The following is a 144,179-nucleotide window of genomic DNA, read 5'->3' as shown; positions in this document are numbered from 1 at the left end:
GACCTGTCATTTACGCGTCGTCGTTTGACAGCTGTCAAACGACGACGCGTAAAAATACAGCCTCGTCAAAAGAAGTGCAGGACACTTCTTTCAGACGTAATTTGAGCCGTACTTCATTGAACTCAATGAAGCACAGCTTAAAATTTACGGCTGTCAGAGAAGCCTCGCAAAATGCGAGGAGGAGGAATTACGGCTGAAACGAGGCAGCTGTTTTCTCCTGAAAACAGTCTGTCATTTCATCCGTAAAAGCCTCTCATCGTGTGAACATACCCTTAGGGTTTGTGTATGAGGCTGCACATAGTGATATAACTATATCGCTAGTGCAGTTTAAATGAATGGAGAGGGAATGCTCATCCCCGTTGCATGGGTTAACATCCAATGTGCTGCTACTACTACTACCACCACCCTTGCTGTCTGTTGGCTATCTCTACTACCACCAATACACCTCCACTGCCGTCTGCTACAAGCAGGCCTGCCCCAACACAGGGCTTTGTCTGTGACTGTCCAGTCTGTTTTAATGTGCTGCTACTACTACTACTACTACCACCACCAGTGCTGTCCGTTGGCTACCTCTACTACCACCAATACACCTCCACTGCCGTCTGCTACAAGCAGGCCTGGAGGGCATGTGAAAAGCCATTGCTTGTTGCTTTTACATCCATGTATGGATGAACCCCAGCAGGCATCTGCCAATAAAAAGGGTAAATTTTTGGAGGGCTTGTCAAAAGCCATTGCTTGTTGCTTTTACATCCATGTATGGATGAACCCCGGCAGGCATCTTGCAATAAAAAGGGTAAATTTTTGGAGGGCTTGTGAAAAGCCATTGCTTGTTGCTTTTACATCCATGTATGGATGAACCCCGGCAGGAAGCTGCCAATAAAAAGGGTACATTTTTGGAGGGCATGTGAAAAGCCATTGCTTGTTGCTTTTACATCCATGTATGGATGATCCCTGGCAGGCATCTGCCAATAAAAAGGGTAAATTTTTGGAGGGCTTGTGAAAAGCCATTGCTTGTTGCTTTTACATCCATGTATGGATGAACCCCGGCAGGCATCTGCCAATAAAAAGGGTCAATTTTTGGAGGGCTTGTCAAAAGCCATTGCTTCTTCTTTTACCACCTTATATGAACCCTGGCAGGCATCTGCCGCCAAAAAGGGTTAATTTTTGTACCTTTTTTAACAATGCATTAAGCATACAACATGCACAAGTGCAGTGGTTTCTGTTAGTTATCACCGTGTCCCATCCGTTTTCCTATAGTCATGCATGTTGGCGTAACTTTGACACTAACTTTGCCTTAAAGACAGCTCAAAAGTACTTGGATACACTCATGGGTGACCTAAGAGTGTTATACAGGGCTTCTAGGGCTTTTTAAACAGTGTTATACACGATTTTTAGGGGCTTTCTTGAATTACAGGTTCGGTCAGAACTAGTTCGGTCCGAATCAAACTTTTTCATGAAATTCGGCGAACTAGCCGAACCGAACTTTTCATAAGTTCGCTCATCTCTAATTTTGGGCAATGCTAACACCGGTGTCATGGGGTTCGTTAGGTTAATACACGATCAATAGAGCCAGTGACGACAGGGCAACTCCAACAGGGTTTATTGCATCCAATGCTGACAAAGCAATTCGTGTTCAATGCAGGAACAACACACAGTCCACAAAATCAGGTAATCACGGGAACATTTTCAGAGCGCTGGCCTCAGCTTCGGCTCTCCTGAAGGTCTAAATCCAGAAGATGTCCATCCTCCCCAGGACAAGCCCTTTTTTACCCCTCAGGAGGAGTAACATCTTGGCAGTTTCTAGTCACCAGCATTATAATTACTTTAGTTTGTGTCTCTACTGTCCGTAAGTGAGTTGTGGTCCTTTTGTACTATTATGTGTATTGCCACAGGCGGGATGAGGACACACAGAGGGGGGGGGGATAATTGGATCTGCTTGGTTTGCTGGTCTGCACCTGAGCTGAATATAACTGTGGTGCCTCCTGATGACCCAATGTGGAGACTGGACAATGAGAACACTTTATGTCTTGTGGACTCTGCCTCTGACTCATCTGATTGTCCATAGGCTGGATGACACGACTCCCAATAAACCACACATAATGCACCATCAGAACCTCTCCCCTCATATAAACACAGGCCACTGGCCACCTCACTCGTAGTCCCCACTGATCCACTTTTGACAGTTCATTGTACGACCGCAGAACAAGTCACAAAAGTTGCTGGGTTCCTCGATCGGCTCAGTGGGGATGGGCAGTCTATGGCTCTTCTTGTCGGGACAGTCCATCAGCGTTCTGGTGTTGGCTTCCCCGTTTGTATTGGATGGAGAAGCTGTAAGGTTGTAAGGACAGGCTCCACCGCAGTAATTGTCCATTGTCCCCTGACACTCGGTCCAGCCATGTGTGGGGGTTGTGATCCGTTACAATTGTAAAGTCTCTGCCATACAGGTATGGCTGTAATTTTTTGAGAGCCCATACGATGGCAAGGCACTCTTTTTAAATAGTAGCATAGGCAACTTCCCGATCCAGTAGTTTACCACTGATGAAAGCAACTGGATGCTCATGCCCAGCCGCGTTTATCTGGCTAAGAGCTGCTCCAATCCCATAGGTGGACGCATCTGTCTGCACAAGGAACCTGCACTTGTTCTCTGGTGTGGCCAAGATAGGGGCAGTGGTGAGAGCCGTCTTTAAGGCTGTAAAGGCTTCCTCACAGGCAGGTGCCCACTTCACCATCCTAGGCATGTTTTTGCAGGTCAGGTCATTTAGGGACTTTTCCAGGGCACTGAAATGAGAGACAAATTTTCGGTAGTAACTAGCGGTCCCTAAAAAGGCCAGTACTTGTTTCTTAGTTTGAGGGGTAGGCCAGTTGCTAATGGCTTCCACCATGGCAGGCTCAGGTCTTAGGGTCCCACCTCCTACTCTGTGCCCCAGATACTGCACCCCAGCCATACCCAACTGGCATTTATCAGGGAGAATTGTCAGTCCAGCTGCAAGAATATGGTCTAGCACTATGCCAAAGTGTTTAAGATGTTTCTCCCATGATGTGCTGAAAATGGCAATATCATCCAAGTATGCACAGGCAAAGTCCTGACATTGTTCTAGCAGCCAGTCTACCAATCTTTGGAAGGTTGCTGGGGCATTTTTCATCCCAAAGGGCATTCCCAGGAACTCAAAGAGTCCAAAGGCGGTAATAAACGCAGATCGCTCCCGGGCATCCTCTGTTATCGGTATCTGCCAGTACCCCTTGCTCAAGTCTAATGTAGTTACAAATTGAGCACTGGCCAGCCGATCAAGTAGATCGTCAATCCGGGGCATAGGGTGCGCGTCACTTTTGGTGGCATCGTTTAGGCGCCGGTATTCTATGCAGAATTGCGTTGTGCCATCCTTTTTGGGTACAAGTACCACAGGGGATGCCCAGGGGCTCTGGGATGGCCTAATAATCCCAAGTTGTTTCATGTCCGCCAGTTCACTCTTGATCATGTCCCAAACGGCCTCTGTAACTCGGTAGGGGGCCTGCTGGAGGGGGCGTGGTGCTGGAGTTTCCACATGGTGACTGGTGAGAGTTGTCCTTCCAGGGGCTGAGGAGAAAGCAGAAGCTCTCGGTCCCAGCAAGGCAAGAATATCATCCTTTTGGATATCCGACAGATGGAGTCCTAGGGGCACTTGGTTCAGAGTACCCCCAGCTCGAGCCAGATGCAGAAGGTCCGGGAGGGAGTCGTCTCCTTCCTTATCACTAGGGGGACAGCAGATTGCCAAAACAGGCAGGGACCGGTCGTAGTACTCTTTCAGCATATTGATGTGGATGCAGGTTTTGGAAAATAGTTAGGATCTATGATGGCGCTGCTGCGTGATGAAGACGAGATACAGATACGGGAGCCGGTTCTCATAGAAGGGTATTTATTGCTTATTGCAACGCGTTTCAACGCCGAACTGGCATCTTCGTCAGGCATAAAGAACACAGGAAAGGAAGCATGTATATATACACAAAGATGGGCCCATCTTGTTTCGGCCAGTTCAGACTGAGCAATTGGGCAAAAAAAAACGCCAAAAATCGGGCAGGTCAAAGTTCAGATGATACATTTTGTTACACTGACATTTAATATAAGTTTTAATACAATTGAATAACAATAAAAATAAAAGTGCATAGACAGTAAAGGGTGAGATGTCACGATAAAAACTCCTTCTGTGGATAAAATATAAAATAGTAGATAAAAGCAGTGTGACCTGCATGGGGGACAGCAAAACTTTGTTATCCGATCGTTTTCCTATGCTGTCAGAAAAGGACGGGTGATGGACAAGCGATAACTAAATTTTATATATTCAGACAGAAGCTGTTTGTGGTGTCTGTTTGGAGTGTGGGTGATTAGTTACGATGGTTAAATGAAAGAAATTCTTGTGTTATGACTTGTCAGTCGTTGTCAAGGAGACAGTCTATACTACGGTGGCCGATGAGGTCCAAATGGAGGTGGAACGCATGGTGACCCGCAGAACGCCAGGGGTCGCCCGGCTGTGCAACGGGAGTAATGAAGGGGAACACGCCCACTGACAGCAGGACAGTGAGTATGAAAGAAGTATACATAATCGATTTTGAAATAGTACCTTGATTTAATATAGTACATTGGTATATGTAGTAGTTTGTTGTGATGTTTGTTTAAGGAAAAGGTGATGGTTTCGTTTAGGGGTCTGATAAAATAAAGGGTTAGCAGTTGAGGATGGCATCAATTGATCTTATTGAGACAACCTGGATAATAACTGTGGTCTGATGTAGGTGATTAGTTGGAATGTGGTAGTGAATGGGTGCATAAATTTTTTACGTAATTAGTTTCCTTGAGGACTCTCTGTTAGGAACCATGGGTGCCGTAGGGTTTGTATGGGAATCCTAAAATAAATACAGAAGGGGGTTTGTTGCCTAGTTGTTTTAGTATTTACTGGGAATGGGGGGTGGTGGTTGTCTAGTTGGTTTAGTATTTGTTGGAACTGCGGCGGTCGTTGGTGTGTTAGATCGGAGGGCAGTAAGCTGCAGAGGTCTGTAAATGGTCTTTTTAGATGAAATGGTCTATTCAAAGTTAATCCAAAGAGGACTCTGTGATGTCATTTAGACCCAATGGGTGTAGTGTGTTCATTTTATAAATCCAATAGTTTTCTCTTTGTTTTAGCTTGCTAAATCTGTTCGGGACGTCAAGATGGATGTGTTCATCTTGACGTCCCGAACAGATTTAGCAAGCTAAAACAAAGAGAAAACTATTGGATTTATAAAATGAACACACTACACCCATTGGGTCTAAATGACATCACAGAGTCCTCTTTGGATTAACTTTGATTAGACCATTTCATCTAAAAAGACCATATACAGACCTCTGCAGCTTACAGCCCTCCGATCTAACACACCAACGACCGCCGCAGTTCTAACAAATACTAAACCAACTAGACAACCACCACCCCCGCATTCCCAGTAAATACTAAAACAACTAGGCAACAAACTGCCTTCTGTATTTATTTTAGGATTCCCATACAAACCCTACGGCACCCATGGTTCCTAACAGAGAGTCCTCAAGGAAACTAATTACGTAAAAAATTTATGCACCCATTCACTACCACATTCCAACTAATCACCTACATCAGACCACAGTTATTATCCAGGTTGCCTCAATAAGATCAATTGATGCCATCCTCAACTGCTAACCCTTTATTTTATCAGACTCCTAAATGAAACCATCACCTTTTCCTTAAACAAACATCACAACAAACTACTACATATACTAATGTACTATATTAATCAAGGTACTATTTCAAAATCGATTATGTATACTTCTTTCATACTCACAGTCCTGCTGTCAGTGGGCGTGTTCCCCTTCATTACTCCCGTTGCACAGCCGGGCGACCCCTGGCGTTCTGCGGGTCACCATGCGTTCCACCTCCATTTGGACCTCATCGGCCACCGTAGTATAGACTGTCTCCTTGACAGCGACTGACAAGTCATAACACAAGAATTTCTTTCATTTAACTATCGTAACTAATCACCCACACTCCAAACAGACACCACAAACAGCTTCTGTCTGAATATATAAAATTTAGTTATCGCTTGTCCATCACCCGTCCTTTTCTGACAGCATAGGAAAACGATCGGATAACAAAGTTTTGCCGTCCCCCATGCAGGTCACACTGCTTTTATCTACTATTTTATATTTTCTCCACAAAAGGAGTTTTTATCGTGACATCTCACCCTTTACTGTCTATGCACTTTTATTTTTATTGTTATTCAATTGTATTAAAACTTATATTAAATGTCAGTGTAACAAAATGTATCATCTGAACTTTGACCTGCCCGATTTTTGGCGTTTTTTTTGCCCAATTGCTCAGTCTGAACTGGCCCAAACAAGATGGGCCCATCTTTGTGTATATATACATGCTTCCTTTCCTGTGTTCTTTATGCCTGACGAAGACGCCAGTTCGGCGTTGAAACGCGTTGCAATAAGCAATAAATACCCTTCTATGAGAACCGGCTCCCGTATCTGTATCTCGTCTTCATCACGCAGCAGCGCCATCATAGATCCTAACTATTTTCCAAAACATGCATTCACTATACCTAAAGCGGTTACTCCGTTAACCGGCTCGGATCTGGCAGCAGCTATTCGTGGACCCCACTGCTTAACTCTTCTAACCTCACGGTGAGCATATATTTATTTATTCCTCACCTCCATCTTCATTGATCCACACCAAGTGGCGCCGTGGTTTTTGCTCTCTTCCCAGCATATTGATGTGGATAGTCTTTTGTCGCCGGCCACTAGGGTCCATGGCAATGACGTAATTAGTGTCATTAAGTTTTCGGATAACTCGGTAAGGACCATCCCACGTCGCTTGCAGCTTATTGGCAGGGACAGCGACAATGATGAGCACTTGTTGTCCTTCAATAAACTCACGGGTCCTGGCTTTTCGATCATACCAGGTCTTCTGGCGGTACTGGGTGTTCTTTAGCCTAGGTAGTTAGTTGTGTAAGGCGATCTCGAAATTCCAGAACATACGGAATGATAGGCACTCCAGTGTCGGTGTTATCTCTCTCCCAGTATTCCTTTAGAAGGGTCAGGGGCCCACGGACCTTCCGACCATAGAGCAGTTTGAAAGCGGAAAATCCGGTTGACTCTTGGGGTTCCTCCCGGTAGGCAAACAGGAGATGTGGCAGGTATTGCACCCAGTCCCTTTCAGTGTCTGCAAAGATGTGTAGCATATTTTTTAGGCTTCCATTGGAACGTTCACACAGTCCATTGGTTTGGGGGTGATATGGGGTGGTGCGAATGGCTCGGATGCCACAGTTGTGCCAGAGAGACTGGACAAGGTCTGACATGAACTGAGTTCCTTGATCTGATAGTATTTCACTGGGGAACCCTATTCGGGTAAAGATCGTAACAAGAGCCTCTGCTACCTTCATGACTGTAATGCTGGACAGAGACACGGCCTCAGGATACCGGGTGGCATAGTCCACCACCGCCAGGATAAACCGTTTCCCTGTTCTGCTGGGGTGCGCCAAAGGTCCTATTATTTCCACAGCTACACGATGAAATGGCTCCTCAATGATTGGCAGGGCTTGCATGGGTACCTTGTGACGGGCACCTGGATGTTGCATCCGCTGGCACACATCACAGGTACGGCAGTATTGAACTACTGATTGTGAAATGCCAGGCCAGTAAAAGTTATGGGTGAGTCTTTTCTCTGTCCGTTTCCTACGTTAATTACCCGATAAGGGGATGTCATGAGCCAGTTGGAGTAGCTGCAGCCTATATTTTTGGGGTACAATGAGTTGCCTGATAGTCGCTTCAGGGATGACCCCACCCCGGGCCTCTACTAACCGATAATGCAATCCCTTATCTCTGGTGATCCTATCCCAATTCTCTCCCTCCTGCCCCGTTTCTGCCCTTAGTTTAATAGCTGCCAAGGGTGGATCACCTTCTATTACTTGCCTAAACTCTTCCCGGTCCCAAAAGTCTCCCAATGTAGACGCAGTAGATGCAGCTCTTACCAGTTTGGTTGGGGGTCCTGGAGGCTGCTCCACAGTAAATTCTGCAACTCTCTGTGCTTGGGCAGCTAGGTTACGGGTGACAGCTCCCACAAAATTGCACTGTAATTCCACAATGTCATTCCCAAGTAGAACATCTGCGGGAAGTCCCCCCATAACTCCAATCAAACACAGTCTTTCCCCGTAACCATAATCCAAATGTACAGCAGCCTTCTGGATATATTTGCGAGTACCCCCTGCCAGTGTGATGGGTATTCCTGGGCCTTGATGTATTGCCTCTGGCTGAACCACACGGGGGTCAGCAATGGTCAGGAATACCCCAGTGTCTCTAAAGCCAGTCACCTTGTATTCATCAATCAAAACATCCTGCAGATGGCGCTGCCTTTGCTCTGCGTAACTTTGCGCAAGGGGCTGAATGCCATATATGCCAGAGGGAGTCTCCGTGATGCAGGGTTCGGTAGTCAACTCTGGTGGGGGTGGTGGTAACTCTTCCTCAGGCAGGATAGAGTGCACAAGATGCCCAGGGGGAGGAGGGAAAGGTCGGAGCTCCCCTCGATTTCTTGAGGGGCACCTGGACTGTAAGTGGCCAGGCTGACCGCACCGATAACACTTCCTTTCTGAGATCCCTCCATATCGCGGTCGGAATTGTGGGGCCCCTGGATTGGTTGGCATGGTTGTCATTGGCCTGCAGATGGGTTGAGGGCCGTATATGACAGGAGGTGGCCAGGGGGGCTGGGTTAGGTTGACTTTTATTGTCCAGCAGCCTCCTCCACTTAGGTTTGATGGTAAGTGCAAAAAAGAAAAGATGTGATATCCAATAACCCAAGAAAATTGTGGACCGAATGCCACACGGTGCTATCCTAGTAATTAAAGCAGAAAAGAAAAAACAAAAAAACCCTGTAGGATATATCCGCACACTCATGGGTATGGCTGATATATCCTGAGAGAAAAAAAGCCTTGATACTATATAAAACAAATAAATGAGATATCATAACAAGAAGGGTATTAACTTGTGATCCCTATCTGAGAGAACGGCCTTGCTTGCATGTGGTAACTACAACCTTACCCAGCTGTCTCCTGAGCTCTGGAGCTCATCCACTTTGTTACAAAGTTGAAGCGAGGAGGGAGACTTAGGGTATGTTCACACGGCCAAATTTCAGACGTATACGAGGCGTATTTTGCCTCGTTTTACGTCTGGAAATACGTCTCAAATACGTCGGCAAACATCTGCCCATTCATTTGAATGGGTTTGCCGACGTACTGTGCAGACGACTTGTTATTTACGCGTCGTCGTTTGACAGCTGTCAAACGACGACGCGTAAAAATACAGCCTCGTCAAAAGAAGTGCAGGACACTTCTTTGGACGTTTTTGGAGCTGTTTTCTCATAGACTCCAATGAAAACAGCTCCAAAAACGGACGTAAAAAACGCCGCGAAAACGGCGTGAAAACGCCGCGAAAAATGCGAGTTGGTAAAAAACGTCTGAAAAGCAGGGTCTGTTTTCCCTTGAAAACAGCTCTGGATTTTCAGACGTTTTTGTTGACTACGTGTGAACATACCCTTACTCCCAAACAACTGGGAGCCCTGCTATGGGTCAGGAAACCCTATTGAAGATACTTGTCTTCACGTAGTCAAAGCAAGTCTTTGTGAGTGATAAACAGATGAACTCTGGACTGACGATCTCGTAACCAGATGAGTATATTATACGCTTATCTTCAACTCCTGCTGGCTGGCTATAACCTGGCTCCTCTACTTCATTAACCCTCCATATGTCAGACAGGCTTAGTGTGCTTACGTCCTCCTTGTTCTAAAAGGGTGATATTTATTCTTCAATTGTGCACTGCATATATGTTTCCATTGGATATGTTTATATAAATTATGTGACCTTGTTTCCATGTATTTTTGTGTGATTACATTTACTGGTCACATTTGCATGAATTGTTATTATTTGTAATATCAATGTTCTCTTGTGCTTTATAGAATATTTTTCCTGGCCAGGTAGCTTTTTTATTGTGTCTCCTTAATCTAACTTTTTGATATTTCCTCATGGGAATTGGTCTGTGATATGACTTTTTCCCCTTTTTAACTCCTATCCTCACCAGGACATAACTGTCTGTCGTCGCGGGAGGTTACTTCCCGCACGAGGACGTACAGTTACTGAGTTTTTCCCGGTGCACACTGTCGGCGACAGTGTGCACCGGGAACCCCGAGGTCAGCTGTCACCGACAGCTGACACTCCACTCTTGCCGACCAGCGGTCCTTTGCCGCTGGTTTCGGCGAATTAACCCCTTAAATTCGGCGATCAGGTGCAATCGCCGAATTTTGGGGGTTTCTAACATATCGGCAGACCCCGGTCCGAAATCGCGGGGTTTGCCGATAGTTACTATGGCAAATGGAAGCCAAAGAATGGCTTCTGGGTCTGCCATGGACGGAAGCCCATCAGGACCAACCTTCGGCTGGTCCTGATAGGCTTCCTGTCAGAGTGACAGGAAGTCACTGTGTCGTTCCCGATGCCACACTGTCGGCGACTACCAAGGTAGTGTAATGTATTCTAGCAGCGATCAGAGCTGCAGGTCCAAAAAATAAAGTGTAAAAAGAAAAAAAAAAGTTTATAAAAATGTTTTATAAAAGTGTAAAAATAAAAGGTTTTGTTTTCCTATAATAAGTCATTTATTACAGGGAAAAAATGAAAACGTTAAAAAAAAAGTACACATACCATGTTCGTAACGACCCAAACTATGAAACTATAATGTTAATTTTTCCGCACGGTGAACGCCGCAAACAAAATAAACGGAAAACTGTCAGCATCGCTATTTTTTTGGTCACCACCCCTCCCAAGATATAGAATAAAAAGTGATCAAAAAGTCGCATTTACCCCAAAATGGTACCAATAAAAACTACAACCCGTCCCACAAAAAACAAGACCTCCCACAGCTTTTTTGACGAAAAAATAAAAAAGTTACGGCTCAGAATAGCGTTCTCAGAAAATTAATTATTTTATAGAAACTTAATTTTATTGTGCAAACGCTGCAAAACGTAAAAAAAACTATACACATATGGTATCGCCGTAATCGTACCGACCGGCAGATTAAATTAAAACGTAATTTATTGTGCATGGTGAACGCTGTAATAAATAAAGAATTTAAAGCGCCAAAATCTCTGTTTTTTGGTCACCTTAGCTCTAAAAAAGATCCTGAGGGGCCAAAATGCTCACTATACCCCTAGAAAAATTCCTTGAGGGGTGTAGATTGCAAAATAGGGTCACTTTTGGGGGGGGTTTCCACAGTTTTGGTCCCTCCGGGGCGTTGCAAACCCGACATGGCACTGAAAAACAACCCAGCAAAATCTGCGCTCCAAAATCCAAAAGGCGCTCCTTCCCTCCTGAGCCTTGCTGTGGGTCCAAACATCAGTTTACGACCACATATGGGGTATTGCCGTAATCGGGAGAAATTGCTTTACAAATGTTGGGCGGCTTTTTCTCCTTTATTCCTTGTAAAAATGAAAAAATTCTATGTATACACAGTAAAATAGGTGATTTTCATCTTCACAGACTAATTCCACTAAATTCTGCAAAAAAACTGTTTGGTCAAAATGCTAACTATACCCCTAGAAAAATGCCTTGAGGGGTGTAGTTTCCAAAATGGGGTCACTTTTTGGGGGTTTCGACTGTTTAGGTACCACAAGACCTCCTCAAACCTGACATGGTGCCTAAAATATATTCCTAAAAAAAGGAGGCCCCAGAATCCACTAGGTGCTCCTTTGCTTCTGCGGCCTGTGTTTCAGTCCATTAGGACACTAGGGCCACATGTTGGATATTTCTAAAATCTGCAGAATCTGGGCAATAAATATTGAGTTGTGTTTCTCTGGTAAAACCTTCTGTGTTACAGATTTCTTTTTTATTACAAATGAATTTCGGCAAAAAAAATGAAATTTGTACATTTCACCTCTACTTTGCCTTAATTCCTGTGAAACGCCTAAAGGGTTAAAATACTTTCTGAATGTGGTTTTAAATACCTTGAGGGGTGCAGTTTTCAAAATGGGGTGATTTATGGGGACTTTCTAATATATAAGGCCCTCAAAGCCACTTCAGAACTGAACTGGTCCGTGAAAAAATGGCCTATTGAAATTTTATTGAAAATGTGAGAAATTGCTGCTAAAGTTCTAAGCCTCGTAACGTCCTAGAAAAATAAAAGTACGTAAAAAAAATTATGCAAACATAAAGTAGACATATGGGGGATGTTAACTAGTAACTATTTTGTGTGGTATTACTATCTGTTTTACAAGCAAATACATTTAAATTTCGAAAAATGCAAATTTTTTCACTAACATAAAATACAATATGTCACGAGAAAACAATCTCAGAATCGCTTGGATAGGTAAAAGCATTCCGGAGTTATTACCACATAAAGTGACACATGTCAGATTTGAAAAAATCCTCTGTGTCCACAAGGCCAAAACAGGCTGTGTCCTAAAGGGGTTAAGCTACTTAATTAATACAATTATTTATTTTTACCACATACCCATGTGAGTGCTGATATATCCTAGAGGGTTTTTTTGTTTTTTCTTTTCTGCTTGATGGTAAGTGCCTCATCAGCCAGGGCTGCAGCTCTATTCAATGTTGGTGTCTTACGTTCGCGGAACCATTCCTGTATTTCCTGGGGGCACTTGGTATAAAACTGTTCTTTCAGGAACGCTTGCAGAATATCGTCCACAGTGAAGGCGCTCTCCGCTTCCAGCCATGGTTTAGTTTCATTTTTTCAGTACACTGCTTTTTTTCTGGACCATTTATGTCCCTTATTAAGCATTAACACATGCAATGAGTTCTATTTACCATACTTCATACCAGTTATATTCCTACTGCTAACCTATATAACAAGGGTTTACTATTTATGACTCTGGCTCTCCTGATGTATCTCTATGTCATTTTATATTGAGTTTCTCCTGTTATACATATCTTTTTAAATGTTTGTTATCTTGCATATTTAAATAAAGCTCTGTTTTGATATTTTCTGATAATATATTGGCTACAGACTCTGTTTTTCTTATATTCATAGGTATATGTACATATAGAGATTCATGCTCAACCAGCATCTCTCACTACTCCTCCATAAACACGTGAAAGGTACACATGTAAATGGGGTGACTACAGGCTGTAAATATATGTCCACCTACACGTACAGACTCACTCGCTGTGGGACGGGCACGTCCTCACTGAGTATGCCTATGTTGCGGACACATATCAACACCTAGAATGTCTATATGTACAACTTGAAAGTTTTTGTACGGCACATTGATACATATCACATTACACAAATATATATATACATAAACTTGACGATTATGGGTCGCAGGACAGTATTGCTGTTATGTCCTTAGTCCAAGTTCATGCTTTTACGCCTGACCTAGTTTACTTGGTCGGCAAGTCCTTTCACCCATCAGTACTATCACAGAGTGAATGAGCAGGTTGCAGAAGAAAATTGCTTTGGGGTTGTACCCAAACAGGCTCTCCCATCAGGACACCTCTGAGTCTCTATTCAGGGAATGGGATGGAGGCTCGATTCTCAGACTCTTTAAGCTTCTCCACGATATCCTCTTCCTCACTGAACTCAGGATCATCTGGAGTCTTATAGGAGCATCTGAGCGGATATCGAGCCTCTACTCAGGGGTGACTGGAGTTCTTCTGTTCTGCTACATCGATACCTGTGATAATACAAAAAGGTACAATGCTCCTTGGAGGAGTATTCGCACAGATGGTGTGGTAAACATATTGCACTCGGTACCAACTCCAATACCCTTGACCCATGTATCTTAAGCTTGAAGAGGTTATTGGGTTGACCTTCATCTCACATGTCCCCTCGGTATCTCAACACTGGTGTCTAAGCACCCGGTCCTAACTATCTTGGCAGAGGATCCCATCCTCCTTCTTCCAACATCCATCTGTACAGACAGATATTGATGGCTGATCTAATAGGTTAGGATATCTGAGGGGAGCTATAGATGAAGTACCATTTTGTGGATCTTCACAATTCTCATGTTTGTGGAACTATATCCCCATCTTACCAAACCCATTATCTTAAAATCAAGATATGGGTGTAATGCCAGGGTAACCTCCCCCTGTCAACCTTTCCTAAAGGACCACTGCAGTTAAACACAAAAGAATCAGCCATGCTGTAATTCGCTGTATTTTATTGCACTCACATTAGGCCTCAGATGAAGTTGTGTTACCTGTCTGAACCCCCCAGGTCAAGGTGCACAGAATAACATAAAACACTACACCGTGAACTTATGTTATCTGTTCGCACTGCTCAAGCGGAGTTCACAGTATAATAACAACTTCAACGTTATCCTAATAGAGAGCAATTAAAACATTCGGTGCAAATACATCACTATTCATTGGCTGATTCTCCAGTTGTTTTCCTGGAGTGTTTTTTTAATTATGCATTATAAATACATAACTACTGATAACCAGGAATATACCACAATAGAATCTGTGAAGGAGCCACAAAAGACAACACAATGACAACAAAAGAACTGAGAACGAGCAACAGACCATAAACACACAGACATCAAATAGATAACACCTTTCTGTGAACATGTAAATTATGGCCTACTTAAAATTCACAGCTGAATTCCAAACCAGTTGTGGTTCGTTATTCAGATCTTTGAACACATGGTTTAGCAAATGTGTGGAGGAGATACTCATGTAGCCATTTTGTCCTTTCCTATAGTCACAATTTGATGTAATTTGGCCATTTTCTATTGCTTCATTACTAGGCTTTCCACGGTTGCTTATGCCATGGCAGTTTCTAGCAATATGTCCCATCTGACCACATTTAAAACATTTAACAGGACCACATTGCTTAGTACCCAAAGACTTGCAGTACTTCGCAATATGGCCTGAGCCGGCACATGCAAAACATTTAACAGTACATGCTCTGCTGGACTTAGTGCAGTCACCAGTGCATGATCTCTTATGGTATGTGCACACGGTGAGAGGCTTTTACGGCTGAAATGACAGACTGTTTTCAGGAGAAAACAGCTGCCTCGTTTCAGCCATAAAAGCTCCTCCTCGTATTATGCGAAGCATCTGTGACGCTCGTAAATCTTGAGCTGCTCTTCATTGAGTTCAATGAAGAACAGCTCAAATTACGTTGCAAAGAAGTGTCCTGCACTTCTTTGCCGAGGCAGTCAATTTACGAGTCGTCGTTTGATAGCTGTCAAACGACGACGCATAAATTACAGGTCGTCTGCACAGTACGTCGGCAAACCCATTCAAATGAATGGGCAGATGTTTGCCGACGTATTGTAGCCCTATTTTCAGGCGTAAATCGAGGCATAATACGCCTCGTTTACGCCTGAAAATAGGTCGTGTGAACCCAGTCTTAAAGTTCTGCATGGCTAGGGACGCACTTCTGATTATCGTACGCTTACATTTGCGTAACACTTTCGTAAAAATGTTACCTTCAGGTTTCTGGATGGGATCACGATTTGGGGCATCTGATCCATCACTCTTTCTACTCCCCCCTTTTTGCCCTGTACTTACAGCAGAATCAGGCCTTGAAAAATACAAGGCCGGTAACCTTTTTGAGAAATCTTTTATGATGTTTTGCATACTGGCAACCAATTGTGACCTAGCAGCAAGCTCATCATTCAACTTGGCAATGATGGCATCCGTATATGCCACCTTATCCTTAAACGCATTGATCACAACATAAGACCCAGTCAGCTGTGCATCAATATTATCACCACGATTTTTCAAAACTATCACCTGCGATTCCAGCATGCAAATTTGCTTATCTCTATCAATTTTACTTTGAGCATTCTCTGCCAGTTGTGTCTGCAAAGCACAAATCTGCTTCACATTGTTGACACAACACTGGCAGGGAAGATTTGGGGAATCACTCTTCATTTCTGAGTGATCAGGCTTCCACGTCTCTTCATAAACACAAATCAGTTTAGCGAGCATGTGTAGCCTTTTGGAGGTTTTGTTAAAAACACTCCTCTTGCTTATGCACATCTTATCATGCGTACAAGCCTCATCCAGCAGAGTGGACCACAGCATTCCTGCTGACTTGTATGTAGAGGGGGGTACCGGGTTGAATGAACTATGTTTAGAAAGTTTTTTAAGTGTGGAGAAATCCATACTCACTCTATCAGAAATCATCTCGGTCTGCAATGTCCTTGTCCCTTGCTGCATAAAAAAGGTCCTTTTCTCCGGAACGCCTTTTCCCGACCAGCTGGACTTCACCTGACGGACACCGACGTCGATACCTCTAAAACTCTGGTGTTGCTCGATCGCCCGACGATTTGTCGCCGTAGAACAGCACACCGTAAAGAAAAATAAAAGACGTTAATACCTCAGAAAAGAAAACAAAAGAACAATAGGTTAGCTGATATCAATTGTCCTTAACCCTTTCACGACCAAGGACGAAAATGAACGTCATGGTCGGCTGCTAGTTCCCGCACCATAACGTTCATTTTCGTCCGCATTTCAAACTGTGTAAACACAGAGTGACAGACGCGCGCTGACAGCTGTCCTAGACAGCTGAGACATCAGTCTCGCCGGACAGCGGACCATCGCCGCTGCTTTCGGCAGGTAACCCCTTAAGTGCGGCGACGGATTGCCGTCGCCGCATTTAAGTGGTTTGAAGTACATCGGCAGCCCCCACGAAGTGATCGTGGGGGCTACCGATGCTTGTCAAGGCAATCGGAGGTCAGATAATGACCTCCGGGTTGCCACGTACGGAAGCCTCGGAGGAGCAGCCTCCGGCCGTTCCTCCTCTGCTTCCTGTCAGTGTGACAGTCACGTCACAATGACAGCCAGAGTACATTACACTACGTGTGTAGTGTAATGTAATCTAGCAACGATCAAAGCTGCAAGACTAAGTGTCCACTAGTGGGACAAGTGGGAAAAGTAAAAAAAAAGTTATAAAAATGTTTTCAAAAAAGTGTAAAAATAAAAGTTATAGGTTCTATAAACACTAAATGCTTTTTTTTCCTATAATAAGACTTTCATTATAGAAAAAAAATGAACACGTTAAAAAAGCACACATATTTGGTATCACCGCGTTCGTAACGACCCCAACTATAAAACTATAATGTTATTTTTCCCGCACGATGAACACCCAAAAAAAAATCAATAAAAAAACTACGACAGAATCACAATTTTTTTGGTCACCACCGCTCTCTAAATAAAGAATAAAAAGTGATCAAAAAGTCGCATGTACCCGAAAATAGTACCAATAAAAACTTCTATCCGTCCCGCAAAAAACAAGCCCTTACACAGCTGTTTTGACTAAAAAATAAAAAAATTATGGCTCTCTGAATATGGTGACACAGAATTTTTTTTTTTTATAAATAAGTCATTTTATTGTGCAAACGCTAAAAAAAAGGACCAAACCTATATACATGTGGTATCGCCGTAACCGTACCAACTCGCAGAATAAAGTAAAAATGTCATTTATAGCGTACGGTGAGCGTCGCAAAAAGAAGACCTAAAAAACGGTGTCAGAATTCTTGTTTTTGCTCAGGATTGCAAAAAAATTGAATAAAATTGATCAAAAAAAATCGCATGTACCCCAAAATGGTACCAATGAAAACGACAGATTGTCCCGCAACCAATAAGCCCTCACAGGGCTCCGGTGGTGAAAAAATAAAAAAGTTCTGTCTCTCAGAATATGGCGATGCAAAATGTGCAGAGTGTCCAAAAGTGGATAAGATTGGGCGCCATTTATCATTGCGACACCGGCCACACATCTATGAAATATTATTTATTTACCCCATTATCATACCCTCTTATTATGCCCTGATGTTCTCCGCACAGATTACACATGCCCCCCACATTATAAACTGAAATACCAGCGAAACCCAAAACAGAAACCTACCAAGCAAAATATGCGCTCCAAAAGCAAAATGGCGCTCCCTCCCTTCTGAGGTCTGCAGCGTGCCCAAGCAGCAGTTTGCGCCCACATATATGGCGTCGCCATACCCGAGAGAACCCGCTTAACGTTTTATGAGGTATTTGTCTTCTGTGGCACAAACTGGGCACAACATATTATGCAATAAAATGGCGTATCAGTGGAAAATTGCAATTTTCACTTTGAACCATCCGCTGCGCATTAACCCCTTTGCGCACTATGACTTAATTGCCCGTCATGGTGCGGCGGTTGATGTATGGAGCCGGCTCACGTGCTGAGCCCGCTCCATACGCTGCGGGTGTCAGCTGTGTATTACAGCAGGCCCCCTCGGTACTAACGGACAGGTACAGCGATCGCTCTGTTACAGAAGCCTGTAAGAATAACAATATACTGCAATACATTAGTATTGCAGTATATTGTACCAGTGATCCAATGATCGCTGGATCAAGTCCCCTAAGGGGATTGATTAATAAATTGTGTAGAAGAATTATAGTTATTAGTAGGGAGAATTATTTTTTTTAAAGTTAAAAAAACAAAACACCTTTTCGCATTTTTCTTCTAAAGTAATGTAAAAAAATGAACAAAATTGGTATTGCTACGTCCGTAAAAGTCCGAACTATGACAATATACCATTATTTAATTTGCACAGTGCACACCTTAAAAAAAAATAATAATTGAAACCGCCAAAATCGCTGTTTTTTTTTTGTCATACAACTTTTGAATCACTTTTTATGTACCAAAAAATAGTACCAATAAAAACTGCAGCTCCTCCCGCAAGAAATAAGCCCTCCCACCGCTCTATTGATGGAAAAATAAAAAAGTTATGGCTCTTGGAAAGCGGGGAGTGAAAATCTAAAATATGAAAGCAAAAAATGGATCAGTCCTGAAAGAGTTAATTAATTTCTAATGAAAAAACTTTTGACCACATGTGGGGTATTTCCGTACTCGGGAGAAATTGCTCTATAAAAAATGGTTGTTTTTTTCCTCCTTTATCCCTTGATAAATGAGAAAATGCAACATTTTAGTGGAAACAATTTTGATATTAATTTTCGCGCCCTAATTCCAATAAACTCTGTAAAAGACCCGTGGGGTGTAAATGCTCACTATACCCCTAGAAAAATTCCTTGAAGGTTTTTCCAAAATGGGGTCACTTTTGGTGGGTTTCCACTGTTTTGGTCCCTCCAGTGCATTGCAAATGCGACATGGCACCGAGAACCATTCCAGCAAAATCATAAATCCAAATGGCGCTCCTTCCCTTCTGAGCCCTGCTGTGGGTCCAAACAGCAGTTTATTACCACATATGGGGTATTTTTGTAATTGGGAGACATTGCTTTACAAATGTTGCGGTGCATTTTCTTCGTTATTCCTTGTAAATAATAAAAAATTTCTATGTTGTTTCAGAAAAAAAGTACATTTTAATTTTTACAGACTAATTCCAATATATTTAGCGAAAAACCTGTGTGGTCAAAATGCTAACTATACCCCTAGATAAATACCTTAAGGGGTCTAGTTTTCGAAATGGGGTCGTTTATGGGGAGTTTCTATCGTTCTGGCAGCTCAAAGCTTCTCCAAATGTACAGTGGGGCCTAAAACATTTTCAAGCAAAATATGAGTCCTGAAAGCCTCCGGGTGCTCCCTTCCTTTGGGGCCCTGCTGTGTGTCCAAACAACGCATTAGGGCCACAATGTGGGTATTTTTGAAAACAGGAGAAAGAGGGTGATAGATTTTGGGGTGTGTTTCTTCATTTTCATGTTCGCTTTACAAAGAAATCAGTCTTCAAACAAATACTTTTATGAAAAAAGTGAAATTATTATTTTATTTCACCTGATATGCATTAAATTTAGCAAAGAACTGTGGGGTCAAAATAATTACTATACACCTAAATAAATACCTTATGGGGTCTATTTTTCTAAATGGGGTCATTTATGGGGAGTTTCTATCCTTCTGGCAGCTCAAAGCTTCTCCAAATGTACAGTGGGGCCTAAAACATTTTCAAGCAAAATATGAGTCCTGAAAGCCTCCGGGTGCTCCCTTCCTTTTGGGTCCTGCCGTGTGTCCAGGCAGCGCATTAGGGCCACAATGTGGGTATTTTTGAAAACAGGAGAAACAGGGTGATAGATTTTGTGGTATGTTTCTGCATTCTCATGGTCGCTTTACAAAGAAATTGGTCTTCAAACTGATACTTTTATGAAAAAAAGTGAAATTATTATTTTTTTCACCTGCTATGTATTAAATTTAGCAAAAAACTGTGGGGTCAAAATACTTACTATACCCTTAGGTAAATACCTTAAGGGGTCTAGTTTTCTAAATGGGGTCATTTGTGTGGGTTTCCATCACTCTGAGACCTATGAGCCTCTGAAAACCTGGCTTGGTGCAGGAAAACAAAATGTACTTCAAAATTTATAAAATTATTATTCAATTTGTAAGTCCTCTAAATTGCTGAATTTTTTTTTTTCAAAAGTGCTGCCAAAATAGAGTAAAGAGATAGAAATATATATTTAATTTAAAAAAATTGTACAGTATTTGTGTACATATGTGACATATTGCAGTTAAAAATAGGGGAAAATTGTAATTTTTACAAAATTTCTTCAATTTTTCTATTTTTTTATTAATTTCCGCACATCGTATCAGTCTACTTTTACCACTAAAATAAAGTACAACATGTGACGAAAATATAATGTCAGAATTACTTGGATATTCAAAACTTTCAAAGAGTTATTCGATGATAAAGTCAGACATACCAGATTTGACAAATCTGGCTTGGTCATTAAGGTACAAACATGCCCGGTCATTAAAGGAACAGTGTCACCACAATTTTTTTTTTAATATGTTAAAGATGTTAGTGCTTTATTAAAAACGTTTGAATTAATTTGTGTGTTTGTGTGTTACTTTTTTTTATTTTTACACTTTTTCTTCCCTATGGGGGCTGCCATTTTTTTTTCCATTTCTGTATGTGTCGATTAACGACACATACAGACATGGAATACGGCAGCTCCAGTCCCATAGGGACTGCGAACGGGGCCCGTTCCATCCACTATCGTGTACGCCGCTGTGTGGGAACGGCGCATGCGCCGCTCCCACACAGTTCAATTTGAAATGCGCGCCGTCCGGCGCCATTTTACTGTGGACCGGAAGTCGCGGCCGGACAGTAAGATTACTACTTCCGGTCGCGGCTTCCGGACTTGTGCACATGGAGCAGCGGCAGCAGACAAAGCGGATGGACCGGAGGGAGCGGCGGCGACTTGAGCAGGTAAGTTATTTCTATGTATGTTCGTGTTTCAGTGTGTTTACTACTGTATGTTAACCTTCTACACTGTGTGTTAGCTCAAAAAATGGCGACACACAGTGTAGGAGGTTAGACCGTTCAAACCCCTAGTTTCTCCCGGCACTAGCCAGGATAAAGGAGGGGGGGATTCTGAGAGCTCACTAGAGCGAGGGATTTTTACCCATTTTTGCAGCATAATGAAATGTGGTTGCTTTACCACATGCAATGCTGCAATTTTGGGAATGGCTCCATCTAGTGACCAGTGCTGGGAAATATTATAAATTGAATCCAATTTATAATATTTCCTGACTCGTGAAAAAAAATAAAAAAAAATTAGAACAATGTTTAATCACCTATACACTAACTGTTTAATTAAAAAAAACAAAACATGTTTTGCTGGCAACACATTCCCTTTAAGGGGTTAAAGGGAATGTTTCGCGAATTAAACCTTTTTTTTTAAGTGTCGTTACATATTTCTATTATATTTTTTAAGTTTTTTGCTGTATTTTTTATTTTATTTTCATATGGTGGAAAGTATTGAAAATGAAATAATAATTTGACATGTTTTCCAATGTTGGCCACCAGGGGGAGCACTTCCCAGAATTACAGCAAGGTGAATAAGGCAAAGCAACCTGACTCACAGCTGCTGTAAATGTGGGAGGGAGTCTCACCCCCCCCCCCCTCCCACATGCCAGGAAAAGGTGTCTTCAAATTGCTAGGCAGTGTCCGGCAGCCATTTGGGTGTGATTCTGCAGCTGGCAGAAGTTATAGGACACACCAAAAGGCTAAGGGTATGTTCACACGCTTACTAAACAAAGGGAAAACAGCTCCTGATTTTCAGCCATTTTTTAATCAAACTCGCGTTTTTTAATGGCCGTTTTTGGAGCTGTTTTTCTATATGTCAATGACTCGAAAAACGTCCCAAGAAGTGATGTGCACTTCATTTTGGTCGGGCGTCTTTTTTACGTGCCGTTTTTGGAACACTACCTCGTAAAAAACGCCCTGTCGGAACAGAACGCCGTATTTCCCATTAAAACCAATGGGCAGATGCTTGTAGGCGCTCTGCTTCCGATTTTTCAGCTGAAAACATTGTGTGTGAACATACCCTTAGGGTATGTGCACACGCTAACTGCATTTACGTCTGAAATGACGGAGCTGTTTTAAGGAGAAAACCGCTCCGTCATTTCAGACGTAATTGCTCGTACTCGCGTTTTGCGAGGCGTCAATTACGGCCGTAATTTGGAGCTGTTCTTCATTGAATTTAATGAAAAACGGCTCTAATTACATCCAAAGAAGTGTCCTGCACTTCTTTGCCGAGGCTGTCATTTTACGCGCTGTCTTTTGACAGCGACGCATAAAATTACAGGTCGTCGGCACAGTACACCGGCAAACCCATTCAAATGAATGGCCAGATGTTTGCCGACGTATTTGAGCCGTCTTTTCAGACGTAAATCGAGGCGTAAAACGCCTCGTTTACGCCCGAAAATAGGTAGTGTGAACCGAGCCTTAGAATGATGAAAGTGAAGTGAATGACTTTTCAGTTGACCGGTTCACACGCCGTGTATTTGACATGTTTTTTTTTTTGCACATTTTATGTGCAAAAAAACACATTAAAAAAACGCTTGATTACACTTGATTTTGCGTGTTTGGGGGGGATTTGTGTGTGTCTGTATGTGGGGGGGGTGCTCGCCGCTGATTCTTCAAAACAGCTGATAAGCGGCTATGAAGTATCAGCGGCTCCCGTGCACACTCCGCTCTGCCACACACACACGGGAAAAGTCTTAAAGGGGTCGTCCAGGAAAACATGGCGCCGCCCCTGTCCTCAGGTCGTGTGTGGTATTACAGCTCTGTCCTATTCACTTCAATGGAGGTGAACTGCAATACCAGACACAACCTGAGGACAGGTGCGGCGCTGTGTCTCCAATCCGTACACCCCTTCTGTCCTGAGATGACCCGACGGGGGAGGCGGGTGTCAGAGCCACCGAGTGCCATCACTGCAGACAGAACCACACAACTACGGCATGAGGGCAGGGCTTGTCCTGAGTGAACTGTCTCTTGTTATGGACAGATTTATAGTCACATGACCCCGTCTGATGAACCGGTAACCTAGGTCAAATCACATGACAGAGGGGATCACCAAAAACCCTGTGCACCCTCAGCCCGTCCATCCAGCCCTTTCCTGGTTATATCTGCTTCTGGGAAAGCTGGGTGACAAACCATTACACCTCCTACTGGAGTGTGTTTGGGGATGTGACTAATGAACCTCTGACACTCCAGTAGGAAGGCTAATGGCGGTTACCCAGCTTTCCCAGACCCCTGAACCGTAAATCTCTCTAGTTGTGCTGAGACTGTTTGGGGATGTGACTAATGAACCTCTCAGTCTCAGCACAACTAGAGAGATTTATCGTTCAGGGGTCTGGGAAAGCTGGGTGATCACCATTACCCCTCCTACTGGAATGTGTTTGGGGACGTGACTAATGAACCTCTCACACTCCAGTAGGAAGGGTAATGTTGGTCACACAGCTTTCCCAGACCCCTGAACGGTAAATCTCTCTAGTTGTACTGAGACTGTTTGGGAATGTGACTAATGAACCTCTCAGTCTCAGCACAACAAGAGAGATTTATCGTTCAGGGGTCTGGGAAAGCTGGGTACCACACTAACAGCGGGCATATTATCGCCCAGCTTTCCCAGGACCGTTACATCATGCGTCTTTTATACAGAGTCTCCTGCACGACTACAGGGGGCCCGTCCGGGGAGGGGCGCCTGTTTGGGGGAGGGGCCCGTCGGGGAGGGGGGATGCCGGCGGTCACGAGAGCGGGGGTCGGTGAGATAGAGAGTGGGACAGACAGAGACACAGACCTTACCTGCAGTGCAGCTGGTCTTCATGATGGCGCCTGCTATCTCCCTGCAAACAGCTGCTCTGCTGTGTGACTCTGACCTGCGTCTGCGCAGTACAGAGCCAGAGAGCAGAATCAATGGAACGGCTCCCGTTCATTGACTCCTATGCACTGTAGTTAATCGACACATACAGAGATGAAAAACAAAATGGCAGCCCCCATAGTGAAGTAAAAGTTAGAAAAAAGAAACAAGTAAAACACAAACACACAAATAAATAAAATGAATTTTAATAACATACTAAAAGCAATATTATATAAAAAAAAAAATTTTTCGCGACACCCGTCCTTTAAATAAAATTGTTACTCGTCCAAACTTCAAGGTCCGGGCGCACAGTATAACACAACACTTCACCGTGTATGTATGTCATCAGTACACGCCTCTCCGCCTAACACAATTTTATTGTACAAAACACAGAAATAAATTGAAAACAGTTCGGGCATCGGCTCGCCAATGAAAAAGGACTAAATATATATAACTATATATATAATGAATACTCACTACACACTCACCCATGTGTCTAAAAGGGCTGGTATAATAGCTGGGTTTCACCTACTTGGTCGCCCACTATTACTACCTCCTTATAATCAGGGTCACTAGGGTTATGCCTAGTTCCCCTACCTTTTCCTTATACTAACGTATACTTGCTTTGCTCCTACTCAACGGAATAAGACCGTACAATAAATACAATTGTATAGTAAATAAAGGGTAATATTTATTACTAACAATAATCACACTTACTTATAAAATACACCAAACTAAACACAGAACACAGTAAGGGTATGTGCACACGGTAGCAGGCTTTTACGTCTGAAATGACAGACTGTTTTCTGGAGAAAACAGCTGCCTCGTTTCAGCCGTAATTGCTCCTCCTCGCATTTTGCGAGGCTATCTGACAGCCGTAAATTTTGAGCTGCTCTTCATTGAGTTCAATGAAGAACGGCTCAAATTACGTCTGAAAGAAGTGTCCTGCACTTCTTTTGACGAGGCTGTATTTTTACACGTCGTCGTTTGACAGTTGTCAAACGACGACGCGTAAATGACAGGTTGTCTGCACAGTACGTCGGCAAACCCATTCAAATAAATGGGCAGATGTTTGCCGACGTATTGTAGCCTTATTTTCAGACGTAAAACGAGGCATAATACGCCTCGTTTACGTCTGAAAATAGGTCGTGTGAACCCAGCCTAACTGATCACAGTATAGTATCAGTATACCCCAAAACACATACACGTTAATATATACTGAGTATACTCACACTATACGTAGTACAGTATAAACACGGTATCCTATGTTATGCCTCCACCCACATACCTAAACCTACATATGAATACAGTTACATTACAATACAATACAATACACGCTCACTATTTCTGCCCACTCCCTCTTAATATAACTTTCCCTATACACTAAGGGTTCAGCAATGGGTTAACAAGGGGGATTGGTTGCTGTGTAGCAGGTATATGGTGGGAAAGGGTTAAACAAGTAAAGCAGGGTTAGCAAGTTACTTAGGGTGTATAGGGGAAAAGATACTTAGCATGTGATCCAAGTTGATGAGTTGGTGTGTCTTCAGGGAGGCAGGAAAAAGAGAGCAGACCAGGAGGAAAGTGGAGTCCTTTGGTAGCAGGAAAATAAGAGAGAACTTTGGGACAGTTTGTCCTTTTAAACCCCCCCCCCCGTGCACATCTGTGTGACATCACAGGCTCGTGCACGTGAGAGGGAGGGGGCCTGGGCCTCATGGAATACCATTATCTAGTAGGGGGATGGAAGGGCAGTTGGAACTTCCCGCTTCCTGGCACAGTTTATGGTTTCCACTCCACAGGTTGTCTGATTACCTGGTAGGGAGATGAGTATACACCTTTCTGGAGGGACAAATCTGTATATATCTACACTCGCATGTATATAGATATAAATATATAAAACACTTCCCTTTACATCACCCCAGGTAATATTATGTCCTCTTTCGGCCTCCATTGCAGCTTGTCTCTATTTTGCCATGTGAGCAGCTTCCAACTGATACTCCGGAGTAACGACTGATCCCAGAGCTGCCATTTCCTCCTTGTACCACACCAACAATTGGCTTTTAGTGGTAAGAGCGCCTCTCTCTGGAGCATGTCCATTAGCCACCTGGGAGGAGGTGATCTGGCTAGCGCTCACCAGTAGATCAATTAATGGCTCTTTAGACAGTCCCTGGTAGTTAAGGCCAAGTTCTCGGGCTCGTTCTTGGAGACTAATTACGGTCCAGTTCCGGAACTCATTCGCTGAGAGGTTCTCCATGGGGCTGTGCTCTGTTGATCCCACTTCTGACACCAGTTGTCATGGGGTTCGTTAGGTTAATACACGATCAACAGAGCCTGTAACAACAGGGCAACTCCAACAGAGTTTATTGCATCCAATGCTGACAGAACAAGTCACTTTCAATGCAGGAGCAACACACAGTCCACAAAATCAGTTAATCACAGGAACATCTTCAGAGCGCTGGCCTCAGCTTCAGCTCTCCTGAAGGTCTAAATCCAGAAGATCTCCATCCTCCCCAGGACAAGCCCTTTTAAACCCCTCAGGGGGAGGAACATATTGGCAGTTTCTAGTCACCAGCATTATAATGACTTTAGTTTGTGTCTCTACTGTCTGTAAGTGAGTTGTGGTCCTTTGTACTATTATGTGTATTACCACAGCCGGGATGAGGACACACGGGGGTCGGGATAATTGGATCTGCTTGGATTGCTGGTCTGCACCTGAGCTGAATATAACTGTGGTGCCTCCTGATGACCCCCTGTGGAGACTGGACAATGAGAACACTTTATGTCTTGTGGACTGTACCTCTGATTCATCTGATTGTCCATAGGCTGGAGACACGACCTGTGGTACCTGATTACAGAATCATTCCTCTCTGCTGAGGACTCACAATTAACCACACATAATGTACCATAGCCGATAATGAAGATGATAACTTTAAAGTTAAATATCTCAGTGGAAAAAAAACCTCAAAATCGATTGTGCAATGTTTTCGTATTGAAAAGAGCTTTCAAATGAGCCCCCACTCTAACCCCCCGTGCCATTTACGATTTTGCTGCCCCGCCCACCCCATCGCCCCAGAGAGGGTAGGGGTGTTTTTTTTTGGCTTTAGCTGGTAGATTTTATGACCCAATTAAATCCCACCAAATTTCAACTCTCTACCTCAAGCCGTTCAAAAGTTATGAGGGTCTTCCGGAACTTTTGGTGGGCACTGTATATCTCATCCTCCCCACTCTGTGGTTTGTAGTCTGGGGATTTGCTACGTATGTTGGTGATGATTTCTTTAAGGGCCTTGGGTGTGCGCCAATAGCAATGTCCTTCACTGTAAGTTGTGCAGGTAGTTATACGACTACGACACTCTATATGCCAGGTTATCAAATGTGTGCTAGAAATCAGTCTGTACTGATTCCTACCTTATGCCAGTCTGACCATGCATACAACTGGTGGTTTTTAAGGACCCTTACACATAATATGTCAAGCTAGCAGTATGTGCTAGAAACATATACTCAATACAACATTCAAAATTTTCCCTATGGCACCGGGTAATGGTACATACACACTTATCACACTTCTCACATGCACTTTCATATGTATTCATTTAACTACTGAAATCCTGAAAAATAACCTGATTATTATAGGATCTCTTTTTAGTTGTTATAGCGTCTTTCTTACCCTATTTGTCACAATTTCTTTGGCTGTATATCACACTCCAGGTCTTCCCCTGTTGCTCTGCTCTCCGAGTTCTCCATTATCAGGACAACCACAGAAATCCTTAACGGTACTACAAGTACTACAGGATATTACCTACGAACATCCAACCTCTGTCACCTATGGACAGTCTTTATCTCTGCTGGGTTAGTGTTCTGTAACTCTGGTCAGAGGTCTGTGATTCTCAGATCTGCCACCTACGGGCAATTTGTGTCACTTTATGGACACATAGTACCTCGCCGAGCCAGGCGTCCCCGACACTCGACTATCTCAGAGCAAGCGGGCAGCAGGGTAGCATTCCCCTTTGATCCTTAACCGTTTCTACACAACAGCCAAATAATAATTTCAATTTTCAAGAGACGTATCTCAATACACAATCTAAACAGCTCAGCTCATTGCAGGTTCACTGACACTTTAAAGATCCACTTTTCCTCTCTTTTTTTTTTTTTTTAACTATGTCATCACGTTCCACAGGAGGGGGTCACACACTCACTCCTCACAGCTTCTGATCTCACAATCTCAACAATTTCAATGCTCAATGCCGGCAAAAAATTCTCTCATACCATGAACCTCAAGATTTAAACATCTGTACAACAACTCAAGATAATGTACGTATCTGCAATCATTTATCACACTAAAAGCTTTCAACATACCTCAATAAACTTCTGGATAAATTAATGCATTCAAAAGATGTGACATCATGGGAGCTGATCCAGCCTCGGCAATGAATGAGTGAAAAATGTTTGTAAGAATAAGCTTCTTACGTACTGGCCGGTTTTTGATAGTCAATGATGCAAATGCTGTCAGGCCGTCAGGCCTCCAGTGACCGCTATCAGATGAGCAATCTCCCGCGTTTACAGCACCAAAACTGTTAACGCAATCATGGTCCAAAATATATTAGACAGAAATTTGTATTGGGTATGTCAATCTATACCCGCTCTCCAATGATTTATCCAGTTTTAAATCATAGGTGATATATATCTGAGAGAACAGATTACACAAAAGACCATGCTTATAGACTCAAAATCCTTCTCTGCGGGTTAATTGCCAAACTCAATTACAATAATATATTTCGAAAGGGGTGTAGGCTTGAAGTTAACCAGTCAGAGGCAATGTGACAATATTTCAAATTCAGCCAATTACTGACACACAATACATTCCAGATACATTATTATAATTCTTCACACATCAAGGTTTGCAGGTGGCTTTATCTCTCTTGGCAAGACTATTCCTGTAAGATGGGGGAGACATACTCACAAGCATATTTGCCTTCTTCCCATCTCACTCCCTGATCCTTCTCTCCAAGCCTCGTATGGGAACCAAGGTCAAAGATAGCTCAACTTAGAAACATGAAAACCTGTCTTAAAGGAGTAATGAGTTTGTTATTCATTACAAAAGAAACAAGATGAAGACTCCAGACAAGATGGCCGCTGCACAAAATGAATTAATTGAAACATTATTTTAATCACTTTCACAGCATCAATGCCCTGTCCCGCTGTTACTACACTAAGCTGCCTTTAACTTGCTCCAAATTTTTTCGCTTATAATGAAGTCTGGAAAAGCAATTTCTTCTCCTGTTCTCAGTGGAACAGCAAAACTGAGACACCATTCACATTACAGTCAGAGGGTAATTGCATCACTGGAGCTTACTCTGGAACTTGTTAATTAATGTTCAACTTTAATTAAATACAAACTCAACACTTGTTATGGTGTGGGTCCTTGGCTCATCAGCTCTGAGGAAATTGTTGTGTGGGCAAAAAGAAGGCGCAGCACAGCCACCTACAGTCTAATAACAACTGACAAGTGTAATTACTGATATTCTATTAGTAACCTATTCAAGTGCAAGTTGCATCAGAGCCATTTCTGCTTACAGACCAATGCTTTAATAGGTTACTGGGACCATGTGAAGGATGTGCCCACATGGGTTTTATTTACAACCTGGAAACTATTTAATTCTGATGAATGAATGAGTGGATGGATGGATGGATGAATACATAGTTCACAGTTTGCATACAAAAAAGCACAAATCTTGTTTTTATTCTTAGACTTCATACGTTCGAATTATCTTTAGACAGAGCAAAATTTATTGCACAGTTAATGCAAACAAATGCAGCAAATTTTCTTTATTTCAGATCTGTTATTTAAAGATCGGGTCGGATGCAAGATCGCGCACCACAAAGTTAATTTTAGTCATAACTTCAAACTGTCACCGTGTGTAAACACAGTGACAGGTCTGTGCCGACAGCTGTCACAGACAGTTGATCTTCACAGTCAGCAGCCAGGGGGACCAATAACAGTGGTCCCAGCCTGGCGATTGCTATGATTGGTCCATCTTTATTGACAGACCAATCACAGCTGCAAACGTCAGGAAGGCAGGAGAAAAAAACGGTACACGGCTCTGATCTCCTCACTTTTGTTGGAGGTTGTGGGGAAAAAAATCATTAAAGGGGTTTTCCGGAAGCAAAATATCACATTTAGTTAAACTAAACAATGGAAAAGAAGTAACTTTGCAATATACTTACGTTTTAAAAGATGAATGTAGCGGCGTATCCCATCTTCAGTCACGTGACCGCTCGGTAATCCAAAATTGGCACTTCCCCTGCAGATCCGTCCATTAGCTCGGCTAGCTAACTTGCAGTTTCCGGTTTTCGGAGTGTACGGTTACGTCACAAATGACTTAACTGTACCACGTGTTTCTCCATCTGCTTAGAGCACACTCCACCACGCATGCTCTGTTAAGTGATATGGCTGCGTCTTCAATTTGAACTATTTGGTGTCGATGTGTAGTGTGATGGCCGTGTCTTCCGTCGCTCGCTCTCTCCCTTCTCCTCCTCACAGTGCGAAGAACACGTGAGAAGGAGGGTATTTTTTTGCTTCCTGTAGGGGCGGAATCGCCGGCCACAGCTTCGGCAATGATGTGGCCGGAGATTGGGGATTCTGCTCCAGGAGAAGTCCCTGACTTCACTGTGTCCATATATGGACAGAGGACATCAGGGACTTCTGAAGCGGAATCCCCGGCGATGTGGCCGGGGATTCCGCTCCAGGAGAAGTCCCTGCCTTCACTGTCCATATATGGATACAGTGACGTCAGGGACTTCTGAAGTGGAATCCCCACTGCTGTGGCTGGGGATTCTGATCCAGGAGAAGTCCCTCACTTCACTGTCCATGGACTTCTCCTGGAGCCGTCCCCTACAGGAAAATAGGGGGGGGGCATCTATGGGGGGTGACAATGTACAAGGGGGCTGTGTGGCACTACCTAAAGGGGGGCTGTGTGGTACTACCTACAGGGCGGCTGTGTGGCACTACCTACAAGGGGGTCTGTGTGTCACGCCCTACAAGGGGGTCTGTGTGTCACGCCCTACAAGGGGGTCTGTGTGTCACGCCCTACAAGGGGGTCTGTGTGTAACGCCCTACAAGGGGGTCTGTGTGTAACGCCCTACAAGGGGGTCTGTGGGGCACTACCTTCAAAGGGGGCTGTGTGGCATTGCTTACAGGGGGGCTATGTGGCATTACCTATAGGGGGCTGTGGCAGTATCTATAGAGGGCAGTGTGTGGCATTATGTACAGAGGGCAGTGTGTGGCAGAAAATTTACAAATGAAATTCATCCGTTTTTAAAACGGACAAGGAAAAAAATGGATGCAAAACGGGTCAAAATCCGCCGTTAAAAAAGGAAACATGGCCCGGAACGGAACGGATGCAAAACGGCCGAGAAAAACGGACCAAATCCACCGTTTTTATTGGCCAACAATCTGACCCTGTCGTGTGAATAGAGCCTAAAGGTAGTTGATGCCTCTACACAGTCGGACGTGCTGTCTTAGCAAAGACACGGAGCGTCATCAAACATAGAACATGCCCCCCTCCTCCTATCTTGTCGTCCACACCTCCTCTTCCTTCACTCTAGGATTTTCTGCGCTGCCTGGCCGCCTTGTCTCTCCTCTAACATGCCCCCTCCTATATATATATATATATATATATATATATATATATATATATATATATATATATCAATAACAGGATGCGGTTATATTGCTTGATCTGTATGTATATATAGTAAATAGGGAGACACACTAAGGCCTCATGCACACGACCGTAGCCATGTGCACGGCTGTGATTTTCGGGTCGGCCGGCCGTGGAATGACAGCTGCGAGCCACCCGCAAATCACACATTATTTTCTATGAGCCCGGGCCATGCCTGTACTTAGATCAGGGATAGATGGAGGCACAAAGGATAATGATGATTAGTGTGTAAGACCGTGTGCAGGGAGGGAGCTGCCTGAAATTAGAGCAGGGAAGGACCTGTGACCATAGAGGGGTGTAGCATTATGCAAATAGCTGAGATGCTTTGGAGGAAGGGGGGGGGGTGCAACTGTCTCCTCAGATGCAGCAGTGGATCATGGGTATGGTGGGTTACAAGACAGGAAACCGACATCAAGGGATGTAAACAAACAGAAAGAGCAGCAGTGACGATGGAGATCAAACAGAAACTGGTTAGAAGTTTAATAAGGGGGATTAGGGAAGGCAAACCAAGGCTGGGGGACACATTTTAGAAAAAAAAAATTCCTGCACAACACCTTTAACCCCTTTAGATCTTCCCCAGTGATCCCTGCCCACTCATCTATATACCATCTCCTGTCATTTTAGATATTTAAACATTTTTTTGTTCTATAAAAAAAATTGCATTCGCTATAGAGCGTTAGGTGTAGGGCGTTGGTAGCATTAGAGGTGTGCGTTAATTTCCATTAGCTAGGTGTAGGGCTTTAGGTAGCATTAGGGATAGGGCGTTAATTTGCGTTAGCTACAGTGGCGGATTAAGAAGACCATAGGCCCTGGGCTGATACCCGAACTTGGGCCCATATTCTCCACCGCAGTCCTGCCGCGCCATATCTATTGCTAACACTACCTTTTTGTGCAAGCATTAACAAATGGGTGTTACGATTCCCCTTGTCACAGAGCTGTGTCCCTGCATACTGACAGTATGACACTGTGCAGGGACACATCCTCCTGACAAGGGGAATGGTAACACGCATTTGTCTATCAGTCCTGGACTGCACAAAGACTTTTTGTGAAATACAAGGATTTCTTATAATAAACATGTCAGGAGAGGTGACATCCAGTCCAGACTTTATGATGACTTCTCCCGGCCATGGCCCATTTCTGCAGAATTTGACACTCGGATGTCTTCGGCTCCTCACTTTTCGAACATTTTTACACCTATAAACGAAGATAAAATTATCATGGTGCCACACACTGTGCCCCTAAATATAATAGCACCATACACTGCACACTTGAATAAAATAGTACCAAACTCTGTGCTCCTGAATATAATTGTGTCAAACACTGTAAAGTAAACCACCTCACACAGCCCCCTGTAGATAGCGCCACACACAGCCCCATATAAATAGTGCCACACACAGCCCCTGTAGATAGCGTGACACAGCCCCCTGTAGATAGCACCAAACACACTCCCTCTGTAGATAGAGCCACACAAGGCCACTGTAGATAATAGCACCATACACTGCGCACTTGAATAAAATAGTACCAAACTCTGTGCTCCTGAATATAATTGTGTCAAACACTGTAAAGTAAACCACCTCACACAGCCCCCTGTAGATAGCGCCACACACAGCCCCATATAAATAGTGCCACACACAGCCCCTGTAGATAGCGTGACACAGCCCCCTGTAGATAGCACCAAACACACTCCCTCAGTAGATAGAGCCACACAAGGCCACTGTAGATAGCATCACACACTCCCAATATAGATAGCACGACACAGTCCCCTGTACATAGCGCTACACACAGCTCCTATACATAGCATCACACACACTGCCACCTGTAGATAACGACACACACACCTCCTGTACATAGCATCACACACACGGCCCCCTGTATATAGCGTCACACACAGCCCCCTGTAGATAGCGCCACACACAGCCTCCCCTGTAGATAGCGCCACACACAGCCCCTGTAGATAACATCACACACTGCCCCCTATAGATAGCACCACACACACACCCCTGTAGATAGCTCCACACACAGCCCCCTGTAGATAGCGCCACACATCTCCTTGGAGATAGCGCCACACACATCTCCCTGTAGATAGAATCACATCCCCTATAGATAGCGCCACAGACCCCTGTAGACAGCGCCACACACAGCTCCCTTGCAATATAGCATCACACACAGCCCCCTATAGATAGCGCCACACACAGCCCCCTGTAGATAGCATCACGCACAGCCCCTTGTAGATAGCATCACACACAGCGCCCTATAGATAGTGCCACATAGCCCCTTGTAAATAGCGCCACACACAGCCCCATGTAGATAGCATCACACCGCCCCTGTAGTTAGCGCCACACACACACACACACCCTTGTAGATAGCACCACACACAGCCCCCTGTATATAGCGTCACACACATCCCCTATAGATGGCACCACACACAGCCCCCTTTAGAAAGCACCACACACAACCCCCTATAGATAGAATCACACACAGCCCCCTGTAGATAGCATCACACACCCGCCCCCTATAGATACTACCACACAGCGCCTCTCCCTTGTATATAGTGCCACACAGCGCCTCCCCCCTGTATATAGCACCACATAGTGCCTCCCACCTTGTATATAGTGCCACACAGCGCTTCCCCCCTTGTATACTGTGTCACGCAGCGCTTCCCCCCTTGTATATAGTGTTACACAGCACTTCTCCTCCTTGTATAGTGTCACACAGCACCTCTCCCTCATGTATATAGTGCCACACAGCACTCCCCCCTTGTCTATAGTGCCACACAGACCTCCCCCCTCATATATAGTCACACAGCGCTTCTCCCCTTGTATATAGCGTCACACAGTGCTTCCCCTTGTATAGTGTGAAACAGCGCTCCCCCTTGTATATAGTGTCACAAAGTGCTACCCCCCATTTTTTTATATAGTGCTGCACAGTGCTCCCCCTTCTTCTTGTATATAGTGCCACACAGCGCTCCCCCCAAAAAAACGAATTAATTAAAAAATATACTTACCTTGCCCTGTTTCCGTTACGGACGGAACGCTAAGCATCCTCTGGGCGGGACGCATGCGCAGACCAGCGTGATGCAGTGAAGCAGGGAGTCTTCACAGAGCCTTACGTGGCCTGCAGCCTATAGTATTCATTTGTATCTGTGTTCTGAGGATAGAAAAACCTATAGAAAAAGTGGTCAAATATTAACCCAGACGTAATCGGTACTAGAAATTCATTTTATTAACAGACAGATACAAATACAATTAAAAATTCAGTCATGCAATGTTTAAAAGGCGTCAACTTATGCAGGATAGATTTGTGGTACTAACAAGGTATGACCAAAGTACTAAAGACATATGAGGTAGAAACATATCAAATGTGTGCTCACTACGCCTGACATGCAATGATTAGACAGTGCAATATAAAGCCACCCCCCCCCCCCCCTCACCAGCGCACCATCCCTCTTCGTTTCTTTAACCATTGACTCCTTGCGGGTCTATGTTTTTAATTGTTATATTTTATATTTTTTATATTGGTAACTACCCTCCCTTGTTCTTTTTCTTCTTTATAAAGTTTCTAGACATGCAGTCATCATCAGTAATGGTTGTCTGGTTACATAAGGACGGTGTGGGAAGACACAGAAATGAAGAAAATGGACTGGGATCCATATATTTCTTCCTCCCATGTCATAATTCTGTGTGTGGCTTGGTGGGTCTTGGCGGCACTGTGTTAAGTTTAATGCAGATTTTTTATACACGATGACTATATCGGGCACCTGTGTTCCTGTGACTGTGTGCATGCGGTTTCCGCGTGTGCAGTGACACAGGTGCACACCTGCATTCATTTTGGTAATGTGCCTTTCCTTATATACACATGTTCCTTCTGTTTCTTGGACGTACATGTTGCATTTTTTTATATACATGTACTTAATATATAAACACATTAATAAGTGAATTCACATTACATAATGTTACATTATGTTTTATTATTTTGAAAACATGAGGAAAGGAGTCGTGAACCATAAGTACACAAAGAATATATATAATTTTATTGTTACATCAAGATACAAAAAAATATAAAAACACAACGAGGTATTAAAACTGAGAGTAAATGAGTGGATCAATTATCCAAACACCTCAACACAGGTATGCTATAGGTACTATATGAAAAAGGTTCTGTTAGCTATGAGTTTGTTGGGGGAGGGTAACGCAGTGCCGTCCCATACAGACAATGCTGATTCACTGCAACGGCATCTGCATTATCCTACCACCAAGTACACATGCATATCAAATAGAAAGAAAATTGCATCTATAGGATAGTAACAGAGGAGTTAAATCTGACTCTGCTTAATGCATGATCCCGGATATCGGACAGGGAATAAGAGTAAGCTGAAGTAACCCGATATAAAAGAGAGCCAAAGTCTGCATAACAGAAACCAGAAAAATGAATTAATGAGAGCTTACCCATGGAGGACTTAGAAGTAAGGTGATCCACCTAGTATTAGAGGCACCCCGACGTGCGTTTCGCGTATGTCGCTTCCTCAGGGGGTGTCTGAGGAAGCGACATACGCGAAACGCACGTCGGGGTGCCTCTAATACTAGGTGGATCACCTTACTTCTAAGTCCTCCATGGGTAAGCTCTCATTTAGTCATTTTTCTGGTTTCTGTTATGCGGACTTTGGCTCTCTTTTATATCGGGTTACTTCAGGTTACTCTTATTCCCTGTCCGATATCCAGGATCATGCATTAAGCAGAGTCAGATTTAACTCCTCTGTTACTATCCTATAGATGCAATTTTCTTTCTATTTGATATGCATGTGTACTTGGTGGTAGGATAATGCAGATGCCGTTGCAGTGAATCAGCATTGTCTGTATGGGACGGCACTGCGTTACCCTCCCCCAACAAACTCATAGCTAACAGAACCTTTTTCATATAGTACCTATAGCATACCTGTGTTGAGGTGTTTGGATAATTGATCCACTCATTTACTCTCAGTTTTAATACCTCGTTGTGTTTTTATATTTTTTTGTATCTTGATGTAACAATAAAATTATATATATTCTTTGTGTACTTATGGTTCACGACTCCTTTCCTCATGTTTTCAATGTAATTTCGGAGTTTCGCTATTCTATAGTGATGTTCTTGGAGGTGTCTTGACACCATTGTGTGGGTGACACCTAGCCAAATTACCATACCTGTGAGACATTCTGGTTGTTAATTATGTTTTATTATTATTATTTTTATGTATTTATTGTCTTGGTCTCCTTTTTTCACTTTTGTTTTCTGTTCAATTCACATCACACATCGGTCCCTTTTTTTATTTAATTTTTTACATTGGACCGTCTTATTTATTTATCATTTTTTATCACAATGTACATCAATGCGTTTCTCTTTATATTCTTTGCTACCATCATCTACCAATAATACAACATATTATATCTCCAGTTGTTCTAATAACACACGCCCATATACATAGATTGTGACATCTGTCAAAACATATACTGCATTTCTAAGTACATATGTGGGTCTCATGAGAGGGATGGTGCGCTGGTGATGGGGGGGGTGGCTTACGCACCTTTCGGCCGCTGACTTCCATCGGGGTTGGATGTGGGCTTCGCTGCCAGACATCGCCGACTCACATCCTCTCTGATGACGTGGTTCCGGAAGTGGGACGGCAGCCATCTTTGTCAGCCCCATATGATTGGATTACATTTCAGCTTACCTAACATAAAAGGGAGGGTCCCGCTGAAGACGCCACCCCTGGACGAACGCATCTGCCGAAACGCGCGTCGGGTCTGGTGTCTCCTCTATGTGGGATTATGAACCTTGGTATGTACCTGTATTCATCTAGACATTTGGTCTAATCTTTTTAGGCCTGGTTGCATCTCTTGTTTCAAAGCCCGGTTTACTTGCTGCTCGTGTCCTGCATGCATGCATGCTACATTTATACACATAATAAATGGCATTCTATATATAGAAAAGCACTTTATATTGCACATAGCACTTTATATTGCACTGTCTAATCATTGCATGTCAGGCGTAGTGAGCACACATTTGATATGTTTCTACCTCATATGTCTTTAGTACATTTGTTCATATCTTGTTAGTACCACAAATATATCCTGCATAAGTTGACGCCTTTTAAACATTGCATGACTGAATTTTTAATTGTATTTGTATCTGTCTGTTAATAAAATGAATTTCTAGTACCTATTACGTCTGGGTTAATATTTGACCACTTTTTCTATAGGTTTTTCTGTATGTTTTTGGTCAAAGCACCAAGCTATACTTGGTTTATATATATGGCTATATCTAAATGGTATACAATTCTTATTTTATTTTATTTATTGTATATGACTTGCTGGTATATACATTTATACTATCATTCATTGAGATAGTCCATTAGTGCTGCATCTGTACAAATTGGTGGTATGTGTTCTGAGGATGCAGATACAAGTGAATGTGGCTGTCGCTAGCTCCGGGGCCCTGTTCGGTCATGTGCGGTTCGGGCGGCCATGAGCCCCCTCGGAGCATTCTGCCCCAGGCGAACCGCCCTAAAGATGATCCGCCACTGTTTAGCTAGGTGTAGGGTTTTAGGTGGTATTAGGCTGTGATAGGGGATGAGCGTAAGTTAGCTAGGTGTAGGGCATTAGGTAGTGCTAGTAAGGGTTACGTTATTAGTTGTTAGGGTTTCACATTAAAAAAAAATTATATAAAAAGTACAAAAAATACGTTAATATAGTTATAAGTTAGTCTCAGTTATATAGACTATACATATCGATCGATAGATAGAGTGTACAATAGTTTTTTTTCTCAAAAATGTCTACAGCGGAGGAAGCCCTTGCGATGATGTGTTCAGACACAAACACCGTAAGTGAGACTGATGAGTAATTTTTATTGCTGTTGTCAGGGGCATTGCTAGGGTCTTAAAAGATCAGGGGCACAAGCCCCGAGACATATATTTACCCTCCACCCCCGAAAAACATTATTTTTTTTTACATATATATCGGAGATATCATGTACAGGGTGATTCTTCAATAATCACAGAGGGCAGCAGTTTAAATGGGTTTTATTTAAACAAGTGGCAAACAATATGAGCGGTCCTAAACCGGGATTGGGCTCTCCACTTTGCAGGAGTTCTAACCAAGTCGGGCTGCGCCAAAGTGACTGCAGGCTCCGCAGCCTGTTCCCACCATGCTGCTATGGGTTACTGAGGGGCTACACTCTACCCACAGCCTGCCCTGCTATGCCTAGGGTGCACCAGTCACTTTGGAGGAATGCTCTGCGCCTCCGTGGGTCACGGTGGCTGCTTCACCACTACATTCACGGATCCTGACCTCCCTCAGCTGCTTAGGTGCACTGTGCACGTCATGCACTGTTCACACAACACTCAGAGAATGGTCCTAGGCCACGGAGTGACACGCTCACACAGTTCTAAGTCCAAGTCCTTGAATTGGGTACCTTCTCTTTAAGGACCACTCAAAATAACTGCAGTTGCTTTACATTTATTCACCCATTGACAGCTCTCTTCTCAATAATGCAGGAATACAAGCAACAGACATCTCCCCACTTATCTCATCTGGGGCATGCTCCAACATGGACGCCACTTTCTAATTCCTCCTAGGCATCTCCTACTACTCACAGGCTAACCTCCTTGTTCCCCCACAGTCCTCTCTCTTGTAGGGAGGACCTTCATCCTACAGCTTCTTGCCAGTCTCAGGTGCTAGGAGGCCATACTCTCTCCCTACCAAGCTGCAGCAGTCCTCTCTAACTTCCCTCTGTGCTACACACACACTTCTTCCTGTTTCCTGCCAGGCAGCTCTATCTCTGTCACTCATACTGCAGTGACCCCTAGTTGCTGCACATAACAAGGCTGGCATGCAACAGATACAGTTACTAGCAGATCGCCAGCCCTGAGAGGCAATCGGGACTGGCGACTGCTGTTATGGCAACAGGAGACACAATGGTCTCCTGCTCTGCCATTACGGAAGCCGATTTAGGCCCCGCCGGGAAGCAAAGCCTAATCGGCTTGCTGTCAGTGATTGACTGACAGATCTAATACATTGCACTACATAGGTAGTGCAATGTATTAGAAAAAAAAAAATCTGACCGTTGGACCTTCAAGTCCCCTAGTGGAACTTGAAGAAAAGTGTAAAAAAAAGTATAAAAAAGTGTAAAAAAAAGTGCAAAAAAATAAAAGTTTGAAAACAATAAAAGTTTCAAGTAATCAAATAAAACACAATCCCCCTTTTACTCTTATCAAGTCCTTTATTATTGAAAAATAATAATAAACCATATGTATTTGGTATCGCCACGACCGTAACGACCTGAGGTATCAAAATATGATATTATTTATTGCACGCGGTGAACAGCGTAAAAAAAAAACGTAAAAAACTTTACCAGAGTTTCTGTTTTTTGGTCACTTTGCCCTACAAATATTAGAATAAAAAGTGATCAAAAAGTCGCACGTATCCAAAAATGGTACCTATAAAAACTATAGCTCGTTCCGTAAAAAACAAGCCCTCATACACCTCCGTCGACAAAAAAATTAAAAAGTTATGGTTCTCACAACTTGGCGACAGAAAAAATACATTATTTTTACAAAAGTAATTTTATTGTGCAAAAAGTTGTAAAACATAAAAAAGTGCTATAAATTAGGTATCGGCAGAATCGTACTGACCCACAGAATAAAGTTAACATGTAGTTTATAACGCATGGTGAACGCTGTATAAAAAAAACGAAAAAAGCTGTGCCAGAATTGCGTTTTTTTTGTTTACCTGGCATCCCAAAAAATAGGATAAAAGGTGATCAAAAAGTCACATGTACCCCAAATACCAATAATAACTACAGCTCGTCCCGCAACAAACCAGCCCTCATACCGCTACGTCTATGAAAAATAAAATTAGTTATGGCTCCAATAAGTCAGGAAATAAAAAAATATGCAGTTGTGCCCGAGGGGAACATTTCTTCTGTTTCAAGAAGCGATTTATCAAGGACCTAAAATTAGGGAACCAGGAAGGGGAGAGCCCAAACATATCCGCTGGAAGCGACAATGCCCGTATTATACCAGGACAACACTTTCCCAGCAAAATTCCCCAATCTACAAAAGGTGCGGAGTGTGGACCAAAAGGGGGATAAGAAATGACACCATTTATCAGTGCGACACTGGCCTGTGCGGAAAGGATTGCTTCACAGCGTAACACACATCTATGGATTTTTTTTTTTTTTTATATACCACCTGACTATGCCCGTTATATACTCCGCCCCGCTTACATGTACCCCCACATTATAAAACACCAGCAATACTCAAACAAATATAGTACCAAGCAAAATCCGCTCTCCAAAAGCCAAATGGTGCTACCTCGGCTCTGAACCCTACAGCGTCCCCAAACAGCAGTTTCCTTCAACATATATGGCATCGTCATACCCGGGAGAACCCTTTTAACAATTTTTGGGGTGTGTGTCTCCAGCGTCATAAGCTGGGCATGACATATTTGCCACTGAATGGCATATCTAGGGAAAAATATAAATTTTTAATTGGCACCATCCGCAGCGCATTCATTTATGGAAAAGACCTGTGGGGTGAAAATGCTCACTACACCCCTTAATAAATGCCTTGAGGGGTGCAGTTTTCATAGTGGGGGTCACTTATCAGGGGTTTCTTTTTATTATTTCACATCTGAGCCTCTGCAGTTGTGAACCAATACTTTGTAAATCGCCAAATTAGGCCTCCACTCCGCATGGTACTCTTCACTTCTGAGCCCTGTCATATGTCCAGACAAAAGATTAGGGCCACATGTAGGGTGTTTCTAAAACCGGGAAACACCGCATAATAATTAGAGAGCTGTCTTGTTATGGTGGCACAAGCCGGGCACCACATATTGGCATATCTATGGAAAAAAATCCCATTTTCACTCTGCAACATCGAGTGAACACTAATTTCTACAAAACACCTGCAGGGTTAAAATGCTTACTACACCCCTTGGTAAATGCATTGAGGAGTGTAGTTTCCAAAAAGGGGTCACTTCTGGGAGGTTTCCACTGTTTTGGGCCCACAGGCGCCCAGAAACCAATCCAGCAACATCTGCACTCCAAATGGCGGTCCTTCCCTTCTGAGCCCTGCCGTTTGCCCAAACAGCAGTTTATGACCACATATGGGGTATTGCCGTACTCGGGAGAAATTGCTTTACAAATGTTGGGTTGTTTTTTTCCTTTATTTGTTGAGAAAATGAAAAAATTTGCGCTAAAGCTACGTCTTATTGAAGAAAAAGGACTGTTTTTATTTTCACTGCCTAATTCTAATAAATTCTATGAAACATCTGTGTGGTCAAAATGCTCACTACACCCCTAGATGAATTCCTCAAGAGGTGTAGTTTCCTAAATGGAGTCCCTTTTTGGGCGTTTTCATTGTTTTGTCCCCTCAGGGGCTTTGCAAATGTGACATGGCCTCCGCAAACCATTCCTGCTAAATGTGATCTCCAAAAGCCAAATAGCGCTCTTTCCCTTCTAAGCCTCGCCGTGTGTTCAAACAGCCGGTTATTACCACATGTGGGGTATTGTTTTACTCGGGAGAAATTGCTTTACACATTTTGTGGTGCTTTTTCTCCTTCAGTCCTTCTGGAAATGAGAAAAAATTAGCTAAACCTAGATTTTTTTTGAAAAAATGTAGATTATTATTTTCAGGGCCTACTTCCAAAAATTTCTGCAAAAAAACTGTGGGGTCAAATCGCTCACTATACCCCTAGATAATTTCCTCAACGGGTGTAGTCTCCAAAATGGGGTCACTTGTGGTGGGTTTCCACTGTTTTGTCCCCTCAGGGGCTTTGTAAATGTGACATGACCTCCGCAAATCATTCCTGCTAAATGTGATCTCAAAAAGCCAAATAGTGCTCTTTCCCTTCTAAGCCCTGCCGTGTGTCCAAACAGCCGTTTATTACCACATGTGGGGTATTGTTTTACTCGGGAGAAATTGCTTTACAAATTTTGTAGTGGTTTTTCTCCTTCAGTCCTTCTGGAAATGAGAAAAAATTAGCTAAACCTAGATTTTTTTTGAAAAAATGTAGATTATTATTTTCAGGGCCTACTTCCAATAATTTCTGCAAATAAACTGTGCGGTCAAATCGCTCACTATACCCCTAGATAATTTCCTCAATGGGTGTAGTCTCCAAAATGGGGTCACTTGTGGGGGGTTTCCACTGTTTTGTCCCCTCAGGGGCTTTGTAAATGTGACATGGCCTCCGCAAACCATTCCTGCTAAATGTGAACTCCAAAAGCCAAATAGCGCTCTTTTCCTTCTCAGCCACGCCGTGTCTCCAAACAACCGTTTATTACCACATGTGGGGTATTGTTTTACTCGGGAGAAATTGCTTTACAAATTTTGTGGTGCTTTTTCTCCTTCAGTCCTTGTGGAAATTATAAAAAATTAGCTAAACCTACATTTTATTTGAAAAAATGTAGATTTTCATTTTCACAGCCTACTTGAAAAAATTTCTGCAAAAAACCTGTGGGGTCAAAATGCTCACTATACCCCTAGATAATTTCCTCAAGGGGTATAGTTTCCAAAATGGGGTCACTTGTTGGAAGTTTCCATTGTTTTGTCACCTCAGGGGCTTTGTAAATGTGACATGGCCTCCGCAAACCATTCCTGCTAAATGTGAACTCCAAAAGCCAAATAGCGCCCTTTCCCTTCTCAGCCACGCCGTGTCTCCAAACAACCGTTTATTACCACATGTGAGGTATTGTTTTACTGTGGAGAAATTGCTTTACAAATTTTGTGGTGCTTTTTCTCCTTTAGTCCTTGTGGAAATTAGAAAAAAAATCGCTAAACCTACATTTTCTTTGAAGAAATGTTGATTTTAATTTTCACGGCCTACTTCCAATAATTTCTGTAAAAAACATGTGCGGTCAAAATGCTCACTACACCCCTAGATAATTTCCTTGAGGTGTCTAGTTTCCCAGATGGGGTCACTTTTGGGGGATTTTTACTCTTTTGTCACTGCAAGAGCCCTTCAAACCTGACATGGTGCCTAAAATATATTCTAACAAAAATAAGGCCCCAAAATCCACTAGGTGCTCCTTTGCTTCTGAGGCCGGTGCTTCATTATAGTAGCACGCTACGGCCACATGTGGGATATTTCCTAAAACTGCAGAAACTGGGCAACAAATATTGAGTTGCATTTCTCTGGTAAAACCTTGTGTGTTATAAAAAAAATTGTATTAAAAATTTATTTCTGCAGAAAAATATGAAATTTGTACATTTCACCTCTACTTTGCTTTAATTCCTGTGAAATGTGTAAAGGGTTAAGACATTTTCTAAATGCTGTTTTGAATACTTTGAGGGGTGAAGTTTTTAAAATGGGATGACTTTTTGGGGGTTTCTAATATATAAGGCCCTCAAAACCACTTCACAACTGAACTGGCCCCTGTAAAAATAGCCTTTTGAAATTTTCTTGAAAATGTGAGAAATTGCTGCTAAAGTTCTAAGCCTTGTGATGTCATAGAAAAATAAAAGGATGTTCAAAAAACGATGCCAATCTAAAGTAGGCATATGGGTGATGTTAATTAGCAACAATTTTGTGTGGTATAACTGCCTGTCTTACAAGCAGATACATTTAAATTGAGAAAAATGCTAATTTTTGCAATTTTTCGCTAATTTTTGGTGTTTTTCACAATTAAATACTGAACATATCGAGCAAATTTTGCCAGTAACATAAAGTCCAATGTGTCACGAGAAAACATTCTCAGAATCGCTTGGATAGGTGAAAGCATTCCGGAGTTATTACCACATAAAGTGACACATGTCAGATTTGAAAAATTAGGCTCTGTCAGGAAGGTCAAAAGTGGCTAAAGAGGGAAGGGGTTAAAGGGGCAGCATCACCCCCTTACAATCATATCTATAAGACTAGGGCTCCTATAGATACACCACTGGATATAATTGGATGCATTGTCTCAGCAGACCGTATCACACATGATAAACTTAGGGCTGAAACTTGTCCGTGTGCTGTGCGTTAAAACAACACACAGCACACAGACCCATTGATTTCAATGGGGCTATTCACACAAGTGTGAGTTTTCATGCAGCAAGTGTCCGTTGCGTGACATTTACTGCATGTCCTATATTGGTGCATTTTCACGCACCTAGTCGCCCATTGAAGTCAATGGGTGCGTGAAAACCACCGACAGCACACAGACGACATCCGTGTGCTGTCCGTGTTTTACGCATCAATTACATTTTTAAAAAAACAGTGCTTGCAAGTGCGTGAAAAACACATGCCACACACAAAGCACACTGATGCAAAACGCAACACACACGACCAGATTTACGCACTTTTTTACTACGTAAAACCGTCAAGCTCGTGTGAATGTATCCTTAGATACAGGGCCCAAGCAGTAAGTATCCTTGTACTATGTGCGTACATCGGGGCGTTTTTACTACTTTTACTAGCTGGGCGTTCTGACGAGAAGTATCATCCACTTCTCTTCAGAACGCCCAGCTTCTGGCAGTGCAGACACAGAGCGTGTTCTCGAGAGATCACGCTGTGACGTCACTCACAGGTCCTGCATCGTGTCGGACGAGCGAGGACACATCGGCACCAGAGGCTACAGTTGATTCTGCAGCAGCATCGGCGTTTGCAGGTAAGTCGATGTAGCTACTTACCTGCAAACGCTGATGCTGCTGCAGAATCAACTGTAGCCTCTGGTGCCGATGTGGCCGACACGATGCAGGACCTGGGGCAGGAAGTGAGTGACGTCACAGCGTGATCTCTCCAGAACACGGCTGTGTCTGCACTGCCAGAAGCTGGGCGTTCTGAAGAGAAGTGGATGATACTTCTCGTCAGAACGCCCAGCTAGTAAAAGTATTAAAAACGCCCCGATGTACGCACATAATACACGCCCACTTGGACTTTTACTTTAAACACGCCCACTTGGACTTTTGCAAGCCTCATTTGCATAAATTCAAAAATGGTCATAACTTGGCCAAAAATGCTCGTTTTTTTTAAAATAAAAACGTTACTGTAATCTACATTGCAGCGCCGATCTGCTGCAATAGCAGATAGGGGTTGCAAAATCTGGTGACAGAGCCTCTTTAAACTAATTTCCTATTAGTCACACGACAAACTACAGATTACAACCATCTACAGGTATTCTCTACTTGCTATGCCCTTGTTTCCTCCTCTTCTCTCCCCTGCATTCAAACATAATGTGATATAAAGTTCCCTTAATAAAATAAAATAAAAATTAGATGCTTATTCTAAATATTGATGTTAATACCAACATAAGCCATGCATGAGGAATGTCCAATCAGGGCTAGATACATTAGGATCCTTTTATCAACAAGCACTTGTTCTCCCCACATATATACCCTTCTATGTATGTTTTTAATTGTTTTATTTACATTGTGGTTCTGAAGTACTGACGGCTGGAGTGTTTAACCCCTTAATGACCGGGCATGTTTGTACCTTAACCCCTTAAGGACGCAGCCTAGTTTTGGCCTTAAGGCTCAGAGCCCATTTTTCAAATCTGACATATTTCACTTTATGTGGTAATAACGTCGGAATGCTTAAACCTACCCAAGCGATTCTGAGATTGTTTTCTCGTGACACATTGGGCTTCATGTTCGTGGTAAAATTTGGTCGATTTATTCAGTGTTTATTGGTGAAAAATTGCAAAATTTAGAGAAAATTTTGAAAAAATTGCATTTTTCAGAATTTAAATGCATCTGCTTGTAAAACAGACGGTTATACCACCCAAAATAGTTACTAGTTCACATTTCCCATATGTCTACTTTAGATTGGCATCGTTTTTTGAACATTCTTTTATTTTTCTTGGACGTTACAAGGCTTAGAACATAAACAGCAATTTCTCATATTTTTAAGAAAATTTCAAAAGCCTTTTTTTTAAGGTACCTCTTGAGTTCTGAAGTGGCTTTGAGGGGCCTATGTATTAGAAACCCTGATAAAACACCCCATTTTAAAAACTAGACCCCTCAAAGTATTCAAAACAGCAGTTATAAAGTTTTTTAACCCTTCAGGCATTTCACAGGAATTAAAGCAAAGTGGAGGTGAAATTTGCAAATTTCATTTTTCTTGCTGAATTTCAATTTTATTCATTTTTTTTTCTGTAACACAGAAGGTTTTACCAGAGAAACACTACTAAATATGTATTGTCCAGATTCTGCAGTTTTTAGAAATGTCCCACATGTGGCCCTACTGCGCTCGTGGAATAAAACACAAGCCCTAGAAGCAAAGAAGCACCTAGTGCATTTTGAGTCCTCTTTTTTATTAGAATATATTTTAGGCAGCATGCCAGGTTTGAAGAGGTGTTGAGGTGTCAAAACAGTAGGAATCCCCCAATAGTGACCCCATTTTGTAAACTACACCCCTCAAGGAATTCATTTAGGGTTGTTGTTACCATTTTGACCGCACATTTTTCACAGCACGTATTTGAATTGGGCTCTGAAATGAAAAAAATTTCATTTTTTCCAATAAAATGTCATTTGTGATCAAAATTTCTTATTTTCACAGGGAACAAAATACCCCATTTTGTTGCCCAATTTGTCCTTAGTGTGGCAGTACCCCATTTGTGGTGATAAACTGCCGTTTGGGCCCATGGGAGGGCACAGAAGGAAAGGAGCGCTATATGTTTGTTGGAGTCCAGATTTTGTTGGATTGGTTTTCGGGTGCCATGTCGCATTTGCAGAGCCTCAGAGGTATCAAAGTAATGGAAACCCACCAAAAGTGACCCCATTTTGGAAACTACACCCCTCAAGGAATTCATTTATGGTTGTTGTTAGCATTTTGACCGCACAGTTTTTTCACAGCACCTATTTCAATTGGGCTGTGACATTAAAAAAATGACATTTTTTCCAATAAGATGTAATTTTTTACCAAAATTTCTTATTTTCACAGGGAACAAAATACTCAATTTTGTTGCCCAATTTCTCCTGAGTGCATCAATACCCCATTTGTGGCAATAAACTGCCGTTTGGGCCCATGGGAGGCCTCAGAAGGGAAGGAGCGCTGTGTGTTCTTTGGAGTACAGATTTTGCTGGTTTGGTTTTAGTGTGCCATGTCGCATTTGCAGAGCCCCAGAGGTATCAAAGCAATGGAAACCCACCAGAAGTGACCCCATTTTGGAAACTACACCCCTCAAGGAATTCATTTATGGGTAATGTGACCATTTAGACCCCATAGTTTCTTCACAGAACTTATTTGAATTGGGCTGGGAATGAAAACAAAATTATTTTTGTCAAATAATATGTAGTTTTGGCTGAAAATTTCTTATTTTCACAAGAAACAAAATACCCCATTCTGTTGCGCAATTTGTTCTGAGTGCCGCAATACCCCATTTGTGGTGATAAACTGCCGTTTGGGCCCATGGGAGGGCTCAGAAGGAAAGGACCACCATTTGGCCTACTGGGGATTTTCTAGTGCGAAGTCATGTATGCAGAAGCCCCTGAGGTACCAGTACAGTTGAAACCCGCAAGAAGTGACCCCGTTTTAAAAACTACACCCTTAAGGCATTCATATAGAGGTGTAGTGACCATTTTGACCGGAGACCTACACCCCGTAAACTGTAATGTGGGTTCTCCCGGGTATGGCAATACCCTACATGTGGCTGTTATCAGCTGCCTGGACACACAGCAGGGCCCAGAGGGGAAAGACGAGGGGGGATAAGCTGTGCGGAGTGCATCAGGGTAAGTAAAATTGGGGTAAATTATAAACCAAGGGATGTATGATACATTTTAAAACACTTTCATACAGAGCTCTGGTTATTCGGGACACGTGTCACATTGATATATTGTGTCCTCCCTTATCCCCCTCTTATAGCAGACTTTGCACCTCTTTTGACTTTTTCCCTTCTTGCCAGTTTGGGGAACTTCTCCTGGAAAGTGTTGCTCTGGTACGATGCGTGTGGGCTCGCTTCCAGAAGTACTGGGTGCCCCCCCTTCTTGGTCCCTAAAGATTAGGTTCTTGATAATCACCTCTTGAAATTCCAGGAAAGTTCCCGTCTGGCCTGCACATCGACGTAGCACGTACGCATTGTACAAAGCCATCTATATGATGTTCCCGGCCAGCTTCTTATACCACACCGCATGGCGCTGTAGGGCTTCAGGGCTTGATCTTACAAGTCCATCCCTCCCATGTACCTATTGTAGTCCAGGATGCAGTCTGGTTTGGGGGTGGCCTTTCCTTCATATATCCTAAACCTGTAGGTATACCCTGATGCACTCTCACAGCTTATACATCTTCACGCCATACCTTGCCCTCTTACCCGGCAGGTACTCGCGGAATTGAACCCTCCCTTTAAAATGTACCAGGGACTCATCAATAGAAATACACTTCTCGGGGGTGTATGCTTGGGAAAACCGGGCACTGGAACGGTCTAATAGGGGTCTCCGTTTATACAAACGGTCAAAACTGGGGTCATCTCGGGGTGGGCACGGCTCATTATCAGTATAATGTAAGAAGCGAAGTATTGCCTCATTTATTTATTTTTTTAGGTTCCAGTTCAGTTCTGAAGTTGCTTTGAGGGGCCCATATATTAGAAACCCCTATCAAATACACCATTTTAGAAACTAGACCCCTCAAAGTATTCACAACAGCATGTAGAAAGTTTATGAACCCTTTAGTTGTTTCACAAAAATTTAGAGCAAAGTAGAGGTGAAATTTACATTTTTTTTTTTTGTCAGAAAATCCTCTTTATACCATTTTTTTTATAACACAAAAGGATTTATCAGAGAAACGCAACTTAATACGTATTGCCCAGATTCTGCAGTTTAGAGAAATATCCCACATGTGGCCCTAGTGCGGTAATGGACTGAAGCACCGGCCTCCGAAGCAAAGGAGCACCTAGTGGATTTTGAGGCCTCTTTTTTATTAGGCACCATGTCCGGTTTGAAGAGGTCTTGTGGTGCCAAAACATTGGGAACCCCCCAAAAGTGACCCCAATTTGTAAACTAGACCCCTTGAGGAATCCATTGTAGTTTTCTTGGGGTGCATGCGGCTTTTTGATCAGTTTTTATTCTATTTTTAGGTGGCGTGGTGACTAAAAAACAGCAATTCTACTATTGTTTTTTTTTTCGTTTTTTTTTACAGCGTTCACCGTGCGCTATAAATGACATATTCACTTTATTCTGCGTGGCGATACGATTACGGCGATACCAGATGTTTATAGTTTTTTTTTATGTCTTATGGCGTTTGCACAATAAAATACGTTTTGTAAACAATCATTCACTTTTTGTGTTACCTTATTCTAAGAGCCATAACGTTTTTATTTTTCAATCAATAAAGCCGTGCGAGGACTTATTTTTTGCGTAACGAACTGTAGTTTCGATCAGTACCATTTTTAGGTACATGCGACTTTTTGATCTCTTTTTATTCCATTTTTTGGGAGGTGAAGTGACCAAACAATTGTGATTGTGGTTCGGTTTATTATTATTTTATTTTACGGCGTTCACCGTGAGGGATAAATAACGAAATCATTTTGTAGTTCAGGCCGTTACGGACGCGGCGATACCAATTATGTATAATTTATTTGTTTGTTTATATATTTTTATTAATAATAAAGGACTGATAAGGGAAAAGGGGGATTTTTACTTTTATTACTTTTAAATCTTTTATTTTCTTATTTTTACACATCTTTTTTTAACTTTTTTTTCACTTTATTACTTTGTCCCACTAGGGGACATGAGGGCAGGAGGCTCTGATCGCTATTCTAATACACTGCACTACATGCGTAGTGCAGTGTATTAGAACTGTCAGCTACTCACTGACAGCAAGCATAGTGGGTCCTGACGTTGTCAGGACCCACTAGGCTTCCGTCTATGGCATAGCCGGACGCCATTGTTTGGTGTCCGGTTACCATAGTCACCATCGCCGGCCGCTATCGCGTAGCAGGCCGGCGATGGCAGCTTAACCCCTAAAAAGCCGCGATCTCTATAGAACGCGGCTTTTAAGGGGTTAATCAGCGGGGACACAGCGATCGGTCCCCGCTGTAGGAGCTGTGACAGCTGCTGAACAAGACAGCAGCGTCACAGCTCCTGTATGTGTCGGGAGGACGGCCGAAACGGCCGTTACTCCCGAGACGTACTATTACGGCATGGAGCGCGAACGATACAGCTACCATGACGTAATAGTACGTCAAGGAGCGGGAAGGGGTTAATGACCAAGCCAGATTTGTCAAATCTGGTATGTCTGACTTTATCAGAGAATAACTCTGTGAAAGTTTTGAATATCCAAGTAATTCTGACATGGTTTTTTCGTCACATGTTGTACTTTATTTTAGTGGTAAAAGTAGACTGATACGATTTGCGTAAATTAATAAAAAAATAGAGAAATTGAAGACATTTTGTAAAAATTATCATTTTTCCCTATTTTTAACTGCAATATGTGACATATGTACATACATACTGTACAATTTTTTTAATTAAATATATATTTCCATCTCTTTACTCTATTTTGGCAGCACTTTTGAAAAAAAATATTTTTTTTTGAGCAATTTGGATGACTTACAAATTTAGTAATCATTTTATACATTTTGAAGTACATTTTGATTTCCTGCACCAAGCCAGGTTTTCAGAGGCTCATAGGTGTCAGAATAGTGGAAACCCCTACAAGTGACACCATTTTGAAAACTACACCCCTTAAGGTATTTATTAAGGGGTGTTGTAAGTATTTTGACCCCACAGTTTTTTTGTAAGAATTCATGCAAAGCAGGCGTAAAAAAATATAATTTCACTTTTTTCATAAAAGTATCACTTTGAAGACCGATTTCTTTGTAAAGCGACCATGAGAATGAAGAAACACACCCCAAAATCTATCACCCTGTTTCTCCTGTTTTCAAAAATGCCCCCATTGTGACCCTAATGCATTGCTTGGACACACGACAGGGCCCAAAAGGGAGGGAGCACCCGGAGGCTTTCAGGACTCATATTTTGCTTGAAAATGTTTTAGGCCCCACTGTACATTTGGAGAGGCTTTGAGCTGCCAGAACGATAGAAACTCCTCATAAACGACCCCATTTAGAAAACTAGACCCCATAAGGTATTTATTTAGGGGTATAGTAAGTATTTTGACCCCACAGTTTTTTGCTAAATTTAATGCATATCAGGTGAAAAAAAAAATAATTTAACTTTTTTCATAAAAGTATTTGTTTGAAGACCGATTTCTTTGTAAAGCGAACATGAAAATGAAGAAACACACCCCAAAATCTATCACCCTCTTTCTCCTGTTTTCAAAAATACCCACATTGTGGCCCTAATGCGTTGTTTGGACACACGACAGGGCCCCAAAGGAAGGGAGCACCCGGAGGCTTTCAGGACTCATATTTTGCTTGAAAATGTTTTAGGCCCCACTGTACATTTGGAGAAGCTTTGAGCTGCCAGAACGATAGAAACTCCCTGTGATAAACCAGTCCTTGGGGGATGTAATATTCCTTATTTTCAGGTTGTGAATAAATCTCCCATGCCATCTATAAAAGGGAGAGGTGTCATGAGTTATGTTTTAAAACCCATGCATCAGGTAAATGTCCCTGACTGTGGGGGATAATCAGGATGTCCTTTTCCAGAGACATAATCGAATTAGTTTGCATGACAACACAAGGACCAACTTTGTCTCTGTGGGGCTCCCATCACACCTGGGTGCTAATATAATCAATACTTTGGAAGCCAGACAGAGAGACTCCAGTACCCACATGTCTACAGAAATGGCTGTATGGGACAAAAGAAATATAATCCTTCAAAGCCCCCCCTGTCATAATTCATATTGTATATAACCCAGCTAGGTGTATATGATCCAGGACCTCAGACGCTCCTTGGGTCTCAAGCGCAGGGATTCTCGGCCATGAGAAACCACAGAACTGAATGTTGGTTACAATTATTAATATTTCATAGTCATGTTTGGTATGGCAGGGTTGGTTAAAATATGCTCGGGAACTTGTCGGACATAGTATCTCGCTACGAGATTCATATAAAGAGTTATGACCGATTAGAAGTTTGTCCGACAACTTTCCCTGTTTCGCATGTAATTAGCCATCCTCCTTCCACCTGACCAGGAGGAGGGGTGAGGGGTCTTGTTTGGACCCTTTATAGTGGCATACAAAGAAATACACAGTGTCAGACCACAGGAGATGCGACCACATTGCAGTTCTGTCCACCTTCAAGCTGTTCTCCTCAGCGGGATCTCTAACCTATCCAATACGTAAGAGTTCTGTTATTCTTTGCTTTATTCCCTTTTATTTTGTAACTGTTTTGCTCCTATGTATGTCATTTTATTTACATCATTTTTGTAACCTTTGTAAGCACTGTACTTTCGTATATTAAACCTTAAAATTAATAAGTTTGTTCCTTGCTGCTCTAAACCTACCCACAACCTCGAAGAGGAAAAGCATAACCTGTTGAATGCTATTTAGATTCAGTGTGTGCCTGTGTGAACGTGTGCGTTACCAGGAGGAGGCTCTTGTCGGCCTAATACGGCAAGTGGTGGCAGCGTTTGGTGTGGATGTGTGAACTGGTTTTGGGGTGCGCTTTATCTCCTTATTAGCCTGTTGCGATAGGTGTGTGTAATAGTGAGAGTGGACAAGCCGAGTTCCCCTTTACAGTAGCATCCAAGTCACGTGTGCCGGGAGTGGTGTTCGTGACACTCCCCATAAACGACCCCATTTCGAAAACTAGACCCCTTAAGGTATTTATCTAGGGGTATAGTTAGCATTTTGACCACACAGGTTTTTCGCTAAATATATTGGAATTAGTCTGTAAAAATTAAAATTTACTTTTTTTCTGAAACAACATATAAATTTTTATTATTTACAAGGAATAACGAAGAAAATGCACCGCAACATTTGTAAAGCAATGTCTCCCGAAAACGACAATACCCCATATGTGGTAATAAACTGCTGTTTGGACCCACAGCAGGGCTCAGAAGGGAAGGAGCGCCATTTGGATTTATGATTTTGCTGGAATGGTTTTCGGTGCCATGTCGCATTTGCAATGCACTGGAGGGACCAAAACAGTGGAAACCCCCCAAAAGTGACCCCATTTTGGAAAAACCTTCAAGGAATTTTTCTAGGGGTATAGTGAGCATTTACACCCCACGGGTCTTTTGCAGAGTTTATTAGAATTAGGGCGCGAAAATTAATATCAAAATTGTTTCCACTAAAATGTTGCATTTTCTCATTTTCACAAGGGATAAAGGAGGAAAAAAACAACCATTTTGTATAAAGCAATTTCTCCCGAGTACGGAAATACCCCACATGTGATCATACGTTTTTTCATTAGAAATGAATTAACCCTTTCAGGACTGATCCATTTTTTGCTTTCATATTTTAGATTTTCACTCCCCGCTGTCCAAGAGCCATAACTTTTTTATTTTTCCATCAATAGAGTGGTGTGAGGGCTTATTTCTTGCGGGAGGAGCTGCAGTTTTTATTGGTACCATTTTTTGGTACATAAAAAGTGATTCAAAAGTTGTATTACATTTTTTTTTAGAGCGAAGGTGCCAAAAAAAAACAAACTGCGATTTTGGCGGGTTCAATTATTACATTTTTTAAGGTGTGCACTGTGCAAATTAAATATTGGTATATTGTAATAGTTCTGACTTTTACGGACGTAGCGATACCAATTTTGTTAATTTTTTTACATTACTTTAGAAGAAAAATGCGAAAAGGTGTTTTGTTTTTTTAACTTTAAAAAAAAAAATTCTCACTACTAATAACTATAATTCTTCTACACATTTTATTAATCAATCCCCTTAGGGGACCTGATCCAGCGATCATTGGATCACTGGTACAATATACTGCAATACTAATGTATTGCAGTATATTGTTATTCTTACAGGCTTCTGTAACCGAGCGATCGCTGTTCCTGTCCGTTAGTATTGAGGGGGCCTGTTGTAATACACAGCCGACACCCGCAGCGTATGGAGCGGGCTCAGAACGTGAGCCGGCTCCATACATCAACCGCCGCACCATGACGGGCAATTAAGTCATAGTGCGCAAAGGGGTTAATGCGCAGCGGATGGTTCAAAGTGAAAATTGCAATTTTCCACTGATATGCCATTTTAGTGCATAATATGTTGTGCCCAGTTTGTGCCACAGAAGACAAATACCTCATAAAACGTTAAGCGGGTTCTCTCGGGTATGGCGACGCCATATGTGTGGGCGCAAACTGCTGCTTGGGCACGCTGCAGGGCTCAGAAGGGAGGGACGCCATTTTGCTTTTGGAGCGCAGATTTTGCTTGGTAGTTTTTCTGTTTTGGGTTTCGCTGGTATTTCAGTTTATAATGTGGGGGGCATATGTGAGCTGTGCGGAGTACATCAGGATATATGTAATCTGTGCGGGGTACATCAGGGTATAATAAGAGGGTATAATAATGGGGTAAATAAATAATAATTCATAGATGTGTGGCCGATGTCGCACTGATAAATGGCGCCCGATCTTATCCACTTTTGAACACTGCACATTTTGAATCGCCATATTCTGAAAGCCAGAACTTTTTTATTTTTTCACCACCGGAGCTGTGTGAGGGCTTATTTGTTGCGGGACAATCTGTAGTTTTCATTGGTACCATTTTGGGGTACATGCGATTTTTTTTTTTTATCACTTTTTGTTCAATTTTTTTGCAATCCTGAGCAAAAAACAGGAATTCTGACACAGTTTTTTAGGTTTTCTTTTTGCGGCGCTCACCGTACGCTATAAATGAAATTTTTACTTTATTCTGCGAGTTGGTACGATTACCGCGATACCATATGTATATAGGTTTGGTCCTTTTTTTTAGCGTTTGCACAATAAAATGACTTATTTCTAAACAAAAAAAATTTCTGTGTCACCATATTCTGAGGGCCATAATTTTTTAATTTTTTAGTCAAAAAAGCTGTGTAAGGGCTTGTTTTTTGCGGGACGGATAGAAGTTTTTATTGGTACTTTTTTCGGGTACATGCGACTTTTTGATCACTTTTTATTCTTTATTTAGGGAGCGGTGGTGACCAAAAAAATTTTGATTGTCGTAGTTTTTTATTGATTTTTTTTGGGGTGTTCATCGTGCGGGGAAAATAACATTACAGTTTTATAGTTGGGGTCGTTACGAACGCGGTGATACCAAATATGTGTACTTTTTTAACGTGTTCATTTTTTTTCTATAATAAAAGTCTTATTATAGGAAAAAAAGCATTTTGTGTTTATATAACTTATAACTTTTATTTTTCTACTTTTTTTAAAACATTTTTATTACTTTTTTTTACTTTTTTTACTTGTCCCACTAGGGGACACTTAGACACTTAGACTTGATCGCTGCTAGAGTACATTACACTACACACGTAGTGTAATGTGCTCTAACTGTCATTGTGACGTGACTGTCACACTGACAGGAAGCAGAGGAGGAACGGCCGGAGGCTGTTCCTCCGAGGCTTCCGTACATGGCAACCCGGAGGTCATTATCTGACCTCCGATTGCCGTGACAAGCATCGGTAGCCCCCAGGATCACTTCGTGGGGGCTGCCGATGTGCTTCAAACCACTTAAATGCGGCGACGGCAATCCGTCGCCGCACTTAAGGGGTTAACTGCCGAAAGCAGCGGCGATGGTCCGCTGTCCGGCGAGACTGATGTCTCAGCTGTCTAGGACAGCTGTCAGCGCGCGTCTGTCACTCTGTGTTTACACAGAGTGACATTTTGAAATGCGGACGAAAATGCACGTCCTGGTGCGGGAACTAGCAGCCGACCAGGACGTGCATTTTCGTCCTTGGTCGTGAAAGGGTTAAAATGCGGCCAATTCATTACAACATTATCACAATACGTGTCTGAAGTGTCAAACAAACTCGTGGTAACATATTTGTACCAATATACAATCAAGTTAAAGTGTCTATTTGTTTTTATGTATCACATAATAACCTTTTCAAGGCCACTCACCTTTATTCCTTTTGTGCCCCAGCAGCTATGATAAGCTGCAACGAGACACAAAGATCGGCACGCTTGGTTTCCCTTTGCGTTCCACAGGGATGTTTCCCTGGAACGCAGTAAATCACGCCAGACGGACTGACTTGGATGATTCATCACGTCAGTGTGGTGTACTAAGTCAGCTAAACACAAACGAAACTATTTAGGACAATATATCTAACCAAGGAAGGTTATATATAACATGACACTTACTTGCACTTGCAGACCATGGTGATTTGAAACAACACGTAACATCGTAATATAGTGGTTTGCTGTGCGCTCCAGAGGATCTGGAACGCAATCAACACTTCATGCTTATCCGCATATAAAGCTCCAGCCACACATGTCAGATCTTCATTACCAGCCATGAGTAAGGATGCAGGAGACGTCTGAAACGCGTAGGCATGATTTCCTGACCACCCCTTATACGGAGGAAAATACCCTGCTGTTTTCTACTTTTACAACTTTCAATAAAACTTGGAAAAAGTTTCCTTTTTATATCCATCAGCGCTGGATCCAACTTCTGTTTTTCTCTCTCAACTTACTAATATACTTTAATTAAAAATTCTGTAGTAAATGGTGCAGTTCAAACCTCATGAATTATTCAGGAAGTGCTGGAGCTTTTCTAACAATGATGATGCTCCGAAACGGCCCCACGTGACTGAAGGCTTGCTTCATGTTCTGTTCATGAACATGACCGCAAGGGGCTGTCACATTGCCTATTGCTTGAGTCCCGAGCAGAGAATCAGCTAGCGCTTTGCTTGGGACTCCAGCCCTGCTCCACATCCAAATTTGGTCATTTCAGGGGTTCTTCTATTGCTGGAGTCACCGAGCAAAGCATTAGCTGATGCTCTGCCTGGGGACTCTAAAACGTCTGCCGATGTCAGTGTCACTGTCAGTGTCGCGGATTTAAAGGGGTATTCCTTGTGGACCGGGGGTGAGGCTTAAATGTCCTGCAATTTGGGATTCAGACAGAGAAGTCACTTTAGTGGGTGCAAAGATAGCAATCCATCATACCCACGCCCTGGTGACTGAGGGGTCTAAAGACCTCTTTGCCAATAAGAAGGCACCAGTACTGTAAATAGAACATAGTAGGTGGGGGTACTGGTACAGATTTTGCTTTGGGGCCCAGGAGCTTTAACTTACGTCTCTGGATTTGATTGTTAGTAATGAATGTATTGTATTAATGAATCTACTGTATTATTACTGTACTACTACAAAATTCAAGAAGTGACCTGATTTATGAGTCCTTCAATTTTTAATAGACAACTATAGATTGCTATCGTTACTGAACCCCCTGCAACATTATCTTAAAAAACTGAGACCTATGGATTTCCATGAATCACTCAGACTCTTATCACAATGTGTGTATTACAGTCAAACTAAGATGGGCTTTAAATGTTACTGACCCTCATTATTTCTATGATTGACAGGTGTAAATGTCACATAATCCTCTTTATGTTAATATTTTTTTGTTGTTCAGTAAAAGCAATAAGCCTAGGATGCTCATGAAGTGATCGCTCTGCCATACAGGCCGTTGTCTGCATTGACTGACAAGGTCCTGTATGTAGCTATGATGGGGTTAATGGTCAGGTTACAACCCTCTAGAGATAGTGCTTTGTATCTCCCGTCAGTTTATTTTCATGTGAATAGTTGTGATAATCTGTCCAGGAAATTAGAACAAATCTGTCCAGATGTGGCCCAGTAATCTGTATCCCTGCAGCCACAGCACCAATGCAGATAGCCAGGCTGATAGTCTGGAAATCCCTTTATCTTTGTAGACACTGAAGCGCCTAGGGAGAGTGTCAGGGACTGCAAGGGGTTAAGAAAGGATGGAACGGTTTAAAATAATGCCCAGGATCAGGATTGGTCAACAAGGGGTAAGAGGGGCGTGGTTAAGAAGATATAAGGCAGAGGTTTGGAGCAGGAAGCCCTCTTACCTTCAAGCTGCAGTGGAAGAAACACCTTTGCTGCTGCTGTGGAGTTTCAGAGCGTGGTCGTTAAGAAGATGGCAGAAGAACTGTTGCGGAAGGTGGCACAGCGGGTAGCGGCAGAAGGGCCTGCCTGGCTGGAATCCCTGTTGGAGGAAGGAGAGAGGCGAGGAGCGGAGCGGGGCACGGAACAGTCGGGAGCGGCTACCCGAGGTAGGCCGCAGCGCGTTACACGCCCTCCGGTTAGACTAAGCCCTAGCCCTGTTGCTATGAGGGGTGCTGTGACTGCTGCACAGTCATGCGGTGGTCCCAGCAGGTCCCCTAGGCCTATGTCGACGGGTGCTTCGTCGGTCGACATAGTGCCCCCCTCCCCCCCGTCCACTCGTCGCGCTGGCGTCCTTCCCCATGGCGGTAAGAGGGCGGCTGTTAAACCGGCACGGGCACAGTACAACCCGCCTCGAGCTGCTGATGCGGGCGCGGAGGCAGCGGCCGACTATCGTGACAGTGGGGTGAATATGGCGGACTCAGGCGACTGGTCCGACATGGTCGCTTACCATGCGGCATGTTCACAGGAGCTGGGACTTGCTTCTGGGGCCTGTGTGCAGCCGGGGTCGGCGCCATCTTTCCCCGTGCTGTTCTCTACGCAGCCAGAATTGGCGGCGGGGGGAACAGGGGCGGGACGTCCTGGCAGGCGCAGTGCAGCCAGGACACAAGATGGCGGCGCACGAAAAAAGAAGATGGCGGCGGGTGCGGGGAGGCGGACGGTGAGCAAGCAGCCCAGCCAGGGGGCAGGGGCTTCTGCGGTGCCTGTCGCTTCTCCACCCCGGTCCCCCCCGGGCCCCTGTCAGCACGGATCAGGGGCAGGGGGGGAGTGTGCTAGGAAAGATAGGAGTGAGGGTGTTTTGGATGCTATTTGCCCTTCTCCTGCCTTGTCATCTTTCTCTCCTGCAGGTCCAAGAAGGGAGCGTTCCAGGCGAGGGAGGAAACGCCGGGCTGGTGGACATCGCCGGCACGGCCATCATGGACGTCGCAGGTCAGGTGACGGGAAGAGGCGTGGTCGACGGTATTCCTCGTCTTCCAGCGATGGTTTCTCCTCCTCGTCTGCGACGACGTCCGCATCATCCGGATCATGGAGGAGGTCGTCGAGGAGATCCTCACGGCCGCAGAGACGCAGTCGACGCCGGGAGGTGCAGCGCTTGTCGGTGGATCAGGAGCAGCTGTCCCAGGTTGTACCTCCCGCCGGGCCGGTGGAGGAGGTGCAGGCCGTGGTTCCAGTGCCGCGGCAAGTGGCTGAAGGACCCTCTGGAGTCGGTGGGACCTCTGGGAGCGGTGAGTCGGCCTGCGGTGACGCATGGCTTAATAAACCTAATGCAGCGGGTGCGGATTTGATTTCTGTTTTAAAAGCCGTGGTGGCTGGGTTGAAAGTGAATGAGGGAACGTCGTGTCCCTCTGTGCCACCAGAGGGAGCTATGCCCCCGTCTGAGAAAGAGAATGCTTTAGCTAGTTTGACGTTTAGAGATTCATTGTTTTGTGGAGTCGCTCCTCTCGGGACTCATTTGTCAGCTGAGGTCAAGGACAAGATTTGGAGGAATGAATTTGTGGATATTTGGTCCTTGGTCTCGGTGGAGCAGGTGACTGTCGACAAGGAGCGGGGCTTTGAGAGAGGTTCGGATAGGAAAGCAAAAGTAGCGAAAACATTTGGCAACTGGGTACAGTGTTACGCTACACTGGCTCATGTTATTTGCCAACGCTATCCTGGGAAAGGGGCCGAGTTGTTTGTCTATTTTGACACAATTTTCAGCGCCCACAGGCTGCACGGTGGTGCGGCCTGGTGGCGATATGATGAAGAATTTCGGCGACGTTTGGCTTTGTCGCCTGATATTAGTTGGGCGACGAAGGCAACGGACGTGTGGTTGCAGCTTATTTTAGCGCAAGGGAGTAGGCAACAACGCCCCTTTCCCAGTGCGGCCGCAGCACCGGGCCCCGCCCCTGGAGTTGCGGCCGCTAGGCCCACAGGTGCCTGTTGGCTCTACAATGAGGGCCACTGTCGTTTCTTTGCCACGTGCAAATTTCGACATGAATGCTCCATCTGTGGGGGCGCTCATTCGGCGCTCCGGTGTTTCCGGAGAGGTAAGCAGCCGGTCAAGGCACCTCCTTCCGGCGCAGCGGAGAACGCCGGTGAACGTGCTCGAGATGGGCCCATGGTTAGAGCGGTACCACAGGAGGCGGGAAGCAGAGGTGCTCACTAACGGGTTTTCGTTTGGTTTTGAGATTCCTTTTGAATATTCTGCGACATTGTCATTGGCTGACAATTTGAAGTCGATCAATGAGAATGTGGGCATTGCGCGGTTAAAATTAGCTAAAGAAGTGGAATTAGGAAGAATGGCAGGTCCATTCAGCGAGCCGCCGTATACGAATCTGCGAGTTTCCCCCCTTGGGTTAGTTCCAAAGAAGGAACGAGGAAAGTTTAGGCTGATTCATCACCTTTCTTTTCCTCGCGGTGGTTCTGTTAATGACGGTATTTCTAGGGCGGAGGCGGCGGTTTCGTATACGTCTTTTGATGTTGCAGTAAGGTTGGTACAGGCGGCTGGACAAGGGGCGTTGTTAGCCAAATCTGATATTGAAGCGGCCTTTCGTTTGCTGCCGGTTCATCCGGAGTGTTTTCACCTGCTGGGTTGTTGTTTAGACAAAGGGTTTTACGTGGATATGTGCCTTCCTATGGGTTGTTCAATATCATGCAGTTACTTTGAGATGTTTGCGTCATTTTTAGAGTGGGTAGTTCGTTTGGAGTCTGGTTGTGACTCGGTCATTCATTATCTGGATGATTTTCTTTTTGTGGGCCCGGGGGGCTCTGGGTTGTGCAGCACGTTGCTGAGAGTGTTTCGACAGGTGATGTCGCGTTTCGGGGTACCTATTTCCGAGGATAAGACGGAAGGTCCTGTAACGGTTTTGTCATTTTTGGGTATCGAAATAGATAGCGAGCGGATGATTTTTCGGTTGCCGGATGATAAATTGGCAAGGCTAGTGACGCAGGTTGACCAGGTCATGGGGTCGAAAAAAGTGACGTTAAAACAGTTACAGTCGTTAATGGGATTGCTGGTGTTTGCTTGTCGTATAATTCCAATGGGTCGTGTTTTTTCTAGGCGTTTGTCTTTAGCCACTAGAGGTATCTCGAAGCCAAATCATTTTATCAGGGTAACCTCTTGTATGAGGAAGGATTTGTTTGTCTGGCATTCTTTTTTGAGTTCGTTTAACGGGAGGTCGGTGTGTCAGGACGCTGAGTTGTCTAATGTAGACTTGGAATTATTTACGGATGCAGCCGGAAGTGATGGTTTTGGAGCAATTTTGGGCCGAAGTTGGTGTAGATCCCCTTGGCCCTTGCATTGGAGTGATTTGGGAGTCTTACGTAATTTAACGCTATTGGAATTGTTTCCTATTATAGTTGCAATAGAGTTATGGGGTAGCGTGATGGTGAATAAGAGGATTGTATTTTGGACAGACAACATGGCGGTGGTGCATGCGGTGAACGGGTTGTCGTCTAGTTCGTTGCCGGTATTAGCTTTATTAAGACGGTTGGTTTTGAAGTGTTTGCGTTTGAATGTGTGGTTTCGTGCGAAACATGTTCCGGGTGTCAGTAATGTGATGGCTGATGCTTTGTCTCGTTCACAGATGTCCCGGTTTCGGGAATTGCACCCGGCAGCTTTGGCAGAAGGGGTGTCCCCCCCCCTTCACTTATGGGCCCTGGTCGAGGACAACTTATGAGACTGTTGAGGGGTTCGGTGGTACCGGCGACTTGGAAGAGTCATTGCAGAGCGTGGGATCGGTGGTTGGAGATTGCGGGGAATGACTTCCCATCACAGGAGGGGTGTCACCTGGACGTTACGATAGCAAGTTTGGTACAAATACGTCAGGAAGGGGGTAGTGCGGCCACGGCGAGCAAGTTTTTAGCAGGAGTGGCCTTTATGTTAAAATTGTGGGGATGCAGAGATGTTACAAAAGAATTTGTAGTTCGGCAGTCTTTAAAAGGGTGGAAAAAAGAGGCGTGTTCAAGGGACACGAGGCGGCCAGTATCTTTTTCACTTTTGGGTCGGCTTCTAGCCGTTTTATGTTTTGTGTGTCGGGATGAATATGAAGTGTCCTTGTTCGGCGCGGCGTTTTCGTTGGCTTTCTTTGCCGCTTTGCGAGTTAGTGAGCTGGTTCCGCACAGAGTAAGTGCGAGCGGTGGTCTTCTCGGATCGGATGTAGTGACGTTGGGAGATTCTCTCAGGGTCTGTGTGCGGAGGTCAAAGACTGATGTGGTAGGAAAAGGGGCTTGGCTGTCGATTGGGAGGATTGGGGGGCAGTATTGCCCGGTAAAATGGGTCCAGGAATTCGTGTTGGTCCGAGTGCCCGGGACGCAATTCTTGATCCATCAGGATGGATCCGCGATGTCGCGTTTTCAATTTGAGGCGATTTTAAGGCCGGCTTGAAGTATCTAGGTTTGCCGCCGGGCGAGTTTGGTACACATTCATTTAGGATAGGTGCGGCAACTGAGGCGGATGCCTTGGGTTTGGATTCAGCGGCTATCATGAGTCTGGGTAGATGGCGCTCTAATAGCTATAAGTCATATGTGCGACCTGATCTGGTTTTAAAGATGGTGTAAGCTGGAAGTTTTCATAAGAAAGGTCGCCCCCTCCCCTTCCCCCCTCCTCCCCTCCCCTCCCCTCCCCCCCCTTGCCCCCCCCCCCTGTTTTCCTTCCTGTTATATGGAGTGTTATGTTAACCCTGCCTGTAATTTTCATTTGACCGGAATGTAGCTTAATTTCTTTGTTAGGGTTGCGGCGCCCCCAAGTGTGGATCTTGGGGCATTCGTATGTGCATTGGGCAGCGGTTCGAGCGGGTCGAAGGCCATTAGGTCCGAATTTGGGCCTCGCACAGGCCGACGTCCATTGGAGAGGTGTCCGGGGATTACGGTGGGTGCAGTTACTGCCAGAAGTAGTGGCAGTTACAAGGCACACGTACGGACCTGTTGTCCTAATCATCCATGCGGGTGGAAATGATATCGGCCAAGTGAAAATGGCTGAGTTATTGTCAATTATACGAACTGATTTGGCGCGTTTTCGGGATCTGTTCGCCCGTTGCGTGATAGTTTGGTCCGAAATAGTGGCGCGCACGGTGTGGCGAGGAGCGAGGAATATGGCAGCTTTGGAGAGAGTGCGCAGGTTAATTAATGTGCGGGTGTCGCGGTTCATTCGCTCTATAGGGGGGATCGGGTTGCGACACCAATCCCTGGAGGGGGATAATGCAGATCTGCTGGCACCGGATGGAGTGCATCTGAATGATATCGGGCTCGATATCTTTTTATTGGATCTCTTGGATGGTGCCGAGAGAGGGCTGGCGTTGCTTGGTGGGGGTGGTCGGGGGACTGAGTAGGTTTCTCAGTTCCCCCTTCTTGGCGGAAAGTACGGCAGATGAAGACGGAGGTAGCACCCTACATGCCTGATGGAGACAGGGAGCATCGGCATTTCAGGAGGAGAGGAAATAAATAAATATATATATGTCTTCATGCCGATGGTTGTAAATAATAATAAAGCTGTGGCCACTTCCACATTTGCATAAAGAAGGTGTTGGTGTGTTAATTCAAAGAAGGATGGTTAAGGTCCTGGGCAGGTAAAGTGGATAATGGGTCCTTGCAGTCTTGTAGACACTGAAGCGCCTAGGGAGAGTGTCAGGGACTGCAAGGGGTTAAGAAAGGATGGAACGGTTTAAAATAATGCCCAGGATCAGGATTGGTCAACAAGGGGTAAGAGGGGCGTGGTTAAGAAGATATAAGGCAGAGGTTTGGAGCAGGAAGCCCTCTTACCTTCAAGCTGCAGTGGAAGAAACACCCGCCCTCCCTCCCCTGGTGGTTTTGGTTTTGTTTTTTAATAAATTTTTTCTACGGTTATATTCTTGTTCTGGCGTTTTTCTGGTTTTTTCGTAGATGTCACAGCTGGCGGAAAGTACGGCAGATGAAGACGGAGGTAGCACCCTACATGCCTGATGGAGACAGGGAGCATCGGCATTTCAGGAGGAGAGGAAATAAATAAATATATATATGTCTTCATGCCGATGGTTGTAAATAATAATAAAGCTGTGGCCACTTCCACATTTGCATAAAGAAGGTGTTGGTGTGTTAATTCAAAGAAGGATGGTTAAGGTCCTGGGCAGGTAAAGTGGATAATGGGTCCTTGCAGTCCTCTCTGCCTTACTGTGTGTCCTTTTAAATGGGTAATGAGATCAGTGGCCCTTTCTGCAGTTAGGAAGCTGTCACAGATACAGCCGCGACCATTAGACACATACACTGATGCTGACAGCAGATAATATCTCACCTGTACATCTAGACACACAGCGCCAGGGGCGTAGCTAAAGGCTCATGGGCCCAGGTGCAAACTTTGAGTTTGGGCCCCCCTACGCATCTTCTCTCTAACTTTCAGCTGCATTACTGGGTCTCTAAAGTAACCCCTCAAAACAAAAATATATACATCAGAGACGAATAAAACAACTTTTATAACACGGCAGGCTTAAAGCGGCGCAGTTCCATGTATGATAGTATACCTAAATAATGAAGTCACCAAATAAAGGTCATATACCAGCTCTACACAGTGAAAAATTAATACACTACAGTTGTATCCCGATTTCCCTTTTCTACTCTATCCATGCCAGACCGGCATGACTTCTTCCAGCCACCACTTGTCTCTTCACACAAACTACAAATTATGCTGTTAGCCCCAATAGCACTCTTAGTGCCCTCTCCACCTTAATAGTGGCCCCATTTGTGCCCCAAACTGTACTAGTGCCCCCTTTTGTTCCCTACAAAGTAATAGTGCCCCCACCACAAAATCAGAATGCCTTTTTTGTGCCCCACAGTAATACCCTCCTTTGTGCCTTATACAGCCACAATACCAACTTTTTTGCCCCCCACAGTATATTTGATCATTCTCTTATTGCTGGAGGCGATCGAGAGACCAGGGGTCCCAAACCCTCTGAGCCTCCTCACTGCACCCCTGCAGTAAAGAGGAGCTTGAATGGAGCGGCTGTTGAGCATACGCCCGCCGCACCATTCACGGTCTATGACAATGACGTAAATAGACTTTGAATGGAGCAATGTAGAGTGCATGCACGATCACTGCTCCATTCAATGTCCTGCTTACAGTGAGGAGGAATGGGGGGGTTTGGAACCCCAGTTCTCATGATTGGTGGGTGTCCCAGCGAAAACAAAATGATCACTAAGGATAGGTGATAATTTATGATTCTGGCAAAAAAAACAACTTTATAAACCTTTAGGAGCAGCCTCTTTATTTTTTATAGTTTCCTAATGGACACTGGCATAGCAGAGCTGTGTGCTTCACATTACAGCACAGCTCCAGACCTCCAGTAATGTGCAATCATTCATGACCCACAGTAACCTCTAGCCCCCTTATCAGTGTCTTCCCGATAACTGGAGGCTGAGCTGTCCTGTAATGAATTATGACCCTCAGTAACCTCTTATCAGTGTCCTGTCTGCGCTGCTCTCACTGCTGAATCCTCCCGTTCTGTCCTCTATTTGCAGGATGGAAAGAACAGAGAGAGAGACAGCAAAGATCAAACAGTATAGGGAAAAACCACTAAAGAGAGACAATGTAATTACAAGAGATGCCTGTCCAGAACTCACATGGATGTGGGGAAACGAGCAGGGATGAGACATGAGCTTTTTCCTTACACAGCGTGCGGCAGTGTGTGTATCTAGGCTCCTCCTCCCCTGTCTCCTCCAATCCAGTGCCTCAGAGCACAAGAAGGGAGGGGGAGTACACACGCTGATACACACAAGCTACTGCTCATTTTATCTAAGAAGCAATGATACAAACACTAAGTGTGGCGAGGGGGGCCCGTGGGCCCCTCAGGCTTAGGGGCCCGGTCGCAACTGCGACCGCTGCGACCCCTATAGCTACGCCACTGCACAGCGCTATACACCAGTGAGTCACAGTTTGCATTTTATAGAGGAGCTTCTCAAGCTGAGATGTGAACAGATTTCTTCCTTTTAATATTAAAAGAGACAATCAACACACATTTAACTACAGTTATACTCTAGGTTAGAGTTTCCCAACCTTTTCAGGAAAAAAATAATTCTCAGGGCACCCCTACCAAAAATTGTTTACAAAACGACAAAAAATGGCTAAAAACAAGCACTACACTCTTAGGGTATGTTCACACAACGTTTTTTTGTAAGGCAGAAACTAAAAATCTGCCTCCAAATTCATTTAGGAATTTTGAGGCAGCTTTTGAATTGACAGCGTTGTTTGACTTTTTTTTTTGCTGTGTTTTTTGCGCACATTATTTTTAAGCCGTTGAAACGAATGCAAAAACCGCAGACAAAAAAGCACCAAACGAGCACCGCAGGTTTTTTCTGCCTCCTATTAATTTCAATGGGAGGTCAGAGGTAGAAACCACTTGAAGACCATCAGCCCCCCACTCACAGTAATGACCATCAGCCCCCCCACACTCACAGTAAAATGACCATCAGCCCCCAACTCACAGTAAAATGACCATCAGCCCCCCACTCACAGTAAAATTACCATCAGCCCACCACTCACAGTATAATGACCCCTCAGTAAAGAGACCATAAGCCCCCTTCAGTAAAGTGACCATCAGGCCCCTCCAGTTAGTGGCGTAACTACCGTCGTAGCGGCTGCTACGGGGCCCCCACCATGGCCGGAGGCTCCGCTAGCAGCCGCTATGGCTGATACAGCGGGACGCCACTGAACACTACGGCAGAGCAGGGAGGTATCTCCCCGCTCTGCCATTAAACAAAAGACATGTATCCCCTATCCACAGGATATCCACAGGACAGGGGATACATGTGTCATCGCTGGCAGCGATAAGGAGAACGAGGGACTGAAAGTCCCCTGAAGTTCTCCATGACAAACCTCGGACTTCCGGGATCTGTGTCGGCAGCTCCGTAGAAATGAATGGAGCGCCGGTCGTGCTTGTGCGCATGCGTGACCCACGCTCCTTTCATTTATATTGAGCTGCGCAGACGCCGGAAGTCAGAGGTTAGTCATGGAGAACTTGGAGAGACTTTTAGTCCCCCGTTCTCCCTATCGCTGCCAGCGATCACACTGGATCCCCTATCCTGTGGATAGGGGATGCATGTTATTTGTAGCACACACTGTAGGTCGCATTTTTTTGGGGGGTTGCGGGCGCTGTATGGCGTTCCCTACAGGGGGGTCTGTATGGCGTTCCCTGCAGGGGGGGCTGTATGGCGTTCCCTGCAGGGGGGGCTGTATGGCGTTCCCTACAGGGGGCTGTATGGCATTCCCTACAGGGGGGGCTGTATGGCGTTCCCTACAGGGGGGGCTGTATGGCGTTATCTACAGATAACGCCATACAGTCCCCCCTGTAGATAATGCCATACAGCCCCCCCTGTAGGGTACGCCATACAGCCCCCCCTGTAGGGAACGCCATACAGCCCCCCCCCTGTAGGGAACGCCATACAGCCCCCCCTGTAGATAACGCCATACCGCCCCCACTGTAGAGAACGCCATACAGCCCCCACAGTAGAGAACGCCATACAGTCCCCCCTGTAGAGAACGCCATACAGTCCCCCCTGTAGATAACGCTATACAGTCCCCCCTGTAGATGACGCCATACAGTCCCCCCTGTAGGTAACACCATACAGTCCCCCTCTGTAGATAATGCCATACAGCCCCCCCCTGTAGATAACGCCATACAGCCCCCCTTGTAGATAGCGCCATACAGCCCCCTCTGTAGATAACGCCATACAGCCCCCTTGTAGATAGCTCTATACAGCCCCCCTGTAGATAACGCCATACAGCCCCCCTGTAGATGACGCCATACAGCCCCCCTTGTAGATAGCGCCATACAGCCCCCCTTGTAGATAGCGCCATACAGCCCCCCCTGTAGATAACGCCATACAGCCCCCCCTGTAGATATCTATGGTATGGCGTTATCTACAGGGGGGGCTGTATGGCGTTATCTACAGGGGGCTGTATGGCACTATCTACGGGGGGGCTGTATGGCGTTATCTACAGGGGGGGCTGTAAAATAGGCACTATCTACAAGAGGGGGGGTTGTGTGACACCCAGGGGAGGGGGGCCCCAGTCAAAAGTTTGCTATGGGGCCCAGTTTTTCCTAGTTACGCCCCTGCCTCCAATACAGCCATCATCAGCCTCAGTCCCGCCCCCCCCCCCCCCCCCTGATAAAATGACCATCTGCCCCTCTAGTAAAGTGACCATCACAGAGAGAGTGTGTTTACTCCTGGGGAAGGAATAAATAAGGAAGCATAAGAACAACAACTCCCAGCATGTCCAGGCTATTATTATGGGATATCAATGGACATTACAGGGAGGAGATATAAGAGGAGAAAACTGCAACTCCCAGCATGTCCAGGATGTAATGTGATATCAGAGAAAGTTTAGAGGAGCAGGAGGTAAAAGAGGAGAGAACTGCAACTTCCAGCATGTCCAGGCTGTTATGACATATCAGAGGACATTACAGGGAGGAGGTATAAGAGGAGAGAACTACAACTCCCAGCATGTCCAGACTGTTATTATGGGATATCAGAGGACATTACAGTGAGGAGGTATAAGAGGAGAGAACTACAACTACCAGCATGTCCAGGCTGTTATTATGGGATGTCAGAGGACATTACAGAGAGGAGGTATAAGAGGAGAGGACTACAACTACCAGCATGTCCAGACTGTTATTATGGAATATCAGAGGACATTACAGAGAGGATGTATAAGAGGAGAGAACTACAACTACCAGCATGTCCAGGACGTTATTATGGGATATCAGAGGACATTACAGAGAGGAGGTATAAGAGGAGAGGACTACAACTTCCGGCATTCCCCTGGCTCCATTTCTCACACAACTGTTAAAGAGGCTCTGTCACCAGATTTTGCAACCCCTATCTGCTATTGCAGCAGATAGGCGCTGCAATGTAGATTACAGTAACGTTTTTATTTTTAAAAAACGAGCATTTTAGGCCAAGTTATGACCATTTTTGTAGTTATGCAAATGAGGCTTGCAAAAGTCCAAGTGGGTGTGTTTAAAAGTAAAAGTCCAAGTGGGCGTGTATTATGTGCGTACATCGGGGCGTTTTTAATACTTTTACTAGCTGGGCGTTCTCATGAGAAGTATCATCCACTTCTCTTCAGAACGCCCAGCTTCTGGCAGTGCGGATCTGTGACGTCACTCACAGGTCCTGCATCGTGTCAGACGAGCGAGGACACATCGGCACCAGAGGCTACAGATGATTCTGCAGCAGCATCGGCGTTTGCAGGTAAGTAGCTACATCGACTTACCTGCTAACGCCGATGCTGCTGCAGAATCAACTGTAGCCTCTGGTGCCGATGTGTCCGACACGATGCAGGACCTGTGAGTGACGTCACAGATCTGCACTGCCAGAAGCTGGGCGTTCTGAAGAGAAGTGGATGATACTTCTCATCAGAACGCCCAGCTAGTAAAAGTAGTAAAAACGCCCCGATGTACGCACATAATACACGCCCACTTGGACTTTTACTTTTAAACACACCCACTTGGACTTTTGCAAGCCTCATTTGCATAACTACAAAAATGGTCATAACTTGGCCAAAAATGCTCCTTTTTTAAAAATAAAAACGTTACTGTAATCTACATTGCAGCGCCTATCTGCTGCAATAGCAGATAGGGGTTGCAAAATCTGGTGACAGAGCCTCTTTAACAAACTAAATAAAAAAAATATTTACCCTGCACAATGTGAATGGCTCCTCTCCCTCCATCAGGCTTCTATTGGGAAGCGGTGAACGGTACTCGTAACAGACATCCGCGCGTCACGTCTGCTACAACATCGGGGGTGGAGCTTGTAGGTTAAGATAGCGTATAACTGCAAGTGAAATTGAACGTCACACCCCAAGCACAGGCCACGAAGCACTATTTGGTTACAATGATAAAAATTATTTGATATTAGAACAGTATGTAAATGACATTGTTGCTATATTTTAGCGTGATTTAAATGAATATGCCATGCAATTTTCCCCCCAGAATCCTATGGTGAACCACCCAATGATAATTGCATTAATAGCAGTTCCTTAATAAATTGTAAATACAACAAAAGAACAAACGGTGAGTGGAAAAAATGCAGTCATGCACATAGAGAAAGGACCACTAAATCAAGTATTTTATTGTGGTAACAGAAAAGAACACAGACTGCATTAAAAGCAATTAAAAAGTATTGCAAAGTAATAATAATAGAGCCTTTGGGAAGCAAAGCAATAAAAGATGTTCCCTCTCATGTCAACCCTCCAAAAATAAAGCCACCATAATATATAAACAAGACAATAATTGTAACCAGGTGATATAATTAACAAACATGTATACTAAAAAAAATGCCAAAAATCAACTAGACAATATATACACTCCTCAACATTGAAATTGCAACACCAAGAATGGCAATCTATATGCATGAATTCATTTTTTCACACATAGCTTGTTTTCATTGTATTTACAGTTTTCTTTAATAAAAAGGTGTATCAATGTGTTTTGTGTAACTTTGTAAATGCTTTTTATTAAAAATAAATTAAACTTTTTTAGATACAGCTGATCTGTATTCTCCATACAGAGCAGCTGTTTCTAGCGCTATTCACTGAATCCATCAGTCCTGGGGACCTTACGGGTTCAGTGACAGCGGGTCTTGCGTGTCTCTGACATGCAGGATCCACCTGCTAGCTATCACATTTAGGGGGGATTCACACGAGCGTGTATTCGGTCCGTGCGGGCCGCGTGGTTTTCACGCGGCACGCATGGACAATACAAGTCTATGGGGCAGTACAGACAGTCCGTGCTTTTTGCGCAGCGTTTGTCTGCTGCGCAAAAAGCGCGACAGGTTCAAAAACTCTGCGTATTTCGCGCATCACGCACCCATTGAAGTCAATGGGTGCGTGAAAATCACGCGCACCACACGGAAGCACTTCCGTGGGACGAGCGTGATTCGCGCAACAGCAGTGAAAAGGATGAATGAAAACCGAAAAGCACCACGTGCTTTTCTGTTTCCGAACATCCAAACGGAGTGTCTTTGCGATGAGCGAAGCGGGACAAGCGTACCGAACTTCACCGGGTTCGGCCAAACTCGTTTTGGCCGATCCCGGCAAAAAAATTATCGGTACGCGACGTCAGGAGATAGTCACTGTCCATGGTGCTGAAAGAGTTAAACTGTTTCAGCACCATGGACAGTGACTTGCGATCCCAAAATACATTAACCTGTAAAAAAAACCCGAAGTTCTAACTTACCGATTACTCCTGTCTCCTTCCTGCAGTCCGACCTCCCGGGATGACACTTCAGTTCAAGTGACAGCTCCAGCCAATCACAGGCCAAGCACAGGCTGCAGCCAATCACAGGCTGCAGCGGTCACTTGGACTGCTGCGTCATCCAGGGAGGTGGGGCCCGATGTCAAGAGAGGCGCGTCACCAAGGACGCGTCACCAAGGACGCGTCACCAAGGCAACGGCCGGGAAGTTCTCGGTAAGTAGGAACTTTATCTTTTTTTTGTACAGGTTTTTCGCTGTTGTGTTCGGCATTCACTGTCGAGGGTGCTGAAAGATTTAGCTCTTTCAGCACCTTGGACAGTGACGGGCGTTGACAAGCCTCATCTCTATGATGCCGGCTGCGCGAAAATCACGCAGCCGCGCATCAGACACGCATGACACACGCAGCTGTCAAATGGTTTTTGCGCTCGCAAAACGCTGCGTTGTTTGCGCGCGCAAAAACGCAACGTTCGTGTGAATCTCCCCTTAAGTTCATAACTTAGATGTGATAATTCCGCGGGACTGACGGATTCAGGTAATAGCGCTAGATAGCGCTAGATATAGCTGCTCTGTATAATGAAAAAACAGAGCAGATGTATCTAATAAATTAAAACAAATTTTTAATAAAAAGTATTTACGAAGTTACACAAAACACACTGAAACACCTTTTTATATATAAAAAAAAGAAACAAATTTCCTTTCAAAGGTTTAGATAGCTTTTAACCGGTTCAAGTTCAGGCTATTTTGAGCCTTCAGGACCAGGCAAGGTTTAGCCCTTTTTAGCACTCGTTAGTTAAATGGCTATAACTTATTTATTTGTTGGGCTAGCGACGTGATTTTTGCAATGTTTTTTTCATAGACAATGCAGGTTTCTTTTTTTATCATTTTTATACACATCTTTTTTGCGATTTTAGAATTTTTAGGCTGAAAGTTTGAAAATAATAGTAAATAAAATAAAATAATTTCTTTTACATTTTAGCTATTTTTTTTCTGGTAATAACATAGTTTTATCCTAAAATAGACCTTTTATTTGTGATTGTCATTGTCTACCGTAAATTTTAATACATTACATGTCTATTTTAGTGTAATTGGCTCTCACTGGTACCAAACGAAGAGCAGAAGAGTAGTCAGTAAGCCAGGGTCTGTATGGAGCAGAAACAAAATAGAAGGAGCTGTAGCTGGGCCAGGAAACCACACGAAAAAGAATAACAAGCAAGGAAGAACAGGAAAGGCAGGTATAAATAGACAGAGGGCGGAAGCTAGCTGAGTCTGGCCAGGCTGCGATAGGCTCTCCCACTCCTAAGCCTGCCAGCCTGAGTGGTGGAAGCTGGAGTCAGTCTCAGGGATGTAGATTCAGGTGCTGACTGATTAATTAAGGGAGTTAACCCCGAAGCTGTGCCTGGCAGATCCTTTACAGTACCCCCCCTTTTATGAGGGGCCACCGGACCCTTTCTAAGTGGACCTGGCTTACTGGGGAAACGCAGGTGGAACCTCCTGACCAATACCCCAGCGTGAATATCCCGGGCGGGTACCCAAGTCCTCTCCTCGGGCCCGTAACCTCTCCAATGGACCAGGTACTGGAGGGAGCCTTGGACCATCTTGCTGTCCACAATCCTGGCCACCTCGAATTCCACCCCCTCAGGGGTGAGGACGGGAACAGGAGGTCTCCTAGAGGGAGCCAAGGACGGGGAGCAGCGTTTAAGGAGGGAGGCATGAAACACGTTGTGTATACGAAAAGACGGGGGTAACTCCAGCCGGAAGGAGACAGGATTGAGGACCTCAATGACCTTATACGGCCCAATAAACCGGGGAGCAAACTTCTTGGACGGAACCTTGAGACGCAAGTTCCTAGACGACAACCACACCAGATCCCCGACCATAAACAGGGGGTTAGCAGAACGTTTTCTATCAGCCTGAGTTTTTTGTACGCTCTGGGACGCCTCTAGGTTCTTCTGAACCTGGGCCCAGACTGTGCACAGTTCCCGATGAACGACCTCTACCTCGGGATTGTTGGAACTACCAGGTGAAACGGAGGAGAACCGTGGATTAAACCCAAAATTACAGAAAAAGGGAGAGACCCCTGACGAGTTACTGACCCGGTTATTAAGGGAAAATTCGGCGAGGGGAAAGAATGAGACCCAATCATATTGACAGTCAGAGACAAAACACCTTAAGTATTGTTCTAGAGATTGATTAGTCCTCTCCGTTTGACCATTGGTTTCAGGATGGAAGGCAGAGGAGAAGGACAGATCAATCCCCAACTTCATACAGAAGGCTCTCCAAAACAATGAAACAAATTGTACCCCTCTGTCCGAAACAATATTGACAGGGACCCCATGGAGACGCAGGATGTGTTTGACAAACAAGGTAGCCAACGTCTTGGCGTTGGGTAGTTTCTTGAGGGGCACAAAGTGGCACATCTTACTGAAGCGGTCTACCACCACCCACACCACCGACTTGCCTTGGGATGGAGGCAAATCGGTGATAAAATCCATGGAGATATGTGTCCAAGGTCTCTGGGGAATGGGCAACGAACGCAGTAAGCCCGCTGGTCGGGACCTGGGAGTCTTGGACCTAGCACAAACCTCACAATCGGCGACGTAGGCCTTAACGTCTTTAGGCAACCCAGGCCACCAATAATTTCTGGTAATGAGGTGTTTGGTACCCAGGATGCCTGGATGACCAGATAGTGCGGAGTCATGATTTTCCCTAAGTACCCTTAGCCGGAATTGCAGGGGAACAAACAGCTTGTTCTCAGGAAGGTTCCCGGGAGCTGAACCTTGATCAGCAGCAATTTCAGAGACTAAATCAGAATCGATCGAGGAAATGATTATACCTGGAGGCAAAATACAAGCAGGATCTTCCTCCGAAGGAGGGCTGGCCATGAAGCTACGCGACAGTGCATCAGCCTTAATATTTTTAGACCCAGCCCTATAGGTAACCAAAAAATTTAATCTGGTAAAAAATAACGCCTATCGAGCTTGTCTCGGGTTTAGCCTCCGGGCAGATTCTAGGAAAACCAGATTCTTGTGGTCGGTAAGGACCGTTACCTGGTGCCTAGCCCCCTCCAGGAAGTGGCGCCACTCTTCAAATGCCCATTTAATGGCTAAGAGTTCGCGGTTGCCAATATCATAGTTACTCTCAGTTGGCGAAAACTTCCTGGAGAAGTAGGCACAGGGGCGGAGATGGGTGAGGGACCTGGTACCCTGGGACAAGACAGCCCCCACTCCCACCTCAGATGCGTCAACTTCCACGATAAATGGCTCCATTTGGTTGGGCTGAACCAGCACCGGGGCCGAGATAAAGCACTTCTTAAGGACCTCAAAAGCCTGGACAGCCTCAGGAGGCCAGTGGAGGAGATCAGCACCTTTGCAAGTGAGGTCCGTAAGAGGCTTAGCGATGACCGAGAAGTTAGCAATAAATCTCCTGTAATAATTAGCGAACCCCAAAAAACACTGTAACGCCTTCAGGGAGGCAGGTTGGACCCATTCCGCCACAGCCTGAACCTTGGCGGGGTCCATGCGGAATTCATGAGGAGTGAGGATTTGACCCAAAAATGGTATCTCCTGTACCCCAAACACACATTTTTCGGTTTTGGCAAACAGTTTGTTTTCCCGAAGGACCTGGAGCACCTTCCTGACATGCTCAATGTGGGAGGACCAGTCCTTGGAAAACACCAGTATGTCATCAAGGTACACTACAAGAAATATCCCCAGGTAATTTCTCAAAATCTCATTTATGAAATTCTGGAAGACCGCAGGGGCATTACACAACCCAAAGGGCATGACGAGGTATTCGAAATGGCCTTCGGGCGTGTTAAACGCAGTCTTCCACTCATCCCCTTCTTTGATGCGAATAAGGTTATACGCCCCCCGTAGATCCAATTTAGAGAACCATTGGGCCCCCTGAACCTGATTAAAGAGATCAGGAATCAAAGGAAGGGGATACTGGTTCCTTACCGTGACCTTATTCAGGCTACGGTAGTCAATACATGGCCTAAGACCTTCTTCCCCACGAAGAAGAAGCCAGCACCTACCGGAGAAGAAGAGGGACGAATGTAACCCTTGGCCAGGGATTCCTGGATATATTTTCTCATGGCTTCACGTTCGGGACAAGAAAGATTAAATATCCTACCCTTAGGAAGCTTAGCTCCTGGTACCAATTCGATAGCGCAATCGTATTCTCTATGAGTAGGTAACACTTCGGAGGCCTCCCTAGAGAAAACATCAGCGAAGTCCTGAACAAACTCGGGTAGCGTATTCGCCTCCTCAGGGGGAGAAATAGAATTAACAGAAAAACATGACGTACAACATTCATTACCCCATTTGGTTAGCTCCCCAGTATTCCAGTCAAATGTGGGATTATGCAACTGCAACCAGGGAAGGCTTAGAACCAAATCGTACGATAATCCCTGCATCAACAGTACAGAGCATTGCTCCAAATGCATGGAGCCAACAAGGAGTTCAAAAACAGGGGTATGCTGTGTAAAATAACCATTAGCAAGAGGAGTGGAGTCGATACCCACTACCGGGACAAGTTTAGGCAAATCAATCAGAGGCATAGCAAGAGACATAGCAAATTCCACAGACATAATATTAGTAGAGGACCCTGAATCCACGAAGGCACTGCCGGTAGCAGACCTACCACCAAAAGAGACCTGAAAGGGAAGCAAGATCTTAGTACGTTTCCTATTTACTGGAAATACCTGTGCGCCCAAGTGACCTCCCCGATGATCACTTAGGCGCGGAAGTTCTCTGGCTGCATTCTTACGCTTAGGACAGTTGTTCACTTGATGCTTGTCATCCCCACAGTAGAAGCAGAGACCATTCTTCCTGCGGAATTCTCTACGTTGTTGGGGGGACACGGAGGCCCCGAGTTGCATAGGTATCTCTGAGTCTTTCCTGGAGGAACGAAGCAACGGAACTTCGGGAGGCATCATGGGGGAGTCGGAGGAGAAAACACATAAACGTTCATGTTGTCGTTCCCTGAGACGTCGGTCAAGTCGTACCGCTAAAGCCATAGCCTGGTCTAGGGAGTCAGAAGAGGGATAGCTAACTAGCAGGTCTTTCAGGGCATTCGACAGACCCAACCTAAACTGGCACCTTAAGGCAGGGTCATTCCACCGAGAAGCTACGCACCACTTCCTAAAGTCAGAGCAATACTCCTCAACAGGTCTCTTACCCTGACGTAAGGTCACCAGCTGACTCTCGGCAAAGGCAGTCCTGTCAGTCTCGTCATAAATAAGTCCGAGAGCAGAAAAGAAACAATCAACGGAGGAAAGTTCAGGGGCGTCAGGAGCCAAGGAGAAGGCACACTCTTGGGGCCCTTCCTGGAGCCGGGACATAATTATACCCACCCGCTGGCTCTCAGAACCTGAGGAATGAGGCTTTAAACGAAAGTAAAGCCTACAACTCTCCCGAAAAGAGAGAAAAGCCCTCCGGTCCCCTGAGAACCGGTCGGGCAACTTGAGGTGGGGTTCAAGAGGTGCGGTGAGGGGAACTACCAAGGTAGCATCAGGCTGGTTGACCCTCTGAGCCAGGGCCTGGACCTGTAGGGAGAGACCCTGCATTTGCTGAGCCAGGGTCTCACGGGGGTCCATAGTGGTGTCAGGGACCAGGGTAGACTAGGTATGGGCTTGTTATTATGTAGTGACCGGGGGGTAGGGAAACGGACAAGTGAGCCCTAATCTACCCGCCACTCTGTCCCTGCCTACTTGCAACGACCCGCCCTAGGCGACGGGGTACAACTGGGCGGCGGTCCCTGCACTCAGTAAGTGCACGACAAACACGACAAACATACAAGGGAATACAAGCAAGGGAAAGGGGCAGTTGCCCACGGCAACACCGTGAGCAACCAGAGTGGTGAACGAGCCGAGTCAAGCCAGGAGTGTGCGAGGTACCAAACGAAGAGCAGAAGAGTAGTCAGTAAGCCAGGGTCTGTATGGAGCAGGAACAAAATAGAAGGAGCTGTAGCTGGGCCAGGAAACCACACGAAAAAGAATAACAAGCAAGGAGGAACAGGAAAGGCAGGTATAAATAGACAGAGGGCGGGAGCTAGCTGAGTCTGGCCAGGCTGCGATAGGCTCTCCCACTCCTAAGCCTGCCAGCCTGAGTGGTGGAAGCTGGAGTCAGTCTCAGGGATGTAGATTCAGGTGCTGACTGATTAATTAAGGGAGTTAACCCCGAAGCTGTGCCTGGCAGATCCTTTACAGTACCCTCTCTGGGAAGTGTATAATTCAGTATAAAACCTACGAAATCTGTTTCCAATCTGCTTGGCATCACTTAGGTCTTGACGCCCCTCATCCAGAATTTTCAGAATAGCAGGAGATGACTGACTGGAGTGTACCATATGCGATAATAGTCTACTGGACTGATTTCCCAACTCAAAAGGCATTTTGTTTAAGAAAAAAATTTCCTATCCCTTTTTTCTTTAAGATGTAACAAGTACAATCTACCCGCCTGCAGCCATTGTAATCTATTCTCCTCAGAAGGATCATTAATAAAAGCCCTCTCCATGACTTTACAGGATGCGGCCAGTCTGACTTCCTCAGGCCGCGATGCTTTTTTAATGAAGGAAATTGTGGATTTCAGACACCCCCTCAAATATGCTTTAAACGTATCCCACTTAAGTAGGGTGTTAGCCTCCTCACAATGAATGTCTAAAAATTGGGTCAACTGATCGGGGATGCGTTCATTGGAGCCAATCAAAGATAACCAAAATGGGTGCACTCTCCAAGTCAGTTTACTGGCCTGTCGGTCATATAAGCGAAATACTGCCTATAGGGGTGCATGATCCGAAACACTAGGCGGGGCATAGTCAATAGTAGATATCCTAGTGCCCAAAGATATTGAACAAACATATAATCAATTCTAGATAATGCACCTCTAGAAGGAGTAAAGCATGAGAATTCTAAAGATTGGGGATGTCTCAGTCTCCACAACTCCACCCATCCCATCTCGTCCACCAACCTCTGCAGGTTCGAAGAAGAGTTCAGCTGCAAAGAACCACTCCGGGACACAAACTTATCAAGAGCCAGGTTCAGTAAAATATGAAAATCTCCTATACACAGAACTTTAGCCTCAGGATAGTTGGAGGCAAAATTAACCGCTAGCTGTAGAGGCGACAGACTCGCCGGACGTGGATTGTATAACCCTATGATCACAAAAGAGACACAATTAATGTAGGCATGTACAAATACATATCTACCCTCTGGATCCACCATTGTCCGAGTCGCATTCCACTTATGGGGACTACCCATACCCCTAATATTCCACGACATTACCTTCAGGTCAGCCATGGAGAAACACCCACAGAAGTACTATCAAAATCATCCCCACATACTCTGTACATTGCATATATAGCAGCAAGTAATAATGTACGACATTCACATTGCATTAAACATGTAGCAAGCATTGCAACCTTTGTCCAACAGAACATAACTATCCCCCGCAGGGGTATCCATGAGAGAGGACCCCTCTCATGTATGAACACATCATTAACCAACCATTAGCGGTATGGTTGTAACTTGTATACCATGGCGTATGGTTACGGAGGTATCTGTGCATACAATTGAAGATGTTAAATTTAAGTTACACAGAAATAAAACAGCAACATAAGTTTCCCCCGCTATCACAAAACAGACCTTTTCACAGGTTAGGCAGCAAAAACAGTACAGTAAAGAAGATGGAGATGCATCATACGACAGCTAACAGGACTACAAGGGACCAAAAAATAAAATACCAAAATAAGAATAATCCTCCAACCCGCTCTTCTAGGAATTACATGGGTGCCATAACTGTACATGCGCGAGCAAAGCAGAATCAGCAAATGATAGGTAACCATTGTCAATCGTGTAAGTCTCCAGGTCACATAGTTAGCCACTAATCAGCTTCCCTTGGGTCCCCAAAGAAAACCGTCTTCCCGCCATCATTTATCCAGTAAGCCATAAGAAATGTTTAGGTCCCGCATCTTTCTTTTCACAGAAATAAATGTCTCACTTTTTTTCTGCAATTCAGCCGAAAAATCAGGAAACAATAACACTCGAGAGTTCTCATATTGAATATTTGTTTGCTTCTGAGCCATCTGCAGTATCAAGTCCCGATACTTCCAGTTGAGTAGAAGCACCAATAATGATCGTGGTGGTAAGCCAGGCTGAGATGGTCGTGCCGGCGCTCTGTGCGCACGTTCTACAGCACATGCCGCCGAGAAGTGTATCTCAGGGAAGGTGGTCCAGAACCATTGCTCAATAAAGGCGCCAGGCGTAGCTCCTTCGACTTGTTCCGGGAGACCAATAATTCTGACATTATTTCTACGGGAACGATTTTCCAAATCATCGCATTTCTTTTGCCACAATTCCACTTTTGCCTCCACCGCCGACAATCTAGCAGGAATGCGAACAGTAGTATCCTCTATGGCGGAAATACGATGTTCTGTCTCCTTCACCCTCTCTCTAAGTTTCTGTACATCATGGTGGAGCAAGCGAAGATCCACCCTCACCTCTTCTATCTTCCCCGTCAGAGAGGTAATAGATAAAGTTATAGCCTGCAGCTGGTGCTCATATACCTGTTGCAGTGTCAAATTAGGACCACGCTCCATCTCCTCAGGCTGACTCGTGATAGCACTCTGACCGCATGGTGGTCTGGAGCGTTGTGCTGGAGAGGCCGCGGTGCCATTTTGTGTGCTGTCCCTGGTGAAATCCTTCAATTTCTCTGCCGCTGATGACCCTTTCGTGGGACCCATCGGTGCCATACCTCAGGAGCACCTCCGTGAGCTGTCAAAAGGTCTGTTTGTCTCAGGATTATAGGCAGGATAAAGTGTGTTGCGGGTTACCCGACGGAGCTCTCATTTTGCACGTCCGCTCATGTCACCAGCAGGCCACGCCCCCCCCCCAACAGGGGTAACTTTTAATTCCCTGCAACTCTACGAGCCAGCAATGAAAGCATTTTTTTAAAAAAAACATAGCCATACATTAGGAAAATGCTATTAATGTAATTTCATAATACAACACTGCCACATAACAATATATTTAGAAATTTGAATGAATTTTAAGAGGGTTTAATAATAGTAGTAATAATAATAATAATAATAATAATAATAATAATAATAATAGTACTAACTTTTTTCCACCAGAATGAAGAAGGAAATTGGCCCTGAACATATTGAGAAGTACTGTACATGTATTACACTGTCTGCCATACACCCAGCTGTGACTTAGATTTATCTTAACAAAGAAAATCTTTCCAAATCCCATGTTCTGTGCTGGACAAATCTATCTCATGGACAACATAGGATTATAATAAGTTTGCTCACTTGTGATAAACTGACATCATCTGGTAAACTTAGGACAAAGATGAGAAACATCCCGCATTTTCAGGTAACTTCCATATTTATTATCTCTGTAGAGTTGTTATTTCTCTCCCCAGGGCAAACTTTGTTTTCCAACAAATCTGAATTTATTGATATGAGTGGGATCTGATATCTGATGAGTCCGCAGATTTAACAAAATCTTTTCACCAGACATAAGGGGTCCAAGAAAACAAATTACACTGTACAGTGATGTATAGATGTGATTGTAGATCACATGTGAAAATATGTGCAAAATCAGCAATTGTAAAAGCTAGAGTAGATGTCCATCACGGCTCATCTGGGCTCTGGTTGGGCATGACTACAATGATACCAAGCCGCTTTCATTTTTATATTAGTGCTGGTCTGGATGTCTACAATAAGGCAGTAGGTCAGTGATTAGAGGCGCGGCTGGCCGCTGACGGCCACAGACAGCCACCCGCATTTGCGGGCCGTGCTCCCATATAAAGTATGGGAGCACGGTCCGTAAAAAGCAAAAAATAGGACATGTCGATAGACTCAAGTCTATAAGGGATGCGTGAAAAGGGGTCCCGTATAGGTGCAACTCAGACATGAAAAACTGCCAATTTAAACGTCTGAGTTTGCACTCGATCGTGTGAACAAGCCCTTACAGCTTATTTAATGACGGAATCTGTGACTGTATTAGAATAGTAAATAAGAAGTCAGTACTATAGATGATATCATGAAAACAATAAAATAGTAATTAACCCCTTAATGACCAGGCCTGAAATGGCCTTAATGACCAGATACATTTTTCTGTTTTTGCCTCTCTGCACATCATGGATGATGAGGATCTCAGTTGGAGGTTGAGATGTGTTGCATCTGTCCACATCCTGTTTGTACATCCTTTTATGTTTCAAATAAAACATATGGCTTTATAGCCAGTTTACGTAATTTTTTGACAGCCATGAGCGGCAGCGCCATTGGAAAAAAGAAATGTGATTTTTTTGTTTGATTAACATATAAATGCGATGCAATTCTTTAGATATGTTTTGATGTGATGTTGCTTTGTAATGACATCACATTCCATATGGCTACATAGCTCTAGTCTTGCTAGGAGCTTCTATATACTTAAAGGGGTTGTTACATAGTTACATAGTTACATAGTTACATAGTTAGTACGGCTGAAAAAAGACACATGTCCATCAAGTTCAACCAAGGGAAGGGAAAAGGGAAGGAAAAATGTCTACACATAGGAGCTAATATTTTTTTGTTCTAGGAAATTATCTAACCCTTTTTTAAAGCCATCTACTGTCCCTGCTGTGACCAGCTCCTGCGGTAGGCTATTCCATAGATTCACAGTTCTCACTGTAAAGAAGCCTTGTCGCCTCTGCAGCTTGAACCTTTTTTTCTCCAGACGGAGGGAGTACCCCCTTGTTTTTTGAGGGGGTTTTACAAGGAACAGGATTTCACCATATTTTTTGTATGTGCCATTAATATATTTATATAAGTTAATCATGTCCCCCCTTAGTCGTCTTTTTTCAAGGCTAAATAGGTTTAATTCTTTCAATCTTTCCTCATAACTTAAATTCTCCATGCCCCTAATTAGCTTCGTTGCTCTTCTTTGTATTTTTTCCAACTCCAGGGCATCCTTTCTATGAACTGGAGCCCAGAACTGAACTGCATATTCTAGATGAGGCCTCACTAATGCTTTGTAAAGTGGTAATATTACATCCCTGTCCCGCGAGTCCATGCCTCTTTTAATACACGACAATATCCTGCTGGCCTTTGAAGCAGCTGATTGACACTGCATGCTGTTATTGAGTTTATGATTTACAAGTACACCCAGATCCTTCTCAACAAGTGAATCCGCCAGTGTAGCTCCCCCTAGGACATATGATGCATGCAGGTTGTTGGTACCCAGATGCATAACTTTACATTTATCTACATTAAACTTCATCTGCCAAGTGGACGCCCAAACACTTAGTTTGTTTAAATCTGCCTGTAATTCATGAACATCTTCCATAGTCTGAACTATATTACATAGCTTGGTGTCATCTGCAAAAATAGAAATAGTGCTATTAATCCCATCCTCTATATTATTAATAAATAAGTTGAATAATAGTGGTCCCAGCACTGAACCCTGGGGTACACCACTTATAACCGGTGACCATTCAGAGAAGGAATCATTGACCACAACTCTCTGGATACGGTCCTTGAGCCAATTCTCAATCCAATTACAAACTATATTTTCTAAACCTATAGTCCTTAATTTACCCATTAGGCGTCTATGGGGGACAGTGTCAAATGCCTTTGCAAAGTCCAAAAACACTAAATCCACAGCGGCCCCTCTGTCTAGACTTCTGCTCACCTCTTCATAAAAACAGATTAGGTTAGTTTGACAACTTCTGTCCTTAGTAAAACCGTGCTGGCTGTCACTTATAATGCTATTTATTGTCACATATTCCTGTATATAGTCCCTCAATAGCCCCTCAAACATTTGTACCAAAATAAAAAATGATCCCCTATCAACAGGATAGATGATCATTCTGTTATTGCTGGGGCCCCACCGCTGGGACCCCCACCAATCGTTAAAAGCCAAATCCCCTGTTCCTCCTTATGGCTCGACCACTGTAAGGAGGACTTTGAGTGGAGCAGTGGTCGAGCATGCATGCTGCCCTTGAATTCAAACTCTAAAGGAACGACGGAAACACTCGAGCACAGCTCTCAGTCCATTCAAGCTCCTCCTCACTGCAGGGTGTGCAGTGACTAGGAACGGGGGTTTCGGATCGGTGGGAGTCCCAGAAGTGGGAGTCCCAGTGAGCAGACCTGTGGATAGATGATCATTTTTGATTCTGGGAATACCCCTTTAATTTGAGTGTGTAATTTAATTTATATTCACATTTTATTGCAGTCTTGTCAAGTATTACAATTTGGCAATGTGGCTCTAAAGCTTGTAGACACTGAACCGCCTAGGGAAAGTGTCAGGAACTGCAAGGGTTAAATAAAGGACGGACCATTTCAAATAATGCCCAGGACCAGGATTGGTGAACAAGGGGTAAGAGGGGCGTGGTAAAGGAGATATAAGTCTGGGGTTTGGGGCAGAACAACCTCTTACCTTCAAGCTGCAGCGTGAGGAACATCCTTCAGTTGGAGCTGGAAGATCTTGTGTTTTCCTGTTGGTTTTGGTGGACGTTCCTTTTACGATGGCTGAGGACCTTTTGCGGCAGGTGGCACAGCGGGTGGCCTTGGAGGGGACCGCCTGGCTGGAATCCCTGTTGGCAAATGGAAGAAGGGGAGAATCGGATCCGGTCGTGGAACAGCCGGGAGCGGCTACCCGAGGTAGGCCGCAGTGTGTTATCCGCTCCCCCTGCCCGCTTAAGCCCTAGCCCCGTTCATGTCTGGAGTGCAATAATGGCTGCACCGCTGCGTGCTGGTACCAGAACATGCCCTAGGCCTGTTTCGCATGGCGCGACGTCAGTTGAAATAGTGCCGCCTTCCCCCCTTCCACGTGTCGCGCTGGCATCCCTCCCCATAGCGCTAAGAGGGCTGCAGTTATGCCGGCGCAGGCCCGGCACAACCTACCTCGATCCCCGGCTGCGGGGATGGATGTGGCGCGCGACTTCCTGGACAGTGGGGTGAGTATGGCAGGTCCAGGAGACTGGTCCGCCATGGTCGCCTACCACGAGGCATGTTCGCGGGAGCTGGGACTTGATTCCGGTTCCCGCGAGCGGCCGGCGCTGACGTCATCGCTGTCTGTTCTGCCCTCTGTTCAACCGGAAGTGGTTGGAGAGGGGGCAGAGGCGGGACTTCCGGTGCGGCGCAGGTCAACCAGGAAGCAAGATGGCGGCGCCCATACAAAGAAGATGGCTGCTGGCACACAGAAGCGAGCGGTGAGTGCTCAGCCCGGCCATTGTGCAGGGGCTTCTGCTGCACCTGCTGTTTCTAACCTCCGGTTTCCTACCCGCAGGGGTTGAGGCCGGGTAGGGATGGTAGTAGCGAGCTTAGGGTCAGGGAGACGGCTGGTCCTGTATGCCCTTCTCCTGCCTTGTTACATTTTTCTTCTGTAGGTTCGGTGAGGGAGCGTTCCAGACGGGGGAGGAAACGCCGTTTTGGAAGACATCGTCGCCATGGCCATCACAGACGTCGCAGATCCGGTGGCGAGAAGAGGCATGGTCGGCGGTCTTCCTCTTCATCCAGAGAAGGGCTCTCCTCCTCATCATCATCATCATCCTCCTTATCGGAGTGGCGGCGGGGTTCTTCAAGGAGATCGCCACGGCCGCAGGGACGCATTTGATGCCGGGAGGTGCATCCCTTGGCGGAGGAACGCGAGCAGCTGTCCCAGGTTGTTCCTCCTGCCGGGTCGGTGGCGGAGGTTCAAGCCGTGGTTCCGATGCCTCTGCAAGTGGCTGAAATACCCTCTGGAGTAGCTGGGACCTCTGGGAATGGTGAGTCAGCATGCGGTGACGCATGGCTTAATAAATCTAACTTATCTGGAAAGGATCTTATGTCTGTTTTAAAAGCCATGGTGGCTGGTTTGAAGGAAAATGAGGGAACGTCGGTTCCGTCGGGGCCACCAGGGGGGCTAAGCCCCCGTCTGAGAGAGAAGCTAATTTAGCTAGTCTAACGTTTCGGGATTCTTTGTTCTGTGGGGTCGCTCCTCTCGGGACTCATTTGTCAGCGGAGACCAAAGAAAAGATTTGGAGGAATGAATTTGTGGATATTTGGTCTTTGGTCTCCGTGGAGCAGGTGACAGTCGATAAGGAGCAGGTATTTGAGAGAGGTTCAGATAAGAAGGTTAGGGTTGCGAAGGCTTTTGGTAACTGGGTGTAGGGTTATTCTACCCCGGCTCATGTTATTTGCCAGCGCTACCCTGACAAAGGGGCGGAATTATTTGTTTATTTTGACACGATTTTCAGCGCCCACAGGTTGCACGGTGGTGCAGCTTGGTGGCATTATGATGAAGAATTTCGGCGTCGTTTGGCTTTGTCGCCTGATATTAGTTGGGCGTCAAAGGCAACTGATGTTTGGTTGCAGCTCATTTTAGCGCAAGGCAGCAAACAGCATCGCCCCTTTCCCAGTGCGGCCGCGGCACCAGGACCCGCCACTGGAGCTGCGGCCGCTAGACCCATGGGAGCCTGTTGGCTCTACAAAGAGGGTCATTGTCGGTTCTTTGCCATGTTCAAATTCCGACATGAATGCTCCATCTGTGGGGGCGCTCATTCGGCGCTCAGGTGTTTCCGGAGAGGTAAGCAGCCTACCAAGGCACCTCCTTCCGGCACAACGGAGAACGCCGGTGAACGTTCTCGAGATGGGCCCGTGGTTAGAGCGTTACCACAGGAGGCGGGAGGCAGAGGTGCTCACTAGTGGGTTTTCTTAAGGTTTTGTGATTCCGTTTGAATATTCTGCAGCATTGTTATTGGCCGACAATTTGAAGTCGATCAATGAGAATGTTGGAGTCGCGCGCTTAAAATTGGTTAAAGGGGTTTTCCAATACTTTTTTTTTTTTTTAAATCAATGCAATGTTCCTCTATTAAGATATTAGTGCACTCTGACTAGCTTTTTCTTGATAATAAATGGTTTTAGTAACATTACTCCCTATTGTTTACCTGGAGAGGTTTGTTTTGCTCAGTAAGTTCATTCCTCTTCTCTTCCTGTGTTTCTCCTCCCTGCATGCACTGCTCTAGTCCCAGCATGCAATGTGCATGCAGCAGTGCACTTGCTCCGCCTACTACACCCAGCTCTACTAACTTCTGCAATCTCAGTCTTCATTTTGGTGCTCTCATTCTATTACTGCTAGCACAAGCTGAAATCACTGGATATCTGCGTTTTTAAACAACACTGACCCGTATAGAAGCGAAGTATTGCCTAATTATTTTTTTGGGGCTTCCAGTTCAGTTCTGAAGTGGCTTTGAGGGGCCTATATATTAGACACCCCTATGAAACACGACATTTTAGAAACTAGACCCCTCAAAGTATTCACAACAGCATTTAGAAAGTTTATGCACAAAATGTTTTACCAGAGAAACGCAACTCAATACTTATTGTCCAGACTCTGCAGTAGAAATATCCCACATGTGGCCCTCGGGCGGTAATGGACTGAAGCCCCGGCCTCCGAAGCAAAGGAGCACCTAGTGGATTTTGAGGCCGCCTTTTTATTAGGCACCATGTCCGGTTTGAATAGGTCTTGTGGTACCAAAATAGTGGAAACCCCCAAAAGGTGATCCCATTTTGGAAACTAGACCACTTGAGGAATACATTGTAGTTTTCTTGGGGTGCATGCGGCTTTTTGATCAGTTTTTATTCTATTTTTAAGTGGCGCGGTGACTAAAAAACAGCAATTCTATTGTTTTTTAATTCTATTTTTGTTACAGCGTTCACCGTGCGCTATAAATGACATATTCACTTTATTCTATGGGGCGATACGATTAGGGCTCATTTACACGAGCGTATTATACGTTTTTGCAACGCGCGTCGCAGAGACCTATGTTAGTCTATGGGGCCGTGCAGACAGGTACGTGATTTTCACGCAGCGTATGTGAAACGCACGACGTCCTATATTTGTGCGCTGTTCGCGCATCACGCACCCATTGAAGTCAATGGGTGTGTGAAAACCACGCATGTCGCACGGAAGCAATTCCGTGGGACGCGCGTGATTCACGCAACAGCACTGTAAAGGATGAATGAAAACAGAAAAGCACCACGTTCTTTTCTGTTTACAAACATCCAAACGGAGTGTCATAATGATGGCGGCTGCGCGAAAAGCACGCAGCCGCGCATCATAAAGGGCTGACACACAGAGCTGTTAAGTGCTTTTTGCGCACGCAAAACGCCGCGCTTTTTGCTTGCACAAAACGCACACGCTCGTGTAAACTCGGCCTTACGGTGACACCAGATGTTTATAGTTCTTTTATGTCTTATGGCGTTTGCACAATAAAATACATTTTGTAAAAAATCATTCACTTTTTGTGTTACCTTATTCTAAGAGCCAGAACTTTATAATTTTTCCATCAATAAAGCCGTGCGAGGACTTATTTTTTGCGTAACGAACTGTAGTTTCGATCAGGACCATTTTTCGGTAAATGCGACTTTTTGATCTATTTTTAATAAATTTTTGGGGAGGTGAAGTGACCAAACAATTGTGATTTTGGTACGGTATATTATTATTTTCTTTTACGGCGTTCACCGCGCGGGATAAATAACGAAATAATTTTGTAGTTCAGGCCGTTACGGACGCGGCGATACCAATTATGTATCGTTTATTTATATATTTTTATTAATAAAAAAGGACTGATAAGGGAAAAAAAGGGGGATTTTTTTAACTTTTAATTTCTTATTTTTACACATCTTTTTTAACTTTTTTTTTTACTTTATTACTTTGTCCCACTAGGGGACTTGAGGGCAGGAGGCCCTGATCGCTATTCTAATACACTGCACTACATCCGTAGTGCAGTGTATTAGAACTGTCAGCTATTCACTGACAGCAAGCATAGTGGGTCCTGACTTTGTCAGGACCCACTAGGCTTCCGTCGATGACATAGCCGGACGCCTTTGTTTGGTGTCCGGTTGCCATAGTAACCATCGCCGGCCGCTATCGTGTAGCAGGCCGGCGATGGTAACTTAACCCCTAAAAACCCGCGATCTCTATAGAACGCGGCTTTTAAGGGGTTAGACAGCGGGGACACAGCGATCGGTCCCCGCTGTAGGAGCTGCGGCAGCTGCAGTACGAGACAGCAGCTGTCACAGCTCCTGCACCTGTCGGGAAGACGGCCGAAACGGCCGTTATTCCCGCAACTTCGTATTCCGTCGGTAATTTATAAGGGGTTACACATCTAATCTAAATCAAGAACTAAAATCTGATGCTAAAACTTTATACTGACCTCACTAAGGATGAATAAATATTTATTCCACTAGGACACTAACGCTACACACCTTCAACCTTGCGCATGCGCAGTGTAATATACACGGCCGCTGAAGACGCAGCCACATAATTTCACAGAGCATGCGCGGTGGAGTGTGTTCACCACGCATGCTCTAATTCAATAAAGAAGCACGTGGTACGGTTACGTCATTTTTGACGTAACCGTACAGTGTGAAAGCCGGAATCCGGAAGCAAGGCAGAAGACCAAATGGACGGGTCTGCACAGGAAGTGCAGATTTTGCATTGCTAAGGGGACGGCGACGGAGGAGGCTATACGACGCTACAGCCATCTGATGAAACGTAAGTACATTGGAAAGTTATATCTTTTTCATTGTTTTATTTAAATAAATGTAATTTTTTAGTTCCGGAATACCCCTTTAAGGAAGTTGATTTGGGGAGAATGGCAGGTCCATTCTCCGAGCCGCCTTATCCTAACCTGAGGGTTTCCCCCCTTGGCCTAGTCCCTAAAAAGGAGCGGGGGAAGTTTAGGCTGATTCATCACCTTTCTTTTCCCCGTGGAGGATCGGTCAACGACGGGATCTCCAGGGAAGATGCGGCGGTTTCGTACACTTCTTTTGATGTTGTGGTGAGGTTGGTGCAGGCAGCAGGCCAGGGCGCGCTTTTGGCTACGTCCGACATTGAGGCGGCGTTCCGGTTGTTGCCAGTACATCCGGAATGTTTTCACTTGCTGGGTTGCTGCTTGGACGGGGCTTTTTATGTTGATATGTGCCTTCCCATGGGATGTTCTATATCTTGCAGTTATTTTGAAATGTTTGCTTCATTTTTGGAATGGGTAGTTCGCTTTGAGTCTGGGTTTTCCTCGGTCATTCATTATTTGGATGATTTACTTTTTGTAGGCCCTAAGGACTCCGGATTGTGCAGTGTGTTGCTGCGGGTTTTTCGTCAGACGTTGTATCGTTTTGTGGTACCTATTTCGGAAGAAAAAACTGAAGGCCCGGTAATGGTTTTGTCTTTTTTGGGTATTGAAATAGATACCGTCCAGATGTTTTTTCGTTTGCCCGATGACAAATTGGCAAGTTTGGTGTCCCAATTTGACCAGGTCATGGGGGTCCAAGAAAGTGAAGTTGAAACAGTTGCAGTCGTTATTGGGCTTGCTGGTTTTTGCCTGTCGCATAATTCCCATGGGTCGTGTTTTTTCTCGGCGCTTGTCGTCAGCTATTAAGGGTATATTGAAACCTGATCATTTTATACGGGTAACGTCTTGTATGAAAAAGGATTTGTTTGTCTGGCATTCGTTTTTGAGTTCATTTAATGGGAGGTCGGTTTGTCAGGACGACGAGATGTCTAATGTTGATATGCAACTTTTCACTGATGCGGCTGGGAGTGATGGTTTTGGAGCAATATTGGGCCGAAGTTGGTGTAGGTCCACTCGGCCCTCGCATTGGGGTGATTTAGGGTTAGTGCGCAATTTGACGTTGTTAGAGTTGTTTCCTATTATAGCTGCCATAGATTTGTGGGGTAGCAGGATGGTGAATAAGCGGATTGTATTCTGGACAGACAATATGGTGGTTGTGCATGCGGTGAACGGCTTGTCGTCTAGCTCATTGCCTGTGCTAGCTTTATTACGATTTCTGGTTTTGAAATGTTTGGAACTGAACGTGTGGTTTCGTGCAAAACGTGTTCCGGGAGTCTGTAATGTGATGGCCGATGCTTTGTCTCGTTCACAGATGTCCTTGTTTCAGGAATTGCACCCGGCAGCTTTGGCAGAAGGGGAGTTCCCCCCACTTCACTTATGGGCCCTGGTCGAGGATAACTTATGAGTCTGTTGAGGGGTTCTGTGGTACCAGCGACTTGGAGGAGTCATTGCAGAGCGTGGGATCGGTGGTTGGAGACTGTGTGGGGTAATTTTCCATCACAGGATCGTTGTCATCTTGATATTACCCTTAATAGTTTGGTCCAATTACGTCAGGATGGTTGTAGCGCGGCTACTGCAAGTAAACATTTAGCAGGGGTGGCCTTTATGTTAAAATTGTGGGGATGTAGGGATATTACCAAAGAGTTTGTCGTTAAGCAGACGATGAAAGGTTGGAAGAAGGAGGCGTTTTCCCGTGACACGAGGCGACCAGTATCTTTTGCGCTCCTGAGTCGGCTTTTATCCAATTTGTGTTTTGTTTGTCGGGATGAATATGAGGTTTCTTTGTTTGGCGCAGCGTTTTCGTTGGCTTTCTTTGCTGCACTACGAGTTAGTGAGCTGGTTCCACCCAGTGTGAACAAACATGGTGGGCTTCTTGGGTCTGATGTGGTGGTTTTGGGTGATTCCCTTCGGGTCTGTGTTCGGCGGTCTAAGACTGACACGGCCGGGAAGGGGGCTTGGTTGTCAATTGGGAAGGTTGGGGGCCTGTATTGTCCTGTGAGGTTGGTTAAACATTTTGTGTTTGTCCGGGCGGCCGGAGTACAATTTTTGACACATAAAAATGGGTCGTCGATGTCGCGTTTTCAATTTGAAGCGGTTTTTAAGGCTGGGCTGAAATACTTGGGCTTGCCACCGGGCGAGTTTGGTACTCATTCTTTCAGGATTGGCGCTGCCACGGAGGCAGATGCCTTAGGCTTGGATTCAGTGGCTATTTTGCGGTTGGGTAGATGGAGCTCAAATAGCTATAAGTCGTATGTGCAACCGGATTTGGTTTGTACTGTATGATGAATTTATTATAGTATGACTTTCCTTCTGGATATTCTCACCTTCCATTTGTTGACCCAAAATCCCCCCCCCTCCTCCTCCCCAGTTTTCTTTTCTTAGGATTATTCTATCTCCGCCTGTATCTTCTTTCTGTCCATTTTGACCTTGTATTTAGTGCGAATTTCCTTTTTTGTCAGGGTCTTGCCGCCCCAGGTGTGGAACCTGGGGCACTCATATGTGCATTGGGCGGTGGTCCGTGCAGTACGGAGGCCGCTTGGCCCGAATTTGGGCCTCTCACAGGCCGACATCCACTGGAGAGGTGTTCGGGGACTACGGTGGGTGCAGTTGCTGCCAGAGGTAGTGGCGGTTACTAGGCACCGGTTGTCCTGATCATTCATGCTGGGGGGAATGATATCGGCCAAGTAAAAATGGCCGAATTGTTATCATTAATCCGGACCGATCTGGCGCGTTTTCAGGAGCTGTTTTCTCGCTGCGTGGTGGTATGGTCTAAGATAGTGGCACGGACTGTTTGGCGGGGTGCCAGGAATTTGGCAGCGTTGGGAAGAGTGCGTGGATTGCTTAATGTGCGGGTGTCGCGGTTCATTCGCTCGATAGGTGGAGTTGGGCTGCAGCACCAGTCTTTAGAAGGGGACAATGCGGATTTGCTGACGCTGGATGGGGTACATCTAAACGATATCGGGCTCGATATCTTTCTTTTGGACTTGTTGGATGGGGTAGAGAGAGGACTGGCGTTGCTTGGTGGGGGTGGTCTGGGGACTGAGTAGGTTTCTCAGTTCCCCTCCTTGGCGGAAAGTACGGCTAAGAAGATGGAGTTAGAACCCTACATGCCTGATGGAGTACAGGGAGCATCAGCATTTCAGGAGAAGGAGGAATGAGAGAGAAAATATGTCTTCATGCCGATGGTTGTATAATAATAATAAAGCTGTGGCCACTTCCACATTTCCACAAAGAAGGTGTTGGTGTTTTTATTATAATTAAATGATGGTGTAAGGTCCTGGGCAGGTAAGGTTGGCAATGGGTCCTTGCAGTCTTGTAGACACTGAACCGCCTAGGCAAAGTGTCAGGGACTGCGAGGGTTAAATAAATGATGGAACATTTTAAATAATGCCCAGGACCAGGATTGGTGAACAAGGGGTAAGAGGGGCATGGTAAAGGAGATATAAGTCTGGGGTTTGGGGCAGAACACCCTCTTACCTTCAAGCTGCAGCGTGAGGAACACCCGCCCTCCCTCCCCTTGTGGTTTGGTTTTTGGTGTTCAATTTTTCTACGGTTATGTTCTCGTTCTGGCGTTTTTCTGGTTTCTTTTGTAGATGTCACAGCTGGCGGAAAGTACGACTAAGAAGACGGAGTTAGAACCCTACATGTCTGATGGAGTACAGGGAGCATCGGCATTTCAGGAGAAGGAGGAATGAGAGAGAAAAAATATGTCTTCATGCCGATGGTTGTATAATAATAATAAAGCTGTGGCCACTTCCACATTTCCACAAAGAAGGTGTTGGTGTTTTTATTATAATTAAATGATGGTGTAAGGTTGGCAATGGGCCCTTGCAGTCCTAAGAAGGTTGCAGATTCCTGTTATAAGCTATAAATATATTGTGTCCAGGGTAATGCTGATTCTACATTATTAAATGAATTTAAGATGCTATAGAGGGTGTAGAGGTAGAGGTTACACCGGAGTCCTGGAGCTTAAGGTGGCCTAAAGGCATCACTTCCACACCAGTATTATAAATGGCAAATGGAGGTGGGGGCCCAAGATTTTACATTGGGGCCCAAGAATTTTGCATTACGCCACTTTTATTCAGTTCATTTTTTTTATTTCATACCTCTCCATAAAAATGAATACTAGCATGGTCTGTCTTCATTGAATGTAAATTTACATGTATTAGATGTCATATAAAACATATGTAATGATGGATAATATTGCAACACTGGGGGACTAGACCTTTTGCCATATCAGTCTGTCTGGATCATATTTATTGCAGACCTGAGGGAATTTGCTTTCTTTAAAATATTCTGACAGTGAGAACTCAGAGATCAATTGTAACCACTTGTCCTGTCACATTCTGGTTAAAAAGGTCAACATCTCCAGAAGGTGCATTATGAGAAAGCCACAAGGGAAGACAGGTTAATGCAAGGGGCTATGGGAAAAGCAACATAATGAATTTAAAGAGGCTCTGTCACCAGATTTTGCAGCCCCTATCTGCTATTGCAGCAGATCGGCGCTGCAATGAAGATTACAGTAACGTTTTTATTTTAAAAAAACGTGCATTTTTGGCCAAGTTATGACCATTTTTGTAGTTATGCAAATGAGGCTTGCAAAAGTCCAAGTGGGTGTGTTTAAAAGTACAAGTCCAAGTGGGTGTGTATTATGTGCGTACATCGGGGCGTTTTTAATACTTTTACTAGCTGGGCGCTGTGATGAGAAGTAACATCCTCTTCTCTTCAGAACGCCCAGCTTGTGACAGTGCAGATCTGTGACGTCACTCACAGGTCCTGCATCGTGACGGCCACATCGGCACCAGAGGCTACAGCTGATTCTGCAGCAGCATCAGCGTTTGCAGGTAAGTCGATCTTACCTGCAAACGCTGATGCTGCTGCAGAATCAACTGTAGCCTCTGCTGCCGATGTGGCCGTCACGATGCAGGACCTGTGAGTGACGTCACAGATCTGCACTGTCACAAGCTGGGCGTTCTGAAGAGAAGAGGATGATACTTCTCTTCACAGCGCCCAGCTAGTAAAAGTATTAAAAACGCCCCGATGTACGCACCTAATACACGCCCACTTGGACTTGTACTTTTAAACACACCCACTTGGACTTTTGCAAGCCTCATTTGCATAATTACAAAAATGGTCATAACTTGGCCAAAAATGCTCGTTTTTAAAAAATAAAAACGTTACTGTAATCTACATTGCAGCGCCTATCTGCTGCAATAGCAGATAGGGGTTGCAAAATCTGGTGACAGAGCCTCTTTAAAACCAATGTGGTGTTAGAGTATAGTGCCTGTTCTAATGGTGTCATTGAGGGTCACATGATGGCACTCTCAGTACCACTAATTATCTGTCCACAAACGCAAAATGCTATTGTAATAAACCAGTTCTGGCTCAGAAGGTGGGGACAACAAGTGATTTTTTCCTCAGTTCATTGAGGTTTTTTTTGGAAAGGTCATTTTGTGTTTCCTGGAAAAGAGAATCAATATCAGCTTGTTAATTATAGGGGATCTTGCTGCCCCCTGCGGCCTGGCCTGGTGTTGTATTACTCAGGCATTCTTCTCCCCTTGTCTCCAATATTTCCCCGGCAATCTTACTCAGAACATGTCTAAATACTGCTCATCAGCAGCTACTCCTTGTAAACTGGACCCTCTTCCCGCCTACCCCCTTCTGCATTGTGGCAACCTCCTCAATGTCAGGGATGCATCCTAGCAATATATAATATTGTCAATGTATTTTGTTCATCCAATGATAAGACGTGTTGCAGTATCCTAGTGCAGCAGCTGCCGTAGATTAGAACAACTCCCCAATGCTGAAGAATCTACGTGGCATTCTGCATAATAACAAATTCAGTTATGGTATATAGTTAACTATTTGACCTTTTAGATGATTTTTTAGCCTTTCTATTAATGTTAACATCTATCTTTGTACTCGGGCAGACATGTGTTATGTCTAGATGTAAGAGAAAGTATTGATTTTGATATTGGTTTCATTTATCTGATAGACTATCGCATAATATTCTGAAACATGTCTATAAAACATCCGTCTATCCTCCCGTGTGTCATTACTACACATAAAAATGTTACAGAAGCACTACCATGGGCATTTTTGTTAACTTTTTTTTTGCTTTACCTTTATATGATTTCCTTGGGGCCCTAAGTAGTGTATGACAGTAATGCAAAATTAACTGTCTGCCTTTCTATGCCTTAGAGACCAATATCTCTCAATTCCAGCAGCTGTACAGTGGAGAAATGAAGTATTATATATAAGTTACTTTCTATGGGTAATACTTACCTGTCATTTATTTTCTTCACTGGTGCTGCTTAGCTGTTATTAAATCTGCTCTATAGGGACAGAATTATGATCAGAGACAGTAGCCTAGCTATGATGTCTAATGAGTCTCAAATCTACACTACCGTTCAAAAGTTTGGGGTCACCCAGACAATTTTGTGTTTTCCATGAAAACTCACACTTATATTTATCAAATGAGTTGCAAAATGACTAGAAAATATAGTCAAGACATTGACAAGGTTAGAAATAATGATTTTTATTTGAAATAATAATTTTCTCCTTCAAACTTTGCTTTCGTCAAAGACTGCTCCATTTGCAGCAATTACAGCATTGCAGACCTTTGGTAATCTAGCTGTTAATTTGCTGCGGTAATCGGGAGAAATTTCACCCCATGCTTCCAGAAGGCCCTCCCACAAGTTGTATTGGCTTGATGGGCACTTCTTGCGTACCATACAGTCAAGCTGCTCCTACAACAGCTCTATGGGGTTGAGATCTGGTGACTGCGCTGGCCACTCCATTACAGATAGAATACCAGCTGCCTGCTTCTTCCCTAAATAGTTCTTGCATAATTTGGAGGTGTGCTTTGGGTCATTGTCCTGTTGTAGGATGAAATTGGCTCCAATGAAGCGCTGTCCACAGGGTATGGCATGGCGTTGCAAAATGGAGTGATAGCCTTCCTTATTCAAAATCCCTTTTACCTTGTACAAATCTCCCACTTTACCAGCTCCAAAGCAACCCCAGACCATCACATTACCTCTACCATGCTTGACAGATGGCGTCAGGCACTCTTCCAGCATCTTTTCAGTTGTTCTGCGTCTCACAAATGTTCTTCTGTGTGATCCAAACACCTCAAACTTCGATTCGTCTGTCCATAACACTTTTTTCCAATGATAGCAGAAAGGTTGGATCCAGCGCTGTGAATGGGTAAAACGGAAGCAATTTCCAAGTTTAATAGTCCTGGTTAAAAGGTCCAAATGTAAGGAGTCCTGGTGTGAAGAAACCACACCAGGACTCCTTACATTTGGACCTTTTAACCAGGACTATTAAACTTGGAAATTGCTTCCGTTTTACCCATTCACAGCGCTGGATCCAACCTTTCTGCTATCCTTGTTTCTCTTTCGTGTGCCGACATGAGGATCCGGGCGCTATCAGCGACACTCCATATTGTGTCAGGTGAGCTGGAGGATTCCTCCACATTTCCTTTTCTACTTTTTTCCAATCTTCCTCTGTCCAATGTCTGTGTGCTTTTGCCCATATTAATCTTTTACTTTTATTAGCCAGTCTCAGATATGGCTTTTTCTTTGCCACTCTGCCCTGAAGACCAGCATCCCGGAATCGCCTCTTCACTGCAAACGTTGACACTGGCATTTTGCGGGTACTATTTAATGAATCTGCCAGTTGAGGACCTGTGAGGCGTCTATTTCTCAAACTAGAGACTCTAATGTACTTGTCTTGTTGCTCAGTTGTGCAGCGGGGCCTCCATGCAGTTCCATCAAATAGTATGTCACAGTAATGGAGTGGGCACATGGGTTGCCATGGCAGCTGGGGGCCTAATAATTGTTCCCAGGTCTGCCATGTACAAAGGCCTATTAGGCCCTGCCAGAGGCTGGACCTAATAAGCTACATGTCAGTGTAACAATGACAGGCATAATACTTGCAATGTATAATAAAAGTGATCAGAGGCTCATATTTTCAAGTCCCTTACTGGGACTAAAAACAAATAATTAGTAATACTGCCTCTGTAATGACCCGTGCAATAAAATTAAAATGTTATTTATCCCACACAGTGTAGGGCGTAAAAAAAAAACAACAACTAAGAAAGATTGCTGTTTTTTGTTCATCCCACCCCCCCACCCCGAAAAAAAATCATCAAGCCGTGTGTACCCCAAAATGGTACCAATGAAAACCTACAAGTTGTCCCGAAATATCAATTTTACGGGTCCTTGAATGCAGCGACACAAAACAAAAATTTTGCAAAAATAAAAGTGTTTTTATTTCAACAGGGTTTTTATTGAAAGGGTTATTTAGTTACAATAAAATGAGAAAAACAATAAAAAAAAATAACCATGAACAAGGTAGGTAAATCATATCAATATAGTACTGCCATTATCACACCAATACAAGTTAAGCATATCTACGGCATATAAACAGTAATAAAATACCAGATAGAGAGCATCAATTCACTTGCTTTTGTGATGAGCAGTATGACATAGAAGACACATGCAACGGGACACAGAATACAATAGGGACAAAAGGGGAGGGATTGCAGGTTATCCTGACCTTCCATTCTAGTCAGAAAAAGGTTGGGAGGGCAATTGTCACCATCTACAAATAACAAGGGTAACATGTAATAGAAAACAAATCCCACGGGTGCCAAATTTTCGAGATATGCTCTAGGCGATCAAAAATCACTGCAGTAAGATGTTCTAGACATCTAATAATCCTGGAGTATGTCAGTGATCATTGGAGGGGCGGATTGTTCCCAGCAGCATGCTATGAGTATCTGGCCACTGTCAAAATGTGCAAAAGAAGTGCTAGGGAAGGCTTACAATAGCTACGATAAAGGACGGGATGTCTAATTGAAGTGTATCGAATATGATTCGTTTAAATTCATCCCAGAAGGATCCTATAGTTGGACATTCCCAAAAAATGTGAACAATGACCCCCTAGCATTTTGACATCTCCAGCAAGTAGCAGAGATGGTTGGCTTCAGATGGTGAAGGAAATCGGGTGTATAGTACCAGTGCATCAACACTTCATATTGGTTCTCCCTATAAATTGCGCATACCGAGGTTTTAGCATCTTTCCTCCAAATAGTTTGCCATGTGGCAGCTGAAATCGGTCTCCCCAAATAACCCTCCCACCGCTGCATGTAAGAGTGTCTGGGCAATTGGTCAGAAGTTGGATAAAGCAGAATGTTATAGTTAGCAGAAATATGGCCTTTAGTGGAGGTGTCCATCCAGCACAAGTAGGGATTGACACTGGGTGACCACGGAAGATAGAATTGGCATAGTGCATTATGAGTATGTAGTGGAATTTACTCTGTACGGGCAGGGAGAATTTGTCTTGTAGCCAATAAAAGGGATGTATTTTCCTAGTGGAGTGATTGTCTATGTCCGCAAAGTTAAACAGACCATTGTTAAACTAAGGTCTGGACATTTGCTCCATCTGACCATTAGGAAAGTATGGATAAAACAGGAAAGATGTCAAGGGGGAGTTTGTAGGGGGAAATCACCTAGAACACGTTTTCCACACATCACAGGTGTGCATCATGGGACCTAGTAGGAAATTATTGGGAGGGGAGTATGGGTTATTCCATAATAAAGACTTTGGGTGTGCAGCAGCCAACCATAGTTTTTCTATTTCCATCCATTTCGTGTAAGCAGCTATTGTGGACCATGCTGGGATACGTCGTAGATGTGAGGCCCAAAAATAACAGAGGATATTTGGGACTCTCTGTCAACTAGCATGACCGACTTCGCAATTTGGTGTCTCTTCCATGCCCATATAAATCGCAGTATTGCTGCCTGAATTGCTTTCAAATCAACCATGGGTACAGTAATATGAAGCGTTCCAATCAGAGTAGCTTCGGTAGCACAGTCATTTTGACTGCAGAAATACGACCAAAGAATAACAGGGGTAGTTTCAGACATTTATCTAACAAGTTACGGAAATTCCTGTTCATAGGGGGAAGTTGTGGACATAGAGAGAATGATACGTGGGCATCAGATGGACCCCTAGATAATTGAGGGAGTCAGACTGCCACTGAAATGGGAAATTAGCTTTTATCCTCTGTAGGGAGTCGGGGGGATATACAATGGGAGTGCCTCAATCTTAGTGGAATGCATCTTAGTGCCAGAGATACGACCAAAGTCCTGCAAGAGGGCATGGAGGTTAGGGAGAGTAGTGTGGCAGTGGGAGAGAGTAAGCAAAATATCATCCTCAAAGAGGGAAATTTAAAGTCTTTATCTTGAACCCTCACGTCTCTGATGTCAGGATGGGACCGTATGGAGGCGGCCAAGGATTCAATGGAAAGGGCAAAAAGGAGTGGGGAGATGGGGCATCCTTGGTGAGTGCCATTTCTAATTTGGAATGGACAGGAAGAAGTATGTAGGCGTTTAATCCCAGCTGTCGGGTTAGAATAAAGATGGGTCAGGGCAGTCAGGAAGGAACCAGAAAGACCAAAAGTTTGCAGACAGGACACCCCAGGCGAACAAATGCCTTTTTGGCATCAAGGCTTAGCAGGAGGATAGGTTCTAATGTTCTGTTCGTCACATTGATAAGATCTATAGTTCTCCGAGTATTGCCCCACCCTTGTCGGAATGGAACAATTCCCACCTGATCTTTGTGGATTAGGGAGACGGCAGCAAGTCGTTAAGACACGTGTCTAGAATTTTAGTGAATAATTTAAGATCAGCATTCAATAATCCAATGGGCCTGTAATTTTTACAATCTGTCTGATCCCTTCCTAGTTTAGGTATTTAAGTAATGAAAGAATGCAGCATAGTAGAGGGGATGGGGTCCCCAGACATAAAGGAGTTAAAAAGAGGTAGGAGTCTAGGTAAAAGTTTGGGGCTAAATATTTTATAGTAGAGATAGGCCAGTCCGTCAGGGCCCGGAGATTTTCCATTTGGTAGATCCTTAATAACAGAGTCAATTTCCTCCATGGTGATGGGTTCATTAAGGGAGGTGAGTTCCGTAAAGGAGAGAGGGAAGATGACAAGACCCAAGAAAAGAGCGCAAGCGATGATCCCTCTCACCTGGATCACTGAGTAAGCAGTCCGGCAAGGAGTACGGTTTGGAGTAGTAATCAAGGAAATTGCCAGCAATAGCATCTGGGTCGTACATCACATGTCCATCGCCTCCCTTAAGGGAATATGATGTCGATTGTTCAGTCTGGTTACGTAGCTGTTTGGCAAGAAGGGTGTGGGGTTTGTTACATCTCTCATAATATTTCTGTCTAGTATAGAGGAGAATCCTATTTACTTTATGGAGTAATAAATCCTTAATTTGGGCTATTACATCAATTAGTTGTTTAAGGGGTATGTTTGGTGGGATTCAGTGCCATAGCAGATTCCAGAGACCTCAGCCTAGTTTGGAGCTCAGTTAATTTGAGAGTAGTATATTTTTTAAGGCACGAGGATAAAGCAATACAGTTCCCCCCTCATGACAGTCTTATCCGCTTTCCATAGGGTAACTTCCGAAGAAACTGATCCGACATTCAATTCAAAGAATTGTTGTAAGTGGGAGCAGAGTTCATCCCTAGGCTGCGGCCTCTTCAGAAGAGTCTCATTCAGCCTCCAATGGCACATTCTGGTATGGAATTGGGAAGTTTGGAGGGATACAGAGACTGGGGCATGATCTGACCATGTACCACAGAGCCCATACGAGCATCCATCATCATACGCAAAAGTGGGGTATTACCAAATAAAGTAATCAATACGCCTATGGGTTCCATGTACCAGTGAGAAAAAGGAGCAAGACTTGTCAGTGGGATTGTTAATACGCCATAGGTCATATAAAGAGTATTTTCTTAAGAGTTTACGGAAGTCTGAGGAGAGTCTGCTTTGAGTGGGCTGTAGGGATCTACCAGTCAGGGATAGGAGATGTACCAAGTCAGAAAAGATCACAATAAAGTCATCTCCAAGTAGAAGGGCTGCAGGAGGCAATTTAGTCAGTTTAGCAAGCACCCTAGAAATAAAGCGAACCTGGGAGTGGTTAGGGACTTATACATTGCAAAGAATTATCGGGGAACCCCCATAGTGTTCCTAGGGGAATGACATATCTCCTAATGCATTCTTTGGTCTCAAAATCATGAATACAGCAAATGATATGGCGAGGGTGAGAGGCATACCCTTATGTTTGAGTGCACGATGGCCCTGTCTAACTTAATGTAATGTGAGGCAGGTTCTCCCAAGATAAGATTGAAGATGGCCCCCAAAGTGACCCGTAGGTCGTCATCCCCTGTAGCTTCTGGAAGACCTTGTATTCTAATGTTGTTTCTGTTATCCAAATCCTCTAAGTGATGATTAGTGTCTTTGAATGCTAGACATGTAGAGGGGGTGGTCCCAAATTTAGCTTGGGTGTCCGACCAATGCAAAGATGTTGGTAATGGAGGGAGCAATTCAGGCCGGGAAAGGCCTGTGTGCAGTGGGGGGATATTTCATGCACCGCATGCATGCTGGTGTGATGGCGACTGTGGCCCTGGTAGCAATAGGGGTGTCAGCAGGGAAATGGATGTGGCGGTAGATCGTACCTGGCCTCCAGAAGCATATCTCGCCGGAAGGAAGGTGGTGGCCCCAGATGAAAAAGCCGATGTATGAGCCCTGGACCTCGTAGCCGCATGCTATTTGGAGGATTCGTCCCCAATAATGAGGACGAGGAGACTACCGAAGATAGGTGCGCCTCAGACTGGTTGTCCACTGCAGCATTCAGTGCGGGTGCTGAGGAGGGCAGCTCACGTGGCAGGGAGTTATGGTAGGAGGCCGCCATGCGAGAAGAGGCCGACCCGGGAATATGAGCTGCACGCTGCAGTAATAGGTATGGCTCCATGGTAGGAAAGCCACCCAGAGGTGCAGCAGAATCTGGCTTGAGCTTCTGGCTGTTTTTTTCCCCATGGAGAGCGTAGGAGGACGGATTTGCCCACTGTGGAGAAAGTTGAGGACAGGAGCTCAGATCTCAGGCGTCCATGCCCTTAGGCTTCCGGCGACGCCCCCCATAAATGTGTTTTTAGTGTGCAAAAATAGAAAAATCGCCCAAATCATAATGTCACAAAGAATAAATTTAAATGTAATTTATACTGCATGGCTAATGATGTAAAAACAAAACACAGAAAACAATTGTAATGGCAGGAAGGAGGTGAAGGGAAAGTGAGCCCTAATCTACCCACCGCCCTGTCCCTGCCTACTTGCAACGACCCGCCCTAGGCGACGGGTTACAACTGGGCGGCGGTCCCTACGCTGTCTAAGTGCACGGGAGAACAAACAGGGAACACGCAAGGGAAGGGGCAGTAGCCCACGGAACGCCGCGAGGAAACGGAGCGGTGAATGAATAGTCAGGACCAGGATGAAGTGGAGTATACCAACGTGAGCACGGAGAAGGAAGCAAGCCAGGGGCAAAGCGAAGCAGGTTAAGCGGAACTGCAGCAAGGCAGAAGCACGGCAGAAGCAGGCTGGAGCAAGCAGCAGTGGGGCCAGGAATCCAGAAGAATTACAAGCACTGAGGAAGAGAACACGGCAGGTAATAAAGGACAGGGGGTGGAGCTAACTCCGACTGACCAGGCCGCGATAGGCTCTCCCACTCCTGAGCCTGCCACCCTGGTTGGTGGGAGACGGTGTCAGTCTAACAGGTCTGGCCTCAGGTGTGGATTGATTAATCCCAGGAGTATACCTAGACGTAGTACCTGGCAGATCCCTAACAACAATGTCGGAATTGCTACTTTTTCCACCAACCAAAAAAATGTTTTTTCTAAAAGTTATACAGATGCCTGTCTGTTTTAAACGGACATGCACTAATACACTGTAATACAAAAGTATTGCAGTGTACTATAAATGCGATCGGAGGATTGCATAGTGAAGTCCCCTAGTGGGACTAGTAAAAAACTGTAAAAAAAAGTTTAGTAACGTTAAAAAAAAAGTGAAAAAACAAAATTTAAAACCCACTTTTTCGCCTTACAAACTGCTTTATTATTAACCCCTTAAGGACGCAGCCTAGTTTTGGCCTTAACACTCAGAGCCCATTTTTCAAATCTAACATATTTCACTTTATGTGGTAATAACGTCGGAATGCTTACACCTACCCAAGCGATTATGAGATTGTTTTCTCGTGACACATTGGGCTTCATGTTCGTCGTAAAATTTGGTCGATATATTCAGTGTTTATTGGTGAAAAATTGCAAAATTTAGAGAAAATGTTGAAAAAATAGCATTTTTCAGAATTTAAATGCATCTGCTTGTAAAACAGACAGTTATACCACCCAAAATAGTTACTAGTTCACATTGCCCATATCTCTACTTTGGATTGGCATCGTTTTTTGAACATTATTTTATTTTTCTTGGACGTTACAAGGCTTAGAACATAAACAGCAATTTCTCATATTTTTAAGAAAATTTCAAAAGCCTTTTTTTGAAGGTACCTCTTGAGTTCTGAAGTGGCTTTGAGGGGCCTATGTATTAGAAACCCTGATAAAACAACCCATTTTAAAAACTAGACCCCTCAAAGTATTCAAAACAGCATTTAGAAAGTTTTTTAATCCTTCAGGCATTTCACAGGAATTAAAGCAAAGTGGAGGTGAAATTTGAAAAAATTCATTTTTCTTGCTGAATTTCAATTTTATTCATTTTTTTTTCTGTAACACAGAAGGTTTTACCAGAGAAACGCTACTAAATATGTATTGTCCAGATTCTGCAGTTTTTCGAAATGTCCCACATGTGGCTCTACTGCGCTCGTGGAATAAAACACAAGCCCTAGAAGCAAAGAAGCACCTAGTGCATTTTGAGTCCTCTTTTTTTATTAGAATATATTTTAGGCAGCACGCCAGGTTTGAAGAGGTGTTGAGGTGCCAAAACAGTAGGAATCCCCCAATAGTGACCCCATTTTGGAAACTACACCCCTCAAGGAATTCATTTATGGTTGTTGTTACCATTTTGACCGCACAGATTTTTCACAGCACGTATTTGAATTGGGCTGTGAAATGAAAATAATGTCATTTTTTTCCAATAAAATGTCATTTGTGATCAAAATTTCTTATTTTCACAGGGAACAAAATACCCCATTTTGTTGCCCAATTTGTCCTTAGTGTGGCAATACCCCATTTGTGGTGATAAACTGCCATTTGGGCTCATGGGAGGGCTCAGAAGGAAAGGAGCGCTATGTGTTTGTTGGAGTACAGATTTTGTTGGATTGGTTTTCGGGTGCCATGTCGCATTTGCAGAGCCTCAGAGGTATCAAAGCAATGGAAACCCACCAGAAGTGACCCCATTTTGGAAACTACACCCCTCAAGGAATTCATTTATGGGTAATGTGACCATTTAGACCCCATAGTTTCTTCACAGAACTTATTTGAATTGGGCTGAGAATGAAAAAAATATATATTTTTTCCAATAATATGTCATTTTAGCTCAAAAATTCTTATTTTCACAAGACATAAAATACTCCATTTTGTTGCCCAATTTGTCCTGAGTGCGGTAATACCCCATTTGTGGTGATAAACTGCTGTTTTGGCCCATGGGAGGGCTCAGAAGGAAAGGAGCGCTATTTGTTCTTTGGAGTCCAGATTTTGCTGGATTGGTTTTCGGGTGCCATGTCGCATTTGCAGAGCCCCAGAGGTATCAAAGCAATGGAAACCCGCCAGAAGTGACCCCATTTTGGAAACTACACCCCTCAAGGAATTCATTTATGGGTGTTGTGACCATTTTGACCCCATAGTTTTTTCACAGAACTTATTTAAATTGTGCTGGGAATGAAAACAAAATTATTTTTTTCAAATAACATGTAGTTTTGTCTGAAAATTTCTTATTTTCACAAGAAACAAAATACCCCATTCTGTTGCGCAATTTGTTCTGAGTGCCGCAATACCCCATTTGTGGTGATAAACTGCCGTTTGGGCCCATGGGAGGGCTCAGAAGGAAAGGACCACCATTTGGCCTACTGGGGATTTTCTAGTGCGAAGTCATGTATGCAGAAGCACCTGAGGTACCAGTACAGTTGAAACCCGCAAGAAGTGACCCCGTTTTAAAAACTACACCCTTAAGGCATTCATCTAGAGGTGTAGTGAGCATTTTGACCGGAGACCTACACCCCATAAACTGTAATGTGGGTTCTCCTGGGTATGGCAATACCCTACATGTGGCTGTTATCAGCTGCCTGGGCACACAGCAGGGCCCAGAGGGGAAAGACGAGGGGGGATAAGCTGTGCGGAGTGCATCAGGGTAAGTAAAATTGGGGTAAATTATAAACCAAGGGATGTATGATAAATTTTAAAACACTCTTTCATACAGAGCTCTGGTTATTCGGGACACGTGTCACATTGATATATTGTGTCATCCCTTATAGCAGACTTTGCACCTCTTTTGACTTTTTCCCTTCTTGCAAGTTTGGGGAACTTCTCCTGGAAATTGTTGCCGCCCTGGTACGATGCGTGTGGCCCCGCTTCCAGAAGTACTGGGTGCCCCCCCCTTCTTGGTCCCTAAAGATTAGGTTCTTGATAATCACCTCTTGAAATTCCAGGAAAGTTCCCGTCTGGCCTGCACATCGACGTAGCACGTACGCATTGTACAAAGCCATCTGTATGATGTGCCCGGCCAGCTTCTTATACCACACCGCATGGCGCTGTAGGGCTTCAGGATTTGATCTGACAAGTCCATCCCTCCCATGTACCTATTGTAGTCCAGGATGCAGTCTGGTTTGGGGGTGGCCTTTCCTTCATATATCCTAAAGCTGTAAGTATACCCTGATGCACTCTCGCACAGCTTATACATCTTCACGCCATACCTTGCCCTCTTACCCGGCAGGTACTCGCGGAATTGAACCCTCCCTTTAAAATCTACCAAGGACTCATCAATAGAAATACACTTCTCGGGGGTGTATGCTTGGGAAAACCGGCCACTGAAACGGTCTAATAGGGGTCTCCGTTTATACAATCGGTCAAAACTGGGGTCATCTCGGGGTGGGCACGGCTCATTATCAGTATAATGTAACAAGCGAAGTATTGCCTCATTTATTTATTTTTTTAGGTTACAGTTCAGTTCTGAAGTTGCTTTGAGGGGCCCATATATTAGAAACCCCTATCAAACACCCCATTTTAGAAACTAGACCCCTCAAAGTATTCACAACAGCATGTAGAAAGTTTATGAACCCTTTAGGTGTTTCACAGAAATTTAGAGCAAAGTAGAGGTGAAGTTTACATTTTTTATTTGTCAGAAAATCCTCTTTATTCCATTTTTTTTACAACACAATTGGATTTATCAGAGAAACGCAACTTTATACGTATTTCCCAGATTCTGCAGTTTAGAGAAATATCCCACATGTGGCCCTCGGGCGGTAATGGACTGAAGCACCGGCCTCCGAAGCAAAGGAGCACCTAGTGGATTTTGAGGCATCTTTTTTATTAGGCACCATGTCCGGTTTGAAGAGGTCTTGTGGTGCCAAAACATTGGAAACCCCCCAAAAGTGACCCCAATTTGGAAACTAGACCCTTTGAGGAATCCATTGTAGTTTTCTTGGGGTGCATGCGGCTTTTTGATCAGTTTTTATTCTATTTTTAGTTGGCGTGGTGACTAAAAAACAGCAATTCTACTATTGTTTTTTTATTCTATTTTTTTTACAGCCTTCACCGTGCGCTATAAATTACATATTCACTTTATTCTGTGGGGCGATACGATTACGGCGATTACGGCGATACCATATGTTTATAGTTTTTTTTTTATGAAGTGACCAAACAATTGTAATTGTGGCACGGTTTATTATTATTTTCTTAAACGGCGTTCACCGTGCGGGATAAATAAAGAAATAATTTTGTAGTTCAGGCCGTTACGGACGCGGCGATACCAATTATGTATAGTTTATTTGTTTGTTTATATATTTTTATTAATAATAAATGACTGATAAGGTAAAAAGGGGGATTTTTACTTTTAATAGTTGCGGTAGCCGCCATGCGGTGCTGCAACCGTTAGAGTAGGAACCCACTTTCAGAGGTCGCCGTGAAGTGGCAAGTGGGCTTGCATACAATTTGATCAAAATGTTACAAAGAACCTCTCGTTCATATTTATATATTTTGCCTAGCCGCAAGTGATCATTGTATACAGTGGATGTGCGGTCCATGTCTTTTCTCTCCCCTTAGATATGATACAGAGTCTATCCCCTCTGTTGTTTTGTTTTACTTGGTACCAGCACTCCACACTTTTGGCCCAGCTGATTTTAATTTAGGAATGACCTCATAAGTGTTCCTGCTCCTGCTTGTACTCTCAGTCGGCCACTGGGGGCGCATGGCAAGGTGAGCTCATTCCATCTGTTCACATGTTGTGGTGCTGTGTGGTGGTGTCTGTTGCTGTAGTGCTGCACTTGTGGGGGGACGTGGCCCAGAGCCAAGGAGGCTTGGCACGGTCTGAAGGCATGGGTGCTTTTGGGCCCCTGGGTTGCTCCCTCTGCAGGAGCGGCGCTGCGGTGGCGGTAGCCGCCATGCGGTGCTGCAACCGTTAGAGTAGGGACCCACTTTCAGAGGTCGCCGTGAAGTGGCAAGTGGGCTTGCATACAATTTGATCAAAATGTTACAAAGAACCTCTCGTTCATATTTATATATTTTGCCTAGCCGCAAGTGATCATTGTATACAGTGGATGTGCGGTCCATGTCTTTTCTCTCCCCTTAGACATATTCACTTTATTCTGTGGGGCGATACGATTACGGCGATACCATATGTTTATAGTTTTTTTTTTATGAAGTGACCAAACAATTGTAATTGTGGCACGGTTTATTATTATTTTCTTAAACGGCGTTCACCGTGCGGGATAAATAAAGAAATAATTTTGTAGTTCAGGCCGTTACGGACGCGGCGATACCAATTATGTATAGTTTATTTGTTTGTTTATATATTTTTATTAATAATTAATGACTGATAAGGTAAAAAGGGGGATTTTTACTTTTAATAGTTTTAAAACTTTTATTTTCTTATTTTTACACATCTTTTTTTAACTTTTTTTTTACTGTATTACTTTGTCCCACTAGGGGACTTGAGGGCAGGAGGCCCTGATCGCTATTCTAATACACTGCACTACATGCGTAGTGCAGTGTATTAGAACTGTCAGCTACTCACTGACAGCAAGCATAGTGGGTCCTGACGTTGTCAGGACCCACTAGGCTTCCGTCTATGGTATAGCCGGACGCCATTGTTTGGTGTCCGGTTGCCATAGTCACCATCGCCGGCCGCAATCGTGTAGCAGGCCGGCGATGGCAGCTTAACCCCTAAAAAGCCGCGATCTCTATAGAACGTGGCTTTTAAGGGGTTAATCAGCGGGGACACAGTGATCGGTCCCCGCTGTAGGAGCTGTGACAGCTGCTGAACAAGACAGCAGCTGTCACAGCACCTGTATGTGTCGGGAGGACGGCCGAAACGGCCGTTACTCCCGAGACGTACTATTAGGCCATGGAGCGCGAACGCTATAGTTACCATTACCTAATAGTACGTCCAGGAGCGGGAAGGGGTTAAGAAACAAAATAAAGTAAAAAAAAGTTACACATATTTGGTATCGCCGCTTCCGTAACGACCCCAACTATAAAGTTATTACATCATTTAACCCGCATGATGAATGTCGTAAAAAATAAAATAAAAAAAGAATGCAAAAATTGCTGCTTTCTTTGAATCCTGCCTTAAATTTTTTTTTGATAATTACTGATTCAAAAAGTCGCATCTATTCTAAAATGGTACCAATAAAAACTACAAGTTGTCCCGCAAAAAAAAAGCCCTCATGCAACTGAATCGGCGAAAAAATAAAAAAGTTACGGCTCTTCAAATATGGAGACACAAAAACAAATAATTTTGAAAAAAAAAAGTGTTTTTACTGTGTAAAAGTAGTAAAACATACAAAAACTATATAAATTTGGTATCGTTGCAATCGCAACAACCCGCTGAATAAAGTTATTGTGTTATTTATACCACACGGTAAACGGTGTAAATTTAGGACGCAAAAAAGTGTGGCGAAATTGCTGGTTTTTTTTCTTTTCCCCCCCAAAGAAAGTTAATGAAAGTTAATCAACAAATTCAATGTACCCCAAAATGGTGCTATTAAAAATTACAAGTTGTCCTGCAAAAAACAAGACCTTATACAGCTATGTTGACTTAAAAATAAAAGAGTTATAGCTCTTTGAATGAGACGATGGAAAAACGTAAAAAATAGCTTGGTCATTAAGGCCTAAAATAGGCTGGTCATTAAGGAGTTAAAGGGTAACTCCATGGCTGTATTTGTAGTCCCTTCTTCAATCTGTTTCTACAGTTTCACATGAGCGTAATACGGGCACTATAGGGATTTACGATGCTGTTAGTTCGAGTCATTACTCGCAGCTGTAATTCTGCCAAAAATATGTGCTCATATTATGCTTGTATAAAACTGGCCTTTATCCATTTTATTAGGTCTAATACAGGAAAAAATCTCAACAGAGGTAACTCAGCAGTTTAAATGTTTTTTTACCCCCTTAAGTTGATATGCCTTTCCCTATGGACAAGAACAAACAATACCAACAGTGGCGTAGCTATAGGGGTCGCAGCGGTCGCAGTTGCGACTGGGCCCCTAAACCTGGGGGGCCCACGGGCCCCCGTTGCCATACAGCATGCTTCCTAAAGAAATCTTCTGTGCCGTGAAGCCGGCATTTCCTGGTTACGGTCACATGGTACACTTAGTGTACCTTGTGACCGTGTTGTCACGTGGCACGGCTTCCAGACAGTGGAATGGAAGAGTCGGTGCGGAGGACTCCAGGTAAGCTGCAGTCTAGAATGTAATGTATTGTGATGTAATGTGTTGTGTTGTAACTTGTAATGTAATGTCTTGTAATGTATTGTGCTGTATTGTGCTGTTTGCGGTGGAGAGGGGGGGCGTTAAATCACAGCCCCCCCCCTCCTCTCTCCACCGCAAACTGCACAATACAATACAGTATAGTACACATGACTGTATGAGAGCGGGGCTGTGGCTGTGTAATACAGTCACTGCCCCGCTCCTGAGTCCTGACATGTGCGCGCCGTCAGGATGATGCGATGCGGCCGGCGCTGCACTAACGATCTGCGGCACTGAAGACAGAACATGGCGGGCGCGCTACAAAACACCCCCATGTTCTGTCTTCAGTGCCTGAACCGCCGCTCATTAGTGCAGCGCCGGCCGCATCTCCTCAGGCTGACCGCGCGTGCACTTCCTGTCAGGAGCGGGGCAATGGCTGTATTACACAGCCGCAGCCCCGCTCTATAACGGCGGAGATAAGAGAAACCGCTCATCTCCGCCGCTATTCTCCTGAATGCTGCGATCACAGCGGACTGCAGCATTCAGGAGAAAATGAGTAGGGGGGATTCACGCGCGTCGCAGGGACCTATATTAGTCTATGGGGCCGTGCAGACAGGTGCGTGATTTTCAAGCAGCGTATGTCCACTGCGTGAAACGCACGACATGTCCTATATTTGTGCGCTGTTCGCGCATCACGCACCCATTGAAGACAATGGGTGCGTGAAAACCATGCATGTCACACGGAGGCACTTCCGTGGGACAAGCGTGATTTGCGCAACAGCACTGTAAAGGATGAATGAAAACAGAAAAGCACCAGGTGCTTTTCTGTTTACAAACATCCAAATGGAGTGTCATTATGATGGCAGCTGCGCGAAAATCACGCAGCCACGCATCATACGCTGCTGACACACGGAGCTGTTAAGTGCCTTTTGCGCACGCAAAATGCCACGTTTTTTGCGTGCGCAAAACGCACACACTCGTGTAAACCCGGCCTAATAGTAATTAACCCCATCATGTACCTCACACATTAACCCATTATGACTGAGAAACATGATGGGGTTAATTACTATTAATGTGAGGCACATTCAAAATTCATCATCACACCTCGCGCCTCACATTAGAAAACAAAATAACTTTTTTTTTTATTTTTATTACTGTTCACAAAGTAAACGAAGTATCGGTATCGACGTCCAAATTTTGGTATCATGACATCCCTACACTGTGGGTCGCGTCCCCCTGGGGGTTCGTGTGAAGACCTCCGGGGGGGTCGCGAGTCACTCACCGAGGTCCCGGTTCCATTCAATCCTGGAGCAAGGAGCTGACATCTCCTTGATCCAGCATTCACTGTACCCTGAGAGGCTCGACTCAGGCTGGCGGGATGTAGCGACATCATCGCACCTGCCTGCGCTGAGTCACTCATAGCACACACTGGAGGAGGCGAAGGATCCTCCACCCGACGTGGGAATGGGGATAGGTAAGTAATTATGCTATTTTTCTATTATGCACATATGGGGGCATTATACTGTATGGGGAGCATTATACGGTATGGGGCTGTTATGGGGGGGCATTATACGTTCTGGGGCATTATACTGTGTGGGGGCAGCTATGGGAGCATTATACTGTGTGGGGGCATTATACTATGGGGGCTGTCGGGCAAGACGTCTAGGCATAGGGGTCTGATGATGGTGGTGTTGGGGAGTGGTAGGGGGGCCCAAGCTGAATTCTTGCACCCGGGCCCATGAGCCTTTAGCTACAAACCTGCATACCAATATAACTGTATAACTACATACCCCAAAGACATCTGAAGAAAGAGACTAGGAGCTGTGGACAGAACATGCCATGTTAAATCATAATGTTCTAATCCTACAGAAGAAGACAGAGTATTTAGCCAGGAAAACTGCAGAATATGTGCTGATGTGGCTGATCTGCTAAGCTTCTTGGGATCTGCAGGCATTATCCTTACTGAATGTGTCCCTCAGTGTGTCCTTTGCATTACTGTGTCCAACCTTCTAATGCTACAGATGTAGCCGTCTTTATCTTGACTTTTAAAGCATTAAATGCACAGTGGCAAGATCCTTTATCTTTACTTCTTCAATGACTTTTCAATGGCTTTTGTTGTGCGATATCACGCTGCAGCGATTTATCACAGTCAAGATAAAGATGGCTACATCTGTATATTCATTATTAGATTGCATTAGTTGGCAGCACATAATATATGGCAGTTGGCAGACTATAGACTGTCAAAAACATTCTATTAATTCCGTTAATAGCAATATTAGATAATTACTGCTTATGCACTTTCTGTAATGGGAGGTTCACTGGAAAGGGTTAAAAATTGTGTTCTTCACCATCCCAACGCAACACAGAACAGGAACATCTTATGGGAACAGAGCACAGACAGAGACGGTGAAAATAAAGTCAGGTATATAGTAGTTTAAAACTCTGCGATGATACAGTTAGCAGCGGACCCTGGGACTTTTCCGTTAATCTTATAGAAACCCTTATTTCGGATTTTCACTTTAGTTTTTTCCTCCCCACTTTCCAAAAGCCATAACTCTTTTATTTATCCATCAATATTGCCGTATGAGGGCTTGTTTTTTGCGGAACGAGATGTAGATTTTCACAGCATCATTTTTTGTACCATATAATGTAGTGGGAAACGAGAAAAAATATATATGTGGGGTGGAATAGGGAAAAAAACAGGGATTCCTCAACATTTTGGGTGGTTTTGTTTTTATGGCGTTCACCATACGGTAAAAACGGCAGGTTAACTTTATTCTGCGGGTCAATCCGATTACAGCGATACCAAATTTATATAGTTTTCATTATGTTTTACTACTTTTACAAGGAAAAAACTGATTGTTAAAAATAAAATTTGAGTTTTGTCGCCACATTCTGAGAGCCATGACGTTTTTAATTTTTTTGTCGATTTAGCCGTGTGAGGGTTTTTTTGCGGGGCAAGCTGCAGTTTATATTAGTACCATTTTGTGGTATGTGAGATCACTTTTTATTTCATTTTTTGTGGGAGGAGCATGGACCAAAAAACAGCAATTCTGATGTTTTTAATTTTTTACTGCATTCACCGTGTGGACTCAATAATGATATATTGTAATAGATCATACTTTTACGGACGCGTCAATACCAGTTATGTTAGCTTTTTATTTTTTTTACATTGTGGGAAATGGGAAAAGGTTTTTTTTTTTTTCTTTATTTGTTAAAAAAACTTTATTTTTCTGTTTTTTACTTGTCTACCTAGGGGACTTTAACCAGCGATCGTTAGATCGCTTCCACGATATACTGCAATACTAATGTATTGCAGTATATCGTGATTCTGACAGTCTCCTATGAAGCCCTGCCGGAGGCAGGGCTTCATAGGAGTACAAAGATGTTGGACCTGGGGGACTCCGTCAGGCCCCCAGGCAGCCGTGCCAACCAACGGCTCCCCCGGATCTTGCCACGGGGGGGCCGTTGGGACGTTACAGGGGGTCACCCCCTGGTTTTAGTCATTTAAATTCCGCGATCGCTATTGAACGCGGCATTTAACGGGTTAAACAAGCGGGATCGCGCTCGAACAGGATCCCGCTCGTTACCCGGAAGTGTCGGCTGTAACACACAGCCGACACATTCGCTCTATGGAGCGGTCTCAGCCCGTGAGCCCGCTCCATATTCCCCCACCTGGCGTGCGCCGTATATATACGGCGGATGTCGGGAAGGGGTTAATGTTGATACCTTGTTTACTTGGTGCTATTGCATATGGAGCACTGTCCCATTATTCTGGACAAGTGAGATCTATCTCAAGCGTTCTTATAATTAAGAGAGATGTTGCAGCTGTTTGTTATATTATTGTATAATCCTAGACTTATCACTTCGAGGGCACAGGATAAGAGACACATGGGAGACTCAGGGAGACACACGTCTGTTCTTCATACGATACATGTGTTCATCTCATCAGGATAAATGCTTCACACAGGGGTAGATTCGGTTCCAAGCTGAGTACTTGCAAAGAGGCCAAGTTTACAGGCTTTGTTTTATTAACACATTTAACATGCCTGTTTCATAGTGTAACACGTTAGGCGCTCATAAAGTTTAACTGTGCTGTAACTCAGCCAGACCTTTTCTTAGAGAGACGATTAAGAGATGAGGTCACCCTGGATGAGGCTGCGAAGGAATGAGCTGCTGGAGAACAGACACAGAGATGCCAACTCCCTGTATAATACCTCTCATCCGGCTGCTATCTGGACAGCATCATCTACTGCCTGCTCTCGTCCCCCATTTCCTTATGGGGTTCTCACCTCTCTTAGTAAAAGAAAGGAACGCCCAGAAGGTTGGAATCAAAGTACAAGAACTGGTTTTCCCCAAATCCCATGAAAGGCCAAGGAATGAGCTGCATACAGACATACAACATTTGCACTGCACTCTTGGTCAGCTCACTGAGGAAACTGGAATGTCGAAAGTGAGAGAGAACAGGAAGAAACACAGAAGGGTCACAGACATGACAGCAATGCAAAATCTCAAATTTACTCTCAGAGAGATGGCTCTTCCATTATGCAACCTATGTGGCCATGTTGGGCCTTGCAGCTGATGGAGAACTCACAGGCCCCCACCTTTTTCTGTGACTGAAACCGGAGAAAAGAACGATGACCCTATGAAATATTCCAGCCCTGGAAAGTATTCCTCCCTGGTTTTTAATTCGACAGCCTCCCATCTTGTGGATGATGCGGAGAGCTCCAGGAAAATGATCCAATTCTACAAGTGTCTCCCTTATGTAAGAAGAACATTCAAGAAATAATGCTTGACAACTGTCTTTAAGATGTTCCCTATTTACTAAATAAGCAAACAGGAGACTAAACTATTGGAGGGAACCTGACAATCTCAGCAAACACACACACACAAGCAAATGTAACTTTCCAACATAAATATTCCATTCGTCTCCATCTGTAACCCTCAGGGCAATGTTGTGATCTGCTTGTGTTCTTAGTGTCACAGTATTACATCTGCTATGAAAAATGCTGCCCTGTAACTGGATCTCCCATGGGATAGGCAGAAAGTGAACACGGACACGCCTGGGTGCACAACACCCAGTTTTCCCATTGACTACCTTTCCTTTCTCACGTCTCACTTTTGCTTGGATAAAGTTGTCAATTCCAAATTCATTAAGGCTACTGTGATTTATCTGATAAACACAACAAAGGATATTGATTTAGAGATGATGATGATGATCAGACGGACATGTGCACTGACATTTAACACTAGCACTATTTCCAATTTATCATCATCATGAGCATCTGTCAGTTTATAGAAAATTCTGTTGTTCAGTATACTATGTACATCTTACATAGAACATGTTTTTGCATTAGCATTAACTAAAAAATTCCTTGTATCTTAGATTGCCCATGTCACTGGTTTTCCTTTGGGAGTTTTTAAAATCAGACCCTTGTTTTAAAGTTGTTTTCAGAAATAGCACTTATTCATTTCAGCACATACAAAAATAAAACTTTCTAATACACAGCCTGCTGCAAATCAGTCTATGTATTGAGATTTGTGTATATTATACAATAGATAGTCCATGGCAACACTACATACTCAGAAGCTATTAATATCTTTTAACATTTTGTTATTATATGTGTATTTTACACTACAATAGTAAGCTTCTCTTGGCACCTCACTTCTGTTAGTGTGAATATAGAGTTACATGAACACACTTCATATAAATGCCCATTGCATAATTTAATGAAATGAATCAATTATATAATAATATAACATAATATAATATTTCAATTATATATTTGCATTTCCTGCAGTATGTCTAGTACATTTTGTTACACTTGGCTCTATAAACTCGCTGTATGTTGAAGGGTTAATAATCCATGTTTATTAGTGACTTAAGAAGTCCTTATTGGTTTTAGTGAGTAGCAGCAAGACATCCAAGCCTACATCAGTGATACATTTGCTTCCTACTGCCAATGTTATTTTTGGATAGAAGCTACCATTCACTATATCAATCATGAAGAGTATTATTATGGTGTAATGGCTGCAGTCATATATACAAACTGGCTTTCTGTGTCTACTGATAAAACCAAACCACCATCCTAGCTGAGGAATGCACTGCAGAGGGCAGGAGAGGCGCTCGCTGCTGTAACATGACTCGGCACCAGTCACACATATATAATCCAATTTAACATTCATAATATTTGTTTAATAGCGATTAGTGACTGACATGTTATAACTGCTTAAAGAAACTGCAGGATTATTTCCTGCTACCCACGATATCAGGGTTTGATCACGATGAGCAATTTATCAGTAGTATATTTTTCCTTATAATGATCACTTTTAATAACTAAAGAACTAAATCAAGTTTTAATATGTTAGTATATCTGCTGTATTAGCTGAGCGGGCATCTGTGTGCTTGCTTATATTTGCATGTAAAATACACAAATGTTAATTCTATGTGCAAATATTGTCCCTAACCGCAAATAATATTCCCCAAATTGGGGTCAGATTGTGGCAAGGCAAAATGAGAAACTGCCTCATGGCCTCCACCTGTTAGGGACTTCTTCTAAAACATGATCCTCCAGCCCACTAACCCACCACCTTTCAAATAAAAACACAAAGAGATTTGTTGGATTAAATTAGCCAGAGTCGCCATACAGTATTACTAACAAACAATAACAATTAAAAATAAATACATAGGGGCATGGTCTGACTGACCATGTAGTGAGATGCACCTTTCAGAGCTCCTGCAAGAAATCCTGATAAGTCTCCCAATATTCTGCCCGAGGTGATTAATTTTACCCACTTGAACGGATATTTAGCTTCTGATCACTTACCGTCACACCAGACGACAGCTAGGAGTGTGCAGATATGACTAGAAGCAAGGCGAGATTCTCTCAGAGGTACGCTGAACAGGACCCACAAAATGGCGCCACGGAGGTAATTCCTGTACTTGTTGCACAACCTTTGGAGCCGGTAGTCACGATAGATGCCAGGTTGGAGCGCTTTGCACGCACTCCCGATGCACATCATCCGACAGCAAATCTGGACTAGCATATGTCAGTCTCTGGCGGACGCCGAGTCTTCCACCCTGCTGAAAAACCTGATGAATATAACGAGGAAGGGGACACTCCCTGCTCAGCAACCGACTGTGGGTGATGAACCCACGCTCCGAGACGTCTTTTCGGCTATCACCTATTGTAAAGCTACCCTATCCACCATGAATATGAAGGTGGGTGCCATCAAGGAGGATATAGCGATCATAAGGCTCGATATGCAGAAATTTAAGGAGCGGATTAGAGAAGTGGAGTGCAGGGTCACAGACTTGGAGGATCAAATGATAACTACTGTGAGGGAATCTAAAAAGTCGACTCAAGATATTGTGGTCTTGTTTAACAAAACGGACGACCTAGAAAACAGGTTACGTCGTAACAATGTTAGGCTGGTCGGAATACCGGAAAAATCTGAAGGCTCTAAATGCACGGAGTATGTGGAGAAATGGTTGCGCACTTCTTTTGGGGAAGACACCTTCTCCCCATTATTTGCTATTGAATGGGCTCATCGGATAACTACGCGCCCTTTACCACCTGGACATCCATTACGGCTATATTGCACTACAGAGATCGCGATATAATTCTTAGAAAAGCACGGGATCTACGGGATTTGTCCATAAATGGCGGGAAAGTCTCAATTTTCCCGGATTACTCAACAGAGGTTCAGCGTAAAAGAGCACGTTTCTAAGATGTCAAGAATCGGCAGAGAAACTTGCAGGTGCCATATTCTATGTTGTACCCAACCAAACTGCGTGTTGCAGCCCTGGGAGGAACTCATCGACAATCCAAAAATGGCACTGCAGTGGCTTGATGGTAACGAAAGACAACTACGAGCCCTGGCGACCTGGACTATACTCCACATGTTCTTCTACAAGTAACGTCTTATAGACATTAATTATTGTTGATTATTGAACAAATAGCGAGCATATGAGCTGGCTTGATGCACTCTATTTGTTTATCGGGCATAATTCATGGGCTCTACGTCTAGCAAGTATATTGTTATATTAGCAAGCAGAATATATGTTCTAAATATATATGTTGATATGCTATGCACAACTTTCCTACGGTTCTAAACATTGCAGTTTTAGGAATCTAGACGCCCACTCTCCCGGTGGGAGAGGCTCGACATGTTTACATATGTTTTTCTTTATTGTTCAGGGGTTAAAGTTGGCACAATATTTGATTGTATGTGTGTATATGTGGGGCATACATTTTTATTCTAAGAAGCGTTATGTCAGGTTAAATTCTGTGTCCTCTTGTGAATATGGCTAGTTCGGTAAGATTTATTAGCTGGAATATTAGAGGTATGGTTGATGCTACAAAGCGTCAGGCCATTTTTCAATTCTTAAACAAATACCAACCAGCGATTGTGTGTTTACAGGAGACACATTTGATAGATGACAGACTGCAACAGCTGCAACGACAATGGGTGGAATTTAGCTGCCATTCCACGTTTTCAGTGTATTCCAGGGGAGTCAGCATATAAGTGCACAAACAAATTATATTTAAATGCTTAGTCATGGAGGTGGATAAAGAAGGTCAATATATATGTATATTGTGTACCAGATACTCAAAACTGTTCACAATAATATCTATATATATATACCGCCTCCTTTTTCCAATAGGGTGCTACTTAGGGTCATGTCTTTTGTGGCTGATATGGATTTCACCCTTTGCAATGAAAAATGCGCAAATAATGTCCACAGCAGTCCGATGCAAATCCGCAACTAAATCCGCATGTGAAACATGCAGATTTTATGACAGATTCGCTGCAGTCAAATCTGTAAAAAATAGCTTTAGCCAAAGGGTGGAATCACATGTGACGTAAGTTTACAGATTTAACTGCAGCTAATCTGCTACAAAATCCAATATACTTTACACGTATTTACTCTTAAAGAGGCTCTGTCACCAGTTTATATGTGCCCTATCTCTTACCTTCACAGCGCGATCTCGCAAGATCAAGCTGTGCAGTGATACAAGTGGGTATGAATGAAGAGAAGTGTACGACGCTGATTGGTCAACGTCATACACTTCTCTTTACAACACCCACTTGGTAAAAAGTTGAAAAACGCCCAGTTGGTCATTAAGAATTAATTAGCATAAATTTAACATAGTTCATAACTTGCTCAAAAATGATAGTTTTTCAAAATAAAAACCACTGTTATATACATTACAGTGCCTATCAGATTAGGTAGGAGATAGGGCACTTATAGACTGGTGACAGAGCCTCTTTAAGTGAAAATAGCATGAACTAGTCCCAAAAGATCCTCTACTGTACACAAGAGAAAATAAAAACTATACTGCAAAGTCTCACCTATATCACAAATGTGAAAACCTGAAGACCTTAACAAGTGAGAATAAGAAGTCATCATTTTTGTATATAATGATGATCTGATTTCCAGGGGTCAGAGGCCTCCACCAATTTTTTTTGTAAACTGATTTCTGATGATTCTGGATCCTGAGGCTCTCCTGCAGTTCTGAAACCAGAATTCCCTATCAGACAGAAGTTATAAAGACATGCTAGGAGTTATAGTTTTTAACAGCTTGAGAGACCCAGGATGCAGATCATTGCCAAATATTGATTAAATTTAAAGTGGATTTTAACACAAGGGTGTATGAAGTGGTAAATGTTTTATACAATAATGGGCAGAGATTGAATCTTCTATGCAGCTTCTAGTTACCAAATAAAATTCCTGTAAGGTTAGGGCTCTATGGTGACACTGTAATGTCCATGAATCATGGTAAAATGTCAGAATTACCGCAATCATGCCACGACTTTAACCCCTTCCCATTTGCCGTATGGATACGTCATGGAAAGCCATGAATTCCCACAACTTGTATCCATACGACAAATGGAGAAGGGGTTACAGTGTCAAAATGAAAAGTTACAAAGTAAAGATGGCTGCTGTTCATAACATCGGGCCATCTTTACACAAGGGCCAGGGGATTGTTCCCCCCCCCCCCCCCACATCGGCGATCGCCGCAATTGGCCGGTCAATTCAGACCGGCCAATTGCAGCCGTTTGTGGCTTTCGTCGATTACCAGGTCACAGTGATATCCCTGCCATGTACTGATGACGAGGTGGCGGTGATGCCACCCCCCCCCCATCGCTACGATTGATCGGTTTGCACCGACTGACCAATCGCAGACATGGCGGGTGTTTGAAACACCCTCCACCAGCACTGCCCACCTCATTCTGGTTAGGAATGGTAAGCAAAGCTGGTGTTACGGTCTGTGAGCTGATACTAACCGGTTCTGAGGCCTTCTGTGCTGCGATCCTGCAGAGACATCTGCATCTGACTGCTTCCTGGTGCTGGGTGATCAGTCATCATCATCATTTGTACTGCTGCTGATTTTGTCTTTTATTAGCAGCAGCACTTGTTTTGTCCCTAAATTTCTTATCCCTGTACCCCTCCCCCTCCCCTCTCTCCCTCTTCCCCTTTTTACGTCCTGTGGCCACTGAGTGCTGATCAGTGACCGCCATCACTGATCAGCATCCATGGTAATTGTTTTTTCCGCAACTCTTTTTTTTCATCTTTTTCTACCCGCACCAATTCACTGTGTGCATCCTGTGGCCGCTGAGCGCTGATCAGTGACCGTCATCACTGATCGGCATCTGTGCTCAATTATTGGCGCAGGTTTTTTATTTTTTGGCCTTTTTTTTACTTCAACTTTTTTTTGTGTGCTACTGAGTGCTGAGTCTATAATCATCCTCAGTGGTAATTTGTGTATGCAGGTTTTTTTGGGCCTTTTTTTAATTTTTAGAGAACTGTAAAAAAAAAAAAGAGTAGCGTTAGGGCATTAGAGTAGCAGACATTTACTGATGTCCGTTTTGTAAAAAACTATATAGCAGAAGTTATAGCTATATATTTTTATACAGTTCGAGTAAATTTACAGCTTATAGTTAGCGTCCGTTAGTGACGGACATTCCTTTTTTTAATCAATACCTATAAATTCCAAGCCAGACAGAAAACCTGTTTTAGCAATAACATCCATATATATCAACACTGGAAATAGAATACCTATCAAGACATATATAGACAACAAATCTAGAAATATACGTCACCAGTAGTACAAGTAAAGCACTAACCAATATATCAAAAAATATCTTTATTTAGAAAATATTTTATAAAAAACATATATAGACCATCACATACAATATAAAACAACACATAATAAAAATGTGGTATTGGTATGAGGAATCAAGAAATGTATTGCATTACATATACATGTGATCGGGCAGTATAATATCAAGGTATTGACAAAACTGTACAAAAAACACCTACAAAATGATCGATACATATATATGTAGTCACTGGATAAAGAGTACAAGTGAAAAAGTCAAAGAATGGTCCAAGATCCAAGAACCAAGATCAAATTCATATTAGATACCAACCCGTATTTTGCATGTCTGCCCCTCAATAGATCAATCACAAACCACAACAAGACACCCCTCGTTTACTGATGTCCGTTTTGTAAAAAAATATATAGCAGAAGTTATAGCTATATATTTTTATACAATTTGAGTAAATTTACAGCTTATAGTTAGCATCCGTTAGTGACGACATTCCTTTCATGGGTTGAAATGTTGCAAGTGTTTTTATGCTTGGTGAATAAATCAAATACACTTCTTTGTATTATATTGAGTGCTGCAGTTCCATTCTTCGATTGCATATTGATTGTCTCCCTTGGACCTGGGATTCTTTGCTGCGCGCACCACCCATGTTTGGGGAGTTGTCCTTTCACACTGAAGAATTTTTTGTGTCTGTGCTGCTGTTTTCCTGAATATATACCCCTAGATAAATTCCTTGAGGGGTGTAGTTTCCCAAATGGAGTAACTTTTGGGGGGTTTCCACTGTTTTTGCCACTCAGGGGATTTGCAAATGTGACATGGCCTCCGCAAACCATTTCAGTTAAATTTGAACTCCAAATGGCGCTCTTACCCTTCTTAGACCTGCAGTGTGTCCAAACAGCTGCTTATGACCACATGTGGGGTACTGTTTTAGTCGAGAGAAACTTCTCTACAAATGTTGTGGTGCTTTTTCTCCTTTAGTTCTTGTGGGAATGAAAATAAATTAGCTAAACCTACATTTTATTGGGAAAAATGTAGATTTTCATTTTCACAGCCAACTTCCAATAATTTCTGCAAAAAGCCTGTGGGGTCAAAATGCTCACTATACCCCTAGATAAATTCCTTGAGGGCTGTAGTCTCACAAATGGAGTCACTTTTGGGGGGTTTCTTCTGTTTTGGCCACTCAGGGGCTTTGCAAATGTGACATGTCCTCTGCAAACCATTCCGGTTAAATTTGAACTCCAAATGGCGCTCTTACCCTTTTGAGCCCTGCCGTGTGTCCAAACAGCCGTTTATGATCACATATGGGGTACAGTTTTACTCGGGAGAAACTGCTTTACAAATTTTTGTGTGCTTTTTCTCCTTTAGTCCTTGTGAAAATGAGAAAAAATTAGCTAAACCTACATTTTCTTTGAAAAAATGTAGATTTTCATTTTCACGGCCTAATTCCAATAATTTCTGCAAAAAACCTGTGGGGTCAAAATGCTCACTACACCCCTAGATAATTTCCTCAAGGTGTATAGTTTCCAAAATGGGGTCACATGTGGAGGGTTTCTACTGTTTTCTCCCCTCAGGGGCTTTGCAAATGCGATATGGCCTCCATAAACCAATCGTGCTAAATTTCAGTTTCAAAAGCCAAATGACACTCTTTCCCTTCTAAGCCCTGCTGTGTGTCCAAACAGCCGTTTATGACCACATGTGGGGTATTATTTTACTCTGAAGAAATTTCTTTACAAATTTTGTGGTGTTTTTATTCCTTTAGTTCTTGTGGAAATGATAAAAAATTTAGCTAAACCTACATTTCAATGGAAAAAATGTAGATTTTCATTTTCACGGCCTACTTCCAATAATTTCTGCAAAAAAACCTGTGGGGTAAAAATGCTCACTATACCCCTAGATAACTTCCTCAAGGGGTGTAGTTTCCAAAATGGGGTCACTTGTGGGAGGTTTCCACTGTTTTAGCACCACAAGAGACCTTCAAACTTGGCATGGTGCCTAAAATATATTCTAATAAAAGGAAGGCCCCAAAATCCTCTAGGTGCTCCTTTGATTCTTAGGCTGGGTTCACACTACCTATTTTCAGACGTAAATGAGGCGCATTATGCCTCGTTTTACGTCGGAAAATAGGGCTACAATACGTCGGCAAACATCTGCCCATTCATTTGAATGGGTTTGCCGACATACTGTGCAGACGACCTGTAATTTACGCATCGTCGTTTGACAGCTGTCAAACGACGACGCGTAAATTGACTGCCTTGGCAAAGAAGTGCAGGACACTTCTTTGCAACGTAATTTGAGCCGTTCTTCATTGAAGTCAATGAAGAGCAGCTCAAGATTACGGGCGTCAAAGACGCCTCGCATAATGCGAGGAGGAGCTTTTACGTCTGAAACGAGGCAGCTGTTTTCTCCTGAAAACAGTCTGTCTTTTCAGACGTAAAAGGCACTTCTCGTGTGCACATACCCTGAAGCTGGTGCTTCAGTCCATAAGCACACTAGGGCCACATGTGGGATATTTCCTAAATCTGCAGAACCTGGGCAATAAATATTGAGTTGCATTTTTCTGGTAAAACTTTCTGTGTTACAAAAAAAATGGATTAAAAATGAATTTCTGCATAAAAAATATGCATTTTTTAAATTTCACCACTACTTTGCATTAATTCCTGTGAAACGTCTAAAGGGTTAAGAAACTTTCTAAATGCTGTTTTGAATACTGTGTGGGGTTTCATTTTTAAAATGAGGTGACTTATTGGGGGTTTCTAATATATAAGGCCCTCAAAACCACTTCAGAACTGAACTGGAGCCTGTAAAAATAGCCTTTTAAAATTTTCTCAAATGTGAGAAATTGGTGCTAAAGTTCTAAGACTTATAACGTCCTAGAAAAATAAAATCATGTTCAAAAAACGATGCAAATCTAAAGTAGACATATGGGGGGATGTTAATTAGCAACAATATTGTGTGGTATAACTGATTGTCTTACAAGCAGATACATTTAAATTTAGATAAATGGTAATTTTTGAAATTTTTTGCTACATTTTGGTGGATTTCACAATTAAATACTGAACGTATCGAGCAGATTTTGCCAGTAAAGTCCAATGTGTCACAAGAAAACAGTCTCAAAATCGCTTGGATAGGTATAAGCATTCCGAAGTTATTACCACATAGTGAAACATGTCAGATTTGAAAAATGAGGCTCTGTCAGGAAGGTCAAAAGTGGCTAAAGAGGGAAGGGGTTAATATTTTCCTATGGGAAAAAAAGTCGCAAACCATTGCAAAGCATCCAACTATATATGATAGTAACAAAGTTGCTTAGAAACATCTTGCAGGTGACACCATATTGCCCTAGAGTCCTAGCCTAAATGTGTTTCCAGCAGCCTAATAATAAATAAAGTATATTATTTGAGCAATACCTAATCTTCAACCCCCCCTTGCAGTTGACGTCGTCATCATGACCTACAATATGCACTTTATGTATTCAGTGAAACAGACACAGGACATCACAACATGACATTTGAAGAACAAAACTGCAGCTTTGTATACGAGCTGTAGTGTCTCCACAGATACATTTTCCACATATGTTCATATTGAAAAGTTCTTCTAAATTGTTTACAATGGGTCCTTACCCTAAGGTTTACCAAATCTTGCAGCAAATATCTTAACACTTGCTTATTACTGTTGGTTTCCATTGGTTTACGTTGGCTTGCTCATGAAAGCAATCTATATACTGTATATAGAAAGACTAGTTCCAGTGGTTTAATAGGATCCTGCGTTTCTGCGAGTGATGTCGTCTCAAGCATCTGCACCCAATTATAATTCCTTAATTAGGACTGTTAGCAGTAACTAGATACATTTTTAAATAGGAGTAACTAACAATAAGGAGCTATCTTAGCAATAGGGTGTCAATAACTGTAACCTAGTTGCATTCATTTAATGAGGCCTGGTAAGTGTGATTTAAATGTGTCTAATGGGATTTGGAAACAGTAGCCACTTTTATGAGCCGCCTGGTAATAATGAAAAATAGGGAAGTCACACAATACCCTGCACAGATTTTTAAGTGCTAGCACGGAGTACAGGATCTGAAACTGAAGCTTCTTTTCATGGAGACATCACCAGTGTAACCTCTTCTTTGCTGGGCTGCAGTGGAAGTCCGTACAATAGCTACTTTCCAAAAACCTAAATTCAGACAAAAAGCCAGGTGAAGTCCTCATTGAATTGCAACATTGAAGAAACTACAATTCTGAAATAGTACATACAATTAAACTATTTTGCATCATTAAGTTCCTGTTACATTCAGAATGTTATTTCTTCATTTGCCTTTAAAATAGATATAGTAGCTTGTAATTTCCTGTGTCTTAACTGTATCCTCATAATGTACAATAATCAGAGTTGCCCTCATGCAAACAAACTGAACACACATTTATAAACCCATTAAATGGAGAAAAGGGCAAGTGGCTTCTGTATTGGGGGTTACTGGCTGCCAGGGCATAACTATTCACCTCTAAGGGTATGTGCACACACACTAATTACGTCCGTAATGGACGGACGTATTTCGGCCGCAAGTCCCGGACCGAACTCAGTGCAGGGAGCCGGGCTCCTAGCATCATACTTATGTACGATGCTAGGAGTCCCTGCCTCGCTGCAGGACAACTGTCACGTACTGTAATCATGTTTTCAGTACGGGACAGTTGTCCTGCAGCGAGGCAGGGACTCCTAGCGTCGTACATAACTATGATGCTAGGAGCCCGGCTCCCTGCACTGTGTTCGGTCCGGTACTTGCGGCCGAAATACGTCCGTCAATTACGGACGTAATTAGTGTGTGTGCACATACCCTAACAATGAAGAGAAGCACATAGACTGAAGAGAGATTAATGTCCCCAAGTGGTGTAGTTAATGTCTGGTGTCTAAATGTCAGCGGTTCAACCCCTTTAAACCTTTCAGTTCAGCAGCCAATTCCCATGATGGGGAAGGAATATTGACTCACATTTATTATCCAGTTTACACCAGGTTTTGTCATGATCGGTGAGACAAAAAAAATAGTTATGTGTGACAAACTACAAGATGGAGTTTTAGTCAAACTTAAAGAGAACCTTTCACCTCCCCAAACATGTGCAGCTGAGTGCAGCATGTTATAGGAAAGGCTTCACAAACCCTGTCTCACATAAAACGCGAGTACGAGCAATTACGTCTGAAATTCAGATTAATTTCAGACGTATTTTGCGCTGTCGTGTGAACATACCCTTAGGCTGGGTTCACACGACCTATTTTCAGACGTAAACGAGGCTTATTATGCCTCGTTTTACGTCTGAAAATACGGCTCCAATACGTCGGCAAACATCTGCCCATTCATTTGAATGGGTTTGCCGAGGTACTGTGCAGACGACCTGTCATGACTGCCTCGTCAAAGGAGTGCAGGACACTTCTTTGAAACGTAATTTGAGCCGTTTTTCATTGAATTCAATGAAGAACAGCTCAAGATTACGGGCGTCAAAATGTGAGGAGCATTTACGTCTGAAATGACAGAGCTGTTTTCTCCTGAAAACAGTCTGTCATTTCAGACGTAAAAGCCAGTTATCGTGTGCACATACCCTTACAGTTTGTGTATCAGAGCTGTGTCTTCTAATGATCCCAGCCCCTGTGTGTCCATCACATGACCATGGACTGAATTGTATCCACTGGAAGTAAAGAATGAATGTTCCTACTGAATAACAACAAGCAGAGATCTTGAAAACCGTGAGGACGTAATGCAGAAACTATATTGGAAAATTGTATAACTTAATTATATAAATATTAAAAATAACATTCGTTTGCTGAAACCAGACAACCCCTAAGTGTCTAACTTACTTATCAATTATGTATATGGCAATCTAAGATATATCTACTAAATGTATGATAATCCAATATACATCTATTATATGTATGGTAATCGAAAATATTTGATAATCCAGCACTTGATGGGCCTCACAGAAGCTGAAACAGGATCTATATGGTATGCTCTAAGGGTATGTTCACAGGCTAAAGTAATAATGGCTATAACATACAGAGCTGTTTTCAAGGGAAAACTGCCTCTGATTTTCAGCTGTTTTTAAAGCATCAAGCATTTTTTGATGCGTTTTTTACGGCTCTTTTTGGAGATGTTTTTCTATTGAGACAATGAAAAACGGCTCCAAAAACGGCTCAAGAAGTGACATGCACTTCTTTTTTACGGGGCACATACCCTTAATATAAAGAAAAAACAGAGCATTAAATAGGAATGATAGTAAGTTCTAATGTGTATATATAATAAATGTAGTCGGCATCAAGAATTATGATGATCAGGGTGGGTTGAAAACTTAAACTGACTGTATAATATGTATGACCATTGCAATGGTCAGGTCTAGAATTCCACTTTGTAGGGCAATGAGCAGAATTCAATATGGCACACGATTTTCACACTTGTTGCTAAATCTCCTTCCTTTGAAACAAGGCATTTGTCACAGAAAGTGGTAAGGATTACAGCACTACACTCCTGAAAACGCACAAGCACAAATGGTGGGGGTGGTATTTGAATAGCTGTCTCACCGACCGTTTATTCTGCCTCTATTAGTAACCATATTTTCTTGATCAATATCAGTAGCTTTTATTCAAAGAAGTACAATTTCTACATTTCTAAAAGCATCTAATAAACGACTCTGGTATTAGCATAACCAGGCAACCCCATTAGTAGCATACTGGCTGATACACCGCATTTGTCCTGTATACAATACTCAACTCTCTCTCATTCATATGATGGCAAAAAGAATTTATGGTACAAGTATCATACATTCAAAGACATTTTAGTGGAGCACTGTAAAAAGAATTGCTTATTAATGTACACTCATGTATGTGTCCCATCAAATTTTTCATTATCTGTTCCATTTATTTACATTAGAATAAACAATTACATCTTAAAGCAATTATGGAACTGTCCCAAGTGTAAGTATGGAGGAATAACTTGTTCTGCAGTGACATCTAGTGGTATGATGGGAATTTACACCCATTTAGGCTCATGCTTTATGCTATAATGATGTTTGGTGATGTTTGCAGTTTGGAGAGTTTCATGTAAATTAATGGAAAGTAATGAAGCTAGGTGCATGCTTAATTAGAATCCAGATACACTGATGTTTCATTATTGCAGTAATTTTGCTTCTCATAGTGGTTACAGTCCCGTGAGTTGTGTACATTTTCCATAAATCTTCCATTTGTGCCATAAAAGCACTCACAAACTGTTCACTGGCACAACAGTACAGAGCAGCTGTAAAAAAAGATTAATGTTCCAGAAAATATGTTTACAAACAGATACAGGACTGTAAAATGACTTCTTTAGAGACGTTCTGTGCAAAGACTGCCAATAATACATTTTTACCTCTCCCATCTGAGGATGCTCCAGTGGTTAATATTACATCAGTGAGGACATTTGCGGAATATGTGTTACATGGACAGACTCTTTGTTACGGGACCAGGGGAGTATTTTGTGTCTTCGCATCATAAGCAAATGCTGGCAATATGAGAGGCCTGTAGAAACTGGTTCTTCACGCTCTAAAAGTCTCGTTGTCTCAGGTGTCACAGAGCTCCTAGACCATGTAAGGAGCGACAGATGACAGGCTCCCAAGACAGTGACATGCCGTCTGCTTTTGTAAGGAGAATCAAGATGGGCACCATTAATCTCTCTTTAGGTTTATCCCTGTCTGCTGAGCAGACCATGCTCTTGTCTGGTCTTCTTGTCACTGTTGTCCTTTAGGGCCACACACCTTTACATTTGACACCTCAAGCTTTCATCTTTGTGATCTTAATGTTTTTGACAAAAAAAATGACACAAAAATACAATCTTCTACTTCCAGCCTTAAATTGACTCAGATCTTATATTAGCAAAAACATTATCTATTACAACTGCCATAAACACTTTACATACATACATATACATTATAAGAATAAACTGTTGTCATTATATACTTTAAAGATTCATAGCCCTTAAAGTGTACCTCCAGATTAGGAAGACACTTTCTTGTGATCTATAATATAAAATACAGATTTTGGTCGCTTCAGTTAGTTTATAGGACCATTCTTACCTCTGTTGTCAGCATCGGTAATATTGTGAAATGGCTGTATACATTGCTGGGAAGACTTTTAGTGTGCATGTCTGTCTATATTTAGTTCTGGTGTACTATAAAATCATTGAGTAACCCTTTTATTCTCACCGTTTGGCTTTCTAGTGGTCAGTCAGATACTCAAAGTTAACGCCCATTTAACATTATTTTTTAAATTTGACAATATTTGGGTTGTGCGGTTGTTTTTTGCACTGTAAAATTACTTTTCTTTATGACAGATGTGGCTGATGATAATTGGCTCAGGTTGTGTTCTAAACATCTTGGTTAGTGCAGTTGCACACAACCGAGTGCCACCCGGATGCCGTGAAAAATGGCCCGAGTGGCACTAGGTCGTGTGCAACTGCACTAACCAAGATGTTTAGAACACAACCTGAGCCAATTATAATCAGCCACATCTGTCATAAAGAAAAGTAATTTTACAGTGCAAAAAACAACCGCACAACCCAAATATGTCAAATTTAAAAAATAATGTTAAATGGGCGTTAACTTTGAGCATCTGACTGACCACTAGAAAGCCAAACGAGTGGCACCGATAGTTTTCACGGGCCCATTCACTTTAGATAGGACATGTCCTTTTTTTCCACAGATCATGGACGGCACCCGTCTCGCACACACTGTCGTGTGCATGCAGCATTAATGCTCTGCAACACAATAGCAGGGCCAGGACGATGAGCATGGCTACACCGTGTCCTGATGCCGGAGATCGCACTTATTTTATAAAAACAACTGATGTTCTCGTCAAGAGTGTTTAGTGTAGGGGTCTCAAGCACGCGGCCCGCGGGCCGCATGCAGCCCCTGGGGCTGTCATCTGCGGCCCGCGGACACAGAGCCGCTAGTATCGGCTCTGCTCCGAGACTCTGGAATTCCCTGACATCGCTGTCCACATATGAACAGCGATGTCTGGGGCTTCCCCAGAGCCGGAGTCCCGGGCAGAGCGCTAGTACAGGCTCTGCTCCGGGACTCTGTGGAATTCCCTGACATCGCTGCCCATATATGGACCGTGTGTCAGGGTTTTCCCCAGAGCGGAGTCCCGGGCAGAGCGCTAGGTCTGGTGGACCATAGTCTGTGGGTCCTGAAGCTGATTGAGGGTGACAATCAGGAGCTTCTCGATGTGTGTGCAGTGTCGTGCAGTGTCGTGACATCTGTGGTCAGAGGGTAATGAGCATGAGCCTCCCCACATGAGACTGAGACAGTGAAGCAGTGCAGCCAGTTGCAGCCTGAATTTACCAGACGTCCCGAGCATTAGGGAGGGGTTACCTTCACTCTGTCCAACCTAAAAGTGGGCCAGCCGTCAACCAACAGCCTGAACCGCTACTTTCCTCTCATAAGTTCAGTTGCCAGAAAATCCTTTCCATCTTTTCAGGCAACATCCCTGCCAGAGCCGTGCACCAACTGAGGCACGTCCTTGCAGGCTGAGGTTTAGTTGATTGAAGAAGACAAATCTGAACACTGCAAGATCAAGAGTCAACCTAAACTCATTGCTTAGATTTTTAGCATTTGCTTCAGTACTATTAGGATTTGCATTTTCGAGAGTTCAGTAATATATACTTTTGATCCAGACTGTGCCTTTTGTAGAATACATTCATTGTAAATGACTGAAGACAATTACAAGAGCGCCCCTCCTCTCTACACTAATTCAATGACAGCACTAGAGGATATATAAGGAAACTGTATATACAAATCTCAAATATAGAAGCAAAGGTTCACCAAACTGTAGCATTCATCAAAATGGGCTCTCATAACGGTGCTGGGTTTTGCCAACTAGGACAGATTGAGCTAGTCTTGGTTTGCCCCTTAACCCCCTTTCCATGATTCCTGGGCCAAGTCATTTTTCCTTGTTGAAGTTCCTCTAGAGAGGGTGGTCCTGCACGGGTCCTCACCACCCAGTAGCAATTCAACTTAGTTGGTGCCCGTCTCTCCAAGGGCCCCATAGCAGGCACCTGATATGATACGTACACCCTTGAGTTAATGATGAGTTATGTAGCTGGAGTCAATATAGTAGAGATTTGCATACACAAAGTGTTTTCTACAAATGAGCCTCCTATCAAAAGACTCCAAGCTCCATTGTGACCTTTGACAAGCCTTCATAATGGCCATTTTAAGATTATTGAGATTTTTGGTTAAAGTTCTCTTATAGCCTTTGTCACCTTCAATATTCTTTCTCAGTTGACAGCTGTATTTGATTTTCTATGGTCTAGGTGTGATAGATTTTGCAATTAAACATAAAAGTTGAGGGTCTATTGTTTATATGACATTCTGAATGATGTTAGTACCTATAACCAGGCACCGTGTTTATTCTTTTAACGTAGAGAAACCTTCATTTTGACTAAGTTATGTGTGACTGCTTCTATTTGCTCTTATATATAAAGCCGAGTGGCTCTGTCTTGGATTACATTATATTTGCCTTTATAAGGTCCTCACAATATACATTTCAGAGGCTGCTCCTATAGAAGTACCTTGGGGCCAAGTGATGAATAGAAGGTGTGAGGTGCATTATGTGTAACTAGACACATTGCAATGTGTAGCGTTGTTGCCTACGGGTGCGGAGAGCTCAGTGTATTGTTCCCATCAATCACCTTTTGCCACTCTTATCAAGTTTCAATCTTTACACATGCTGGGAAGTACACAAATCAGAAGGAAACACACAGGCTGCGAGAAACACATTGAAGCATGAAGAACAGAGTGTAACATGCCAATGTCCAGTAAAATGTACCATCCCCTCCCCCAACTTCCTGTGTAGTAAGTAATCGTTAATATATGAGTCCTATGGTAACCATGGAAAGTTGCTTATCAAAAGTCCTACATAGATGAATATAGATAGATTAATAGATAGATAGATTTAGTGAGAGAGTAAATAGCCTGCACTCACAAAGGCTTATGGTGAAAAGAGAGGGTGCTTTATTGACCTCAAAAGTGTGACGTTTCGGCTCACACAACCTGAGCCTTTCTAAAGCACACAAAATTGAGAAAGGCTCAGGCTGTGTGAGCCAAAACGTCACACTTTTGAGGTCAATAAAGCACCCTCTCTTTTCACCATAAGCCTTTGTGAGTGCAGCCTAAAGTTCCCTAAAGGCCCTTTTACACTGGCCGATAATCAACAAGACATCTTTGATCGGCGCTCGTTTGCTCCAGTCACACGGATCTATAGATGGGGACGAGCGGTCGTTACTCCGATCTGCCCAATAATCGCACAGTGTAAAACCCCCTTTAGGCTTGCACCCCTTCGATTTAAGCCTGTGCTACTGGATTCTATTTTGTAGGTAGATAGATAAATAGATAGATAGATAGATAGATAGATAGATAGATAGATAGATAGATAGATAACTTTAATTAACAAGTTTTGTTTTATAGAATATCTCTCCGTAAGTGGTTGTTTCAATCATTGACTTTATTTCTACATATTACACTAAATGTTCTATAATATTTTATATTATCCTCTTTACTGCACTGTGCTGTAATAACAGTCCACTTGACATACCGTTGGTTTGAGGATACTTAGGTGTTGTACAATCACAGTTAGTGTAGGTGACTATGAGATGAATGTATGGCTTCCAGCATACACAGGTCTTTAACCCCTTAACGCACCATGACGTAACTGTACGTCATGGTGAGCAGTAAGTTCGCGCACCTTGACGTACAGTTACGTCATTGCTTTGACAGTTAACCGCCGCGCGGCGCTACACCGCAGCGGCGGTTAACTGTGCAGGGTGTCAGCCCTGCTCTCCCCGTTGCCGATCAGCGGCCTGTCGCCGCTGATATCGGCAGTTAACCCCTTAATTGCGGCGCTCGATTTTGAACGCCACAATTAAGGTCTTTAGTGCCGATCGGCAGCCCCCATGTGAAATCACGGGGGCTGGCGATGGTACCCATGGCAACCGGACGCCAGACAATGGCTTCCGGGTTGCCATGTACAGAAGCCTATGAGGACCACCCCGAGGGTGGTCGTCGTAGGCTTCCTGTCAGTGTGACTGTCACGTCACAATGACAGTTGGAATGCATTACACTACGTGTGTAGTGTAATGTATTCCAGCAGCGATCAGAGCTGCAAGTCTAAGTGTCCCCTAGTGGGACAAGTGAAAAAAGTAAAAAAAAGAATAAAAATGTTTTAAAAAAAGTGTAAAAATAAAAGTTAGAAGTGATATAAACAAGAACTGCTTTTTTTCCTATAATAAGTCTTTCATTATAGAAAAAAAAATGAGCACGTAAAAAAAAAGTACACATATTTGGTATCACCGCGTTCGTAACGACCCCAACTATAAAACTATAATATTATTTTTCCCACACGGTGAACGCCGCAAAAAAAATAAACGAAAAACAATGCCAGAATCACTATTTTTTGGTCACCACCCCTCACAAAATATGTAATAAAAAGTGATCAAAAAGTCGCATGTACGCCAAAATTGTACCGATACAAACTACAACCCGTCCCGCAAAAAACAAGCCCTTACACAGCTTTTTTGACTGAAAAATAAAAAAGTTATGGCTCTCAGAATATGGTGACACAGAAAAGACATTATTTTCTAAATAAGTTATTTTATTGCGCAAACGCTGCAAAACATAAAAAAACGTATATACAAATGGTATCGCCGTAATCGTACCGACCTGCAGCATAAAGTATAATAGTCATTTATAGCCCAGGGTAAACGCTGTCAAAAATAAATAAAAATCATTGTCAGAATTGATGGTTTTTGGTCACCTTGCTTGCCGAAAAATTGAATAAAAAGTGATCAACAAAATCGCATGTACCCCAAAATGGTACCAATGAAAATTACAGATTTTCCCGCAACAAATAAGCCCTCACACGGCTCCGGTGGTGAAAAAATAAAAAAAGTTCCGGCTCCCAGATTATGGCGATGCAAAATGTGCAGAGTGTTCCAAAAGTGGATAAGATCGGGCACCATTTATCAGTGCGACACCGGCCACATATCTGTGGATTATTATTTATTTACCCCATTATTATACCCTCTTATTATGCCCCTGATGTACTCTGCCCAGCCTACATGTGCCCCAACATTATAAACTGAAATACCAGCAAAACGCCAGAGCTACTACCAAGCAAAATATGCGCTCCAAAAGCCAAATGGCGTCCCTCCCTTCTGAGCCCTACAGCGTGCCCAAACAGCCGTTTATGTCCACCGATATGGCATCGTACCAAAAAATGGTACCAATAAAAACGACAACTCGTCCCGCAAAAAATAAGCCCCCACACCGCTCTATTGACAGAAAAATAAAAAAGTAGTGGCTCTCGGAAAGCGGGGAGGAAAAACGAAAAAGCAAAACATGGATCAGTCCGGAAAGGGTTAATTATTTTCTAATGAAAAAAACATTTATGACCACATGTGGGGTATTGCCGTACTCGGGAGAAATTGCTTTACAAACGTTGGGGTGCATTTTCTCGTTTATCCTTTGTGAAATTGAAAAAATTCAACATTTTAGTGGAAATAATGTTGATATTAATTTTCACGGCCTAATTCTAATAAATTCTGCAAAAGACGTGTGGGGCCTAAATGCTCACTATACCCCTAGATAGATTCCTTAAGTGGTGTAGTTTCCCAAATGGGGTTACTTTTGGGGGGCTTCCACTGTTTCAGTCTCTCAGGGGCAAATTCGACATGACACCCAAAAACATTCCAGCTAAATTTGAGCTCCAAAAGCCAAATAGCGCTCCTTCCCTTCTAAGCCCCGGTGTGGGTCCAAACAGTAGTTTATTACCACATATGGGGTATTTACGTAATCAGGAGAAATTGTTTTACAAATGTTGGGGCGCTTTTTCTCCTTTATTCCTTGTAAAAATTAAAAATGGCTACCTTTTTTCAGAAAAAAAGTAGATTTTCATCTTCACATACTAATTCAAATAAATTTAGCAAAAAAACTGTGGGTTCAAAATGCTAACTATACCCATAGATAAATTCCTTGAGGGGTATCGTTTCCAAAATGGGGTCACTATTGGGGGGTTTCCACGGTTTTCTTCCCTCCAGTGCATTGCAAACGCGACACGGCACTGAAAACTATTCCAGCAAAATCAGAAATCCAAAATCCAAATGGTGCTCCTTCTCTTCTGAGGCCTGCTGTGGGTCCAAACAGCAATTTATTACCACATATGGGGTATTGCTATAATCGGAAGACATTGCTTTACATATGTTGGGGTGTTTTTTCTACTTTATTCCTTGTAAAAATTTAAAATTTCCTAATTTTTTCACAAAAAAAGTAGATTTTCACCTTCACATACTAATTCAAATAAATTTAGCAAAAAAACTGTGGGTTCAAAATGCTAACTATACCCATAGATAAATTCCTTGAGGGGTATAGTTTCCAAAATGGGGTCACTTTTGGGGTGTTTCCACTGTTTTGGCAGCACAAGGCCTCCTCACACCTGACATGGTACCTAAAATATATTCTAATAAAATAGAGGCCCAAAATCCACTAGGTGCTCCTTTGCTTCGGAGGCCTGTGTTTCAGTCCATGACCGCGCTAGGGCCACATGTGGGGTATTTCTAAAAACTGCAGAATCTGGGCAATAAATCTTGAGTTGCATTTCTTGGGTAAAACCTTCTGTGGTACAGAAAAAATTTATTACAAATGAATTTTTGAAGAAAAAAAATGAAATTTGTAAATTTCACCTCTACTTTGCTTTAATTCCTGTGAAACGCCTAAAGGGCTAAAATACTTTGTGAATGCTGTTTTGAATACTTTGATGGGTGCAGTTTTCAAAATGGGGTGATTTATGGGGACTTTCTAATATATAAGGCCCTCAAAGCCATTTCAGAACTGAACTGGTCCCTGAAAAAATAGCCTTTTGAAATTTTCTTGAAAATATGAGAAATTGCTGCTAAAGTTCTAAGCCTCGTAACGTCCTAGAAAAATAAAAGAATGTTCAAAAAACGACGCAAACATAAAGTAGACATATGGGAAATATAAACTAGTATGTATTTTGTGTGGTATTACTATCTGTTTTACAAGTAAATACATTAAAATTTAGAAAAATGCTAATTTTTGCTAATTTTCTCTAAATCTTGGCGTTTCTTACAAATAAATATTGAATTTAATGACAAAATTTTTTCAGTATCATAAAGTACAACATGTCACGAGAAAACAATCCCAGAATCGCTTGGATAGGTAAAAGCATTCTGGAGTTATTACCACATAAAGTGACACATGTCAGATTGGCAAAAATGGGGCTGGTCCTGAAGGCCAAAACAGGCTTAGTCACTAAGGGGTTAAAGATTGAAGTAAACCACATTTCACCTTCACATATAGACAGGGTCTTTAAGATTGATTTGTCTTTGTATCGGGTAGTGTTGACCACTCTAAATATAGGCTGCTGCTTTATCCTTTGGGAATATCTCTCATGACATTTTTGGGTTAGAAATATTTTTTTATTTTTACCAATTTAAAAAACAAAAGTAGTTATTGAGTGTCTATATTTACCAGGCCAATAAAAAGTTAGGTTAAAACGACCCTACAGTCCCTCTCCAAAAAAATTAAAACAAATAATACCTTAGGAAATGTATAGTCAACTTATCTGCTGCCCCGTTTCAGAATAATCCGGCCTCCGTTCTAGTCCCCCGTTTTCTACTCTCCAAGATAGCCGCCGCAGTCTCAAGCCTCACTATGGAGTGGTTCTTCAGAAGTCTGAGGCATGGTCCTACCCCTCCACTGCCCTCCAATGGACAAGCGCTGATAACATCAGCAATCTAAACACAGCGCCAACGTCTTCAGCACTCGTTTATTGGAGGGCAGTGGAGGGAGTGATAGCACATTTTAGACTTTTGAAGAAGCTCTCCATAGCAAAGACTGCGGTGGCCATCTTGGACAACAGAAAATGTTAGACCGGAAGGTAAGAATGGAGGACAGATCATTTAGGAGCGAGGCAGCAGGTAAGGGTATGTGCACACGATAGCTGCCTTTTACGTCTGAAATTACAGACTGTTTTCAGGAGAAAACAGCTCCGTCGTTTCAGACGTAATTGCTCCTCCTCGCATTATGCGAGGCGTCTTTGAATTCAATGAAAAACGGCTGAAATTACGTCCAAAGAAGTGTCCTGCACTTCTTTGATGAGGCAGTCATTTTACGCGTCGTTGTTTGACAGCTGTCAAACGACGACGCGTAAATTACAGGTCGTCGGCACAGTACGTCGGCAAACCCATTCAAATGAATGGGCAGATGTTTGCCGACGTATTGTAGCCGTATTTTCAGGCGTAAATCGAGGCATAATACGCCTCGTTTACGCCTGAAAATAGGTTGTGTGAACCCAGCCGAAGTTGACGATACATTTCCAATGTAAAGTAATTTTTTTTTTATGAGTGGTGGGTTGCTTAAGGTTAAATGAGGGTAATTATAACATCACAATTTTTTGCGGTCATTTGCAGAAAGTTGATACAATTCCTTTGTAAAGTAGTCATTACCCTGAACATTTCTTCTGTGATCCCAGGAGTAAGAGACCTGAAGGAGGTCAGAATGGTGAATGATGTAAAAGGTCATCTGGGCAGTGTAAAATGCATTAGCATCTGATTTTTGACACTGAATACATCTCTGTCATAGAAATATTACAAAATGGAAAACAGAAAATCATTAATGATATCCCAGGAAAGATGTCAGACATGAGCCAGGAAGGACAAGCGACATCAAGACCTCTGATATATCATTGTCAATCCATCTGTCATACATTGGGAGACACAGAGATCAGGTAACATTGTGACAAATGACCATCTGGAGTCACAGCTTGTAAATCTTGGGCGCAATCCCAATGTGCCAAGCCTATTACCTTAGTCCATATTCTGATCTTCTATTACATTAGCCATACTAAGAACATAGACCAATTATATATGTGAGTCATCTTAGCATACTGTCCTCCTAATGTCCTTGACATCATGAGTGCCATTGGTATTTTATGAAAAGATCCAATAAACTTTACCCAATGTTCCAAGCTTAAAACTACTCATATATGCAACATTTTGTTTTCATTTTAAAAGTAAGTGGAATATATTCATGTGTCAATGAGTCACAAAGTAAAAAACAATTCGTAAACACTCATTCCGAGTATTTGTTCTACTTCACAGTGAATTAGTAATGGCAGTAATTCAGATGTTTTACACCAAATATCTGTTAAGGCTTCAAACAGAATGGAATATGAACATATCAGAGAAAATTACGTTCTACTGCCACCTGGTGGATATATCTTACAGCTTCATTTGAGAAAGAAATTTAGTCTGTGGACATTGCAGTAAATTTACGCTACAGCTGTAGAAAAAAACTATTTTAGTCACCATACTTGTATCTTTACCTTAATGCAAATAACACATAATTAATGTTACTGCTGAGTATGGATTTCATTTTGTTACCCCAAGTTTCCTTCTTTCTTAGATAGACTAGAGTAAGGGTATGTTCAGGAGGCAGATTTTTAATGTAGTATAAAATCTGACGTGGGTTTGGGCATTAATCTTTAGCAGAAATGCAAGGACCCTCGTACTTCTGCCGCAGTTTTGCTTTAAAAAGTTTATGTTTCTGTTTAATGGGGCTAATCTGCTTGTGGCTAACTGACGTTGTTTTCGGACGGAATAACGCCTCAGAAACTGCATCAAGAAGTGTCTAATTTGTTTTTTCAGCAAGGCGTATTTCAATTCTGCCTGCTCTAAATTGATCGGTATTAGGATTATATTGTGTGTTAGAGGCAAACAGAAGTTATTGCAAGCCGAGCTGTCAGTTCAGCTAACTAATGGATTTGGCTTACAGCGGCGTTATGAAGATTCTATGTATAGTGGATACATAGAAGCTGCAGCGCTAAAACGAAATAACATTTAAAAAATATATATTAGAAAAATTGAAACACATACATTAACCTCTTCGCGCTCAGCGACGTAATATTCCGCCGCGCTAACCAATACGTTCGCGCTCAGCCTACAAATATTACGTCATGGGAGTAACGGCCATTTTGGCCGTCCTCCCGACACATGCAGGAGCTGTGACAGCTGCTGTCTTGTACAGCAGCTGCCGCAGCTCCTACAGCGGGGACCGATCGCTGTGTCCCCGCTGATTAACCCCTTAAAAGCCGTGTTCAATAGCGATCACGGCTTTTTAGGGTAAGCTACAATCGCCGGCCTGCTACACGATAGCGGCCGGCGATTGTAACTATGGCAACCGGACACCAAACAATGGCGCCCGGCTATGCCATCGACGGAAGCCTAGTGGGTCCTGACAAAGTCAGGACCCACTATGCTTGCTGTCAGTGAGTAGCTGACAGCTCTAATACACTGCACTACGCATGTAGTGCAGTGTATTAGAATAGCGATCAGGGCCTCCTGCCCTCAAGTCCCCTAGTGGGACAAAGTAATAAAGTAAAAAAAAAGTTAAAAAAGATGTGTAAAAATAAGAAAATAAAAGTAATAAAAGTAAAAATCCCCCCTTTTCCCTTATCAGTCCTTTATTATTAATAAAAATATATAAACAAATAAACTATACATAATTGATATCGCCGCGTCCGTAACGGCCTGAACTACAAAATTATTTAGTTATTTATCCCGCACGGTGAACGCCGTAAAAGAAAATAATAATAAACAGTACCAGAATCACAATTGTTTGGTCACTTCACCTCCCAAAAAATGGAATAAAAAGAGATCAAAAAGTCGCATGTACCTAAAAATGGTAATGATCGAAACTACAATTCGTTACGCAAAAAATAAGTCCTCGCACGGCTTTCTTGATGGAAAAATAAAAAAGTTCTGGCTCTTAGAATAAGGTAACACAAAAAGTAAATGATATTTTACAAAAAGTATTTTATTGTGCAAACGCCATAAGACATAAAAAAACTATAAACATCTGGTATCGCCGTAATCGTATCGCCCCGCAGAATAAAGTGAATATGTCATTTATAGCGCATGGTGAACGCTGTAAAAAAAAATAGAATAAAAAAACAATAGTAGAATTGCTGTTTTTTAGTCACCACGCCACCTAAAAATAGAATAAAAACTGATCAAAAAGACGCATGCATGACATGAAAACGGCAATGGATTCCTCAAGGGGTCTAGTTTCCAAAATGGGGTAATTTTTGGGGGGTTTCCACTGTTTTGGCACCACAAGACCTCTTCAAACCGAACATGGTGCGTAATAAAAAAGGAGGGCTCAAAATCCACTAGGTGCTCCTTTGCTTCGGAGGCCGGTGCTTCAGTCCATTACCGCTCTAGGGCCACATGTGTGATATTTCTCAAAATTGCAGAATCTGGGCAATACGTATTAAGTTGCGTTTCTCTGATAAATCCTTTATATGTAAATTTCACCTCTACTTTGCTCTAAATTCCCGTGAAACACCTAAACTTTCTAAATGCTGTTGTGAATACTTTGAGGGGTCTTGTTTCTAAAATGGGGTGTTTGATAGGGGTTTCTAATATATGGGCCCCTCAAAGCAACTTCAGAACTGAACTGTAACCTAAACAAATAAATAAATGAGGCAATACTTCGCTTCTTACATTATACTGATAATAAGCAGTGCCCACCCAGAGATGACCCCAGTTTTGACCGTTTGCATAAACGGAGACCCCTATTAGACCGTTTCAGTGCCCGGTTTTCCCAAGCATACACCCCGGAGAAGTGTGTTTCTATTGATGAGTCCTTGGTAGATTTTAAAGAGAGGCTTCAATTCCGCCAGTACCTGCCGGGTAAGAGGGCAAGGTATGGCGTGAAGATGTATGAGCTGTGCGAGAGTGCATCAGGGTATACCTACAGATTTAGGATATATGAAGGGAAGGACACCAGTATTCAGCCCCCAGAATGCCCCCCATTACTGGGAGTTAATGCAAAAATTGTGTGGGATTTGGTGCCCCCACTGCTGGAATTTTTATACCAGCGTCCCACTCTCCAAGTGCCTCGCTTCCAGAAGTCCTGCGGCATGCGGCACTGCTAGAAGAAATCTGAGAGGCCTCCCTAAGACTCTGCTTGGGCAAACACTCAGAAGGGGTGAGAGCATTGTACAATCTAGCAGCAACATATTGTGTGTCAAGTACAAGAGAGATGTCCTTGTATTGACAACAATACATGGCCACACCAGTACCCAGGTACCTGTACGAGGTACCAGTACAGAGACCCCCAAACCAGACTGCATCCTGGACTACAATAGGTACATGGGAGGGGTGGACTTGTCATATCAAGTCCTGAAGCCCTACAGCACCATGCGGTGTGGTATAAGAAGCTGGCCGTGCACAGCATACAGATGGCATTCTACAATGCCTACGTGCTACGTCGATGTACAGGCCAGAGGGGAACTCTCCTGGAATTTCAAGAGGTGATTATCAAGAACCTAATCTTTAGGGACCAAGAAGGGGGGGGCACCCAGTACTTCTGGAAGCGAGGCCTCACGCATTGTACCAGGGCAACACTTTCCAGGAGAAGTTCCCCAAACCGGCAAGAAGGGAAAAAGTCAAAAGAGGTGCAAAGTCTGCTATAAGGGATGACACAATATATCAATGTGACACGTGTCCCGAATAACCAGAGCTCTGTATGAAAGAGTGTTTTAAAATTTATCATACATCCCTTGGTTTATAATTTACCCCAATTTTACTTACCCTGATGCACTCCTCACAGATTATCCCCCCTCGTCTTTCCCCTCTGGGCCCTGCTGTGTGCCTAGGCAGCTGATAACAGCCACATGTAGGGTGTACCGAGGAGAACACACATTACAGTTTATGGGGTGTATGTCTCCGGTCAAAATGCTCACTACACCTCTAGATTAATGCCTTAAGGGTGTAGTTTTTAAAATGGGGTCACTTCTTGCGGGTTTCAACTGTACTGGTACCTCAGGGGCTTCTGCATACATGACTTTGCACCAGAAAATCCCCAGTAGGCCAAATGGTGGTCCTTTCCTTCTGAGCCCTCCCATGGGCCCAAATGGCAGTTTATCACCACAAATGGGGTATTGCTGCACTCAGGACAAATTGCGCAACAGAATGGGGTATTTTATTTCTTGTGAAAATAAGGCATTTTCAGCCAAAACCACATATTATTGGAAAAACGTAATTTTGTTTTAATTCCCAGCCCAATTCAAATAAGTTCTGTGAAAAAACTATGGGGTCAAAATGGTCTGACCTGACGGATACAGGTTTTAGCACTAGATACAGCTGCTCTGTATTCAGGATATAAAGCAGCTGTATCTCGAAAAGCAAAAATCATTTTTAATAAAAAGTATTTAGAAAGTTGCACCAAACACTCTGATAGACTGTTTTATTAACCCCTTAATGACCGCCGATAAGCCTTTTCACGGCGGTCATTAATGGGCTTTATTCTACAGCGCCGCCATTCTACGGCGCTGCTGTAGAATAAAGTAAACAGAGCAGGGAGCTGTCAAATCTCCCTGCTCTCAGCTGCCAGAGGCAGCTGAGGGCTGGGGGCGTCCCTGCTCTGCCGAGTGAGATCGATATTAGTATCGATCTCACCCGTTTAACCCTTCAGATGCGGTGCACAATAGTGTGCACCGCATCTGAATGGTTTTGGAGAGAGGGAGGGAGCTCCCTCTCTCTCCCACCGACACCCGGCGATAAAATCGCCGAGTGTCTGTGTCTTCTATGGCAGCCGGGGGTCTAATAAAGACCCCCAGGTCTGCCTGGAGCGAATGCCTGCTAGATCATGCCGGAGGCATGACCTAGCAGATGCCTGTCCGTTTTAAACGGACAGGCAGTAATACACTGCAATACAAAAGTATTGCAGTGCATTATAATAGCGATCGGAGGATAGTGAAGTCCCCTAGTGGGACTAGTAAAAAAGTAAAAAAAGTTTAATAAAGTTAATTAAAAAAAAAGTTAAAACAAAAATAAAAAACCCACTTTTTCCCCTTACAAAATGCTTTACTATTAAAAAAAAAACTACAATAAAGCAAAAAAGTTAGACATATTTGGTATCACCGCGTCCGTAACGACCCCGACTATAAAGCTGTTACATTATTTAACCTGCACTGTGAACGCCGTAAAAAATAAAATAAAAAACAATGGAAAAATTGCTGTTTTCTGTTAATCCTGACTTAAAAAAATGTGATAAAAAGTGATCAAAAAGTCGCATCTACTCTCAAATGGTACCAATAAAAACTGCAAGTCGTCCCGCAAAAAAACAAGACCTTATACAGCTATGCCGACGCAAAAATAAAAAAGTTACAGCTCTTCGAATGTGACAATGGAAAAATGTAAAAAATGGCTTGGACATTAGGGCCCAGAATGCAAGCAGGGGGAAGGGGTTAAAGAACAAAAAATAAATAAATAATAATAATAACAATAATAATAAAACAATTGTAACACCTCTCTTTAACCCCTTCACCCTACTTGCATTCTGGGCCCTAATGACCAAGCAATTTTTATAATCTTTCCATCGTCACATTCGAAGACCTATAACTTTTTTATTTTCACGTTCACATGACTGTATGAGGACTTGATTTTGCGGGATGAGTTATAATTTTTTTCAATGGCACCATTTTGTGGTATGTAGAATTTTTTTATTAACTTTTATTAACTTTTTGGGGGGGGATATAAAAAAAATAGCAATTTAGTCATTGTTCTATGTGTTTTACATTTACGCCGATTACTGTGTGGCGTAAATAACATGCTACCTTTATTCTATGGGTCGGTACGATTACGACGATAC

The sequence above is a fragment of the Rhinoderma darwinii genome, chromosome 8, assembly GCF_050947455.1.
Source record: "Rhinoderma darwinii isolate aRhiDar2 chromosome 8, aRhiDar2.hap1, whole genome shotgun sequence".
In the NCBI taxonomy this organism is placed as follows: Eukaryota; Metazoa; Chordata; class Amphibia; order Anura; family Rhinodermatidae; genus Rhinoderma; species Rhinoderma darwinii.
Note: the sequence above shows the minus strand (reverse complement) of the source record.